Source organism: Pinus tabuliformis, chromosome 2_1 (genome assembly GCF_031772625.1).
Source record: "Pinus tabuliformis cultivar Carrire ecotype Pingquan chromosome 2_1, CPIR1, whole genome shotgun sequence".
Classification (NCBI taxonomy): Eukaryota; Viridiplantae; Streptophyta; class Pinopsida; order Pinales; family Pinaceae; genus Pinus; species Pinus tabuliformis.
This window is the reverse complement of record NC_142299.1, coordinates 214,177,905-214,322,083: the sequence shown is the minus strand read 5'-3', so window position 1 is coordinate 214,322,083 and position 144,179 is coordinate 214,177,905.

Genomic DNA, 144,179 nt, shown 5'->3' with positions numbered 1-144,179 from the left:
AAGATAATTAGAATAAAGATAGTTAGAACAAGATGTTGTTATTAATAAATAGCACTATTTACCTTATATTTCTACAATGAAGTTTTATTTTCAAAACCATTTCTATTTTGGAAGTTTTAGAAAATTCAAAAAACCATCAGAGATAACTGGTTCTTCCAAGTGAATCGCCAATTGTTGTGACTATCAACAACCCCCACTTTTATTAGTGTTAGTAATAACATTAATAAATGGGGACCCTTCCAAAAAATCAAATCTTAGCATTTATTGTTGCCTTTTTATTTTTAGAATAAGATGTCAAAGTGAACTTGCTAAAACATGGAAATTTACCTTTTCATACTCTAAGTGCATAAACTTCACAAACTATGAGTTTCCCATAAAAAGTGCTACATGACCATAAGGCCTAAGAGAAACTTTATAACGGAAGGTCACGAATGTTAAGGAAAACCTTGAAAAAAATGCTTTATAAAAAATTGTTCTCACATCGTAAAAGGTTATAGCGGGCATCCCTTATAAAAAGTCACTCCTTGAAAATGCGATCCACGAAAATGTGAGATCATGAAGCCTATAACTTCATCGCATTGCAAATTCCAATACTGCGGCACCACTTTATTTTACATAACTAAATATCGTGAAATGTGATAGCATCTCGCAAATCGCATATCGCAGCAGCTCAACGTAACGATGGTTTTTAACGAAAATAGGTTTTGCGATATAGCGATCTGCGATATTTCGAAGCAAATCGCAAAATCGCTTTTATCGCAATTCGAAGGGCTCAGATTTCTAGGACAGTACTTTCTGGCATTCGATGCAAAGTTATGAACATTAAAGTTTAGCATAACGGTCCATTAGTGGTCATTTATTAAAAACGATTTGGATCAGTGTAAAGGACCATTTGACGCAAGTTAATATATTTTGATATGATTTAGAATTAAAGACCCTCTGTCACCTTATTTTTGCCCCTCTATTGATTATTCCTGTATTCACTATCATCTTTATCATATTTTTGCTCTCTGCTTGGAATTTTCAGGAAGAACACATAGAGCGTAATACACAAAGAAATGGGGAAGAAAGGCAAGGCTCCCGTGTCTGAGAAGTCAGAAATGACCCCATTATTTACAGACACTACCTATAGTCGGGACGCAGGGATATCTACATGGGAACTATGTATCAGTTGTTAGAAGACGAACAACCAAGAATTATGGAAGTTACAATTACAGTGGATGGACGCGGCTCTTCTGAAGCATCCTGAACCGAACTTGCATGCTAATTTCTACACTGCATTGCTGCAAGGCCAAAGATACTCCCTACACTGACATGGTGAAATGGATTATAGATCACGTAGACATATCTGACAAAGAGTTCAAGACAAAAATCCAGGAAGTCAGGGGGTCATTTACTCCAAACAATTTGAGGTGTACAGAAAGTCTCCAAAATTTTGAAAATTACAGAAAGAAGAGGTTATCAAAGGTCCCATTAGACCAATTGCTCATCGAACCAATAAGCGAGCCTACTCCCAGTGTTATCATAAGTGAAGGTTCAAAAGAGAAGTCCAAAACAAGTTCTGAATAGGAATCAGCTGAAAAGTATGGTGATAAATCCAAGAGTGAACACAGAAGAAGTGAGGAGTCAATAAAAGACACAGCTCAATCTACAGCCAAGCTTGATCAGTAGGCTTTGCCCTAAAACAAGCTGAAATCCGTACTCCTCTTACAAAAAAAATAGAGCCACTCGTGATCGATCTAGAAGGTGAATGGGAAAGTTTTAATAAGATATTGAGCACAGAGGAATAGAGCACAAATCCATCAACAAATTCAAAAGAGACAACCACAGAAATGGTAATAGAAAGGGTTGTCAATACTCAGGAAATGAAGCACATTCTTGTTGCTCCCTCGTCTGAAATTGTACTAAGGATAGAGGAAATTCCTCCTCTAGATGTATTTTATAGCCCTCAACATAAGGCTGTCATCAGAAGGCAAAGAAAGAAACGAAAATTGGATTTTGTGCTCACTCCCGAGGATGAACCTCTGGATGTTCTTTGGAAAGATCCCTCTACAGACCCGTCGACAAATCTTACTAGGCTCTCATAGGTAGCAGGTGCTTACGCTTCAACAACTATTGATAAAGCAGCAGAGGTTCAATTATTACTTAAAGAAAAGGAAGATAGGATTTTGTTTTTGGAACATCAGTTATAGCAAGTCAGCATCAATCAAGAAGCAGAAACACAGTTGGCAAAACTCCAGTAAGACTTCCAGCAAATGTAATTGGCACATCAAAGCAGTTTGGCTAGTAAAGAAGAACAATTACAATGTATGATAGAACTGCATAAAGACAATCCCAAAATTGGGGAGTTTATCACAGAAGCACTTGCTCTTAATTCCCAGCTCTTGCAATAGAAAGAACTACTATGCCAGAAGATTTGGCAATGGAATTCTCATTGCGAAATGAGCAATAATATTACAAATCAAGTCGTAGAATTACGACTTGAATATGATTCAATTTTTAAGAAGGTCTCAGACTTCTTGAACTGGTAGAGATCTGAAGAAGGGAAAAGAGAAGACATGCCCAAAATTGACAAATCACACAAAGAGATTTTATTTGCGAAATGGGATTCTCGGCTAAAGGAAGCAGAACAGGAAATGGAAGACGTAGCGGCAGCAGCGAACAGTGTCATTGAGTGCATAAATGAAAATCTGCACAAGGCCAATTTGGTAGCAGAGACCACCCCAGGCTTCCTTCCAAAGGCACAACAGCTTCAAACAGAGTGGAAACAAATAGAAGAGGAAAGGGAAGAGGCGATTAAATAGGTAAAAAAGTTAAACTGGGAAACATACTGGCAGTACCTGGTAAAACCACATATCCAATGGATGACCCTGAAGTGCCTCATAACCTCTGCCGAGAAGATAGTGCCAGCTCTTGCCAACACCGTATTTGTAGGACAATTAAAAGCTGAAGTCGGACAATCGAGACTCTTGAAACCAATGCTGGATATTTGCGATCTAAAGGATCAGATGCAGGATTTATCATAGATACAGTTTATTTTTGTTTTAGTTTATTTTTGCTTAAAATGAGGCAGGTCGTTTAAACCTCCTCATCTATTTTTGTAATATTTATTTTTAGATTTCATAGAGTAGTATTTAAACCCCTCTCATGCATTTAGAGAGGGGTTCAGAGTTTTATCAAAAACAATTCTTCAGAACGTGCATTGTGCCCCCCCATTGATGAGGTTTTGATAAAGTAATGGAACGAGATTTATTTTCTATATGAGTTTAATATCTGCTATTGAATTGTACTTTTGTACTCCTAGTGGATGTTAAGTGATTTGAAGATAGATCTATATTGCTACAGCTCATGAGTAGAACTTATTACAAATGATATTTTTATCTTCTAATACTTTTTACTTATGTGTTAAGCAATAAATCATTTTCATTTATTTATATATGAAAGTTTGAAATGTTTAGTTATCATTATTGCACTTCTGTATGGTGATGACTTACTCTTTATGCTGAATATGTGAATGACTCTTATGCGATATATTTCTCATAATTGTTTTGGCTAACTTTTTATATGAAAAATCATTTTTAATTGGATCCTTTTCTTACGGTGGTTGAATGATCTTAATTATCAATTGCTTTTAGAAACTATTTTAGATCGCATAAGTAAACGTTACTCCCGGGATAGTTTTAGAATTAGATGTTTTCTTTGATTATGATAGATTGCATATAATAGTTAGAAGATAGATTAGATTTAGAATAAGTATTCACCCCATAAAACCCCAAAAAGAAAAACATCATCCTGCTAGCACACACACATCATAAATAGATTGGGAAACTGGTCCCATCACCGCCATTCGGAGCCACTATTCCAAGTGGAAAAGGAGCTGCATTAAGGTCCGGACCGGGTGGTTATCCCCCTTGTTGGAGACCCAATTTTTTGAGCCTTCAACAGAACCACATCCCAAACACTGTTCTGAACTATGGAGTGATACTACTCCACCATAGCATCAACCCAAATCGGCTGCTGCACTGCTTCCTCAAAAGAAGATGGTTCGGTCTCAACACATTCCCCAACAAGGGCCATGTAACCATTGTACTGCTCAGGTGACCTCCTCTGTCTACGCTGAGATGATGGTTCTCCCACATTCTCTCTCGCATCCATCAACAATCTGTCAGCTTCTCTTGTTCACTTCCGCCCCTCTCAGGAAGACTCTGCTTGAGTGGATGTCTCCACTCATGGAACCTCTACATGTGGCTCCTCCACATCAGTCTGAGGCTCCTCGTCCTTAGGAACCAATAGTTCCTCCTCAGCCTGTAGTTGAAGCTCCCTCTCAAGGGAAACTCGCATGGCCTTCTACTCATCAAACTTGAGATCTTTATGAACCACTATCCTCCGACTGGTATGCAAGTACACCTGATAGTTGTGAGGTGTATCAGTGTACCCCACAAGTATTCCCAACTCAGCTGTCGGCTCAAGTTTCTTCTGGGCATCCTTGGTCACATGGTAATATACAGATGAGCCAAAGATCCTGAAGTGACCCACATCTAGTCTCTTACTGGAGAAAGCTTCCTATGGTGTCTTCATCCCAAGTCTGCGATGTGGGCTTCTATTCTGCAAATAGACTACTGTGTTGCATGCCTCAGCCCACAAATGAAGTGTTAGGCGTTGGTCATGCAGCATCGCCCGTGCTGCTCCCACAATCGTTCTGTTATTCCTTTCTACCACCCCATTCTGATGTGGGTTATGAGATGACGTCAACTCCCATTTATTTCCTTCCACTGCACAGAAGTACTTAAACTCATGAGAGACATACTCTCCAGCATTTTCGCTTCTCAAGGCCTTGATCTTCTTGCTTGATTCTTTCTCAACCAAAGATTTGAACTCACAAAAATTTGAGAAGGTTTGATCGTTCTTCTGCATGAAATAAATCCAGCATTTATGAGAAAAATCATCAATGAAAATCACATAATACCTTTGCTTCACCATGGATGCCATCGAGAATGGTCCACACACATCAGTATGAACTCGCTCTAAGATTGCTTTTGCTCGATTGTCTCGATCATGAAAGGAATACTTGGCATACTTTCCCAAGGTACAACCTTTGCATGTGTCAACTTACTCAATTTTACCTTTGGGAAGTCCAGTAGATATCTGTTTCATTATCTTCAAGGCCCCATGATGCAAATGGCCCAACCACCTGTGCCATAACTCGCCATTGTCTTGGCTTTGCACCAATTCTGCTTTCAAACTCAATGAAGCACAATCATCTACCTCCAGTTTATAGATATTCTTCACCTGAATCCCGATCCTCTTGGTCTGACCTGTGGCTATGTGTCTTAGGAACGCCTTTCCTTTACTGAAGACAACATCGTAGCCTTTGTCCTCCAACATTGCAATAGATACCAAGTTCTTCTTCAGTCTAGGCACATACTTCACATCAGTCAAGGTGAGAGGAGATCCATGCTCCCTCTGAAAAGCAACCGTGCCCACTCCTAAAACACTGTACCTTTCGTCATCACCCATCTTTATGCACATTTTGAGGTCTTTCTCCTCCAAGGTACTGAACAAAATTTTATCGCCAGTCATGTGGAATGAGGCTCCACTGTCAAGATACCAAACAAAACCCACCATCGATGAAACCATACATGCGATGAGGGTGAAATCCAATTCGAACTGAAAGGCTAATGCCTCACCTTCTAATCCTTTCGAGGATCCCTTCTTGGATTTCTTCAATGGGAAATTAGTTGCATAATGTCCCACCTCATGACAATTAAAGCATATCACTTTAGAATTGTCAATCTTCTTCCCTCCATGAGAAGAATTCGATTTGGAATGGGAAGTCTTCCCTTTCTCTTTCCCTTTCCTTGCCTTACTTGCTAAGGCAAAATTTTCTTCATCATCATGCTTAGATGAAGAACCATCTCTTGTGCTCCTCTTGATCTCCTCCTACATCAGATCCGACCACAGTTGTTCCCAATCTGGTAGTTTCTCCCTTCCATTCACAGAGTCCTGGTAGCTATTCTAGCTCTTTGGAAGGCCGAGGAGAGCGAGGCTCACCATATCATCATCGACAGTAGTTATTCCCACACTACTAAGCTCATCTCTGCAGGTGGTGAGCTTTTTCAGGTATGTGGAAATAATGTCACCCTTCTGCATCTTGATTCTTCGAAGCTTATCCTTGAGCACCAATTTCCTATGGTCGCTATTGTTTTGGTAGAGATCCTTCAATGTCTTCCACATTGAGAATGGAGTATCCTTTCCATGGAGACTCGAGACAATATGGTCTTGAACTCCCTCCAGGATGATCTATCTCGCCTTCGCCACACACTTCTTCCACTCAGCCAATTATTCTGCATTAGTGGCTGCTAGCTTTTGGATTTCTTGATCAATGAATTCCTTCAAGCCGTTGTCTTCTAATACAGCCTCCATGTGATCTTTCCATGCTATGTAATTCGAGCTGCCATCCAGAGCATACTTGAGTCTCAAGCCATTGAACGCCATTGGTGAACTTTGAAGTATGATAAGAATTTGATTTTTCACCTACAACCAAGAACTTCAAACTTCGAATTTCCCTTCTCAGTATACTGTTCATAGCTTCGATCACCTTTGCTCCGATACCATGTAGAAATTCTGCAAATTCTCTACAAATCTACCTCTGAGATCTATGTAGAAAATCTGACTATAGATTAACCCGATAATGCAATATACCAAAGAAAAATACTATAATCTACTTCTACTATCAAACTTGCGGAAGCTTAATAGATTTGAGAAAGATTAAGCAGAACACATATAACTAGAAGAGGAAACAATACACATGAAACACAGAATAATACTCTGGGGAAAGCCTCAGCTAAAAGCCCCGCTATCTGTATTATCATACAAGTGGAAATATATCAAGATTACACAAAGCTTTAGCTCTTACAACTATCCAGCTCTCAGCACAATCCCTCACTGATGCTCACAGACAAATAGACTGTTCATATGCCTTCTCCTTTGCCCTCCAAGCCTCCTATTTCCTTGCGCAGTTTTCCCTGGGTGATCCAGTTGTAACCTTGTGTGACACTGATCTCACACACTGCTCCAACACACTGTAAAAATACGCAAATCTCAAGGAATGAATTCCTTCTACATGCAAGAGTTTTTCTTATAGGAAAATCCTAACAACTGATAGTACACTGTCCCTGCCTTTAATCTCAACTGGGTCTTTCTCTAAACTGACATGCATGAGTTATTGATGAGAGAATCTTCAGTTATCTGGAGTACACTAGTTTGATACATGCATGCATTAACTGAATGAATTCACAATTAGTTCCTCAAACTGTTTGGAACTAATTTAACTGGACATAACTCAGTTAATTGAGCTAACTAATTACAACTCAAATACAACTCATCCTTATCTCCTTAATTAAGGGATAATCTCCTTAATTTAAGGGATAATTGTTGCATGAATTCACAAAGACTTCGATCTTGAATTTCTCCAACTAATTAACTCAATATGAATTAATTAATTATTTTTCAAGCAACTGGTGAGACTAAATTCGAATTTTAATTCTCAATTTTAATTCAAGGACAAATTAAAATTGGAATATTCTTGTTGCCACATTTCAATAGTGCATAAGCTTGAAATTGTGAATTAGGCTCTTGCATCATATCAGGTTGAATAGGCTGCCATGGTCCTCTTGGAACTACATAACATTGCTGCATTGGCAATTGACTTGCTCCATTGTCCTCTTGGTGAACTTCCTTCAACCTTGGTAACAAGGAGAAACATTTAACATCATGTGATTCTGCATGGACAACAAAAACATCTTCTTTTTGCTCATTTTGTATTCTTAACACTTCTACTTGTTTGGTTAGATTTCTAAGAATTTATGTTTTAAAGTCATTAAACAAATTTCCAAGTTTAGCTTAACTTACCCATCTTGATGTTGATTTACCTACTCTTGTTTTTCCTCTTGATAGGTGTTTGCATGTTTCACAAATTTCCTCAAATGATAATTGATATACATCACCTCTACTCATGAGATTAAGGAGATCAATCCACTCATCCCTAATAGTTCTATGTAAGAGGGTTTTTAGTGTGTCGGTCATAAATGATGTAGTTTTCCCCTCTTAAAATTGTACATGAACCTCTCTATTAGATCCTCAAGGCTCTCATCTTCTCTTTGATTCATTCTAAAGATTTCTTCTTTAAGATCATGATCTTTGTATTTTTTTATAAATATCTTTTGCATATCATTCCATGATCTTATTGAATTAGTCACTAAACTCATGATCCATTTAAGAGCTCTATCCTTCAATGTTGCTGGAAACAATATCAATTTTTGAGTTTTTAATAAGTAACGATAAGATCTACAAACAATTTCAAATTCAAAGAGAAAGGTTTTCGGATCCTATGACCTTAGACCATGAAATTTTGGAAGAAAAGATGGAGGGATGTTCTTCATGTGCACACTACCATCAGTATCTTGAATGGGAAATCTGAGAGGATCTTCCTCATTATCATCATCTCCATCCATTTCTTCTACATTCTTTGCCATCTTCTTCTTCTACCTGCAAAAGTGAATGGTGATATGGCTCTTACTGCACCATGTGATCAAATGGGGGGGTGGGTTGGTGTTGGATATTTTTTTGTTTTGTTTTTATGATTGAATGAAAACTATAATGCAATGAAATTTTCTACTTTTGAAATTAAATATGCCTAATGCAAACATTTTGTTTTTGCAAAAAGTGAATAGACATGAATCAACTAGGGAAGAAAACAATGCATACTTTGATACCTCCCCAGCAATGGTGCTAAAAAGTCATGAGCCTCGGTATTGCAACAAGAATGTTGCAATTCCCAAGGCTACCGACTTTAATTATCAACACGGGGTTCGTACAAACTTAAGAGGTGTCGGCACTATATGTGCAGCATACAATGTGTCATTCCTTTGTTGTCATGATGTAATGGAATGCATGTACTGAAGTCAAATCTTAAACTAATTGCAGAAAATGAAATGTTCGAAATGGAACCTTAACCTATTGCAAGAAAGAAAGTACAAGGAAAGATACGGAAATTCAATGCTAAATCACACCATTTCCTAATTAAGTGCCAAGAAACTATGCTTTGCAATAATTCTAAATTGTCATGAACCAAATGCTAGTATCTAAGCATGGAATTAAGAAGCATCAAACATCACTAATGTCCAAGTAAAGGGACTGAATTAAATCTGTTTTTGTCTTTTTGTCTTTTCATGCAAAATCAAATATGCAAACTAATTTAGTTTGGTGATGTGGCAGGTGAATTAAGGATGTTGGAGGTTGGATGGAAAGGTTAGGAGATGGTTGGATGGTATGGGATACACTTGGGAGGCTTTTGGTGACTTCCTAGAGGTTTTCCCTCAATTCGGCCTCAAAACAGGCCATTTCAGGAAAACCAACAGGATGATCCTATAGGAATTAAAGGTTACCTATAGGATACAACCGAGAGAAAAATGTGAGGTTTTGGTGGTGCTGGGAGGCCTAGGAAAGGTGTGTGATGGGTGGAATCGAGTGGGAAAATTCCTAGGATCACTCAGAACTCAAAACCAAAGTTGGGAGATAGATGGATTTGCTCAAAAAGATTGGAGAAGTTTCCTTGTGAAATGATGAAATTGGTGAGGGTTTAATGACCAAGAAAATAAAATCCAAATTGGATGGGAAAAATTTTGTTATTAACTAGGATGTATTATGTCCCTATTGCAATTGGAATCACTCAAAAAGACCTATGTTAACCCATGCAAAATAAAAATAAAAATAAACATTACTAGTTGAAAAATCTAGAAATGTGAGAACTAGTGAGCTGGTAAATCTAAAAAATGCCTAACCAAATCAAGTGAAAATTCAATGGGGTGATTTTTGTTATGAATTATAATGTTTTTTTTATCTAATTCAAGTACAATCAAGTCGATTGAAGCTCGTTAGCATGCTCTAAAAAATAACAGAAATTTACTGTTCTTTGCTAAAAAGGAGGTCCAACAATCTAGATTTGGGAATAAGAAGAGTAATCCAAGCAACTCAGTGACTATTATGAAATTCCAAAGCTTTTCCAAGGATGAAATAATGCTTGTGATCCTGCAAAAGAACTGAAATCAACCATTTAACTCAATCCTACAACAAGAAATCATGAATACTAAATGTAGAAATAGAAAGAAATAAAAACTAGAGATGCATGTGAATAAGAAATTAAAAGAAGGAAAGAAAATGATACAAAAGGGATCTAAGGTTCCTGAGATGGCCAAGACCAAGGAAACTTAGAAACCTATGGAGGAGAACAAGATTTAGAAGCTGAACATGACACCAATCTTCATTATTTTCATCAATAGAATTACATCCCTGTAAGAAAATACATTGTAGTTGCAAAAATACAAGCTCTCTCCACAATAACACTAATGAAAATCTCTCCCTAGAGGAAAATTAGACTTGGTACTTATAAAAAATGATTAAGAATAATTCCCCATGGATGGAGGAAGATTTTCCCACTAAAATCCCTTGATTAATGGATCTAGTCCCCAATACGAGGAATTTGCATTAAATGGCAGGGAACACATTCCTAGATTTTCTCAATCATTCCCTAGAGGAATATTCGACTTGGTACTTATAAAAAATGATTAAGAATCATTCCCCATGGATGGAGGAATATTTCCCCACCGAAATCCCTTGATTAGTGGATCTGCTCCCTTGATTGGTGGATCTGCTCCCTTGATTAGTGGAACACATTCCTAGATTTTCTCAATCATTGGAGTTCCACAATTTCTGCAATAATTTCATAATATCTTGTTGAATTATTATTTATTATTGATCCTCCAATAGTAGGGAACAAGTCCCTAAATTATCTCCTCCTCCAACTCTTCATAATCTGCCCAATATTCTCATAATATTCCACAAAAATAAATAATATTAGACACAAATATCCAATTATTCATAAACCTTCATAATGAATATAATAAAGTTAAAAATAAATTATCCAATGCAAAAAGAGAGGTTTAATGTGCTGAAGGATGGTCATAGGACTTAATTTATGTTTTAAATTAGAGGCATGGGCCTTAATTTACGTCTAATTTATAGGCCCATTAGTGGCTACCACCAAGATCTAGAAGATTGAGCCTAAAGATACAGAGGAGGGGGAATGCCTCTTCCACTCATAGATGTGGGTGAAGGGTTCTCCACTGTAGTTCATTTTCGATAGTGGGAGCCAAAAGAACCGCATTTCAGCAAAGGTTGTGAAATGACTTGGCCTAAAGACTACAACGCATCCACAGTCATACACCATTGGGTGGCTTCACCAAGGACAAGATATTTGTGTCAGCGAGCAGTGTCACCTTCCCTACATCATCAAGCCATTCACGGATGAGGTACTAAGTGACGTTTCTCCTCTTGAAGTTTGTGATGTATTATTAGGACAACCATACTTGTGGAAGCGACATGATGTATATGAGTCTAGACCTCACTTTGTGATTATTACTTTGGCTAATAAGTTGTACAGAATATCGTAGGTAGCCCCACCTACCACCATATCTTTGATCACTACTAATAAATGGAGTAAGATCATTTCCCAAACCAGGAAATTTTCTTTCCTTATGATTCTCCCCTAGGGCAAGATGAAGGTTGTGGCCACGACTTCCAGGAAGGGATCCCCTGCACAACAACAGCAGTTGGACAAGGTTGTGGAGGAGTACAAGGATATTTTCGCCTCACCCACAAGGGTACCTCTAAACTATCAGATCAATCATTCCATCGGTCTGACCCCGAGCACGCCACTTCCCAATGGACCGATGTATCGACACACTATTTTAGAGAACAATGAGATCAAGAGGCAGATTCATGAACTATTGCAGAAAGGGCACATCAGGCCAAGCTCATCACCTTGTGGGAGCCCGATTATATTGGTACAGAAGAAGGATGGGACCTGGAGGTTCTGTATTGACTATCGGGCGTTGAACAAGATCATTGTCCGGAATAGGTACCAAATCCCATCGATTGATGACCTTCTAGACCAGATCAAAGGGGCCAAATATTTTAGCAAGATTGAATTTAAGTGAGGTTATCACTAGGTGCCTATCGAACCCTCCTATGTGTGGAAGACCGCCTTAAAATTCAAGGAGGGCCTTTTCAAATGGTTGGTCATGTCATTTGGATTGATGAACACCCCTGCAACCTTCATGAGACTGATGGAAGACATCTTGCGACCCTTCACCAATTCATTCGTGGTGGTGTATTTAGATGACATATTGATCTTCAACTAGAGTTGGGAAGAGCACCAACACCAGATTCGACAAGTCCTTCAAACCCCACGATGACACAAGTTGTGTGCTAACTTGGAGAAATGAACCTTTGGCCTGACCCAGGTTCAATATCTGGGATACATCATTGATGAGTAGGGTGTACATGTGGACCCATCCAAGATACAAGTCATTCGGGATTGATCAGCGCCAACCACTCTAACAGATCTCCGTAGCTTTTTGGGTCTTGCCAATTTCTACCGGAGGTTCATGTTGGGGTTCTCTCATATCACTTAGCCTTTAAGTCAAGTCACTAAGGGCAGAGCTAAAGCAAAGTTTTTTGGTCGGAAACCCAACAAAAATAATTCTCCGAGTTGAAAATTCATCTTTGTTTTGCACCAATAATCACATTACCATACCTGCAACAACCATTTTAGATTGAGACAGATGCCTCCGACTATGTTATTGGTGTGGTTCTTACTCAGCATGGGCATCTAGTGGCTTACCATAGTGAGACACTTTCAGACACAGTTCGAAAGTAACCCACTTATGACAAAGAAATGTATTCCATTATGCAGGTCAGCCGTCAATGGAAGCATTACATTATGGGGAAGGAAACAGTCATCCATGGAGACCACCATCCTATACAGTTCATACAGACACAAGGGAAGTTGCAAAATGATTTCCATCAGAAATGGTCCACCTATCTGCAATAGTTCCATTTGAACATTAAGTATAAGAAGGGCAACACAAATAACGTCCTTGATTGCCTCAGCTAACCACCAGTCATGGCGTTGATCACTGTGCTCAAATCTTGTGGGAATGAGACATTTGGGTGGCTGTATCTTTACAAGAGCGATCCAGAATTTGACAGCATATATGAGACGCTCTTGGAAGGGAAGAAAGTTCCAAATTTTCACCTTCTGGATGCACTCTTATGCCACCTAGGACACATATTTTTTTCCTTCAAGTGAGTGTGCCAAGATGATTTGGGAGGCACACTACAGTTAAGTAACTGGACATTTCAGAGTAGGGAAAACAACGGCGTATTGCAGAAGTATTTTTATTGGCCGAAAATTCGTCAAGATGTCGCGAATTACATTATAACCTGCACAGCATGTGCCATTTTCAAAACAACCATCAAGAAGAAGGGCCTGTATACTCCTCTACCTACTCCTACCTGACCTTGGGAATTTGTCTCCATTGATTACATGTCGGGCTTTCCTTCTACTAAGCATGAAAACGATTGCATTTTCGTGGTTGGCGACATATACTCTAAGATGTCCATCATGACGGCCTGCAAGAAGAGTATCACATCGGAGGCCACTGATAATCTCTTCTTTGAGCGAGTGTGGGTACACTTTAGGATCCCACAGTCCATTATCTCAGATCGGGACACCAAATTCCTGAGTTCATTTTGGTCAAGTATTTGGTCGATGATGGATACAAAACTTACTAAATCCATGTCTTTCCATCCCCAAACTGATGGCCAAAAAGAGGTTGTCAATAGGATGATCGTACACATTCAGTGCATGTACAGCTTGAAGCATCCACACACGTGGGATGAAAGACTCCCCTATGTCCAATATAGCCACAATAGAGCTCTCCATAGCTCAACATGCCACATCCCCTTTTAGATAGGGCTGGGATTTCATCCATTATTCCCCTTTGATGTGGCCATACAATTTGCAGCCACTCAGGTAGATTTAACTCACATTCAGTTTGAAGTTGAAAGGGTTGAGAGCTTCATTGAGTGCATTCAACACATCCGTTAACTGGTCCATGATATATTGGACAGAGCCAATGCTAAGTACAAGTAGTGCCATGATCAGCATCGAGTGCCGCACAAGTTCCAAGTGGGCGACAAATTTTGGCTACATTTGCAGAAGGAGGGCCTTGCTGGACCCCACCACAAGCTTCGCTTAATTTGATATGGACCATACACCATCACCAAGTTCATCAGTGACAGTGCCTTCGAGCTCAGAATCCCACTGTTCCTTTGTCTACACCCAGTGTTCAATGTAGATCGACTTCGACCATTCTTTCCACCATTGTTGGACACATCTGACATTGTAGAACAACTCACACCAACTAAGCTCAATAGAGACTGCATGGAACATGCCACAACTAATCAGGTCATGGACACACAGATCAAGAACACTCGCCAACAGAAGATACAGTTATATCGAGTTTTCAAAGTAGGTCAACTCCGTCAACAGGGAAAGTGCTTCACCAGGGACTAGGTTCAACAGAAATTTCCTCACCTCATCGAGGCTCTTCACACAATGGGGACCATTGCTCCCTAATGGGTGAGGAATGATCCAAGTGGATATTGGCGTCCACCCACCTATTCCACCTAGACCCCAAATTCAGTTTATTTGTTTCCTTGTTTCTTTCATCATTTACTATTTTTAGTAGTTTTTCGGGTCCTGAACTTCTAGAGTAGTTTTGACCCCCTAAAAGGCATTTTTTGGGGTCTGCAGCGATAGCAAAACCTATAGTACCTGGCAAGGCCTTTCCAACAAGGTATTGTACACGCAAAATGGAGATAATATGACCAAGTTATGACCCCGGGAAGTTGGCTGCCCAACGAGGCCCACAAATTCTTGGTGTTACATCTCTTGGGTTAGGGTTTTGGTTGTTTAGGATTTTTTCATGTTTTCCAATAATAAATATGCCCTTGAGCCTCATTGTAACATAGTTCAGAGGCATGCAGCTGCCACATCTCTTCTCATAGATAAGCTACCATCGCCCGAGCTATCTTATTTCCATTTTGTTTGTAAGCATAGTTCAATATTTTTCTATTAATCAAATGAAGTGTTTTTTTGTTGCATCTATGTGTTTAAGATTATATCTATAAGTTGTTGCATTCATGTTTAAGTTCGGATCAATATTTCTACAGAAGACCAGTTCTCTGGTAAAAAAATAATATTCTCTCAAGCTTATAGGAGGGTTTCAATGATGGGAAATTCATTACAATTGAAGGTTGAATCAAATTCTTGAGTGTGGGGAAATTTCCCCTCAAGATTTAGCCATACAAGGACTTCATTCGAATAATTTCTAGGAGAATTGCCTTTGTTTCCAACAACTGAGGAGAGGTAATATTCCTAGTGTGAGGTGGATTCATTTTTTATCTGATATTTACAAGAATGAAGGAATTCAAGTCACCCCCTTACCTCATCCTCTCTGTGATGCAAAATTATTCCTCACCATTCCTAATATTTAATGTTAGTTTCGGCTTAGGTTTCTCTAGTGGTTCAGATGGCTACACAAAAGGAAGGAAGTAAATCCATAGATTATGTGGTTGAAAAGAGCTACAAGGCATATCAATTTTCAAATTCAGTGATCTTCTCTTCAATGGTATGGGCTTCTCTAGATCCTTTTAATGTTGAAATTACTTTTTAAAAATGTACAGTGGCCTTTGAGTTCGTAGTTTGGCTAAAAGAGAAGCACCAAACTTTTATTATACTTCTATGCTTCAATTTAAATTTCCCCTTGGAGCTTTGGGTTTTCCTCAATCAGATAGATGTTCCCTTTTTACTTGGTTCAATTTTTAGAGAATGCATAATTTAGTTCCTTCCTTGGAAAGCTCTACTTTCTCATGCTCCCCTGACTCCTTCTCCTACACAAACCTCCTCTAGTTGTGCTCTTTTCAAGTCAAGTTTCACCTCCCCTCTATTTGCAATTTCAATCCCACTCCCTTTTTCTCTAGAAGCTCATGCTCCTTGACTCGGTGCCCCTTCTTCAATGCAACTAGACACATGGATTGTTTTGCCTATCTCCATACAGTGCCAAGAGGTTCCAATATCTACTAATATTTTCATCACCCTATGGTTGCCCATCATGCAACAAATGATGATCTCCACCAGGATATCCAACAACATTATAATTCAATTCACTTCCTAATGGACGAAGTGTGGCAACTCAAAACCCATGTTAACTAGCTAGAAGATGAGAATGAAGTATTACATCACCACGTTGTTAATATCCAAGCTCAACAAAATGAAGAAGACCAACGAAGTTTAGACAGTGGAAGTTTTGGAGGCCCATCAAATAAAATGTCAATTGACCCCCATTCTTGAGGAAACGGTTGCTTTTCGTAAAGTTTTCTCTTTGGGAGGCCAATTATATCAGATTTACAATTGCTATATAACGCTCAGATTGTATGTTTAAAATATGTTTTTAGTACATGGTATCAAGTGTTTGTCCATGTTCTCTCTTGCAGAATATGCATCAACTGATAAATTGTAATTATTTCTTGGTTTTTTTTCTAATGTGTATCCATGAAGACTTAATATAAACCTAATCATTTGTGTCAAAAAAAAGTATCCCCTAATCAAGCTCTTGTTGTGCTAAGCTCAAATTCTTCATGAAGGTATTGACCTTGATCTAGGAGATAACCTTGAATTTATTGTAGCTCAAATAACAACACAATTTACATACTTTGCATTAAGAAAAACCCAAAAAAAGAAAAGAAAGTATGCTCATATGGTTTATGCTAAGTTGATAAACTTTATGTGAAATTTACAATAATTTATAATGTAGCTATTAATTTAATAATCGATATAAGGAACAAGGAAAAATTCAAACAAAAATTATGATTGCAAACAAATTAATGAAAATGAAATGCAAGAGATTCGCTAAAAAGAGAATGAAAATGAAATGAGAAAAAATGAGAGAACATGACAATACCCCACAAGAAAATGTATTTGATGTTGGTATAGATATCATTGGGGAGTGTGTATACCAACCCATTTATCAATGTTTAGGTAAATCCATTGATATATGGTGCATCTAATTAGAAATTATTTAGGGCATTATTTTTAGGGAAAACTGATAATTTTTAACTATGTTTACAAAATGGATATCACATGCTCACAATCTTGATTTATATTTCACTATAATTTACATATTAGTATTTTTTTTTTTAACACATGTTTCATAAGTACACATGTAAAAAGTTGATTAGATTATGTATGATGGAATATAACCATCCATCGCAAGAACTTGTCCCATCTCTAGGTTAAAAAATAATTGGAAATCATAGTGGTATACACAAAGGTGGAAACCTTTCAGAGAATTTGGATGCAAACCTAAATGATGAATTTAGGGACTTTATTTCTAATTGGACATTGATAAAACATTTTGGTAACATAATTAAATGAAATTTGAGCAAAAAATAATATTACATAGGCTTAAATATTACACAAGTTGGTAATCTATTGGACACAAAATTAAAAGAGGAAACAAAGTTGTTTGGTTTCTAAGATACTAAACATGTAAAGGGACATGAGAGTGTATAAAAAATTGTAGGTAAGAAATCCTCTTTGTTTGGGAAATCTACAAAACTAAAATAGTTTAGATGTTTGCCGGGTAATTACAACTATTATTGTTGCACTATGGACATTAAGAAGTTAAATGGTAACAACATTGTTGGACAACATGATTTCCTAGTTCACCACACCTCTGTATTTTCTAGATACAATTAGTTGTTACACTAGAATAGTTAACTAGGAGATTGACTGAATGTTTGACTGGGTCAACTAGGAGACTGACTAAGAATTTGACTAGATGGCCAATTAGAACAAAGCAATCAATTGGAGTGCATAAAAAAATAGAAATTAAGAAGGCCATTATTTTGTATAAACAATCTATGTGGACCTTGTCTTCCTTAATTCGAGGAAGTTGGTTACATGTTGGTGTTTTAGAAGATGGTCCTATGATTCGATCTAAATGTGTAAGTGTATGGAAATCTCTTTATATCATATGCTTATTTGTATGCTTAGCTATGTTCAATTGAAATTAAATGTTGTGATGGTGTCCTTAATCACCACATCTATCTTGGAATAATACTCTTTAATCTAATTGATCCTCTAATTCTCCAACATTATATCAAAGCTAGTGGTTTGATATCTAGTCTATTTCCTACAAGTCTAGTGAAGGTTGTCAATGTTCCTAACGAGTTGGATTTTTTTAGTATATTGGCACTTACAAACAAATTTGGGATTATATTAGTAAATCGTTAGTATGTGTTCCAAGCTAGATAGTGTGGTTTTGAATACCCACAATTATGGAATTTGAGCACAATATATGAAAACCTTATTGAAGAGTAAAGTTCCATTACAATCTTCCAAGAATTACCTGGATCAAATTAATATATATTTGTTTCTCTACTTTAGTACTTTTTAGGTGAAAAATTGGAGGAATTGGTTTACAAGGCCCATTTCAGTGGCATGTCCAAGTTTGGAAATTTGGAGTTTGAAACCTTTTAGAGCCATTTTGAGGAATTAAATGACACTTTTTGAGGTAAAAAAATTGTGATAACATGTCGTATCCCCTCAACACTAATTTATACACTAAGAACCTTTTAATGGCATGAAAATTATCTCAATTAGAGTTCATATACAAAATTTATGCCTCCCTCAAGTTGACCTACCTTGTTGACCACCATGGTATCGAGTGGATGTTATGTCATCCAAATTAACCACACACGTGAGGCTAGCCATATGTGGACATTCAAGAAGACTTTATAAGGTCCAAAACCTTAAAATAATTAATGGTTGAGGCATGAAAAATCCTTAACCCTAGATGACTATTAGGCTAATAGGAGGAAAAAAGGGGTTCCATTCCTTAGCATTATACATGTTCCATAGTTAACTAGAATGTCTAGGAGTGGGATTTGAGAGCATAATAGAGGAAAAAGAAGATTTTGTAGCAGCAATTTAGGTCATGGTGTCAAATTCAACTCCATAGTGAGTTCCTCATTCTTTATATTTTCATTTAAATAACTAAAGAAAAATAACAAAGAATATGCCTCACCTTCTAGCTAGGATTTCTTCCATTTTAGGTTTCCTTTTGTTCATTTATGTGGATGGTGGGTTCATTTGCTTGATCTTCCATTTTCACAAATTTGAGAAATATGCTATTGATAATAAATTTAAGGTATAAGAAAATAAACCCACAATAAAATAATTGAGGATAATAAAAGAATTATTGGGACGAGTTTTTCTAGAGGAATATCCACAACCATTTACAGATAAACTACTATGATTCTAGATCTAAGGATGACCGATAGAAGCTTGTTATCGATGGGAATAAGGATAAGGATATAGGAGCCATAATGAACTACATATTTAGGGATATTTACTTTCATATAAGTTGGATCAATTGTCTAAATAATGTCTTGAATAAATTGAAGACATTGTTTAATAAAGTTGATGAAAGTTAGCAGATACAATTTGAGAAGGAGTTGATCTATATTGTTTGGAAGAAGCTAAAGACTTTGTTTGATAGAATTGATGATATTTAGGTTATATAAATTGAGAAAGATTTATACTTTTACATCCCTTATATAATGAAATAATTGAAGGTTATTTGGCCCATGTAAAGGAATTTCAATTTAAATTAGTTGAATGCAAAAAATATTTCCCAAGAAATATGGTTATCTCATAGAAAGGGGTACGCGTGATTCCCATTCCCCTTTCCCCTTCGTATATTGAGGATACAATCGAGAACGACCCTTTAGATAATAAACATGATCCAATATTGCACCATCTAGAACACACAAGGTATGGAGAGAATGATACATATACGCATGATGAAGGAAGATCGAGGTGTTGGTTCACTCAGGATTTCATGTTTGTCTTGGCTTGGATTCACCGAAATAGGAATCAATGTTTTATTCTCAATTGTTAGTTTTGAGTTAGGGAACTCTCCATCTCAAATTTTCATGTTGTATTGATTGGTCATTGGTTGTGTGTGGGAGTTGGATTTCTAGCTCTCTCTTTCTCTCTCTTCCTAGTGTGTGGGCACTCTCATTCTACTCAAGGATAAAGAGCATTGAAGGTTGGTTGTGGATTGTGTGGAGTACGAAAAATATGAATGAGGAAAACACGAGTTGATTTATGATCCATGTGCTTTGTTAGTGTTTCATAATTTCAAGGTTGAGGAAAAAACCACGGACACAATGTCAAAACCACTTTTGAGTTTAGGATCTAGCCCTCCTAAACTCAAAGAGTGATCTCTCTGTGAGATTTAGCTTCGTTTACTAGGATTTTTAGGCTAGTTATTGGGCTCAGAGTTTGATTTTGAAAATGGTTTGGATGAAAGATCAAGAGGAATCCATTGGGAAATGGGTTCAAATAAAGTTGGATGTTGCACCAAAAGTTCAAAAGAGTAATCACAGGGAAAGCTAGCTACACTTACTGGATCTTTAAATTGAATTATGGAATGGAGAAAAGGTGTGCTTCAACAGGGATTGAAAATCATTTAAGAATTTCTCAATCAGACTTCAGAAGAAAACATACAGATTGTAAAAGAAGTCCAAATAAGGTGTTCAAAAACATATCTTATTTTTCACATCTCCTATTTTACAATTAGATTTCAGATGATCAACATAAAGAGAATAACAGTGAAAACACAATTACAGTAAGAATAACATTACCAATATATCATAACACAAGTATCTTGTGAAGAGTATTTTTATTAATCTTCAGCCCATTTGAGCTCAATGAGCAGATTTACATTGGACAATATATTTCTTCATACAAACCCCAACCTCTATTACTTCAAACGATGAAGTATTTATACAAAATCTTAAACTAAAATATCATGATAAAAATCTCAAGATCTTTTTACAAATATCCTAAACTGTTTTACACAAATAGAAATGAAATGTAGGAAATTCGAAACTAATGTATATACTTGGAACTATCATTATGGATTTATGTTGACAAAGAAGAGAAATTTGAATTTGATTGCAACTCTTAGTTGATGTGGTTGCTAACTGTCTTTGAGCATTTTCCTCCCGAAATTCTACAAAATAGGGTCTAGTCATCCCTTTTTATATCTCAGTCTGAGATAGATATGTGGAAAGTGAGAGAGGTTATCGTAGATAAATATGTTTTTGAGATAAACCTCTCTCAGTTTCCCAAACTTCAGCTCCATCTGTTCCCAATATTCTCTGCAAAAAGATGTCTAAAACAGGACTTTGCACAATCCAAAACATAGGTTGTAAAGATGTAAATGTATCTCTCATTCTGTAATAGATATGTAAAATATGAAGTATTTTATTTTAATTTTTCATCTTAGGAACACAAACCTCCTCCAGTTTCTCAAGAGTCATCTCTAATTGGCCAAAATCTGTTCTGCAAAAGTATGACTAAACAGAAAAATTCGAGAAAACATGCCTTTAAAGATTCATCTGAATATCCCAAACCATAATAGATGTTACAAAAAGGAGAAAGGTTTTTGTAGTTTATTATCTTAGGAAAAAAATCTTCTCGAGTTTCCCAAGATTCATTCCTGATTATACACAATAGTTTCTGTAAAAAGGTGACTAAAAAAGGAAATTTCTGGAAAATATGCCTTTAAAGAATTATTAGCATCTCCCAAACCATAATAGTTGTTACAAAATTGAGAGAGGGTGTTGTGCATAAGGATGTTAGCAACAAAAACCTCTTTCAGCTTTTGAAAATATGTTCTCAGTTGTCTGTAAACCACGTTTGAAATTATTGTGATGTATAGGGAAAAACATATTTTAAACTGACTATGAAATGAACATATGACGTGGAGGCGTGAAGTGTCATGGAGGCACGTGGTAAGCAGAGGTGATGAAGTGAGGACATGGTAAGTGGATAGGATAATTGTATCACTTTGCAGAGAAACCACTTTTTGAAGGGGGGGAAGGTGTTTAATGGTTTCGGCCGAGGGGGTGTGAAATCATGGAATGGTGACACATTGCGGTGGGGGCGGGTTTGAATACCGCCCATTTCGGACCCCCCCCCTAGATGGTAAAGTTCGGATGGTGGGGGGGGAGGGGGAGGGAGAACGTAAGATGGGCCATCGATCTATGGAGTGAGAGGATTGAGGAGCGGGAAAGCTGCAACAGTTTAACCCCATGTGACAAAATCCCATTTTGTTGTTTTCAACCCTACGATAAAATCAAACTAGAGTACCAAGGCCTTTATTATATTTTTATTTAATCACATTTAAATGATGTGATTAATTTAATCTAAATATACTTAATTGTCCTCTAATGCCGCATTTCGTCTTGCAAGCATATTTTTTTTATTTTTCTTAAGGTTTTGACCTTCTTTTGGAAATAATTTACAACATGGAATATTATTTGCAATATCCAAAATATAATAATGATAAGCCATAATCAAGAAATCCCATAAAAATTATAGGACCCTAACATGCTTTATGACCATGGATGTTAATCCTTGTGATTTTATGTTTGAGGCCACTCGAATGAGTTGTCTAAGTTGTTGTGGCCAGTGGGAGTTGTAGTGGATGGTCAAATCACTGTGGTGCTTGTTGTATAAGTTGTTAAACCACTTGGATATGGAAATTTGAGTCACTATGGTGCTTGTTGGAAGAGATGTTTAACCACCTATACAGTGAACTACAAAAACCTATCATGCTTGCTTTGAAAACACAATTGTCAAAAGACCTAAGCAGTGAATTCAACCTCTTGGAACTAAGCAATACCCCATCTGGAATTTCATTGAAGCCCTGTGATTGAACTCAAAGAATAAGTGAGACACTATGGTGCTTACTACCAGAGAGTAGTTTCTAAACCATTATGTTAATGAACTCAATCTTATAAGTGTATGACTAATCCATGAATTTCCTTTTTGCAAGCAACCCCTCAAAATTTGAATCTGGCTCTTGTGTGGTCAACTGCAAGAGAGAGTGCAATGTAGCTGGCCTATGGTTGGGTATAGAGTGGTAGTACCTCCGTAAGTTGTCGATGATTCTAACACTCTTACTAAGCATAATGGTTTATACATATTTGGATAATGGACTATTATTAGCTTGAGGGGGTTTGTTGGCTTGAGGGCGCTTGGACCTAGGTTCAGAGTTAGCTCCTATAACCAACAAAGACCCTACACTATCGGCCTTTTCAGCAACAACCCATGTAGCCCAGGCTGTAGTCTCACCTGAGGTAGTATTGGGGGATTGTAGAACTAGGATTCTACATCCAGAAGGCTACATGATGTGGGGTTAAGGTGTTTCTTCAGTTTCAAGCCTGATCTTACGTTCGCGAACCTTTATCTGTGAAATCTCTAAACTTACAATGATTTTTCAATTAAACAAAGTTATTACTTCGTATAAACATCTAATTATCCATAAAATCACATATAATAGTTGATCCAGATCTTCGTGGAGCAATAAATACGAAAATATAGATAATTATCACTCAAGTGTATATAAATACAAAGAACATTTAAGTATACAAATATAACACAAATTTTCTTCAATTATTCTTTATTACTTCAAATCTTTCTTATACAAACTTTCTAGACCTTGCGCACAAAGCTACAGGGGCCCGCGCACTTAGCTGCGAACTTACCAAGGTATCCGCGCACTCAGCTGCAGGAGCCTTCCCCTTCGCCAAAACACAGAAATATCCTACGGACTCAGAACATATCAAAATCCCATTCTATTCATTCCCCCTTAGACTTGCTAAGACACCCTTTTATATAATTTTTCCCATTACAATACCATGGTCCGTAAACTATGGGCATATCTCAAAACAATATAAAACTCAGGGGATTTGACCTTCCTGAGCCCCTTGACTCCAAGTGACCTGCGTTACTCATGCTCCGCTCCTCAAAATGCGAAGACTTACAATATTTTAACAAAACTTGACCCAAGGGACCCGGTCCTAATAGGCCCCTGATGAACCTCATCATTGGGTAATTATATGGGCCTTAATTGGCCTTAATTCACCTCCTAGCTTAGTCAAACCAACTATTCTCACAACTTATTGCATACTTTTGATTATATTTTGTTTATGAGATGAGTTAGAGTTGGATATTTTGCTTTGTGGTCTAATGTGCATGTAATGCAGGAATAAAGGATAAAAGCAAGGAAAAATGTAGGCATAAAGGATAAAAGTAAGGAACTATGACAAAGACCTTGGTCAAAACTCAAATGGGACAAGGGAGAGTAATTATAGGAGGTAAATCCTCCTCATTTACTATCCCTCTATTCAAATATTCCTCCATCAGCTCGGAGTGCAAACAACCATCACTTTGAAGACTAGAAGATAGTCAAGCAAGTGAAAAGGACAGAAACCAGGTTATCTTGAGTAGGGAGCCAAGCATCCCTAATGGGACGGAAGTCGTTAGAGAATTTAGATGTATAAATAGAGAGGTTTAGGACCTCAGCAGGATTCAGACTTCTATTGTAAAAACTCTACTTTATTTCTGAGCTGCAAGACTTGTGACAATTTGTTCTGTAATCCATGGTTTTCATAATGAGAATGAGTTCTGTTTTAAGCCAACTCTGAGTTAACTTAGAGGGTTGAAGCTCTTGGGTTAGGGCCTGACCTAAGTAGCCAAAGCTCCTCTTTAGTGTACATGTAGGCTAGTATATATTTCTGATTATGTTCATTTGTTTACATAGCTTCTTGTTTTTGTTCATTTGCTTCAGTGGCTGTGTTAGCCTCCTGTTGCAATAGGTATTCATCTTTCATGATCCACATTTTTACATGCCAAATATGTCATACTTTTCATGCTGCAATGTTCCATATTTCCAGAAGAGGCCAAAGAAGAGGCTATGAGGTGTGCTTGCCTAAATGCCACTACTGTGTTCCAAATTTTGATGAGTTGATCCATTTTTGATGAGTTTTCATGTTAAGGGAGGGCCAAACAGGTTAATCTTGGTCTCCCTAGGTTTCAATTTCCTGTTGTAGAATATAGAGAATCATTATCTGTCCAAACAGTTTAAGCTTGGCAGATTAGTAGCTAGGTAGAGAATGAAGGTGCCCAATTGTCTAATTTGGGCCCTTGAAAGCAATAAGGGTAGTTTTTAGATAGGAGGGCAGTCGAAAAGAAAAGAGGATAATCAGGGTTTGCAAGTCTAAGTGCACCCATTCAAAAGGGAGAAAAAAATGCTAGGTGTATTAGGCTGGGTAGGTAGTTTGAGGTTGCAGAAGCAAGGTTTGGACCACCTCATGCATTATCAATCGGGTCCATCTCATCAAGGAACAGAAATCTCAAAGCAGATGTTTAATGGCATAAGTTTGGAAACATGACTAACCTCCCCTCTCCTCCCTCACATAAATCATTCACTAACATCCCCTTAAAAACTTAGGATCTCCCAAGGGCTTGCATCACTTCATTTTATGCTAGATAGTCAGTTGAGTTTTGACTTTCTTCAATGAAAAGAAGCCACATTTCTTGTGTAAAAGTCATTCTATACTTCTTTCATCTTCCTATGTTTAAGTTTTCATACTATGGACTTAGCATACATCCATTCAGTTTCAACCCATAGACTCATATTAACCCCTAATTCTATTATATAGCTCCCTAAAGACCACTTCCCCACCCATATTATACAAAAAACTATATAAAATCCCAAAAATATTAAATATTCCCACCCCTGGCACTATAGCCGCATAATGTAGTCTTGGGGGATATTAGTCCATTTGGGACTAATATAGACCCTTCTGCGTCCTAACCCCGGAGTAAGTTTAACCCCTGGTTAAATTTACAACCGATTACCCACCTCTCCGCTCATTAAAAAAACTTTGCTACCATACCCTCCATGTTCATCTTTAAAGGTATGATGTTTAAAGGTTTATTAAGCATTAAACCCCTCCAGCGCGTATAAACCCATTAAACCCATATAACCCAAAGTCTAAACCCCCGCAGCACTATATAAAGATTTAAACATTCGGGCGGGTCCCGTACGTTAACATCCTGTCAGATCGCTATTCCGTCCACCGTCAGATCGGGCCCTCCCCATCCGACGGCTCTCGGCGATTTCAGAGGCACCTCGACGATCGACTGTTAGCTTCCGATGGCATAGCGGTTTCTCCGCTGTACAGAATACACGCGTCCATTTTTTATTGTATCGGGTGGGCTCTGGAAAATACCGCCCTCGTACAGAAGGCGGTCCGATAAAACCACAAACCGCCTTCCGTCTCTCTGCCCCTGACATCAGCGCCACATCGCCTCTCACGTCACTTTTGCGTCGACCCACTGTCGCCCCGTGTCAATGCCACCTCATCCTCATGCGTCCTCACCCTGCCACCGTGTCCTGTGCCACGTTGTTGGCCCAGTCGATTGCCATGTCACCCTACTGTACCCGGCTCGCCGATGACGTCATGCCGACGTCATAGCAAAAAAGCGCCAAAAGTGCCAAATTTTCATAAAAAACACGCAAATCGACTGTTTTCTGTCATTTTCATTGGTCATTTGGGGAAGCTCTCTACATGCTATTTTACGTTGTTTGTCCGCCCAAATGCAAATTCGATCATCCAAGCTGCTACCACCTACAAATTCGCCGCCATTGTTCTTCGTTGCACCTGCTCATCCGCCACCGGCACCTTAAATCCAGGTATTTACCCGAAGAAACGCCCGTAACCCTGTTTTTCATGATTTCTCTGCAAAATTTGCCAATACACCAAAAAATTCACCTGAAACACATTGGAACCCACAACCTTTTCCTCTCTGCTCCACTGCGTAACCTGATTTATGACCAAAGCCTAGCAACTCTGTCATCCCCTGATAAAGTTTCCATTTAGCTCAAAATCCAGCTCCACTTTGCCCGCAGAACCACTGAAAACAGTCTGCTAAAGCCCTCTATTTTTCTCCCTTTTCAGTGTACTTATTGCAAATCCTTGCACAGTCTTCATTTCATTGAGTTTTGCTCATCAAAACGTCTCTGCACAGAACTGAAAAATGTGAGTTCCTTGCCCAGAAAACCATTATCAGAACTCTGTTTTCTGCTGGAATACTGACCTAATCCAACTATAATCACAGTCAAAACATGGAGGGCCCTGTTGCCCTCAATATTGCACCATTGAATGCACCACATAGGGACTTGGAATGGCTGCCCCTTGCTGACAGGGATTACCAGATGAAGGAAACAGTTGAATTGAGCAACAAGTATCACATTGAAACCTTTTACGAGATAAGGAAAAAATACAGAAGCAATGCTGATACTCTTGGTATCTGGGAATCCAATATGCCAATTTACTATCTTCCACAAGTAAATGTGTTCCCTGACCTTATCCGTCAATGCTGTGAGAAATATGAGCCCACTCAAAGAGCAGTTTTGGCTCCATCTGGGTCTGTTTTGTTTCACATTACCCCTCAAGCCATAAACAAGATGCTAAAATTTGAGCCAACAAAGCCTCTGGTTCCTCTGTCCATGAATCTTCTGCTTGACCAAGGTGCCAAGCTTCCCAGCTCAGAAATCACAAGAATTGCCCAGCTGTTCATGCTACCAAATTGCCAATTCCAGCAACCTCCTCCTTATCTACATGATTGGTTCAATGAAATAGGGAGAATGCTGGTAGACATCATATCCTACATCTTAGGATTCAATACCAGTGAGTATGTTGATGAGACCGTTTTGGTAATGCTGTCCATGTTTGCTCCAGGAAAGCCCCCTGCTGTCCTGTATGATTATGCTACTTTCATTGCTAATAAGATTCATGAGCAATTCATGAACCTGGAGAGAGAAAGGGTGTTCAAACATACCTCCTACATATATCACTTGTTGCTGTACTATCAGCCTAATAGTTTCCCAGTCTTCCTCAAAAAATTGGATGCCAAGGGGAAGCGAAGGTCTGTAATATTCTGGTCATCAGTCTGCCACCATGTTTATTACTCTCCATATACCTACTGCGAGTTCATTGACCTATTTATATACCCAGCTTCCTCCTTACTGGTGATCACTCCTCTCCCTAGACTCACTGATGAAATGCAAAAGATCCTGCAACTTTCCAAAAGCTACAGCATTGGTGACTGGTACTTTTACCAAAACCACACAGTGATCAGGATTTATGGCTGTGAATTGGCCCCTTACAGATTGCCCAAATATGTCTGCATTACCAAATTGCCAGAAGTATTCTAAGGCAAGGCATAGCTGAAAATCAGACATCAATTGGGCCCATTTATTTTCAATAAGAGAGAAGAAGCATGGAAAGAGGCAGACAAGATTTTGAAAGATTATCTGTTGTTAAAAACAAGCTTTTATTGGGCACCATATGACCCCAATCACTTTATAAGCCTTAGAAGAGTCAAATACAGGCTTGCAGCATATGAACACTATGATATCCCTCAAATTGAACAATATGCTAACCAACAAGAATGGATAGATGGCACACTAGTTAAAGAATTCTTTGAGGAAGAGATAGCAAAAAAAGCAATCAAAAACCTTGAAAAAGCAGTTGACTTGGAATCTTTTGGACAGGTGTTTTTTACAGCTCCTCAGCACCTTGGAGAAAGCACCTCATTTGCCACGGCCTCCCAACAAACTGCCCAAGTGAGTGCCCCAGTAGCAACAACAGATAAAGGTAAAGAAGTGTTGCGTTTAGAGGAGCAAGTGCACAGTTTACAGCAGCAAGAAACAATGGCAGACCGGCCTACTTCTATAGATGAACAAAGTCAAGGGCAAGACCCTTCTACTCAAGAAAAGAAAACTGAAACGTCAGTGCTACAGACACCTCTTAATGAAGAAAGGGAAAAGAAAAGAGATAGACAAGAAGAAACCCCTCCAGGGACATCCATAGAGTAGCAAGGAGAAAAAAGACAAAGGCTAAATCCTTTTTCAGAAGAGGAAATGCCAGAAGGGCAAACAGAACAACAGATTCCTCCCAACATGGAGACATCGGCCAGCTCTTTTCGGCAGGCGCCAGAGGGACAACGAGGGGTAGAAGTAACATCAACCAGGCATCAGGGCCGACAGAGCTCTGACATTAAAAAAGCATTCACTGATATCAAAGCTAGGAATGAGCCAGTAAGAATACAGCTGTACAACCAGTTAATAAGGATGGCTCCCACCAATCAGCAAAGGTTAATGGCAGCCTATGACATCCAGGACGGGAGAATGACCCTCGGTCACTTCAGACCTATGACTCAGCAACCGCAATCAGCTGCTGATTACATTAGAACCAATCTGGAAGTGTTTGCCAAAGATATTCATCCCATGGACCAGATTGAATTGCACAAGCAGACCGTGGAAATGGTATATTCTACCTTGGCAGATAAAACATTGATGGCCCATAAATTGCAAAACTCTTTGCACAACACTTCCACCCAGCTAGAATTAGAGAAAGCTTCATCACAAGCCAAGGACAATAAAATCAAGTCCTTGGAGGAAATCATCATAGAGCTGGGACATGATCCCACTGATCCCAAGGGTGTGCAAGCTTTGGTAAGAAAGAAAGATGAAGACATAGCCGCCCTTAGAAGACAAATCAAGCTGTCATCTACGTTGCATCCTCAAACTACAGAGGTAGCACAACAGAAAGAAGAAAAGGATGTGGTAGCTTTGCTCATGACCTTGCATAAAAGGTTGATAGAGACGGAGAGTGCCTTGGAGGCGTCATTGCAGGGGAGACAGGGGGATTTGGCCCCTCAGTCAATTCAAACGGCATAGATCCTTACAGCTGTTCCTCCTACGGCCACCACAACGGTCCCTCCCATTGTTCCAGCATCAGAGGCAGGTACTTCAAGTTCAGCACAAATTTCAACAACTACTGCAGCACCCACTGATCAAGACACCAGCTTGAGAATGGATAATATGATGAAAGAAATAGAAGCCTTGGAGTTGCAAATGGAGGAATTAAAAGAGACCAAAGAAAAGCTACTGAAAATTGAAGAAAAGTATGACAAGTCAAAACAGGAGGTAGCTGAGAAGGAAAGGGAAGTAAAAGCCCTGGAAACAAGGATAAAAGAGTTGGAAAAAGAGCTCACTTTTCATAAGAATCTAGCAGATATTAAGAAAATTCTGTGGGCCAAGATCGGCCAATCCATTACAAACCAATGGCAATCCATTGAAACCATGCATGAGCAAATAGATTTGATAGCCATAGCCCAATCTGAAAATCAAAAGGCTAGAGCATCTTTGGGAAATATGCCTGAGCAGGCTAATAGGATGATCCAATTCCTGAATACTCGCACCAAAGGGCAGCTGGCAGCAATAGGAATCAGAAACAGGACTGATACTATTTTATTAATAAAAAGGGTGTTGACACTTAGGAATTTTGTGCAGACATTGGAAAGAAAATGCCACGAAATGCATGCAGAGGTGAATGAGTTCGTAGCAAAGATCACAGCATTGCAGAGCAGAGAGCTCCCAAGTTTATTAACTAGTGCTGGAAGATTGCTGTCACATGAACATTATGCCAACAGAGTTAATAACTATGCGTCCAATCAAATCACAGCAGCCTCAAGCGCAGCAGAAGGAACAGGGCCTCCATCTAGACAGAGTGTGTTTGATAAATTAGAAAATCTATACTACATTGCACACAAGGAAAATTTTAAGGATGGAAAATTTTATTGAAGTTTAAAAACATTGGCGAATCTCACTAATCCTAATATACAAATTATAAAATGTTTATTGATATATTTGTAAAATTATTCAAATTTTTAATGATTTATATATAGTCTCTATATAATGTTGGCGATTTTTTAGGTAAAATAATTTTATATTCTAAAATTTGGGCGAATCGTCTTTTATAAAAATTGGAAATTGGCGAATATTTTTTTGGAAAAATCATGGAAAATTAGCCCACTGGGCGAAGATTAGCCCCTAAAATTTTCCATGATTGCACATGAGATAAACCACCTGTTTGAATTCCAGCCCACTTTTCATAGATACACATAAGCTGATGAAACACTGATAAAAATACAAAGGCATCAGCTACCTATAGAGGATTGGTGGAAAGGGATGATAGGGATATTGCTCAGGTGATTTTGGTTATTAATTCTTTTTGGTCAGCTACAGGTCAGCAAAAAACAGGAACACGGTCCACCTGTCAAAGGATTAAAGCAGCATAAAGAAAAATCGAAATGGTAACTACAGCTCAATGAATTCAAAGAAGCCGAGCACCCAGGATGAAGACCAAGACAGCAACAGACATCCTACTAGCATCAGAACAACACACGCAGAATAAATGCGTAGCAGGCAGCCGACTCATTCAGCCCAGAAAGTCAAAGTTTTCTGACAAAATAGACAGCTAGAAAGCCAGTATTAACTATAGTGTTTAATGCTTCATTTATTACCTTGCAAGAGTTGGTGATGTAATTTATTGTTTGAAGACTCATCACCCAGATATTTTGTATCTAGTTTTTGTATATATACCTCCCCATAGAACGTATTTGGGGTTGGTTGGTTAATGCACTCCAAGAGAGACTCACTCTGTAATCTGATATGTTTTCCTTAATCAAAGACTGCTGAAAGCTTGGAGAATGGACTGTGTGCTGTGTAGTAATGTTTGAAGAGTAAATTATGGAATTCTTGTGCTGCAACATGACTCAATAAGTGCCTCTTACCTATGTTTTCATTGATATATGTTCATATTATACTTGTATCACCATCTAAATAGCAGAAAGAAAGATTAGCTTAGAACTTGCTTGGCTGCACTCTATGCTCAATGTTTGCTGTTTCTTTATGTTTTCATCTGAATTAGTAATGAATATGAATTCCCTTTGGCTCATATTTCCTCTAATTCACCCATGTTTGACAGTTATCTAGGGATTCTTGACTGCTCCTAGATAGAGCTCTTTCACCTTCCTTCTGTTAAGCTGAATGAGAGATTCTTTGTTGCCTCTCATTCCTTAGCTCTTATTCCATCCTTTTAGCTTGAATCATTGTTTCATGCACAGCTAGCTTGCTCCATATTTCTCTCTTGTGACCAAGAAAACGCACGAGTAGTCCTACTCCTTGAGTCCATGCCCAATGGTTTGAAACTCTCATACTATACCTGCCTCTCTATTTGGAAGCATCATCCTTCCCACCAAAACTTAAACAAAACCCCTTGAACTCAATAACTAGCCTAAAATCATCATCAACAAAGTTAAAACATAAAGAGAGAGCCATCTCTAATTACAGGTAGGCTAGGACCTGCAATCCAAAGATTGGTTTGTGGTTACCTCGGCCGTATCTCTTAAGGAGCCAAGGGACAACCTGAGTGTTAACAAGCTGCATTTGCTTTAAGTTTACTTCCATTTGTGTTTTTTAATTAGAAGGTTAGCTAGAGGAAAAATATCACTATCAGGTTGTGTGCAAGTGTCTCGGCCTCATCTCCTCCCTTTGGGACCATGACTTGAGGAAGAGACCCTTCATCAACCCCAAAAACACAGGTTTCTGGTTCTCACATGAGCTATGGAGTTCGCTGTTTGATGCAGTTATTTGTTCACCCTCACTAGTTTTCCTGTCATTTTCCTTTAAAACCTCCTTCAACACATTCTTCATGTATCGCTTCCTTGCCATCTGATCCACAAAAAACCTTCACAATCACTGACTGATTCATTATTTTCTCTAACTAATGCCTCGCGTGGAGTCTTCCACTTACTTTATGCACTTTAAATCCCCACCGTCAATCTGCCTCGCCTGATTCGACAGATATCGTGTCACCTCAACACTTTATGTGCTTTAAATCCCCACCGCCAATTTTCCTTTCTTGATTTGATGGCTATCGCTTCACCCAATCACCAACTAGCTCGGTCGATCTCCACCATTGATCAATCCCGCTTGATCCAACTGCTATCACACAATCTCGCGCATATTATTGCACAACCGTTATCCACCTGATAGCATGCAAGAAAAGTGGTTTTCTCATGCTACATGTCATGCAGTAAGGCTAATCGTGTGAAATTTTAGAATTCCGCTTACGGTTGTTGGGTTGTGTTATATTCTTTCCATGACTAGCCGACATAGTTAACCGAGGGGTTAGAAGGGGGGCAGAGCCCCCCCTTCGTTGCACCGATTGTGTAGTAGGGAGGGTCACAGGGGGTTTGAGGGGTGTAGGTAACCCTACTCTATGGGGTTCGGGGTAGGGCCCCAAAAAATTTTGTTTTTGGACCCTATATTAGGTTGGGCGGACCTACTTATGGTTTTGTGCATGATTTTCATACATGGTTTTGGACGTGATGGTTTTCAGTCCATGGTTTTGAACGCGATGGCTTTTGGTCCATAGTATTGGATGCTTCGACATGTATAAATATGTATTGTAACATTGAAAGGAACATAATGAAAAATCAAGCTGGTAGTCCTAGTTTTTGGATCCAGGGAAAAATATCTATGTATATGTGTTTTATGTGTTATGCTCTCGCATTGTTTATTTTCTGTGTTTTATAATTCGTATGCAGTTAATTTATGTACGGGGTTAAAACCTACATTTCGTATTAGAGCTATTTTGGCTTCAAGGGGAAGGCTTTGTTGCTGAGGGGTTTCGCTCGGGCCTGTGGTAGAATTTGTTCAATGGGAGATCTACGAGATCGATTCTGGTGGTGAAAGAAGATGGTGAGCAGTGGAAAGATAGAGATCGAGAAATTTAATGGTCAAAGTTTTGTGTTGTGGAAACTCAAGATGGAGGATCTGTTGGTGGATAAATATCAGTGGATCGCGGTAGATCTGGGTACTAAATCAACGAGAGTGTCTGATGAAGAATGGAAGAAGTTGGATCAGAAGGCAAAGATCACAATATGATTGTGTGTCTCAGATTCAGTATTGTTGAATGTATCAGGGGAAGCTACGGCGAAGGCTTTGTGGCAAAAATTTATGGACTTTGTACCAATCTAAGTCTCTCGTGAATAAATTGTTCCTACGGAAAAAGTTGTATAAACTGAAGATGAAATATGGAGACTCGGTGACAAAGCATTTGAACGAATTTAATACTATGGAAAGTCAGTTATTATCTGTTGATATCGAAATTTTAGATGAAGATAAGTGCATCAGTTTATTGTGTTCTCTACTAGATTCGTGGGATAGTCTGATTATTTCAATAGGTAGCAATGCAACTGCCTTGCAGTTTGATGAAATAGTCTCATCCTTGCTGACAGAGCAGATGAGACAAAAAAATATGGAGAGCCAGAATGGTGATGCCTTGTCTATACGAGGACGGTCCTAGAATAGAAATAAAAATAAGTCATCGAGTGGGAGATCTAAATCTAGAGGGAGATCTAAATCTCTAGGAAAACCTGTAAAGGTGGTTTGCTGGAAATGCTCAAAGGAAGGGCACTACAAAAGGGACTGTAAATATAAAGCTCCTGAAAAAGGAAAGGGATCTGATGATGCTCCTTCTACAGAGGCGAAAACCACCTCAAATGAAGGTGGGGATGTGTACTTGGCTTCTTCAAGTACACATGTAGATCATGAGGCATCGTTGATTGACTCAGGTGCATCCTTTCACTTCACTCCCCATAAAGAGTGGTTCTGCGAGTATGAGAAATATGATGGTGGTGATGTCTTCTTGGGGGATGATAGGAAGGCTAGAATCGTTGGTTGCAGAAAAGTAAAGTTGAAGTTGCAAGGTGGAAGGGTTAGAACACTTTCAGATGTTTTGCATATTCCTGCATTGGATAGAAATCTGATTTCCGTAAGCAAGCTGGATGATGCAGGTGTAAAAACAGTGTTAGAGAAGGATGACTACAAGATGGTTCGGAGAGCACTGGTATTGATGCGAGGAGTTCAGACTGGAACTCTGTACAAGCTGCAAAGTAGCACTATTGTTGATGGGTGCAATAATTCTGTGGTTCCTGAAAGAGGAGCAGAAAATCTAGTGGTCTCTAGAGAGAAGACCATGATGTGGCGTCAAAGGCTTGGTGGAAAACCAAACAGAGAAGAAGATAAAGGTGCTAAGGACAGATAACAGTGGAGAGTTTTGCAGTAAGGAATTTGAAGAATTTTGTAAGAAGTGTGGTATAGCATGGAAGAAGACTACTCCATATACACCTCAGCAAAATGGAGTTGCAAAAAGAATGAACAAGACGTTGATGGAAAGGGTAAGAAGCATGCTCAGTGGTGTCTGGTTAGGACAAGAATTCTTAGTAGAGGCGATGGAGACTGCATGTTACCTGGTCAACAGATCATCTTCATCAGCGTTGGAGGATAAGACTCCACAAGAGGTATGGACTGGTAAGAAACCCTCTCTTTCACATCTGAGGGTATTTGGATGTGATGCATATGTACATGTTCCAAAGGAGAAAAGAACGAAGTTGGATAGTAAATCTGAAAAGTGCATCTTTATTGGATATAAGGATGGTTTAAAAGGTTATCAGCTTTGGAACCCAGTAACAAGGAAGGTTATGTACAACCAAGATGTGGTGTTCAGAGAGGTGAAAGATTTTATTAAACATGAATTCCAACCAAAGAAACCTAAGAAGATAGAGTTTGAGCTTAAGGAGGAAGATTCAAACTCTACAGCAGAGGAGGAATCAGAAGATGAAGAGCTACAAGAAGGCAGCCAAAAAGGTATAGTCCATTTACTTTCTGTTCAAATTTTGCTTTATCTATTACTAATGATGATCCCAGAACTGTGAAGGAAGTAGTAGATTCAGAGGATGGCAAACTCTGGAAAGAGGCCATGGTTGATGAAATGGCATCTTTGCACAAAAATGAGGCATGCGATCTAGTGGAGTTGTTGGCTGGAAGGAAACCCATTTATAGCAAATGGGTGTTCAAGAAGAAGAAAAATGTAGAAGGAAAGGTGGAGAAATACAAAGCTCGGTTGGTAGCAAAAGGTTATTCCCAGATGCTGAGAATTGATTTTGGTGATATTTTTTCTCCTGTTGCCAAGGTAGCTTCTATTAGATTACTTCTATTTGTTGTTGTTGCCTTTGATTTTGAGGTAGAACAAATGGATGTGAAGACATCATTTCTTCACGGGGATCTGGAAGAGGAGATCTACATGAAGCAACTTGAAGGTTTTGCAGTGAAGGGTAAGAAAGAACTAGTATGCAAGTCAAAGAAGTCTCTATATGGGTTAAAACAATCAAGAAGGATGTGGTATCATAAATGTGATACATTTATATGGGGACTTGGCTTCACCAGAAGCAAAGCAGATCACTGTGTGTATTTTAAATTAATTGGTGATCGTGTTATTTATCTGGACTTGTATGTGGATGATATGTTGCTGGTTGGAAATGACAAAGAAATTATCCAGGATTTGAAGACCCATTTGTCCTTCAAATTTGACATGAAAGATCTTGGTGCTGCAAACTATATTTTGGGCATGGAAATTAAAAGAGATCGGACAAAGAGGAAGCTCTGGTTAAACCAGAGGAAGTATGTTGAGACAATATTGTAGAGGCTTAATATGCAAGATAGTAAAGCGGTGAAGATTCCTATTCCTGTAGGTGTAAAGTTATCTGCTGAACATTGTCCCAAGACACAAGAAGAGGAAGAGGACATGTCCCATGTTCCATATGCAAGTGCAGTCGGTAGCCTGATGTATGTGATGGTTTGTACTAGACCAGACATTGCACATGTAGTGGGAGTATTGAGCAGGTTTATGTCAAAACTAGGGAAGGAGCACTGGACAGCAGTGAAGCGGGTTTTTAGGTATTTGTTGCCACTAGTGATTATGGTTTGTGCTACCAAGGAAGACCAGGATTGGATAGAGTGTTGGATATTTGTGGCTTTGTTGATGCATACTAGGCTGGAGACCTGGATTAGAGGAAGATATAAAAGTGGGTATGTGTTTAACCTATTTGGAGGTGTAGTCAGTTGGATGAGTAAGAAACAATCAGTAGTGGCACTATCAACTACAGAGGCAAAATATATGGCAGCCACTCATGCAAGAAAGGAAGCAGTTTGGTTATAGAGATTGTGTTCAAGTATGGGGTTAGTACAGGGAGCTATAAGGATAGACTGTGACAGCCAAAGTGCAATTTTATTGGCAAAGAACCATGCATATCATTCAAAGAAAAAACACATTGATGTTAAATATCACTTTGTGAGGAATATGATAGAAGGCAAAAAGGTGTTGTTGGTAAAGGTGGAAACTTTGAAGAATACTGCAGATGTATTGAGAAAATCTGTGATCTCTAAGAAGTTCTCTTGTGTAGAGAAACAATGGGCGTTGCAAGGCTAGATAAATGACTAAGCTATCCTATGGCCCCATGTGGAAATAAAACAACAAGTGGGCGAATGTTGGGTTGTGTTATATTCTTTCCACGACTAGCCAACATACTTAACCGGGCGGTTAGAAGGGGGGCAGTGCGCCCCCTTCGTTGCGTCGATTGCATAGCGGTGGGGGTCATAGGGGGTTTGAGGGGTGCAGGTAACCCCACTCTACAGGGTCCGGGGCAACTCCCCGGAAAATTTTGTTTTTGGACCCTATATTAGGTTGGGCGGACCTACCTATGGTTTTGTGCATGATGTTCGCACATGGTTTTGGACGCGATGGTTTTCGGTCCATGGTTTTGGATGCGATGATTTTTGGTCCATGGTTTTGGCTGCGATGGTTTTCGGTCCATGGTTTTGGCCGTGATGGTTTTCGGTCCATGGTATTGGATGCTTTGACATGTATAAATATGTATTGTAACATTGAAAGGAACATAATGAAAAATCAAGCTGGTAGTCCCGATTTTAAGATCTAGGGGAAAATCTCTGTGTATATGTGTTTTATGTGTTATGCTCTCGCATTGTTTATTTTCTGTATTTTAGAATTCGTATGCAGGCAATTTTTGTACGGGGTTAAAACCTACAATGGCCTTGAGGGGGCGCAAGAAACTACTTACTGCCTTAGAAACCTGCGCCATCATTTCCACATGTTTCCTTTTCCTGCGATATAATCTCTGCCATCCATCCTATGATTAACCCTGTCCGTCCATCTCTTGACTTAATCCACGCGATAAGATCTCAGTTTTTCATCGCTTCGTGACCTTGTCCGTCCATCTCTTGACTTAATCCGCATGATATGATCTCAGTCGTTCATCGCTTCGTAACCCTATCTGTCCATCTCTTGACTTAACCTTCACAATAAGACCTTAGCAGTTCATCTAGTGTGTTCACACCGTTCATCCATCTAGTCACTTAAGCCTTCGCAATAAGATCTTCATTGTTCACCTTGTTTATCCATCTAGTCACTTAAGCCTTTGCGATAAGATCTCCACCATCCATCTTCTATTCATTGATTGATCCAACGGTCCCTATGCATTATTGTGCCCTTACATCCTCCTTTCATTGATTTTGACCTCCGATTGCTCTTCCGCTTGAAAATCGGTTTAGCTTAAGTATCTTTGCTTACACCTTAGTATAGTTTAATGCTCTTTACCTCTACAACTTAGAAATCAACCTTAGGTTAGTGATTGTTTTAGAAATTCTACTTAGCACATTTGTTTAATTGGTTAGTTAGGTTATGGTGTGAGTTAGCATTACATGTTGTTTTCTTCACTACTGCAGTAGAGTAGCTCTCTCTTAGAATAGATTTGGTCTTCTTCCATCAAATAATTAAGCTTCTTCTGACCCTATAAAATTCTGGCTTGGAACCCCTGGGTTCTCTTGCCAAATGAACAAGTGACAATAGGTAGGACCTTCACTTCTACTTGTGCATATAGAACTGTCACCTCCAAGTTTGTACAAACCCCGGGTTGATAAGTAAAGCTGGTAACCCTGCGAGTTGTAGCATTCTTGTTGCAATACCTAGGCTCATTACTTTTTGGCGCCATTTCCGAGGAGGTCTCTAAGTAGAATGTGATTACTACTTTCTTCTATTTCTAGTCTTCAACTTTCTTTTCTTCTACTTCTTATCCTCAGTTTTCTTCCATTAGTTTATTTTTGCAAAAGTAATCTAGTTTCTTCCTTTGTTTTAGTTGTCATTATCTGCTTTCCTTTCAATTAAGCAAGTAGTCTTTTTATTAGTAGTTTTCATTCAATCAACAATTTCATTCTGCAAGTACTTTCTAGCTTTAACAAAATCTTACAAAAACAAAACCAAAAACATTTCCTTTCATGCCTTGTAGGAATAGGGACAATTTAGGTAAATTCTTGTCAAATACCCCCACTGCATCCAACAGTCAACCTTCTTTCTTCTTCGGTGACTATGATTTGGAAGAACCTTTAGGTGAGAAACCTTACATATTTGAAGAACCTACATGGGAAGAAGAAGAGGAAGAACCCATTCCTACTAAACTATTGGTTGAAAACCTAAGTGACAGAGGAAATAGAGAGAGAATTGAGAGTGCCTTCCCCATCAGGGAGACTAATGGGGACACTAAGATGAAGAATATAAGCCCCTCTGCACTACCTCATTTCCATGGCCTGACCACAGAGGACCCTGGCACTTTCCTATTTGAGTTTGTGGTTATATGTCGAACCTATGACTATAAAGATGATGAGAAAAAAGTTAAAACTATTCCCATCTACCCTCAAGGATGCAACATTGTGTTGGTTCATGGGTTTACCTGGAGATAGCATCACAACTTGGGCTCAGATGAAATAGAATTTTAACAACAAATATAGGGACTATTGTAAGTCAAAGGATACTAAAGAAGATATCTTCAGGATGACCATAGGCTAGGATGAATCCCTAGAAGACTATGAAGAAAGATTCCAGTTCAGTTACAAAAGGGCTAGGTGCACACTTGACCCTCAGTCACTAAAGTTGGTCCTGCTTAGAGGAGTAAGGGAGGATCTTCTGGATACCTTACATATGATAGTAGGAGGAGATGCCTACCAATTACCCTATGAGGATATTAAGACTATCTTTAGAAACCATTCTACGGTAGCCAAGAAAAAGGGTAGGGGTAGTCAACCTATGGCCAGTACATCATCCTCCAACTTATCCATCAAGGGTGAAATTGGAAATATGCTAGAAGATTTAAAAAGTGATATTCTACAAACCCTTGCCCTGCAATTGGACACCATGAACATCAAAATGAAGCAAGAGGAAGCAGAGAGAGCCTTGGCCATCTTTTGTCCTAGATGCACCAGGAGGCATCCTAGGAATGAATGTCCATTGAACTATATTAAGATTTTCTCAGTCTGTGAAGAAAACCACTCCATAGACAAGTGCCCTTCTTTACCTGGACTCAAAGTTGTATATCAAGGAGCTGAAGGGGTCACTTGTTGGAAATAATACTGAGAGGGGGGGGGGGGGGGGTGAATTAGTATTATCAATTTAATAATATTTCATTTCCATAAACTGATTGATATACGCTACTTCTATTAATTCAACCTGCGTATATATGCAACTGTGTTTAGAGAAAACTGCGTATAACTTGTAGACTTATAATCTAGTTAGCTATTCTTAATCTGTGTATCAGAACCATAAAACAATAATCAAGTGTAGTAAATAGAATAGGCAATCACACACATGAACACAAGATATAAGGTGGAAACCCAATGTGGGTGAAAACCACATGCTGCAATTCGTCTCTATCTTCTTTTTAATAAGAAACTTCTTTTTACAATATTTCTATACTGGTGCAGTCTTTTACTAGTACGCAGGCTTCTACCTGTAGAAGGCTACAACCTTCTCTCATTCTCCAGCTTCTCCTGGAAGGGAGCTACAACCCCCTTAGCTCTTGTACTAGCTGATGTACTAGTATGTAGGTGATAACCTACAGAAGGCTACAAACTTCTCTTTTCTTCCAAGGACCATGTTTCATAAATTTTCAGTTTGGATCCATCAATCAAACATCAAATATATCTGCATCAACCAATCTCCTTTGCACCAACCAAAACTGAATCAAACAATCACTTCTCTGAACGTTGTAACTAGAATACAGTAACAGTACCAAAACCCAACCAAAACCCAGAACACAACAGTAAATAGAAGTAGATAAAACATATTTTATGAGACGTATGCTACTTCAATATGTAGAACCTGTGTGCATACGCTGAAATATTAAGGAAAACCTACGTATACACTGTTTTAAATTATCGAACCAGCGTGTATACGTGCCTTTGCTATGCTGAACCTACGTACAAATCTGTAAAATATAATTTACCCTTTTCAACTATTCAGACATCAGTTATACCCATATCATTAGATTTACAGATCAAGACATGCGTCAATTATAAAAGATCAAAATCACACAAAGATACTTCTCTTCAAGCCTTAAGATCTCGACCCATCAATAGAACTTATCCTTCTTCTAGCGCTCAGGTTCCTCCTTGATTCAGATCCAGCTATGCACCATAACCCAATGACTAGTATTCTAGATCTTGCTCTTCATAAGATATTCAATACTTAAGTGCCTTTGCCTAATGATCTCCTTCCCCTTTTATAGTCTTAGGCCTTACTCAATACCATGGTCCAAAACCACTTAGAATCAATACCTGGGTGCAAATACTTGGGTTCAACACTTCGAACAAGATACCGTGGACCAAAACCATAGGTCCAAATACCAAGGACCAAAACCAAGTTTTCCAAACTGTATGCGCTTTTCTGTGCATGAAAATGCGTGTATACAAATACGCGTCTTTTGGTCTGTGAATCCGTGTGTATACGTGGCTTGGTAAAAGGGGACCTGCATATACCTCCTTTTCCTTCATTCTATGAGCATGTGAGCTTGAACTGTCATCTAAGTGAGTTTCCGAGTGAGTTTTCATCAAGGACAACACCTGTGCCATAGTGCCAAACCTGTGTCATAATGCCAACAATCTCCCCCTTTGGACTTGATGGCAACCCCAAGTCACTCTCCCCCTTTGTCATCAAGAGAAAATGGTTATGCTCCCCTTGAGTACATGCTGAAATCTCTACTCTGCTGTGCTATCCATGCTCCCCTTGACTGTAGGCAAGGTCTGCAACATGACTCTATGCATCATAAATGACCTTCCTATCACCAAAGACTCATACATACATCCATCTCCCAACCAAGGGGGGATATACCAAAATTGGCTCATCCACCCAACCAAGTGGGGATATACCAAAATTTTATACATGATAAAACAAGAATATTACATCGTCCATCCTAGGCATAGTGGGGAAACAAAATAGGCCATTACATGACCTTGATAATAAAAGAAATACATGACATAGAGTCCAAGTATCTAAGACAAGACTATGATAGTTATCAACAATTATCATCAGCAGCATTTATCAATCACCATCCAGACCAGCAACCATGATCTCCCTCTGCACCTGTTCCACCTGAATCAAAAACAACTATGAAATTGTACCAAGATCTTCTAAGATAATGCCAACAATGCATTATTAGAAGTATATGCTCCCCCTGAACCTGTGCCAGATGATCACTGTCAGACCCATATCAGACTCTTTTCATCCTGAGTCTGGCCCACTGATATTCTTCAAACCAACATATATGCAACTGTATCCACAGAAACCGGCGTATGTACACGAATACGCTTCATGAAACTCACGTACAACCACTGTTCTCTGAAACAGATAAGTGTCAACAGCAAGATGATGCATCAACTACTCCCAGCCTCTGTATGAGGTATTCAAAAGTCTCTCTGGGCAGTGATTTGGTGAATATATCAGCAACTTGTTCCTTGGAGGGAACATACTCCAATTTTACTTTTTGCTCAAGCACTTGTTCCTGTCCATGAATCTTCTGCTTGACCAAGGTGCCAAGCTGCCCAGCGCAGAAATCACAAGAATTGCCCAACTGTTCATGCTACCAAATTGCCAATTCCAGCAACCTCCTCCTTATCTACATGTTTGGTTCAATGAAACAGGGAGAATGCTGGTAGACATCATATCCTGCATCTTAGGATTCAATACCAGTGAGTATGTTGATGAGACCGTTTTGGTAATGCTGTCCATGTTTGCTCCAGGAAAGCCCCCTGCTATCCTGTATGATTATGCTACTTTCATTGCTGATAAGATTCATGAGCAATTCATGAACCTGGAGAGAGAAAGGGTGTTCAAACATACCTCCTACATATATCACTTGTTGCTGTACTATCAGCCTGATAGTTTCCCAGTCTTCCTCAGAAAATTGGATGCTAAGGGAAGCGAAGGTCTGTAATATTCTGGTCATCAGTCTGCCACCATGTTTATTACTCTCCATATACCTACTGCGAGTTCATTGACCTATTTATATACCCAGCTTCCTCCTTACTGGTGAGCACTCCTCTCCCTAGACTCACTGATGAAATGCAAAAGATCCTGCAACTTTCCAAAAGCTACAGCATTGGTGACTGGTACTTTTACCAAAACCACACAGTGATAAGGATTTATGGCTGTGAATTGGCCCCTTACATATTGCCCAAATATGTCTGCATTACCAAATTGCCGGAAGTATTCTAAGGCAAGGCACAGCTGAAAATCAGACATCAATTGGGCCCATTTATTTTCAATAAGAGAGAAGAAGCATGGAAATAGGCAGACAAGATTTTGAAAGATTATCTGTTGTTAAAAACAAGCTTTTATTGGGCACCATATGACCCCAATCACTTTATAAGCCTTAGAAGAGTCAAATACAGGCTTGCAGCATATGAACACTATGATAACCCTCAAATTGAACAATATGCTAACCAACAAGAATGGATAGATGGCACACTAGTTGAAGAATTTTCTGAGGAAGAGATAGCAGAAAAAGCATTCAAAAACCTTGAAAAAGCAGTTGACTTGGAATCTTTTGGACAGGTGTTTTTTACAGCTCCTCAGCACCTTGGAGAAGGCACCTCATCTGCCATGACCTCCCAGCAAACTGCCCAAGTGAGTGCTCCACCAGCAGCAACAGATAAAGAAAAAGAAGTGTTGCGTTTAGAAGAGCAAGTGCACAGTTTACAGCAGCAAGAAACAATGGCAGACCGGCCTACTTCTATAGATGAACAAATTCAAGGGCAAGACCCTTCTGCTCAAGAAAAGACAACTGAAACGTCAGTGCTACAGACACCTCTTAATGAAGAAAGGGCAAAGAAAAGAGATAGACAAGAAGAAACCCCTCCAGGGACATCCACAGAGCAGCAAGGAGAAAAAAGACAAAGGATAAATCCTTTTTCAGAAGAGGAAATGCCAGAAGGGAAAATAGAACAATAGATTCCTCCCAGCATGGAGACATCGGCCAGCTCTTTTCGGCAGGAGCCAGAGGGACAACGAGGGGTAGAAGTAACATCAACCAGGCATCAGGGCCGACAGAGCTCTGACATTAAAAAAGCATTCACTGATATCAAAGCTAGGAATGAGCCAGTAAGAATACAACTGTACAACTAGTTAATAAGGATGGCTCCCACCAATCAACAAAGGTTAATGGCAGCCTATGACATCCAGGAAGGGAGAATGACCCTCGGTCACTTTAGACCTGCAACTAAGCAACCGCAATCAGCTGCCAATTACATTAGAACCAATCTGGAAGTGTTTGCCAAAGATATTCATCCCATGGACCAGATTGAATTGCAGAAGCAGACCGGGGAAATGGTATCTTCTACCTTGGCAGATAAAACATTGATGGCCCATAAATTGCAAAACTCTTTGCACAACACTTCCACCCAGCTAGAATTGGAGAAAGCTTCATCACAAGCCAAGGACAATAGAATCAAGTCCTTGGAGGAAATCATCATAGAGCTGGGACATGATCCCACTGATCCAAAGGGTGTGCAAGCTTTGATAAGAAAGAAAGATGAAGACATAGCCGCCCTTAGAAGACAAATCAAGCTATCATCTACGTTGCATCCTTAAACTACAGAGGTAGCACAACAGAAAGAAGAAAAGGATGTGGTAGCTTTGCTCATGACCTTGCATAAAAGGTTGATAGAGACGGAGAGTGCCTTGGAGGCATCATTGCAGGGGAGATAGGGGGAGTTGACCCCTCAGCCAATTCAAATGGCACAGGTCCTTACAGCTGTTCCTCCTACGGCCACCACAACAGTCCCTCCCATTGTTCCGGCATCAGAGGTAGGTACTTCAAGTTCAGCACCAATTTCAACAACTACTACAGCACCCACTGATCAAGACACCAGCTTGAGAATGGATAATATGATGGAAGAAATAGAAGCCTTGGAGTTGCAAATGGCGGAATTAAAAGAGACCAAAGAAAAGCTACTGAAAATTGAAGAAAAGTATGACAAGTCAAAACAGGAGGTAGCTGAGAAGGCAAGGGAAGTAAAAGCCCTGGAAACAAGGATAAAAGAGTTGGAAAAAGAGCTCACTTTTGATAAGACTCTAGCAGATATTAAGAAAATTCTGTGGGCCAAGATCGGCCAATCCATTACAAACCAATGGCAATCCATTGAAACCATGCATGAGCAAATAGATTTGATAGCCATAGCCCAATCTGAAAATCAAAAGGCTAGAGCATCTTTGGGAAATATGCCTGAGCAGGCTAATAGGATGATCCAATTCCTGAATACTCGCACCAAAGGGCAGCTGGCAGCAATAGGAATCGGAAACAGGACTGATACTATTTTATTAATAAAAAGGGTGTTGACACTTAGGAATTTTGTGCAGACATTGGAAAGAAAATGCCACGAAATGCAAGCAGAGGTGAATGAGTTCGTAGCAAAGATCACAGCATTGCAGAGCAGAGGGCTCCCAAGTTTATTAACTAGTGCTGGAAGATTGATGTCACATGAACATTATGCCAACAGAGTTAATAACTATGCATCCAATCAAATCACAGCGGCCTCAAGCGCAGTAGAAGGAACATGGCCTCCATCTGGATAGAGTGTGTTTGATAAATTAGAAAATCTATACTACATTGCACATGAGATAAACCACCTGTTTGAATTCCAGCCCACTTTTCATAGATACACAGAAGTTGATGAAACACTGATAAAAATACAAAGGCATCTGCTACCTACAGAGGATTGGTGGAAAGGGATGATAGGGATATTGCTCAGGTGATTTTGGTTATTATTTCTTTTTGGTCAGCTACAGGTCAGTAAAAAACAGGAACACGGTCCACCTATCAAAGGATTAAAACAGCATAAAGAAAAATCGAAATGGTAACTACAGCTCAATGAATGCAAAGAATCCGAGCACCCAAGATGAAGACCAAGATAGCAACAGACAGCCTACTAGCATCAGAACAACACACGTAGAATAAATGCGTAGCAGGCAGCCGACTCATTCAGCCCAGAAAGTCAAAGTTTTCTGACAAAATAGACAGCTAGCAAGCCAGTATTAACTACAGTGTTTAATGCTTCATTTATTACCTTGCAAGAGTTGGTGATGTAATTTATTGTTTGAATACTCATCACCTAGATATTTTGTATCTTGTTTTTGTATATATACCTCGCGATAGAACGTATTTAGGGTTGGTTGGTTAATGCACTCCAAGAGAGACTCGCTCTGTAATCTGATATGTTTTCCTTAATCAAAGACTACTGAAAGCTTGGAGAATGGACTGTGTGCTGTGTATTAATGTTTGAAGAGTGAATTATGGAATTCTTGTGCTGCAACATGACTCAATAAGTGCCTCTTACCTCTGTTTTCATTGATATATGCTCATATTATACATGTATCACCATCTAAATAGCAGAAAGAAAGATTAGCTTAGAACTTGCTTGGCTGCACTCTATGCTCAATGTCTACTGTTTCTTTATGTTTTCATCTGAATTAGTAATGAATATGAATTCCCTTTGGCTCATATTTCCTCTAATTCACCCATGTTTGACAGTTATCTAGGGATTCTTGACTGCTCCTAGATAGAGCTCTTTCACCTTCCTTCTATTAAGCTGAATGAGAGATTCTTTGTTGCCTCTCATTCCTTAGCTCCTATTCCATCCTTTTAGCTTGAATCATTGTTTCATGCGCAGCTAGCTTGCTCCATATTTCTCTCTTGTGACCAAGAAAACGCACCAGCAGTCATACTCCTTGAATCCATGCCCAATGGTTTGAAACTCTCATACTATACCTGCCTCTCTATTTGGAAGCATCATCCTTCCCACCAAAACTTAAACAAAACCCCTTGAACTTAATAACTAGCCTAAAATCATCATCAACAAAGTTAAAACATAAAGAGAGAGCCCTCTCTGATTGGAGGTAGGCTAGGACCTGCAATCCAAAGATTGGTTTGTGGTTACCTCGGCCGTATCCCTTAAGGAGCCAAGGGACAACCTGAGTGTTAACAGGCTGCATTTGCTTTAAGTTTACTTCCATTTGTGTTTTTTAATTAGAAGGTTAGCTAGAGGAAAAATATCACTATTAGGTTGTGCGCAAGTGTCTCGGCCTCATCTCCTCCCTTTGGGATCATGACTTGAGGAAGAGACCCTTCATCAACCCCAAAAACACAGGTTTCTGGTTCTCACATGAGCTATGGAGTTCACTGGTTTTCTTGTCATTTTCCTTTAAAACCTCCTTCAACACATTCTTCATGTATCGCTTCCTTGCTGTCTGATCCACAAAAAACCTTCACAATCACCGACTGATTCATTATTTTCTCTAACTACTGCCTCGCGTGGAGTCTTCCACTTACTTTATGCACTTTAAATCCCCACCGTCGATCTGCATCGCCTGATTCGACAGATATCGAGTCACCTCAACACTTTATGCGCTTTAAATCCCCACCGCCAATCTACCTTTCTTGATTTGACGGCTATCGCTTCACCCAATCACCAACTAGCTCGGTCGATCTCCACCATTGATCAACCCCGCTTGATCCAACTGCTATCACACAATCTCGCGCATATTATTGCACGACCGTTATCCACCTGAGAGCATGCGAGAAAAGTGGTTTTCTCATGCTACATGTCATGCAGTAAGGCTAATCGCGTGAAATTTTAGAATTCCGCTTACGGTTGTTGGGTTGTGTTATATTCTTTCCATGACTAGGCGACATAGTTAACCGAGGGGTTAGAAGGGGGGCAGAGCCCCCCCTTCGTTGCGCCAATTGTGTAGTAGGGAGGGTCACAGGGGGTTTGAGGGGTGTAGGTAACCCTACTCTATGGGGTTCGGGACAGGGCCCCAGAAAATTTTGTTTTTGGACCCTATATTAGGTTGGGCGGACCTACTTATGGTTTTGTGCATGATTTTCATACATTGTTTTGGACGTGATGGTTTTCATTCCATGGTTTTGGACGTGATGGTTTTCATTCCATGGTTTTGGACGCGATGGCTTTTGGTCCATAGTATTGGATGCTTCGACATGTATAAATATGTATTGTAACATTGAAAGGAACATAATGAAAAATCAAGCTAGTAGTCCTAGTTTTTGGATCTAGGGAAAAATATTTGTGTATATGTGTTTTATGTGTTATGCTCTCGCATTGTTTATTTTCTGTGTTTTAGAATTCGTATGCAGTTAATTTATGTACGAGGTTAAAACCTACATTTCGAATTAGAGATATTTTGGCTTCAAGGGGAAGGCTTTGTTGCTGAGGGGTTTCGCTCGGGCCTGTGGTAGACTTTGTTCAGTGGGAGATCTGCGAGATCGATTCTGGTGGTGAAAGAAGATGGTGAGTAGTGGAAAGATAGAGATCGAGAAATTTAATGGTCAAAGTTTTGAGTTGTGGAAACTCAAGATGGAGGATCTGTTGGTGGATAAATATCAGTGGATCGCGGTAGGTCTGGGTACTAAATCAACGAGAGTGTCTGATGAAGAATGGAAGAAGTTGGATCAGAAGGCAAAGATCACAATATGATTGTGTGTCTCAGATTCAGTATTGTTGAATGTATCAGGGGAAGCTACGGTGAAGGCTTTGTGGCAAAAATTTATGGACTTTGTACCAATCTAAGTCTCTTGTGAATAAATTGTTCCTACGGAAAAAGTTGTATAACCTGAGGATGAAATATGGAGACTCGGTGACAAAGCATTTGAACGCATTTAATACTGTGGTAAGTCAACTATTATCTGTTGATATTAAAATTTTAGATGAAGATAAGTGCATCAGTTTATTGTGTTCTCTACTAGATTCGTGGGATAGTCTGATTATTTCAATAGGTAGCAATGCAACTGCCTTGCAGTTTGATGAAATAGTCTCATCCTTGCTGACAGAGCAGATGAGACAAAAAAATATGGAGAGCCAGAATGGTGATGCCTTGTCTATACGAGGACGGTCCCAGAATAGAAATAAAAATAAGTCATCGAGTGGGAGATCTAAATCTAGAGGGAGATCTAAATCTCTAGGAAAACCTATAAAGGTGGTTTGCTGGAAATGCGAAAAGGAAGGGCACTACAAAAGGGACTGTAAATCTAAAGCTCCTGACAAAGGAAAGGGATCTGATGATGCTCCTTCTACAGAGGTGAAAACCACCTCAAATGAAGGTGGGGATGTGTACTTGGCTTCTTCAAGTACACATGTAGATCATGAGGCATGGTTGATTGACTCAGGTGCATCCTTTCACTTCACTCCCCATAGAGAGTGGCTCTGTGAGTATGAGAAATATGATTGTGGTGATGTCTTCTTGGGCGATGATAGGAAGGCTAGAATCGTTGGTTGCAGAAAAGTAAAGTTGAAGTTGCAAGGTGTAAGGGTTAGAACACTTTCGGATGTTTTGCATATTCCTTCATTGGATAGAAATCTGATTTCCGTAAGCAAGCTGGATGATGCAGGTGTAAAAACAGTGTTAGAGAAGGATGACTACAAGATGGTTCAGGGAGCACTGGTATTGATGCGAGGAGTTCAGACTGGAACTCTGTACAAGCTGCAAAGTAGCACTATTGTTGATGGGTGCAATAATTCTGTGGTTCCTGAAAGAGGAGCAGAAAATCTAGTGGTCTCTAGAGAGAAGACCATGATGTGGCGTCAAAGGCTTGGATATATCGGAGAGAAGGGCCTTCGAATACTTCATGGTAAAGGTATGGTAGAAGGTATGAGCAATAGCTCTCTAGATTTTGATTTCTGTGAAAATTGTGTATATGGGAAGCAGAATCGAGTGAGTTTTCCCCTCTGGTGGTAAGAGGGCGAAACAGATATTAGAGCTTGTGCACAGTGATGTGTTTGGAACTGTGAAGGTTCCATCACTGGGTAAGTCTATGTATTATGTATCATTTATAGATGACTTCTCAAGGAATACATGGATATATTTCCTCAATAAGAAATCTGAAGTCTTTGACAGGTTTAAAGAATTTAAGGCTCTGGTGGAAAACCAAACAGAGAAGAAGATAAAGGTGCTAAGGACAGATAACAGTGGAGAGTTTTGCAGTAAGGAATTTGAAGAATTTTGTAAGAAGTGTGGTATAGCACGGAAGAAGACTACTCCATATACACCTCAGCAAAATGGAGTTGCAAAAAGAATGAAAAAGGCATTGATGGAAAGGGTAAGGAGCATGCTCAGTGGTGTCTGGTTAGGACAAGAATTCTTAGTAGAGGCGTTGGAGACTGCATGTTACCTAGTCAACAGATCATCTTCATCAGCGTTGGAGGATAAGACTCCACAAGAGGTATGGACTGGTAAGAAACCCTCTCTTTCACATCTGAGGGTATTTGGATGTGATGCATATGTACATGTTCCAAAGGAGAAAAGAACGAAGTTGGATAGTAAATTTGAAAAGTGCATCTTTATTGGATATAAGGATGGTTTAAAGGGTTATAAGCTTTGGAACCCAGTAACAAGGAAGGTTATGTACAACCAAGATGTGGTGTTTAGAGAGGTGAAAGATGTTATTAAACATGAATTCCAACCAAAGAAACCTAAGAAGATAGAGTTTTAGCTTAAGGAGGAAGATTCAGACTCTACAGCAGAGGAGGAATCAGAAGATGAAGAGCTACAAGAAGGCAGCCAAAAAGGTATAGTCCATTTGTTTTCTGTTCAAATTTTGCTTTATCTATTACTGATGATGATCTCAGAACTATGAAGGAAGTAGTAGATTCAGAGGATGGAAAACTCTGGAAAGAGGCCATGGTTGATGAAATGCCATCTTTGCACAAAAATGAGGCATGCGATCTGGTGGAGTTGTTGGCTGGAAGGAAACCCATTTATAGCAAATGGGTGTTCAAGAAGAAGACAAATGTAGAAGGAAAGGTGGAGAAATACAAAGCTCGGTTGGTAGCAAAAGGTTATTCCCAGATGCTGAGAATTGATTTTGGTGATATTTTTTCTCCTGTTGCCAAGGTAGCTTCTATTAGATTACTTCTATTTGTTGTTGTTGCTTTTGATTTTGAGGTAGAACAAATGGATGTGAAGACATCATTTCTTCACGGGGATCTGGAAGAGGAGATCTACTTAAAGCAACCTGAAGGTTTTGCAGTGAAGGGTAAGAAAGAACTGGTATGCAAGTCAAAGAAGTCTCTATATGGGTTAAAACAATCATGAAGGATGTGGTATCATAAATGTGATACATTTATATGGGGACTTGGCTTCATCAGAAGCAAAGCAGATCACTGTCTGTATTTTAAATTAATTGGTGACCGTGTTATTTATCTGGACTTGTATGTGGATGATATGTTGCTGGTTGGAAATGACAAAGAAATTATCCAGGATTTGAAGACACATTTGTCCTCCAAATTTGACATGAAAGATCTTGGTGCTGCAAACTATATTTTGGGCATGGAAATTAAAAGAGATCAGACAAAGAGGAAGCTCTGGTTAAACCAGAGGAAGTATGTTGAGACAATATTGTAGAGGCTTAATATGCAAGATAGTAAAGCGGTGAAGATTCCTATTCCTGTAGGTGTAAAGTTATCTGCTGAACATTGTCCCAAGACACAAGAAGAGGAAGAGGACATGTCCCATGTTCCATATGCAAGTGTAGTCGGTAGCCTGATGTATGTGATGGTTTGTACTAGACCAGACATTGCACATGTAGTGGGAGTATTGAGCAGGTTTATGTCAAAACTAGGGAATGAGCACTAGACAGTAGTGAAGCGGGTTTTTAGGTATTTGTGTGCCACTAGTGATTATGGTTTGTGCTACCAAGGAAGACCAGGATTGGATAGAGTTTTGGATATTTGTGGCATTGTTGATGCATACTAGGCTGGAGACCTGGATTAGAGAAAATATACAAGTGGGTATGTGTTTAACCTATTTGGAGGTGCAGTCAGTTGGATGAGTAAGAAACAATCAGTAGTGGCACTATCAACTACAGAGGCAAAATATATGGCAGCCACTCATGCAAGAAAGGAAGCAGTTTGGTTATAGAGATTGTGTTCAAGTATGGGGTTAATACAGGGAGCTATAAGGATAGATTGTGACAGCCAAAGTGCAATTTTATTGGCAAAGAACCATGCATATCATTCAAAGAAAAAACACATTGATGTTAAATATCACTTTGTGAGGGATATGATAGAAGACAAAAAGGTGTTGTTGGTAAAGGTGGAAACTTTGAAGAATACTGCAGATGCATTGAGAAAATCTGTGATCTCTGAGAAGTTCTCTTGGTGTAGAGAAACAATGGGCATTGCAAGGCTAGATAAATGACTAAGCTATCCTATGGCCCCATGTGGAAAGAAAACAACAAGTGGGCAAATGTTGGGTTGTGTTATATTCTTTCCACGACTAGCCGACGTACTTAACCGGGCTGTTAGAAGGGGGGCAGAGCGCCCCCTTCGTTGCGCCGATTGCATAGCGGTGGGGGTCATACGGGGTTTGAGGGGTGCAGGTAACCCCACTCTACAGGGTCTGGGGCAAATCCCCGGAAAATTTTGTTTTTGGACCCTATATTAGGTTGGGCAGACCTACCTATGGTTTTGTGCATGATGTTCGCACATGGTTTTGGACGCGATGGTTTTCAATCCATGGTTTTGGATGCGATGGTTTTTGGTCCATGGTTTTGGCTGCGATGGTTTTCGGTCCATGGTTTTGGCCGCGATGGTTTTCGGTCCATGGTATTGTATGCTTCGACATGTATAAATATGTATTGTAACATTGAAAGGAACATAATGAAAAATCAAGCTGGTAGTCCCGATTTTAGGATCTAGGGGAAAATCTTTGTGTATATGTGTTTTATGTGTTATGCTCTCGCATTGTTTATTTTCTGTATTTTAGAATTCGTATGCAGGCAATTTTTGTACGGGGTTAAAACCTACAATGGCCTTGAGGGGGCACGAGAAACTACTTACTTCCTTAGAAACCTGCTCCATCATTTCCACATGTTTCCTTTTCCTGCGATACAATCTCTGCCGTCCATCCTATGATTAACCCTGTCCGTCCATCTCTTGACTTAATCCACGCGATAAGATCTCAGTTTTTCATCGCTTCGTGATGTTGTCCATCCATCTCTTGACTTAATTCGCATGATATGATCTCAGTCATTCATCGCTTCGTAACCCTGTCTGTCCATCTCTTGACTTAACCTTCACAATAAGACCTCAGCAGTTCATCTAGTGCGTTCACACTATTCATCCATCTAGTCACTTAAGCCTTCGCAATAAGATCTTCGTTGTTCACCCTGTTTATCCATCTAGTCACTTAAGCCTTTGCGATAAGATCTCCACCATCCATCTTCTATTCATTGATTGATCCAACGGTCCCTATGCATTACTGTGCCCTTACGTCCTCCTTTCATTGATTTTGACCTCTGATTGCTCTTCCGCTTGAAAACCGATTTAGCTTAAGTATCTTTGCTTACACCTTAGTATAGTTTAATGCTCTTTACCTCTACAACTTAGAAATCAACCTTAGGTTAGTGATTGTTTTAGAAATTATACTTAGCACATTTGTTTAATTGGCTAGTTAGGTTATGGTGTGAGTTAGCATTACATGTTGTTTTCTTCACTACTGCAGTAGAGTAGTGTTGTGGGGAAAAGTGTCTATTCAGAACGACCCTATCCACCTAAGGTGTGACAGTGCCTTAGCAACAAACAAAGAAAACCACTTTTGTATTCTTCTTTATGAACTATAAACGAAGAGGAATAGGATGAACCAACCTGTGTCTTGCGCTAGTCCTTTGATCCAATCTCTCTTCTCCTTGACAGCTTCCAGCTACCTGCTCCCTCACTTGCCCAGCTTCACCAAGTTCCTGTAAGATCACAGAAGAGGAAAACTACACAAAGATATGGATTTATATTCATAAATAGCTTAGGATCAGATTTAAGCTAAACATACTAATGCAACAAACATCAATGATACACAAGCATGTAGGAGAAACTCAAATATTTTTATTGATATAACAAGAAGATCCAGGAGGAGATACAACCAAGTGAGTCCCGATCCAGCATCAATCTCCCAGCAAAGGAATCCCTTCTTCACCTCCAACAAAGCATAAATCACCCAATACTCTAATCTCAATCCAAAAACCAACAACAATTCTCTGCAAAGTACAAAATTCAGGCCTCTGGATCTCTGGGATGAGGGATCCATATATAGATGTATGCAAAGAAGATGAGTCAGCTTGTCATTTGACTAATGTCTTCTCTCCGTCAGTTCTTGCTTCCACTTGGAGGCTGAGAGCCTCTTACTCATCCTTGGTCGAACTCAGTGAGGCAAGTGTCATGGAGGAAGATTCTGGAAGCTTCCATTGTCTTTCCACCTTGCGGAATGGCACTGCCATTTGTCATTTCCCACTCAGCGCACCCTGGTAGTGCATTTAGGTGCATTGCAACGCACCTAGCTAGTGTACTGGGGTGCTATGCAACGCAGGTAGCTAGTGGAGCAGCTGAAATGATCCTGATTTGACTGATTCTGAGCAGTTTCTGGTGGAGAACTTCTGGGAGAAGCTGTAATTTGTTGACCTTGTTCCTTTAGGGGCAGGAACAACACTTTTAGGGACTTTGGATCCCTTGGTTTATGGACATTTCATGCTTAGAGATGTAAGGCACAAAAATGTCTATAACAGTTGCCCCCTAAAGTATGAGGCCGTTTATCGGGTGAAATGCTTTATTAGGAGGATCTGAAGTTCTTTCAATGCTGGGAGGAGACCTGTAATAAGATACAATACAATACATTATTTTCATACTGTTTTCATGATCTAGCTGAGGCGGGCATTCCCATGCTCAGCTTTATAAATTCATTTTCATGTACATAGGACAGACAATCGTCTGATGGTAGACTGATGATTCTGATAGAGCCATCATCCTTTTGGTAGGATGATTATCTGTGCTACAAGGCTGTACATTTCAATGTCTTTATTTTTCCTGAATATATATCGCAGCCTGGATGGATGAAACTAGATCTGGGGTCTTCAATCTCGTCCGATCTTCACTCGAAGTACAAGTCGATCCATGTGAGAAATGTTTTGAAGTCGAACATGGAAAGACATCGCTTGATTACCAGTCAATGATGTAAACTGTTAACAAGCGCGAGAGGAATCACCGATAATGATGATGACCCTCAAGGTACTGCAGTACAATTCACGTGGTGTGAATAAAGGACTTGGCGTCGAACACCACGCAAAATCTTTCGGTCGAAGGTCATTGATGTATACCTGTCGCCGGAAGTGAGAAACTTGCCATTGAGGCATGCAAGCTTCAAAGTACTGAAGGGGTTGTTCCTAGATCAACTTCTTGGATAATGAGCTGATGTCGACAAGAAGTGATCTGTCAAAAGAGGGCCTTAATGAATCCAACATCAATGACATGGAACGGAGCAAATGATTTTGATGGAGGTGAAAACGATCTGATGATACATGGTTCAGGATGGCGGTCATGAAAGAATGAAGTATAATGTATGGTAGTGGATGGGACACAGGTGACTTCTCTAGATGACTTCTCTTGAACATGTCGGCGACACTTATGTGATGGATTGTTAGCATTTACCCCAAATGTGGATGGTATGGCGTGACCATGGTGATGTGACCGGTGAATGAAACAACCCAACCCGACTCAGGCACGGAGTGGAAGTGTCATGTTCAAGAGCGACTTGCTACCAATAAAGATTCTTTGAGTTTTTCCCAATTTTTCCCCAGTCATTGCTGACCAGTACCTCTTTATTTTTGTCAAGCTTGAGGAGGATAACATATGCATGTTCTATAATTTTCCCTTCGGGCAAACCCATCGCTATGTTTTAACGAGCCTAGCAATAGTGAAACTCGTTCTCGTCTAAATACAAGTTTGTCGCTATTAATCTTTTTAACGAGTCTAACGACAAAGATAACTCGGTCCTTTTCATTTTTAGAGAGTCTGAAAAGGTACGTAAAGTTAACTCCGTAATTCCTTTTTCGTCATCTAATCCCTTAAGTCCGAAAAAGTATAAAACAATACAGAAGGGATGAATTTTCAATAGTTTTAACGAGCCGAATAACACAAGCGCTCGATCTTTTTGTGCAATAATCCCTCAGGTCCAAAAAGATTAAAATCTAGAGGAGGGATAGCACTTCCGGTCGCTTTAACGAGCTAGAAGGCCAAAACTCGGCAATCTTTTCATATTTTACGAGTCAGATGAAAAGAGCTTAAAGAAGACTCGTCTTTTAAGGAACAAGTGATAAAATGGGTAGCAGCGGATTCCAGGTAAGGTTCGGAATTTTCCAATCACGGCAGTGTCACAAGGATGGCTAGTGAAATCATTCTTCGCAGCTGTTCCTCAAAATGGGTAAACAATCAAATGGAGGTGAATGATCGGCCAATGGAAAAGTGGAGGTGACGGTGCAAACACGACCAAGGCTTTAATGGCTGATAATGCTACATTCGCAGTGGTTATTTACCGAAGGATAGTTCATTTTTTAACGAGCTTAAACGCGGATTGAAACACTTGCTCGGTCTTATGTTTATTTTTTAACGAGCTTGAACTATATGCTAAAACTGCTCGATTATTCCAGTCATATGATAAGAATGTCTCATATAAAATGGCAACATTTAGATTTTTGCCCCACATCCTTCCTTTATGCAAGTTAGGAAACGACTAATCCAGAAAACGGATAAATAACCGCTCTTTGCTTGCACTCCAAAAGGTTTGCATGCCCCCAGGTATAAAATATGATTTCAAGGTTACCCCTCAATTTGCAGACAAAACATTTGTTCTATCAGGAAAGGCCTACCTCTTACAGGTTACCAAAGATTGCTCTATTCGCGGTGCAAATAAAACACTTCCTCGGCGATGTTTACTGAGATAAACAAAGGTGAGTGACAACGAGCTCCAATTCACATAACTTTGACAAGAGAATCTTATTCTAGAATAACCCCTCTTCCAATCACGGACGGGGTACATACTAGTCATATTCTCCCACGGAAACCTACCCTATACCCGAAGTTTTCCTGCCGAAGCAGACCAGGATGCATGCCCCCTGGGTTTCAGTCATATCCTTCCGAATTACTCACGCTCATCGGGAGGACGGACTGGGGGTTGAGACATTTCTTACGTGAAGAGACCATTTAAGGATGGTATATGACTATTTGCTATGCGTGATCCGGGAGATGAAAGCTGGTCCACGAGCTTGACCACTCTTCCTTCGTGCGGAAAACACATTACTCTAAATAGTGAGGAGACAATGGCTCCCATGCAATAAATATAGTCTCATCCAAGGAGTAGGTTATAATCCAAGGGTCCTTGAACTACCATTACATTCATTTGAACTGTCTTCCCTTTCAATGTTATGGGCACATTGGAAAAGATCCCTAAAGGTCGACTGGTTCCTTTATCAAAGCCTATCAGATTTCTCATCTCAGGAAAAAGCGGTGGCGAACCAAACGCTTTCCAAGCAACAGAGGAAAGGATACTCACAGAAGCCCCCTCATCTACAATGGTACCAGCCATGACCATTCTATATATTTGAATGATAATTCTGAATGGTATGCTTGCTGGTAAACGGGGTCTGCCTAATTGATTCCAGTCGAAGGAGACAACTAGGTTGCTTGGAGGTGGGACCGAGTAGACGGCCGGGTATGGCTCTGACGAACTTCCTTCCTGCGGTAAAGGAATGGGTAGACTGCCCCCTTGTTCGTCGGAGTCTGTGTTGATGAAGAGAATTTGGACGGTGTCATCTTTGTTCTCTTCCGTGACGGTATCATCTGAAGATGAAACCTCTGAAGGCAAGACCGGGTCAACTGCCGCCTCGACCTTTTGACTTTCGTCTGGTATGGATTCAGATGGTTTATCTTCAATGATAGGTGCTTCGGCTGACCACCTGAGCGGGCCAGCCGGGTTTTCAACTGGTGACGGACTTGGCAGGAGTTTTTGATATCCAGGAGGAAGTCGCAACGGTGAAACCGGACGATCTTCCAAAACTCTTTTAGCCTCGTCTAAGAAGGGACAACGGTGGACGGCATGATCGCCTTCGCACAGTTTACAGGGAAATCTAGCTTTCCCTTTTTGTCCTGTGGCTTCACTTTCACTAGTTGACGGTGTGCTGTCAACATGGCCATCAGAGGTTGACGACACCGGATTGTGCAAGCGGGGAGACCAGTCCCTTAGTATCCGAGGGATGCAAGGACAATCTCTGTGAAAGTGGTCTCCCTTGCAAATGACACATGGTGATTTAGGCCTGGTCGGTGCAGTGTGTGGATTTTCGTTAGACGACACTCGTTTGCCCCCATTCGCTTTTGGCTCCTTCTTCTTCTTCTCTTTCTTCTTCTTTTCCTTCTTCTCCTTAGGAACTTGACTTTTGGCTTTGCCAGCCCCATCAAGCGAAGAGGAAGGAGGAGAAGAAGAATTAGAGGAAGTAGAAGGTTGGTGGGTAACTCTGGACTGGTCTAACTGCTGATTCGATTGTTCAAGAATAGTGGTGTTCTGAATGACATTGGTTGAGAAGAGCCATACTGGCAAGCCAATTGTCAGTCCTGGAAGCGACAAGGTGGCCATATGGGGTGCACCAACATCTCCCCATGAGGAGAAGGGACTAGGATTTCCACCAAGGGGAATTCCTTGGTTGGTAGACTCCATTTTCTCAACCCAAGATCAACGTAGGAAAGGGGTAATGAATATTCTGTTTAAAATAAATTTTTAGACGCTTTAGACGCAACTTGTTTTTTCAGTTTTAAAGAGTTGAGAAAAAACAAAAGATGACTCTAGTCTCCTTCGATTTTTAATGAGCCTGAAGTGACAAGTGCTCAGATGGACCTTTTCCGTTAAGGAGTCTGAAAAGGAACGAAAGGGACTGCTCTGGAGATCTAGGTAGAGGGAGTACCAAACCAATCACAAAACTGCATAATACATTTTACGGTACGACAGTCAATCTTCCCGAATGTTGTGTTCGGTGCATTGTGATCAGTAGGGCTGCCAACACGGCTTCCTATGGATAAAAGGTTTTAAGCCTATAGGGGTCTCCCAATATATACTCGACGGTACGTGGGAGCACAAGTTCGTACTGGCACTTATCGTCTCACAGTGGAGGAATCACCCAACCATCAGTGAGAACAACAGTTACCAGGCTTTACGACGCGGAATACGTCTCTAGCCTAGACCTCTATGTTGTGCGTTAAGTTCCAAAGCGTTGTTAGATTCATTCAATTTATTTTAAGTTGATCTTTCTTAGAAGTTTGCCTTTTGGGTTCACCACGAGATGTAGATGTAATTCCTAAATGCAATCTAAAAATGACGAGCAAATCTTTTATCTCTTTTCGACAATGGAAATCCTAGCTACAAGGGGAAAAGAAAGACACAATCTTTTCTCAAAGAGCAAAGAGCACACTGTAAATGCACTTTTCCTAAATCAAGCCATACAAACTATCAATATGCAAATGCATATGTGCATGTATTTTTTTTTCACTTTCTTAATATTGATGCCTAAAAAGAAAGTTGATGTACAAATCTGAATTCGCTTTCAAATGACAAACACAAACAAGCTTCTTTTTCGAAATCAAAAGGTAGAGAAGATTATGACACTTTACGATTTTCGAAATAAACACTCGTTTCGACACTAGAAAGTCACAAATTCAAACCAAAGGCAAAAGTAAAAGCATAATCGACTGTCAACAGCAAATGAACTTTCTCCTAAGACCAAAATCGACAGTTACGACAGATCTAAATCAAAGGACGACAGTATGACTATTTCACTTTTGCAATGGAAAACTGTAAATGATGCCACAAACACACAAAAACACCTACAGTCTTTTTGTACAAAGGAGGTGGAATTAAGGCAAAGAAAAGGAGTTTTCAGACAGGTACACACACTGGTCACAGGCTGCAAAAATCAGAGACAAAACTGGACAAAATGAAGCAAAGAACCTCAGCTGCACAGGGCAAAGGCTGATCAGCTCACCTGTTGCAGAGAGAAACTGAATTGCAGTGCATGTAGCCCTCTCGGGACCTGCGTTGAAATGCAGAACCTCTTCACAGAGCCTGCGCTGGGGCAGAAACGAGACTTCTATCCGGGTTCTGGGTCACGGTTTGCAGTTTAATCTATGGTTTTTGGCCGAGTAAAAGCAATCAGTAAGGTACAATCAGAGGGATGATTTAAAGGAGGACTAAGAGCTATCACAAAGGGAAATCAGATCATTTGTGAATCCACTATTCAAATCATAAACAGATCCAGTGAATGGATTGAAGTAGCAGGTGTCTACTTTGCATTTGTAAATGGCAAATGCAGTTCGATTGCTACTTCTAAGTCTATGAAACAAACAGCAAGAGAAACACAAATAAACTAATTAGACAATCGTCCCCAGTGGAGTCGCCATTTTGTTGTGGGGAAAAGTGTCTATTCAGAACGACCCTATCCACCTAAGGTGTGACAGTGCCTTAGCAACAAACAGAGAAAACTACTTTTGTATTCTTCTTTATGAACTATAAACGAAGAGGAATAGGATGAACCAACCTGTGTCTTGCGCTAGTCCTTTGATCCAATCTCTCTTCTCTTTGACAGCTTCCAGCTACCTGCTCCCTCACTTGCCCAGCTTCACCAAGTTCCTGTAAGATCACAGAAGAGGAAAACTACACAAAGACATGGATTTATATTCATAAATAGCTTAGGATCAGATTTAAGCTAAACATACTAATGCAACAAACATCAATGATACACAAGCATGTAGGAGAAACTCAAATAGTTTTATTGATATAACAAGAAGATCCAGGAGGAGATACAACCAAGTGAGTCCCGATCCAGCATCAACCTCCCAGCAAAGGAATCCCTTCTTCACCTCCAACAAAGCATAAATCACCCAATACTCTAATCTCAATCCAAAAACCAACAGCAATTCTCTGCAAAGTACAAAATTCCAGCCTCTGGATCTCTGGGATGAGGGATCCATATATAGATGTATGCAAAGAAGATGAGTCAGCTTGTCATTTGACTAGTGTCTTCTCTCTGTCAGTTCTTGCTTCCACTTGGAGGTTGAGAGCCTCTTACTCATCCTTGGTCGAACTCAGTGAGGCAAGTGTCATGGAGGAAGATTCTGGAAGCTTCCATTGTCTTTCCACCTTGTGGAATGGCACTGCCATTTGTCATTTCCCGCTCTGTGCACCCTGGTAGTGCATTTAGGTGCGTTGCAACGCACCTAGCTAGTGTACTGGGGTGCTATGCAACGCAGGTAGCTAGTGGAGCAGCTGAAATGATCCTGATTTGACTGATTCTGAGCAGTTTCTAGTGGAGAACTTCTGGGAGAAGCTGTAATTTGTTGACCTTGTTCCTTTAGAGGCAGGAACAACACTTTTAGGGACTTTGGATCCCTTGGTTTATGGACATTTCATGCTTAGAGCTGTAAGGCACAAAAATGTCTATAACAAGTAGCTCTCTCTTAGAATAGATTTGGTCTTCTTCCATCAAATAATTAAGCTTCTTCTGACCCTATAAAATTCTGGCTTGGAACCCCTGGGGTCTCTTGCCAAATGAACAAGTGACAATAGGTAGGACCTTCACTTCTACTTGTGCATATAGAACTGTCACCTCCAAGTTTGTACAAACCCCGGGTTGATAAGTAAAGCTGGTAGCCCTGCGAGTTGTAGCATTCTTGTTGCAATACCTAGGCTCATTACTTTTTGGCGCCATTTCCGAGGAGGTCTCTAAGTAGAATGTGATTACTACTTTCTTCTATTTCTAGTCTTCAACTTTCTTTTCTTCTACTTCTTATCCTCAGTTTTCTTCCATTAGTTTATTTTTGCAAAAGTAATCTAGTTTCTTCCTTTGTTTTAGTTGTCATTATCTGCTTTCCTTTCAATTAAGCAAGTAGTCTTTTTATTAGTAGTTTTCATTCAATCAACAATTTCATTCTGCAAGTATTTTCTAGCTTTAACAAAATCTTACAAAAACAAAACCAAAAACATTTCCTTTCATGCCTTGTAGGAATAGGGACAATTTAGGTAAATTCTTGTCAAATAACCCCACTGCATCCAACAGTCAACCTTCTCTCTTCTTCGGTGACTATGATTTGGAAGAAACTTTAGGTGAGAAACCTTACATATTTGAAGAACCTACATGGGAAGAAGAAGAAGAGGAAGAACCCATTCCTACTAAACTATTGGTTGAAAACCTAAGTGACAGAGGAAATAGAGAGAGAATTGAGAGTGCCTTCCCCGTCAGGGAGACTAATGAGGACACTAAGATGAAGAATATAAGCCCCTCTACACTACCTCATTTCCATGGCCTGACCAAAGAGGACCCTGACACTTTCCTATTTGAGTTTTTTGTTATATGTCGAACCTATGACTATACAGATGATGAGAAAAAAGTTAAAACTATTCCCATCTACCCTCAAGGATGCAGCATTGTGCTGGTTCATGGGTTTACCTGGAGATAGCATCACAACTTGCGCTCAGATGAAATAGAATTTTAACAACAAATATAGGGACTATTGTAAGTCAAAGGATACTAAAGAAGATATTTTCAGGATGACCATAAGCCAGGATGAATCCCTAGAAGACTATGAAGAAAGATTCCAGCTCAGTTACAAAAGGGCTAGGTGCACACTTGACCCTGAGTCACTAAAGTTGGTCCTCCTTAGAGGAGTAAGGGAGGATCTTCTGGATACCTTACATACGATAGCAGGAGGAGATGCCTACCAATTACCCTATGAGGATATTAAGACTATCTTTAGAAACCATTCTACGGTAGCCAACAAAAAGGGTATGGGTAGTCAACCTATGGCTAGTACATCATCTTCCAACTTATCCATCAAGGGTGAAATTGGAAATATGCTAGAAGATTTCAAAAGTGATATTCTACAAACCCTTGCCCTGCAATTGGACACCATGAACATCAAAATGAAGCAAGAGGAAGCAAAGAGAGCCTTGGCCATCTTTTGTCCTAGATGCACCAGCGAGCATCCTAGGAATGAATGCCCATTGAACTATATTAAGATTTTCTCAGTCTGTGAAGAAAACCACTCCATAGACAAGTGCCCTTCTTTACCTGGACTCAAAGTTGTATATCAAGGAGCTGAAGGGGTCACTTGTTGGAAATAATACTGAGGGGGGGGGGGTGAATTAGTATTATCAATTTAATAATATTTCATTTCCATAAACTGATTGATATACGCTACTTCTATTAATTCAACCTGCGTATATATGCAACTGTGTTTAGAGAAAACTACGTATAACTTGTAGACTTATAATTTAGTTAGCTATTCTTAATCTGTTTATCAGAACCATAAAACAATAATCAAGTGTAGTAAATAGAACAGGAAATCACACACATGAACACAAGATATAAGGTGGAAACCCAATGTGGGTGAAAACCACTTGCTGCAATTCGTCTCTATCTTCTTTTTAATAAGAAACTTCTTTTTACAATATTTCTATACTAGTGCAGTCTTTTACTAGTACGTAGGCTTCTACCTGTAGAAGGCTACAACCTTCTCTCATTCTCCAGCTTCTCCTGGAAGGGAGCTACAACCCCCTTAGCTCTTGTACTAGCTGATGTACTAGTATGTAGGTGATGACCTACAAAAGGCTACAACCTTCTCTTTTCTTCCAAGGACCATGTTTCATAAATTTTCAGATTGGATACATCAATCAAACATCAAATATATCTGCATCAACTAATCTCCTTTGCACCAACCAAAACTGAATCAAACAATCACTTCTCTGAACGTTGTAACTAGAATACAGTAACAGTACCAAAACCCAACCAAAACCCAGAACACAACAGTAAATAGAAGTAGATAAAACATATTTTATGAGACGTATGCTACTTCAATATGTAGAACCTGCGTGCATATGGTGAAATATTAAGGCAAACCTACGTATACACTGTTTTAAATTATCGAACCAGCGTGTATACGTGCCTTTGCTATACTGAACCTACGTACAAATCTGTAAAATATAATTTACCCTTTTCAACTATTTAGACATCAGTTATACCCATATCATTAGATTTACAGATCAAGGCATGCATCAAATATAAAAGATCAAAATCACACAAAGATACTTCTCTTCAAGCCTTAAGATCTCGACCCATCAATAGAACTTATCCTTCTTCTAGCGCTCAGGTTCCTCCTTGATTCAGATCCAACTATGCACCATAACCCAATGACTAGTATTCTAGATCTTGCTCTTCATAAGATATTCAATACTTGAGTGCCTTTGCCTAATGATCTCCTTCCCCTTTTATAGTCTTAGGCCTTACTCAATACCATGGTCCAAAACCACTTAGAATCAATACCTGGGTGCAAATACTTGGGTTCAACACTTCGAACAAGATACCGTGGACCAAAACCATAGGTCCAAATACCAAGGACCAAAACCAAGTTTTCCAAACTGTATGCACTTTTCTGTGCATGAAAATGCGTGTATACAAATACGCGCCTTTTGGTCTGTGAATCCGTGTGTATACGCGGCTTGGTAAAAGGGGACCTGCGTATACCTCCTTTTCCTTTATTCTGTGAGCATGTGAGCCTGAACTGTCATCTGAGTGAGTTGCCGAGTGAGTTTTCATCAAGGACAACACCTGTGCCATAGTGCCAAACCTGTGTCATAATGCCAACAATCTCCCCCTTTGGACTTGATGGCAACCCCAAGTCACTCTCCCCCTTTGTCATCAAGAGCAAATGGTTATGCTCCCCCTGAGTACATGCTGAAATCTCTACTCTGCTGTGCTATCCATGCTCCCCTTGACTGTAGGCAAGGTCTGCAACATGACTCTATACATCATAAATGACCTTCCTATCACCAAAGACTCATACATACATCCATCTCCCAACCAAGGGGGGATATACCAAAATTGGCTCATCCACCCAACCAAGTGGGGATATACCAAAAATTTATACATGATAAAACAAGAATATTACATCGTCCATCCTAGGCATAGTGGGGAAACAAAATAGGCCATTACATGACCTTGATAATAAAAGAAATACATGACATAAAGACCAAGTATCTAAGACAATACTATGATAGTTATCAACAATTATCATCAGCAGCAGCTATCAATCACCATCCAGACGAGCAACCATGATCTCCCTCTGCACCTGTTCCACCTGAATCAAAAACAACTGTGAAATTGTACCAAGATCTTCTAAGATAATGCCAACAATGCATTATTAGAAGTATATGCTCCCCTGAACCTGTGCCAGATGATCACTGTCAGATCCATATCAGACTCTTTTCATCCTGAGTCTGGTCCACTGATATTCTTCAAACCAACATATATGCAACTGTATCCACAGAAACTGGCATATGTACACGAATACGCTTCATGAAACTCACATACAACCACTGTTCTCTGAAACAGATACGTGTCAACAGCAAGATGATGCATCAACTACTCCCAGCCTCTGTATGAGGTATTCAAAAGTCTCTCTGGGCAGTGATTTGGTGAATATATCAGCAACCTGTTCCTTGGAGGGAACATACTCCAATTTTACTTTTTGCTCAAGCACTTGTTCCTGGAGAAAATGATATTTGATAGGTATGTGCTTGGTCTTGGAATGCATGACAGGATTATTTGAAATGCTGATTGCACTTGTATTATCACATAGAATGGAGATGGGTGGAGTACAATTGATTTGAATGTCTTGCAATGCTTGCATCATCCAAAGGAGTTGTGTGCAGCAAGATGCAGTAGCCACATATTCTGCTTCAGCTATAGATAATGCAATTGAACTTTGTTTCTTGCTGAACCAAGACACTAATCTCGAACCTATAAAGAATGCACCAACACTAGTGCTTTTTCTATCAACCACGCTTCCTGCCCAATATGCATCTGTATATGCATGAAGTGTGAGATCTGTATCTCTAGGATACCATAAGCCTGAAGGTGTGCTTCCTTTGGATTTGCTTGGAATCTTCCAACTATTCCCACTTCATGCATGATGTCTGGTCGGGTACCTGTTAGATAGAGAAGACTACCAATCATGGATCTATAGGTCGATTGATGTACTGTTGTTGATTCATCATTTGCGCTGAGGCTGCATCTTGTTACCATAGGGGTACATATTGGTTTCGAATCTTCCATGCCATATTTCTTCAAGATCTGCTTGAGGTACTTGGTTTGTGATAGAAAGATATCGTCTTTGTTTTGTTGGACTTGTAAACCAAGAAAATATGTGAGCTCACCAAGCAGGGACATTTCAAATTCTTTCTGCATCACCAAAGCAAAGTTTTGACTCATGGCTTCTTCATTGCTACCAAAGATGATATCATCAACATACACAACAAGTATTAGCAATTTATCATTGTCAATTTTTATATATAGATTGTTATCTACTGATCCTTTTGAAAAACCTTGTTGATGGAGGTATTTGTCCAAACGATAATACCAAGCTCTTGGAGCCTGTTTAAGACCATAGAGAGCCTTTCTGAGTCTGCATACAAGTTTTGGATCATTTCCAAGGATGAATCCATCTGGTTGCTCAATGTACACTTCTTCTTCTAAGTCTCCATTTAGAAAGGTAGATTTTACATCCATTTGATATACTTTGAACTTCTAAAAGCTAGAGAGAGCAAGGAACATTCTTATGGCTTCAAGTCTAGCAACCGGTGCAAAAGTTTCTTCAAAGTCTATACCTTCTTGTTGAGCATACCCTTTACAAACAAGTCTGGCCTTGTTTCTAATAACATCTTTGTTTTCATTTAGCTTGTTTTTTAATATCCATTTGGTCCCTATGACATTCTTATCATTAGGTCTAGGAACCAATTTCCAAGTGTTATTCTTTTCAATCTGCTCAAGTTCTTCATTCATGGCCTTGAACCAGCATTCATCTTTGCATGCTTCACGTATATTTCGTGGTTCGATGGAGGAGAGCAATGCTAGATAGCTTGAAGCTTTTGTAATAGTTCTTCTTGTTTGTACACCTGCCTCTTTTTACCCCAAAATTTGAGTCTCTGGATGATTCTTCTGGACATACTTGGATGAAGTCTTTTCTTCTACCCTTATCTATTCCTCTGGTGCCTCATAGGTTTCTTCTTTAGTATTAGTCTAATTTGATGTTGAAGGATAGTCCTCATCATCTTCAAAATCTTCAGATTTTACCTATTTTGGATTGTTGCCTACTTCATCAACCACCACATCAATACTTTCAACAATTTTTCCAAGTCTTTTATTGTAACACTTATATCCTTTACTTCGGGAAGAGTAACCAAGGAGAATGCCTTCATCTGCTCTAGGTTCAAACTTTCCATGCTTTTCATCAATCCTTTTGATGTAACATTTGCTTCCAAAAACTTTGAAGTATTTTACAGTAGGAGTCTTACCATACCAAAGTTCATGAGGAGTTTGAGTGCTATTTACCTGGACGTTTGTTTTGTTGAGAATAGTAACAGCAGCAAATGCAACTTCACCCCAGAAGGTTGCAGGAGTTCCAAACTCATCAAAGACGAGCCATTTATTGAACTGTTATGTTCATCCTTTCTACTACCCCATTTTGCTGAGGAGTCCTTGCAGTGGAGAATTCCCTTCTTATTCCATGCTCTTCACAAAAGTTGAAAAATTCATCCGAGGTAAATTACCCTCCTCGATCAGACCTGAGGCATTTTATTTTACGATCTGATTCATTTTCAACCAAGGCTTTGAAGGCTTTGAACTTTTCGAAAGCTTCGTCTTTATGCTTTAGAAGTCCTATCCAACACATTCTGGAAAAGTCATTAATGAACAATATAAAATATTCTTCTCCACGAGGTGACTTTTTTCTTGATGGACCACATAAATCACTATGGACAAGTTCAAGCGGCTTACTAGCTGATCCTTCCTTCTCAGGGAAATGTGTTCTGGTTTGCTTACCAAATTGACATGATTTGCATATTGTATTATCTGGAATTTTGATGTCAGGAAGATCGTGAACAGCCTGATATTTGCATGCTTTCCTTATCTGAGGGAAGCTTAGCTCCCCCAATCTTCTGTGCCATAGCCAGTGTTCATAATTTTTGCTTAGATAGCATTGTTGTTGTCCTCCCTTGAGTATGTATAAATTATTTGGAGTTCTTATGCCTTTGATTACTGTTTCTCCTATATCAAGCTCACGAACAATACATCCATTTGATCGAAATACTACCTCATTTCCTTGATCACACATTTGAATAACACTCAATAGATTATGCTTTAATCCATCAACATACATAACATTCCCAGCTTTGACCTTTTCTTTTAAGAGAACAGAGCCTTTATCTTTTATGACTGCAGGGTTGTCATTTCCAAATGAGACCTTCCTTTCCTTTTCTAAGGCACTATATGACTAAAGTTTTTCTTTATCGCCTGTCATATGTTTCGAGCATCCACTATTGATGTACCATTGATTTTCCTATCCTTCTACATATAAGGCTATACCACATCTTTCTATTTGTGGTTCTTTCTTTCTCCATGTTTTGGGACCCAATGAAGCTTGCTTCTTTTGAGACGTGTGCCGAAACTTACTCCTGCATTCAGAATCTTCATGATCGAAGTTGTTACAAATAGAGCATTCTATTTCATTTTCAAGAGTAGAAAAGTTATTGTAGGTCCTCTTCATGATCCTAGTCACACTCCTTTGATTTCGTGCTTCTCTAGTCATGATGGTCTTGTAGGCAACACATTGAGCAGCTTTGTGTCCAAATTTATGACATGAGAAACATTGGCCATTAAAGAAATTCCTGCGATTATCAAATCTACTGACCAGGTGATTGTAGTTTCCATTGACATTCATTCTTGAAGCAAATTGAGAATGATTTACCTATGGTTGGTTGTAGCTTCTGTTCATCCTTGAAGTAGATTGACCCTGATTTACCTGGTGATCCACTTTATGCCTTTGCTGACGATTGTCAACCTGTTCACTTCTCCTTGCTGCATCAAGATAACTTTTGGAGGTGGATGGATTTTGAGATGCTTCTTTAGTATATTCGATACCTGTCTTTATTCGAGGAGAACGCTGCACTTTGATAATCTCATCTAAAGTTTCATATCCTTTCGCATATCTAAGATTAAGAGCTTTGTTTTCTCAATATCTTTTCTAAGTCCCACAATTTCACATTCTAACTTTTCATTGTGTTTTTCTCTTTCAGCAAGTTGGAATGTCAGAGTATCTATAATCATACTCTTTTCTTATAAAGAAATTTTAAGTTTAGAAATTTCTTCATAGAGACCATCTTCTTCTATAGCATCCAAGAAATCATCATCTTCAAAATCCATCAAAAGTCTATAATCATTACCATGTTCATCTTCATCACTATTTGAAAATCCATCGCTGTCTTCATGTGTATAATAGCTCTTCTTACTTACGTTCTGTTTTCTATTCCATTTAACCAGTTCCTTACCTTTATCAAGCTTATCTCTATGAGGAAATTTGGCTGCACAGTGACCGACTCTTCCACAAGCAAAGCATTTGAAAGGTAGCTTACCTCTAAATCTTCCAGAACCCCGTTGGAGGTTCTTGACAAAGTTTGATTCTTCCTCTCCTTCTGACGTATGTCCTGACTCATTGTATTCTCCTTTTCCTGAAGCTTTGAATGCAGCTTCTCTCATATATGATGGACCCCCTTTTCTTATTTCGAAAGCAGTTAGGATTTCGTGCCGCTGTGACATAGTAATATTCTAAAAATCTTGCTTTTCTTCTATGGCAGAAACTTTTGATTCAAACTTAGAAGACAAGGATCTTAGGACCTTTTCAACTAAAGTAACTTCTTTTATCTCTTCATCCAATTTTTTCATGCGATTAATAATCTCTTCTATACGTAAGAAATAATTAGCTACACTTTCATCATTGTGCATTATGAGAGTTTCATATTGAATTCTGAGAGATTGTAGTTTTGCACGTTTTACCTGATCGTCTCCTTCATAGCTTAGAATGATCTTGTCCCATATTTCTTTGGCAGTTTTGAGCTGCATAATCTTGACGAATTCTGATTGTGATAGACTCCCAAATAGAGTATTGACAACCTTTGCATTTGTTTCATACTGCTTTTTACCTGCCGTATCTGTAGGAGTTGCTGATGGAAATGTGTATCCTCCTTCCACGATATCCCAAACTTCTGTTCCAAGAGATTGAAGATAGGTTGTGGTTCTTACCTTCCAATAGACAAAGTTGATCCCATCAAATATTGGTGGCCTGATGGATGCCTTATTTTCGTAGTTGCTCATGATGATAGATCTTCCTTCAAGCGATCAAGCTTCTTCTGAAGGACTTGCTCTGATACCAATTGTTGGAAATAATACTGAGAGGGGGGGGGGGGGGGGGGGGGTGAATCAGTATTATCAATTTAATAATATTTCATTTCCATAAACAGATTGATATACACTACTTCTATTAATTCAACTTGCGTATATATGCAACTGTGTTTAGAGAAAACTGCGTATAACTTGCAGACTTATAATTTAGTTAGTTGTTCTTAATCTGTGTATCAAAACCATAAAAAAGTAATCAAGTGCAGTAAACAGAACATGAAATCACACACATGAACACAAGATATAAGGTGGAAACCCAATGTGGGTGAAAACCACCTGCTGCAATTCGTCTCTATCTTCTTTTTACTAAGAAACTTCTTTTTACAATATTTCTGTACTGGTGCAGTCTTTTACCAGTATGCAGGATTCTACCTACAAAAGGCTACAACCTTCTCTCATTCTCCAACTTCTCCTGGAAGGGAGCTACAACCCCCTTAGCTCTTGTACTAGCTGATGTACTAGAACATAGGTGCTGACCTACAGAAGGCTACAACCTTCTCTTTTCTTCCAGGGACCATGCTTCATAAATTTTCAGACTGGATCCATCAATCAAACATCAAATATATTTGCATCAACCAATCTCCTTTACACCAACCAAAACTGAATCAAACAATCACTTCTCTGAACGCTGTAACCAAAATATAGTAACAGTACCAGAACCCAGAACACTGCAACAGTAAACAGAAGTAGCTAAAACATATTTTATGAGACGTACGCTACTTCAATATGTAGAACCTGTGTGCATACGCTGAAATATTAAGGCAAACCTGCGTATACGCTATTTTAAATTACCAAACCAACGTGTATACATGCCTTTGCTATGCTGAACCTATGTATAGATCTGTAAAAGATAATTTACCCTTTTCAACTATTCAGACATCAGTTATACCTAGATCATCAGATTTACAGATCAAGACATGCGCCAAATATAAAAGATCAAAATCACACAAAGATACTTCTCTTCAAGCCTTAAGATCTTGACCCATCAATAGAACTTATCCTTCTTCTAGTGCTCAGGTTCCTCCTTGATTCAGATCCAGCTATGCACCATAACCCAATGACCAGTATTCTAGATCTTGCTCTTCATAAGATATTCAATACTTGAGTGCCTTTGCCTAATGATCTCCTTCCCCTTTTATAGTCTTAGGCCTTACTCAATACCATGGTCCAAAACCACTTAGAATCAATACCTGGGTCCAAATACCTGGGTTCAACACTTCGGACAAGATACTGTGGACCAAAACCATAGGTCCAAATACCAAGGACCAAAACCAAGTTTTCCAAACTGTACGTGCTTTTCTGTGCATGAAAGTGCGTGTATACGCATACGCGCCTTTTGGTCTGTGAATCCGCGTGTATACGCAGCTTGGTCAAAGGGGACCTGCGTATACCTCCTTTTCCTTTATTATATGAGCATGTGAGCCTGAACTGTCATCTGAGTGAGTTTCCGAGTGAGTTGTCATCAAGCACAACACCTATGCCATAGTGCCAAACCTGTGTCATAATGCCAACATCACTAAGAAACTTTGCTACATCAAACAAATGAGACCTCCTGGGCCTAGACCATACTAGCAGGGTATGCAAGACTCATCCCATGCAGATTAAAACCCCAACCAAACCACATATATACCTTCTTGGTGACCCCCTACTCCTCCTTCCTGGTCTACACCCCCTCCTTGGTTCTATACATCTCAGTATCATTCCCAGCCAACCAGCCAATCATTTCAACCTTATGTTTAGCCAAAACATTAGTGGAATACCCCACCGAGGGGTGGAGGCCCCAATTCGACGATGTTCCAGCCCTATTGCCTCCACCACCTACCCAACCACAACTCCTGCACTTTGCTCCACCTAAGCAACCCAAAATGCCTGCCTAGCCAAATCTGAACCCAAAAAATAGGCAAGCTCAACAAGTATACATTGGAGAGACATCATACCCATCTTATGCTATAGAAATCTAGGAGATCAACCTAAGATCTGGGAGAATTCTCCCAGATAACCAACCTCCCTCTCCACATAGGGAGATTGAGGAAGAAAGAGAGGAAAGTAACCTTAAAGTAAATCCATCCTTTCCTAAGAGATTAACCCAACCACTCCAGCCTATCCTAGAAGAAACTGAACTTCTGGGAGAATTCAAAAATCTATGTGTAAAGATCCCCCTTCTCCAAGCAATCAAAGTTGTTCCCATTTACAATAAGTTGATTAAGGAGAAGTGCTTCAATCATCGAGGAAGAAGAAAAAGGGATGCCCCTACCATTAATGTCATTGGGCATTTGTCTGACTTAATGCTGGGGCATGTGATATGTCCAAAATATTTGGACCCTGGAAGCCCTGTAGTAGATGTGCACATCAATGGAACCATTGTCCCACACACTTTTATTGATCTTGTGGCTACCATTAATGTGACAACCAAGGACACCATGCTCAAGCTCAACCTCGAAGGATCATTGAGGAAGACCACAACAATTCTAAAACATGGAGACCGTTCCATAATCACCCCTGAGGGAATTGTGGAGGATGTGATGGTCTCCATTGACTCTTGGGAGTACCCTATAGATTTCCTAGTTCTCCAGCCTAAGGCTAAGCTTACTGGTTATCCTCTCATCCTTGGGAGGCCATGGTTGGCCACAACTGATGCTTACATTAGCTGCAGAGTTGGGAATATGACCATCAAGAATGGGCATATGTCCCAACAATTAGTCCTATACCCTCCTGCTCAACCTACCCTATTTATGATTTACCTTTATGGTTGGAGGAGGAGGAATAGGATGAGGTTTATTCTGCCCAACTTTATGCTTTTGAAACAACCATAGGAGGAGGACAGCAAGATGAGGAGGACTTAATTGAACACTCCAAAGTCCAACTCCTAGTTCACTGCCATTAGAAGAAGAAGTAAGGGAAACCCAGAACAATCATCGAATTGAATTATGCTTGGCCAATTGCAACCCACTCCATGTCAAAACCATAGAATTTGGCCCAGAGAAAACTTTGAAAATTAATCCATCTCTTTCTGCTTTAGAGGAGGAAAAGCTATGCAACATGTTGAGAGAGAACCTAAAAGCCTTCGCTTGGAGCTATAAGGAAATGAAGGGAGTACACCCCTCAGTGTGTACTCACCACATATACATCAAAGAAGGTTGCAAGCCAGTCAAGCAACCACAAAGGAGGATAAATCCAACTCTTAAATAAATAGTCAAAGAAGAACTGCAAAAACTTCTAGATGCAGGATTCATTTACCCTATCTCAGATAGTTAGTGGGTCTCTCGTTTGGTGTTAGTTCCCAAGAAAAATGGTAAATGGAGGATTTGTGTAGATTATAGGGAGTTGAACAAAGCCACAAAGAAGGATAATTTTCCCCTACCCTTCATTGACTAAGTGCTAGATGGCTTGGAAGGGAAGAAGTTATTTTCTTTCCTAGATGGATTCAGTGGGTACAACCAAATCCAAATCTACCCAGAAGACCAAGATAAGACCACGTTCACCTGTCCTTGGGGTACTTTTTCCTATAGGGTCCTTCCTTTTGGCATATGCAATGATCTTGCCACTTTCCAGAGAGCAGTCTTGAGTATATTTGTTGAATTAGTACATGATGTAGTAGAAAACTATATGGATGACTTTACACCTTATGGAAGTGATTTTCAAGAAGCCCTAACTAACCTAGGAAAAGTATTACACAAATACATTGAAATGAATATGTCTCTCCATCTAGAAAAATGTGAATTCTCAATGACTAAAGGGACTGTGCTAGGTCATTTAATATCTCAACAAGGACTACAGGTGGACCCAAACAAAATAACAATCATCCTAAGGGTCCCACCTCCACAAAAACAAAGAGATGTCAGGAGTTTCTTAGGGTTAGCTGGATACTACCGAAGGTTCATAAAGTACTTCAGCAAGTTGGCCTCTCCTTTGTTTGGTTTGTTGGCCAAAGATTCTGAGTTTATATGGTCAAAGAGCTGTCAAGAGGCCTTAAAAATTCTAAAGGGTAAGTTAACCACTGCACCAATTCTTAGAGGCCCAAACTGGGCCCTCCCTTTTCATATTCATGTTGATGCCTCATACAAAGCCATAGGAGCAGCCTTAGGTCAGGAAGAGGGGAAATTTCCCTATGCCATCTATTTTACTAATAAGAACCTTTCAAAGGCTGAGATAAATTATACTGTGACTGAAAAGGAACTCCTGGCTATTGTGCATTCATTAAACAAATTTAGGCATTACATTACAGGCTATCAAATGTTTGTGCATACTGATCATGCTGCAATCAAATATTTAATGAACAAACCAGATGTGAATGCTAGAATTATAAGATGGTTTCTTTTATTACAACAGTTTGCTCTAACTATTGTTGATAAGCCTGGTAAGTAAAATGTTGTTGCTGACTTTCTATCTAGGATGAATCTGCCTGCAGATGAAGAAGGAATGATGGATGACCAATTACCAGATGAGCATTTGTTTGCTATTTCAGTTCTCTCCCCATGGTTTACTGATATAGCAAAGTATTTGGTATCAGCCTCCAAAGAAAAGAGCAAGATAGTAAGGAAAAGTGCCCCCTTCACCTGGATTGGGAGCAATCTGTTCAAACTTGGCCCAGATCAAATCTTGAGAATATTTGTAAGGGAAGAGGAAGTCTTTGACATCCTTCTGACCTGTCATGATGGGCCTTGTGGAGGTCACTTTTTAGCAAAGAGGACAACATTCAAAGTGTTACAAGCAAGCTATTATTGGCCTACTCTTCATAAGGATGTGAAAAATTACATTAGTTAGTGTGATCGGTGCTAGAGGATGGGAAATCCTACTCCAAGAGATGAAATGCCCTTACAACCTCAAGTGACTTTCGAGCCATTTGACAAGTGGGGCATGGACTTGATAGGGCCTATCAACCCTCCTTCAAAGCAAAAACAACACATCATTGTGTGCACTGATTATTTGAATAAGTGGGCTGAAACCAAGGCAATTAAGGCAACAACAGAAGAGAAGGTGGTTGAGTTCCTAAGGGAGAATGTATTGTACAAATTTGGGTACCCTAGAGAGCTAGTCATAGACCAAGGCAACCAATTTACCTCCAACATGATTGAAGAACTACTCAGTCATCACAAAATCAAGCATAGGACCTCCACTCCCTATCATCCACAAGCTAATGGGAAAGTGGAGGTGACCAATATGACATTGGAGAACATCTTAACCAAGGTAGTGAGCAGCAACAGGAAGGATTGGGCAGAGAGACTAGTTGAGGCCACTTGGGCCTATAATACAACATGGAATACCACCACTGTATTTACACCCTATGAGCTGGTCTGTGGTAAAAAGGCTTTGTTTTCCATTGAGTTTGAATGTAACACATTGAGGATGGCAGCCCGACTAGATTTGGATCTTAGTCATGCACAGAAAGAAAGGTTGTTCAATTTGAATGGCTTGGATGAATTTAGAATGCAAGCCCTCCTACATACAGAGATAGTTCAGCTTCAAAGGAAGATCTGGCATAAAAAATCATTCCATTGCTAGTTAATGGACACCGATTGAAAATGTACAAGAGGCCTTTATCAAAAAAGAGTTCATTGACAATATCAATAAGAAAGTGATGATGGTAGAGCAAGTTCCAACTCCTCCCTCATCAAGGCAATAAAAAAGAGAAAAAAAGAACAAGGATTCAAGTGAAAACCTCCATGAGGCACCTGAGTCCCATCTTTGGGTTGAAAACCTCATGAGGCAGCCCAAGGATGAGAAAAATGAAAAGGATAAGAAGATCCCTGGGTGAAAACCTTCCTTGAGGCACCCAGGGCAGATATCTAGGGTGAAAACCTCTCTGAGGCATCCTAGGTGTTTTTAAAAAATATATATAATAATAAAAGAAAAAACATAATTTTTATTTGCAGGTGGGTGAGAAAGACAATCAAGGAGGAAAGAGAAGATCCAAAGGGAACCTTGCCTCACATATATTCATCTCCTCCACTCCTTACCATGCATCCATCCATCAATTCCATTGTTTTTCACTTCATTGCTTCAATTTAGGTGAAGATTGTGTTTTCTAACAGAATCACCTCAACCATTACCATCATCCCTGCATCCACACACACTCCTACTCCCTTTGTCCATTCATTACAGCATCCTCACAGCACGAGCCAGCAACATGATCAAGAAATTCTAAGGGAGAAATCGGGCATTGCCAAGTGGTAATCCAAGAGCTCCACAGCAGTAGCAACATCAGATCTCCAGTCACAGACACCTCCAAAATCCAAGAAACCATCAGCAGACAGCAGAGGAGGAAGAAGAATGACCATGCAACAAATAGACAATGCAACACCTCTGATCTTTGACAACTGCAACATGGCATCAATACCACAGGTAAGTATCCCACTCACTCACTCATATGCATCATTTGATCAAAAGTTGTAAAGGTTAAGAGGTAGTTGGTTTATAAGTGAAAATGTGGCAAAAAGGAAATTCTTTAATAAGTCAAAAGAGAATGAAAGAGTCCACAGATACAATATTGTTATGGCAACCATTTGAGAATGCTTGAACAATTGAGACTTGGGGTAGAAACACCAGTTCACCAAAGGATCAGCATACCCTATTTCTTGATGCAATCACTCGTAGACTCCAGCAACAAAATAAAGGAAGGGAATTCCCAACATTTGGCTCACCGTGATTTGATCAGAATCCTCATTGAGGATGCCCTCCAAAACCTCAAGATCCATATAAAATGGTCAGTCTTCAGAGACTTACCAGCAGAGGATGACATCAAAACCCTCAACTATGATGTTAGTCCTTCTGTCAGTGAGGAGGAGGCAAAATAAGAATAAGAAGATACATAGCTAGATGGGGATGAGATGGATGAAGAAGAAACTAATGTAGAAGAACATGATGAAGCAGAAGAGAAGGAGGATGATGCTGAAACAGAAGAGGAAGAAGGCATTGAAACAGAGGAGAAAGAATAGCAAGAGGCCATCCATTATAGGATGCCAGCTAAATCCTATGCTCCTTACCTCAGAGAACAATAGCTGCAATTTCATATTAAAACACTAGCACAAAGAGGCACCATGCCATTTCAGGACTGCAGGCAATTTCTTGGTCTTTGTGATCAAAGTGCACTAGAGGATAGGGCCACAATGGTTGAGTTTTACTTGCACAACAAGGCCCTCACAGACATGAATATTTGGGATCCTAATGTAGAGCTAGGAGATCTACAATTAATGGATTTGGCATCATGGATGAACCATGAAGAGTCAAGGGCTGCACAGATGAAAAGAGTATCGGCCAGAGAGAAAAATGAACCTATTTTCATCAGAGCTAAACAATCAAATCCCATGGCCCTAATCAACACCCATGATCTAATTGCAAATGATACTCAGTTGGCACTTAGATATCTTGCTGCCCAAGAGCAAGAAATTTCACATTTTGAGGATATGTTTAGGCTGCGAAGAAATGATAATATACATGCCTGCTAAAGGAGATGGAAAACACTGCCACACAGCTTGAAGATCAGAGAATATCACTCCCCTCAAAGGTTGAGAGTGGCACTCAACAGGGCACCTATGTATAAGCAATCAATGCAAAGGTTGAAGGTCAATTGGATAGGCCTAAAACTCAGTCCACCACTACTCCTAGGGATGCTAGAAGGGAGAAAAGAAGAAGAGGAACAGAGGGAGTGGGAAGAAGTAGAAAGGAAAGCAAGCTTCTATAAACAAGAAAAAGAGACCACAACAGAAGCATGGGATGTTAGAGAGGCTACGAGAGCCATGAAGGACATGGACATTCACTAAGTTGCTTAGAGGATGAACAACACTTTCAGTAGGGGGGTGATGATGAGCCTCATCATTGGGTAATTATATGGGCCTTAATTGGCCTTAATTCACCTCCTATCTTAGTCAAACCAACTATCCTTACAACTTATTGCATACTTTTGATTATGTTTTGTTTATGAGATGAGTTAGAGTTTGATATTTTGCTTTGTGGTCTAAGGTGCATGTAATGCAGGAATAAATGATAAAAGCAAGGAAAAATGCAGGCATAAGGGATAAAATAAAGGAACTATGGCAAAGACCTTGGTCAAAACTCGAATGGGACAAGGAAGAGTAATTATAGGAGGTAAATCCTCCTCATTTACTACCCCTCCATTCAAATATTCCTCCATTAGCTAGGAGTGCAAACAACCATCACTTTAAATACTATAAGACAGCCGAGCAAGTGAAAATAACAGAACCAATTTATCTTGAGTCGGGACCCAAGCCTCCCTAATGGGAAGGAAGTCATTAGAGACTTCATATGTATAAATAGAGAGGCTTAGGACCTCAGTAGGATTCAGACTTCTATTGTAAAAACTTTGCTTTATTTATGAGCTGCAAGACTTGTGATAGTTTGTTCTGTAATCCATGTTTTTCATAATAAGAATGAGTTCTATTTTAAGCCAGCTCTGATTTAACTCAGAGGGCTAAATCTCTTGGGTTAGGGCCCGACCCGAGCAGGGAAAGATCCTATTTATTGTACATGTAGGCTAGCATATAATTCTGGTTCTGTTCATTTGTTTAAATAGCTTCCTGTTTCTATTCATTTGCTTCAGTAGCTGCATTTGCTTTAAGTTTACTTCCATTTATGTTTTTTAATTAGAAGGTTAGCTAGAGGAAAAATATCACTATCAGGTTGTGCACAGGTGTCTCAGCCTCATCTCCTCCCTCTAGGACCATGACTTGAGGAAGAGACCCTTCAGCAACCCCAAAACACAGATTTTTGGTTCTTGCATGAGATATGGAGTTCGCTGTTTAATGCAATTATTTGTTCACCCTCACTAGTTTTCCTGTCGCTTTCCTGTGTAACCTCCTTCAGCACATTCTTCATGCATCACTTCCTCATCGTCCTATCCACAACAAACCTTCACAATCACTGTCTGATTCATTATTTTCTCTAACTGTTGCCTCGCGTGGATTCTTCCACTTACTTTATGCACTTTAATCCCCACCTTTGATCTGCCTCGTGTCTAGTCAATTTAACGTCTTAAATTGCTCTACATAAATTATCAATCCGGGTATCGTAAACTGATGAAGTGTGGTGCACCATATGTGCTTAGTTAACCTTTCTCTTACTTCGTTGTTTTATAGTTTATGTTGTTTTTGGGGTTTTGTTCTTGTTGGTTTTCTAAAGTGTTTAATGCAAATGGAAATCCTATTCTAAGGTCTTAAGAATACTTTTAAAGGACAAGTATGGATAAAGATTTCAAGACAAGGCCTATGTCCCTAATGGTAACTTCCAAAACTTAGCACTTCAAAAGAACTTAAAACATGTTATTGATGGAATTAGTATTTAAACAAAAGTGTAAATATACAGCTAATTCAATCAAAATAAAATGCAATAACCAAACAATGAGCTAATGACTATGAGACCCAGTATCTTTGCTGCTTCAGCAAAAGGACAAGATGATTCTATCATGTCATTAGTTCAATCAAAATAAAATGCAATAACCAAACAATGATCTAGTGACTATGAGACCCAGTATCCTTGCTGCTTCAGCAAAAGGACAAGATGATTCTATCATGTCATTAGTCATTAAAAGGCTATGTGCATCACTAATCTACAATCAACTTGAAAGGAATTTATGTACAGCTAATATACATAAGCATAAAAAAATTAAATGCAAAATTAAATGACAACTATACAAGGCAGGGGCCCTCTGCCACCTATGAAATCAAAACAAAATTGAACACACTTGCATGAATTAAAATTGCATGAATGAAAAATCTAATCTATCAAACTTGAAAGCAATCAAATCAAATCAAAGCAATATTTACAAAATGAAATCTACTCTACCTTACATTCTACAAAGCAATATTTACAAAATGAAATCTACTCTACCTTACATCCTAATATGCTCCATGACATCTACTTCACATCTCCTTCCATGTTGAGAACATCAAAGCTTTATTCAATTTCTTCAAAAGTACAAAGTACAACAAAGTCCTCCAAAGCTTTCAAAAGCCATCAAGGAAGAACTACAAACTTAAGAACTAGGGACTAACAAGCTAAAAAGGACTAACAAATGAAGGAGAGAGATCTCCTATTTATACAAAAAGATGAGAAGCCATCTCATTAATGAGAGTCCATGAATCTCTCCCTCTACCTCTAGAGTCCTAATCAAAATAGGAACTGATAAGACACATGTCTTCTTAGAGTTACAATACAATTAGGAGATGTGACACATATCCTCATGATCCCATGATTTTTTTCCAACCAAATTCGAATTTGGCCTTAGAGTGCCACATAAGGGTCTTCTAGAAGTCTCCTTTCAACCTACACATGTCAACAACCTCAACCCATTTGTTAGGTATAAGCATATGCACATTATTTTCTAATTTTTAACCACAAATTCACTTAAAAGACTTAGAATTAATAAAGATTGGAAAAACATAAATGTGGCCCAATGATAATGAAAGTGGGATGAATGTGGTGACATAGTAGTGAAGTGGAGGTGATATAATGGACATAATAGTGAAAGTGTAATGGAAATGAATGACATTTTCAAGGCTCAACACCTCGCCTAATCCAACGACTATCACATCACCTCAACACTTTATGTGCTTTAAATCCCCACCATCGATCTGCCTTGCCTGATCCAACGGCTATCGGTTCACCTGATCGCCAACTAGCTTGGTCAATCCCACCGTTGGTAAGCCCCACCTAGTCCAACGGCTATCGTGCAATCTCGCGCAGATTATTGCACGACTGTTATCCACCCGATAGCACACGAGAAAAGTGGTTTTCTTGTGCTAGATGTCACGCAGTAAGGCTAATAGCGTGAAATTTTAGAATTTCGCTTACGGCCTTGAGGGCGCGCGAGAAACTACTTACCGCCTTAGAAACCCGCTCCATCATTTCCACACATTTCCTTTGCCTGCGATACGATCTCCGCCATCCATCCTCCGGTTAACCCTATCCATCCATCTCTTGACTTAATCCACGCGATAAGATCTCAGTTGTTCATCGCTTCATAACCCTGTCTGTCCATCTCATGACTTAACCTCCACGATAAGACCTCAACCATTCATCCTGTGCATTCACCCTGTTCATCCATCTAGTCACTTAAGCCTTCACGATAAGAACTCCATCGTTCATCCTATGCATTCACCCTATTCATCCATCTAGTCACTTAAGCCTTCACGAAAAGATCTCCACCGTCCATCTTCTGTTCGTTGATCGATCCAACGGTCCCTATGCATTATTGTGCCCTTATGTCCTCCTTTCATTGATTTCGACCTCCGATTGCTCTTCCGCTTGAAAACCGATTTAGCTTAAGTTTCTTTGCTTACACCTTAGTATAGTTTAATGCTCTTTACCTCTGCAACTTAGATAGCAGCCTTAGGTTAGTGATTGTTTTAGCAATTCTGCTTAGCATAGTTGTTTAATTGGTTAGTTAGGTGTCGGGCATGGAATCCCCCCAAGGCATGTTTTGGGGCTTAAAGCCCAAGTTTTGAGCAAGTCTTTTATAAAATCTCCGCGAATTACAGGCGCGGAGCACGAAGTCATAATAGAGTCACAAGGTTGTCCACCCTAGTTTTGTAATGTAATGTCCACTGGATAGACCTACCCATGGTCCACGGACCATGGAATTGTATAAATAGAGAAAGGCTCTAAGTGTAGAAGATAACTAATAACTAATGGATGAACGGAATGAGAAGTCTAAGTAGTTGAGTCAAAGTGAAAAGGGTGTTTGTGAGTCATAGAGTAGGAGAAGGCTCTGCAGTTGAGTGCGCAGAGGCCTAGTAGTCCGCAGTTGAGTGCATGGACCCCTGCAGCTGAGTGTGGACCTTGTAACAGTTCGGACACAGTTGGAGGGACTTCGTGCGAAGATATCCGCACCAACAGAGTGACTCGAGGGTGAGTCATGATGTTTGTGTTGGGGCCTGTTGGGCATGGAATCCCCCCAAGGCATTTTTTGGGGCTTAAAGCCCAAGTTTTGAGTAAGTATTTTGTAAAATCTCCGCGAATTGCGGGCATGGAGCACGAAGTCATAATAGAGTCACAGGGTTGTCCGCCCTAGTTTTGTAATGTAATGTCTGTTGGATAGACCTACCCATTGTTCGGGACCATGGAATTGTATAAATAGAGAGAGGCTCTAAGTGTAGAAGATAGCTAATAACTAATGGATGAAGGGCATGAGAAGTCTAAGTAGTTGAGTCGAAGTGAAAAGGGTGTCTGTGAGTCATAGAGTAGGAGAAGGCTCTACACCTGAGTGCGCGGAACCCTTGCAGCTGAGTGCGCAGGGCAGGTCAAGTCTATAATCGTTGGGAAAATTAATAAAGAGAAGTTTTACTACAATGTCGTGTATCTTTTCTGGAGTTAATGTATGATTGAATGTAAATTGCAAGTATATTGTTTCTTTACTGCGCGGACCTGTATGAATGTTATGTATAACTAATTATTACTTAAAGCATTCAAGTAGGTAAAGATAGGTAACTAATATTGGAAAATAAGCAAGATCTTGGGTAATAGCGCAAAGCGCGGTGCACAGCCCCTGGGTAGGGCTGTGTGAAGGCAGTGTATCAGGCCGCGAGGAACGGGAACATGCATGAAGCAACCTGCACACAGGAGAAAATGGTGGACCAGTCGAACTTCTCAGACATCTCCAGGGTGCGGAAACCTGGTTCTAGCACCCTCCCATACTACTTCAAGTGAGACCTCAGTTCGTAGTCTGCGGACTGTTGCCGAAAGGGCCAGTAGTACCGAGATTTGTTTTGCTAATTAACTCTGAACCTGGATCAGGCCCCTACAAGCCAACATTAGGTTATGGTGTGAGTTAGCATTACATGTTGTTTTCTTCATTACTGAAGTAGAGTAGCTCTCTCTTAGAATATATTTTCTCTTCTTCCATCAAAGAATTAAGCTTCTTTTGACCCTATAGAAGTTTGGCTTCGAATCCCTGGGGTCTCTTCCCAGATGAACAAGTGACAACAGGAAGGACCTTCACTTCTACTTGTGCATATAGCACGGTCACCTCCAAGTTTGTACAAACCCCAGGTTGATAAGTAAAGTTGGTAGCCCTGGGATTTGCAACATTCTTGTTGCAATACCTAGGCTCATCAGCCCCCAACACAAATATGTGACTCTTCCTCAAGTCGCTCCGCTGGTATGCTCTGGATATTTTCTTTCAAGTTGGTAAATGAAGACTTCATGAGGTGAAGTGCCTCTATGAATTGTATTATTGTCTGTCGAAATTTTTCGACCAATATTTCAGAAGTTGGTCGTTCTGCTACTAGGCCGATGGTTTAATGCGTTTGTTGCATATGCTTGAGCATTCCTTCCATAGTCTATGAGAGTTTCCCTACTTCTTCTGCTCATGGCTGCATCTGTGCAGTGATAATTTGCAACTCCTCGATCTGTCCTTTCAGGGATGCGTCCTCTTTCAACCAGGGGAACTGTTGCACAGGGGCTAAGGTGCGTGTCATTGCCTTTACCTAGTCATACTACAGTTTCTTATCCCAGATGGTGACTTCAATATTTTTCACTTGTGGGTCCTCCTATAGCAAGGCCCATAGTTCTAGAGTTTCTTTGAACAATTGGCTACAATCCTTGACTACAACGTCAAGATTTTCCCTATCTGTTCTAATGATAGCCTCGCACTGCTTTCAAATCTCTGGTGGCGTGGTGGGCTACAACTTAAATTGTAGCTCAGTAATTTACATATGTAGTTTGAAGCAAACTTTATCCACTTGAACCTTTGATTCTCTAAATGCATCTTCTAGTTGTTGCACTTTTTCTTCAGAAGTGGCCTCATACTGCATTTGGAGCTCGGGAAGCCTATGGCATACTCTAGAAACGAAATGTTCCAACTATTCCCTTCTCGCAGCTGCCTCATCACAATCTTGGAGAGATTTGTTCTTTTCATTGCACATTTTTTTACTGGTGATTTGTGCATCCTTGATCACCATGAGATCTCATTGCTCCTACATCTTAAGCTCATATGCTACAACCTAGTGTAGCTCATGCAATGTGTGTAGGGGGAGAGCCACGAGGTTAATACTCATGTTCTGAGGTGGCTGGGTGCTCTCTCGTTTTGCAACATCATTGAGGTGTAAGGATCCATTAGGCATCGATACAACACAAATCTCTGAAGTGAGTACCAACTACACACCACCCGATGTCATTGGTTTATCACTCGCTTGAACCACACTCGCCTGAACCTAGCTCGCTTTCCCTTACAACTCTTTGAAGCCCTCCTGCACCTTCGTCAAAACAGACTTGTACTACTCTTCAATGTGGCCCCAAATATCTTATGTCACAGACTTGATAGTATCTCCAATTTCATCAAGGTCCCCCTCAGTGATGACCATGGCCTCCACGCTGATGGACTTATCATATTTGTTATTCTTACGTTCACCTCCCGTGCTTGAATTTTGTCATCATTTGACAGTAAATGGAGAATCAACGTCCTCTGAACCTACATAGGGGTCTTCGGTACCCTAATCAGGCTCTTCTATATGTTTCTCTTCTTCTTACTCGCACTCTAGTTCCTGCACGGTATCCTTTTCTAGATCGATGGTCACCATTTTCTTTTCCTTCTGTGTCGCTTTAATAGTCCCCATTGTGCCTTCTTTACTAGTCCCTGTTATACCTTCTACAATATCTGTCAGAAAGAGCTATTCAGTACGCCACTGAAGGACTAGCTACATGATATCGTCTTCAATGACTAGAAATGGCAACGCCGTCCATTTCTTTGTCAAATCGCACCTCACATGGATGTATACATGGTGGAAATCGGCCTTAAAATCAGCAATGCACTGATATTCCATGAATAGACTTGGTGACAATCTTGGCTTTTGGTTAATCACCATTCGCAACTCCATTTCAAACATTACCCAGAACATCTTATTTTCAATGACACGGGCAGGGTCCTTTGTTTCCCACAGCAAGGAAAATTTGGTAGCCTCACACAACTCTGGATCCATCATGGGGAACTACGAATCCTCTGGCATCCTCCAAGTTATCAGCGCAATCAACAATAACAACCATGCATGCTGGAATTATTTTCCTTCCTCCTATTCTTCATGGAAATCATCCAATAATTCTTGGCATAGGTACTTCACCTAATTGAATTGAACCCCCTTGCTACACTGTACAGCCAAGTATACCACTAGTGTCGGCACTTCATCAGCACAATACTTTCTCATGATTTTTCCTACCAAAATTTGTGCAGAAAACTGCACAGCTTCATCAGAGATGGAATTGATGGCATATCCCCATGACTTTTTGATCAACCTGAAGTCACTTTTCATTTGATCTGTGAGTTTTTTTTCCTGTGACTTCCCCACAAAATCATCTGTGGGGTTTTCTCCCTAATATGGCAGCATTGTGATTCTTCATATCAGCATGTCATCAATTGGGATGGGCCTTCCAAGCCTAAGACACCCATCGTGGACCAGTGCCAACAACTAGCATACACAAATAGTGTTAATAATGATTTGGCTAAAATGAGGGACATACAACATATTGAGTAACCCTACACACTCAATATCGGCTACCCATTTCATTGGTTCAAGTCTTGTAAGGCTCGCCTCCTCATAGTATACCGTCTTCAAGTACTTGTTGGGTTCTAGTTGTGGAAATTTCTCATGGTCACCCAAATCCAAATCTTCCATCTTCAGATATGGTACCCGAGCAAACAATTCTCCCTCAATAGGTACTTCCTCCAGGAGCAACAACATGAATACTTTTAATTTTACAGAGTCAGGGTCTTTAGTTACTTTGGTGGTAGGCTTCTGCAGTGGTATATATGGTGGTAGCAGGGAAATTGGCTCCGTGCCTTCTACACTGCTATCCTCCACCCCCACATTCATCTCTTCTTCGTCCAAGTCCTGAGGCTCCTTATGCTGTTTATTTTTATCCATTCCTCCCTTCTTCCTTTGCTCAGTTGGGATCTTCCATGACGATTTTCGAATCGGGGGTTGCTGTGGATTTTTCTACTTTTTCTCTCCTGCTACGAAGGAAATAGGCTTTGGCCTCGACAACCTAGGTGTTGTAGCAGACACTGGCGGTGTTGCAGCCATGGTGTTCCCTAATCCTCTCCTTGAGAACTCTTTCTCAACTTCTTCCCAAATCAAGTAACCATACATGCAGAAACACACTTAGCTCTTTAAGCACAACAACACATAACAATTTCTCAAGAAGCAAAGTGTCCAAGTGTGGAGTGGGGTGTGATATTTATAACCCGATTCAAATTCAAATTATCTGTTCCCTCGCAAATCTTCCTCATAAATGGGATTTTGGCGACATATTTTCCCAAATTTGGCCTTAAATGCATTTCCCCCGCTCCTTTTAACAAAAAAATCACTATCAAATCAACTGTATTTGTTCCAACGGTCACTCTCTATGTAGGTCGCACAAATATCCTCCTTTTGGCACAGCTACCTCATCATAGCTTCCCCCTGCGCGATCTTCCAAAACATCGGACAACCTTCCTTCTTCGATAGAAAATTTCATTGGCAGAGTAGTCTATAGTCCTGCGCTTTCTTTCAAATTCCAGAAGAACTAAGACTTTCCTGTAGCCATGTAGTCATTGCACAGGGGCAGGATCGTCCCTATAAACCTTCAACCTGCTCCCATTAATCCTGCTAGGAAATACTTCCCATTCAGCGTCGCGAGTTGAACTGCGCCACCATCTGAAATGTCTTTAATTACATAAGGTCCTACCCATTCCATCTTAAACTTCCCCGAAAATTTGGTAAACTTGTTGTCATACATTAGGGCCAAATCACCATTCTTGAAAATGTGTTGCTTATTGTGATGATCGTGTCATGCCTTTTCTCCAGCTTTTTGTACCTGCTGATGAAAGTTAGCCAAAATGTAGTCTTCCTCTAGTGCAAGTATTTGTGCTAGGCGTTCCTCCATTACGTCATGATCTTCCATCTCGTTTACTCTTGTGATCCTTAGGCTAGGCACTATGTATTCCATTGGAATTACTGCTTCTTGTTCGTAAAATAGTCGAAAGGGTGTTTGCCCAGTCAGTTTCTTATAGGTAGTCTTGTATGCCCATATAATCGTCAGTATGCCTACATCCCATTTATTCCTATTAACATTATATACCTTTGTGAGGGAATTATCCAACATCTTTTTGAAAGCTTCGGCAGTGCCATTCACCTGGGGGTGATATGGCATACTCTTCTAATGGTACATTTGAAATTCCTCAATTAAAGCTGCAATTGTCTCGCTCAAAAAATGTGAACCCCGGTCACTCATCAGAATCTTCAGGCATCCAAAACTTGATAGAATAAAAATGAATATTAACTTCGCAGCAGTGTTCACACTGCAATCCTTAATAGGCTATGCCTCGGCCCACTTGTTTAAGTACTTCGTCGTAGTGATAATATAATATGCTCATGTCTTCTTTCTGTTAGGTTCCTATACCAATAGGTGTCATATTTCATGATTGACTGTGGAAATGCCAAATATGATCATCCTTTCCATGCTGCAAAGATTCCATATTTTCAAAAAAAACCAAAAAATTTAAAAAATGTAAAGAGGGTATGCCCTAAAAGAAAAATCAAAGGGCAAAAAGAATGAATTGGTCAAAAAATAAAGAAAATGAACCCCAAAGAAAAGCCCAGGAAAGTGTGCTAGTCAAAATGCCACTACTGTCCTATTTTTTGCAGACAAGTTCGAATTATGCAATCAGTGACTTCTGTCACACTTGATGGATGGCCCAACAGCTCAATCTTGGCCAGTCCAAGTTTAAATTTCTTGTTTTAGCATTAGAGAATAAGGTCTGTTCAAACAATTTAAGCTTGGCAGATCAGTAGTTAGGTAGAGAAGCAAGGGTGCTCAACAGATAAATCTGAGCCCCTGGAAGAGATAAGGGCAGATTTAGATAGGAGGATAGTTAAAAGAAAACAAAAGAGAAAAAGGGTTTGCTAGTTCAAATGCACCCAATCAAAAGGAAGAAAAAATGTTAGGTGTATTAGGCTGGATAAGCAGTTTGATGTTGCAGAAGCAAGTTTGTGAGCAGTTTTGTCTTTTTGAATATGATCTATCTCATAGATATCACAGGTACCATGGCAAAGGGGCTGCAAAACAGTTGAAACATGACTAATTTCCTTCCTCATTCCTCCAATAAAACTTGCTAATATCCCCCCAAGGACATTGGGATCTGCTCAGTGGTCCTAGTTCACTTCATTTCATGAGAAAAACTAAGTAAAACTCTGTTTTATACTTAGAACATCAAGCCACATTTCTTGTGTAAAAATGTTCTTCTTCTATTATACTAAGTTTCCCAAGTTTACCACTTGGATCCCTTTTGTTCCCTAAGCATAAGTTTACCTTTTAAACTTAGTGTCTTGTTTAAACTTACCATTTCTCATATTGACATCCTAACTATATTTATATAGCTCCTATTTAAAGTTTTCCCTGCCCCTATTATACATAAAATACATAAAACAACCCCAAACTTTATAATATCCCGCCCCGGGCTTATTAAAGCCATATATCAATATTTTTGGGGTCTAAGGTTTACCTGAAACCTTGTTGACAACCCTCCCCGCTCATATAACCATGGGATTTAATTAACGTTTGGTTGATTAAATAACCAACCCGCAAAACCCAAAGTTGAAATACACTGTAATTCTCCGCAAAAACCTTAAAAACGATGAAATAACATGGCGGGTCCCATATATTACCCCTCTGCCTATTTATCATGCCGCCAGCCGTTGGATCATAGTTCGCAGATCGGACGGCCCACATGCATATCGCAAGCCTTTATATGCCGAACGATAGCGTCCGGGGGATGGGCGGTATTTCCGCCGTACAAAGGACATGCGGCAGGCGCCCGGCATGATCGCTGCCCCCTCTGCCAATACCACTATGGCCCAAAAGCGGTGCGGGGGCCAAACCGCTTACCGCCTATGCCCCCTCCGCGCCAACGTCACCCTCTCATCACTCTCACGTCATCAGACATGTCATCCGCCACCCCGCCTCCGTATCATCCGCCGTGTCCGCCACGTCACTGCCAAGTCGGCCTCTGTACCCCCGCTATACGACAAAATCATTACGTCATGCTGATGTCACCCAACCAAAGTGCGCCAAAACCTACCAAAACCAAACTTTTTGTCAAATTGGCATGAAAAGGGCGTTTTTGTCCATTTTTGTTAGTTTGTTCTATGCGATGCGTTCATGTGATTTTCAACCGAAATACCTATTGCATTCCACAGTCCACCACCCAGCTAACTCTAGCCTACAAACCAGTCTTCAAGCTCGGCCCACCACCTACATTTTGCATAGAGCGCCCATTAAAGCAGGTATTTACTCAATTGCTTCCAAACCCTATGTATTTCCGGTTTTTCTCTGAGTTAAATCCGTGAAACCAAAAATTGTACAAATCCAATTGACAGCTCTTGAGAAATATACCATAACTATCCCTGTTTTATCTATTCTTTCGTAGAAAACCAAAGTTCCATAACTAAAAGCACAGTGCTGCCCCCGAACCTCTGCATTTTAACCTCTGTTCTGCCCATTTTTTCCAAGAAATTCCTCAGAACGTGACTCCCTCTGCAAGTTGACCCGTTTAGCTAAAGTTCAAGCTCATTCCGGCCTACAATTCCCGCAGAAAGAACCCAAAAGCACTATTTTACCTGCTATTGTTGTGGAAACCCAAATTTCAAATTCAAAAATCACCAAAGATTGAAAAATGGAGGCTCTAGTGGCCCTCAATGTTGCCCCCTTGAATGCACCACACAAGGAGTTGGAATGGTTGCCCTTCGCTGATAGGGACTTCCAAATACAAGACTTAATGGGTATCAAAGACCATCTGCAAACATTTTGTGAAATTAAAAATAGCTACCCAAACAACACTGATTTCTATGGCATATGGGAGTCCAATCTGCCCATATATTATCTTCCATCAGTTAATGTATTTCCAGATATAATCCGATTGTGCTGTGCTAACTATGAGCCTACTCAAAGAGCAGTCATGTCCCCAAATGGCACTGTCCTATTCTATATCACTCCTGACTCAATCAATGAGATGTTGCATTTCAAGCCTAATCAGCCTCTGGCTCCTCTGTCTATGAAACATTTGCTGGACCAAGGCTCCAAACTATCCTCTGCAGAAATAGGTCGAATTGCCAAGTTATTCATGAGCCCAGACTCCCAGCCCAGAGACTCACCTCCTTTTCACCAGGTCTATTTCAATGAAGTTGGGAGAACTGTTATTGACATGATATCCTATGTCTTGGGTTTTAGAACAAGTGAGTATGTTGATGAAACTATTCTAGCTCTGATGTCCATATTTATTCTAGGACACCCTCCTGCCATCAAGTTTGACTTTGCTACCTTCATTAGCAACAAAATCCATGAACAATTCATGAGCCTAAATAGAGAAGGGGTTTTCAAGTATACAACATATATATATCATCTATTCTTATACTATCAAACAGATAGTTTTCAGTTCCCTGTCAAGAAATTGGATGCAAAAGGAGAAAGGAGATCTGTCATATTTTGGACCCCAGTCTTCCATATAGTCCATAATTCTCCTTATACTTATTGTGAGTTCATTGATCTATTCATATATCCAGTCTCATCTCTGCTGATGAGAAGTCCCCCTCCCAGACTCTCAGCTGAAATGAAGAAAATCTTGCAGCTGTCCAAAAGCTATAAAATAGGTGACTGGTACTTTTACCAAAATCACACAAAGATCAGGATTTATGGCTGTGAATTGTGCCCCTACAAGCTGCCAAAGTATGTGCCTATGAGATTGTTTGCCCTTGAATACTTTAGGCAATTTATTAGCTCAGAAAAAGGCTCAGCTTAAGCTAAGAAACCAAATAGGCCCCCTCATTATTAACAAAAAGGAAGGGTGGAAAGATGCTGAAAAGATATTAGGTGAGCAGCTCAAACTAAAAAGGAGTTTTTGGTGTGTACCCTATGACCCAAAAGGATTTATCCATGATAGAAAGACAAAATATAGGCTATCAAGCTATGAACATTGTAGAATCCCTGATATAGAACAGTATGCTAATCAATATGAATGGGTAGAGGGCACATTGGTAGAACAGATTACTGAGGAAGAGAAAATGGAGCAGGCAATGAAAAACCTTGAAAAAACTCTTGACCTGGACTCTTTTGGACAGGTCTCTTTCAAATTGCCTCAACACATTGGAGCGGGCACATCAGCTGCTACAACTTCACAACAACCTGCCCAAGAAAGTACTCCACCTGCAGGGACATCCAAAGGCAAAGAAGTGTTGCACTCAAAGCAACAAGAAATGACATATCAGTCAACATCATCACAGCAACAAGGCCAAGGGAAAATTCCTCCTGCCCAGACCAATGCACCAGAGATACCAGCATTGCAGACTCCTCTCAATGAGGAGAAGGGCAAAAAAAGGGACCGGGAAGAGGCCACACCCATAAGTGGGCCAGCAGAGCAGCCAGAAGCAAAGAAGCAGAGAGTGGATCCTCTACCTGAAGAGGAAGTTATAGAGGAGATCATTGAAAGTCCAAGAAGTGAAAGGGCAGCCAGCCCACTAACTTCCCCAGGGATAGAATCGCTTACTAGTTCTCATGGATAGTAGTTGGGAAAACAGCCTAGTATGGAAATTTCATCAGCACGGCCACAAAGCAAACAAAGTTCTGATATTAAGAGGCCATTCATGGACATCAAAGCACAAAATGAGCCAATAATAAAGTAGCTTTATGATAAATTCCTCAAAGTGACTCCTGCCAAACAGCAGAGATTGATGTCTGCATATGATATCAATGAAGGGAAATTGATCTTGAGTCACTTCAAGCCCACAGTACAGCAGCCACATTCAGCTGCGATTATATTAGAACAAATCTGGAGGCTTTTGCCAAAGACATTCACCCTTTGGACCAGGTTGAGTTGCACAAACAAACCAGTGAAATGGTTTATTCCACTTTAGCAGATAAAGCCATACTAGCTCAGCAATTGCAAAATTCACTAAACAATACATCTGCTCAATTAGAGTTGGAAAAGGCATCCTCTCTGACCAAGGACAACAGGATAAAGTCCTTGGAAGAAATCATCATTGAGCTGGGACATAATCCCAAGGATCCTAAGGCAATAAAAGCACTAATAAAGAAAAAGGAGGATGACATAGCTGCCCTAAAAAAGTAGTTAAAACTGCCAGTTACTATGCATCCACAGACCATAGAGACAGTGAAAGAAAAATAAGAAGAAGACATGATGGAGTTGTTAATAAAAATGAATCAAAGGTTAAGTGAAACAGAGCAGGCTTTGGAGAAAGCATTGCAGGAAAAACAAGGAGAGTTGGCCTCTCAGCCATCTCAAACAGCCCCAATAGCTACAACTGCTCCTCCTACAGCAACAACAGCAGTCCCTCCCACTGCCCCAACATCGACAATAGGTACATCAGTCATAGATACTTCAGCAGCAGTAGCAACAACAATACCAGATACCAGCATGAGCATGGAAAAGATGATGAAGGAAATAAAAGAATTAGAACTCCAAATGGCAGAGCTAAAGGAAGCCAAAGAAAAACTGGCCAAGTTAGAAGTAAGTTATGATAAATAAAAAATAACTGTGGCTGAAAAAACAAGAGAGGTAAAGGCCTTGGAAAATAAGGTAAAATCCTTGGAGAAAGATCTTACTCTTCATAAACCTCTATCAGAAATCAAAACAATTTTATGGACTAAGATTGGCCAGTCCATCACTGATCAATGGAGATCAATACAGACTATCCATGAGAAAATTGAATTGATAGAAATAGCCTGAGTGGAGATTCAAAAGGCCAGAGAATTATTGAGAAACATGCCCGAATAGGCCAATAGACTAATTCATTTTTTGAATACTCATACCAGAGAACAACTAGCAGCTCTAGATATCGGGGACAGAATAGGTACCATTTTGACAGTTAAAAAGGTGCTGACTATGAAGAATTTTATACAAAATCTGGAGAGAAAGTGTCAAGAAATGCAGATAGAAATAAATGCTTTTACAGAAAAGTTTACAATCTTGCAGCAAAAAGGTCTACCCAATTTGTTAACCAGCAATCAGAGGCTGTTGACACATGAAAAATATGCTCACAGGGTGAATACATATGTTGCCAATCAGATCATAGCATCATCAAGCACTTCAGAAGACATAGTACCTCCCTCTGGACAAAGCTTATATGACAGGTTGGAAAATCTGTTCTATATTGAGCATGAAATAACACATCTTTTTGAAGTCCAGCCCACTTTCTACAGGTATACTGACGATGATGAAATATTGATAAAACTACAAAGACACCAGTTGCCAACAGACCAATGGTGGCAGAGCATGTTAGAGATTTTACCAAGGTAGTTTTAGTTCCCTTTTTTGATCATCCGCAATAAATCAAATTCAATGCACGTGCCACCTATCATAAAAATGAAAACAACAGAGGAAGGAATTCATGCTAAAATGCATTAAAGCAAAATCAGGCGCAGATGAAAGGGATGGGATAGCAACACAGAAACGTGGAATAAAGAGATAGCTACCAGCCGACTTGTTGAGTTAAAAAGTCAAATATAGCAGACCACCTAAGGTAGCCAGTACAGCGGAAGTTACTCCTACATTCATTGCGCTCCATTTTCAATGTCATTTACTTAGTTTGAAGAAGTAGATGGATAAAGTTATTGCTTGATATTTTCTCTATGAGATATTTTGTAACTCTTTTTGTATAAATACCTCCCCAATCCAAGTATTGTGGGTTGGTGAATATCATTCTGGACCTGAGCTATAAATTTTGAGAACCCTTCTGAATAAAGATTGCCGGAATGCTTTGCTGATGAACTCTCTGGTTATGGAATTGATGGCTAAAGCCCGTGTTGCAGAATTCTTAGATTATCGCATGGATCAATAAGTCTTTTTAACTCTTGTTTTACTGTATCTATGTTTTATATATCATTTAAGTATCATGTTCTAAATTGCAGGAAAAAAGAATAGCCCAGAATTTACTTTTCTGTACTCTGTGTTCAATTCCTGTCATTTTTATGTTTTCTTTAGGACTAGCGTAGGCAGGAATTCTTGACTGCTCCTGTCTCCCTGGTTCTTACACTCTGAATATAATTAAGGAATTCTTAACTGCTCCTTGGTAATATTTATTCATTTTCCCTATGTTAGCATAATGAAAGATCCTTAATTGCCTTTCATTCCCTGACACCATTTCATCCTATTCCATCTTGAAGATTGTTCCATGTTTAATTAGCTTGCTCTGTAGTTCCTCCTTTTGCCAAAGAAACCATACCCAGAAGTTTATTTTCATTTGACTCCATTAACCCAATGGTCTGAACTTCTCATACTTTGCAGCCCTGTTCTATTGAATGTCACCATCCAAACATCAAACAAATATTTGCGCTTCATAACTAGCCTAACATATAGCAAAACAAAGCTAAAACATAAAGAGAGAGCCCTCTCTGGCTGCAGATTGGCTAGAATCTGCATCTAAAAGACTGGTTAGTGGTTACCTCGGCTGTATTCCCTTTTCCACTGCTTTTGGGGAACAACCTGAGTGATAACATCATTGGCGACTCCGCTGGGGAACTGAATGACTGTGTTTGTTACTGCTGTCTACTTTCTAAAGCTACAGATGGAGCCTGAAGTTAGCCAGGCAGCCTTTGAAACTGTCTTTGCTGTGCAATTACAGGAGTAAATAAAAGTTGCTTCAGTCTATCTCCAGTATAGCTTTAGGCTTTAAACAGCTGTCTCAAAATTTGATCAGTTTCCTCTTATTTTCAAAAAATCTTCAGGAAAATTCAAGGCTCTCACAATTTATATTTTCCTAGAAAGATATTGTCAAAAGCATCATTCTTCAAATATCTCCAGAAAATACCAAAAACAGATTTAGAAGCTGGCTCCAAAGAAGAAAACTCGTTACACTAGATCAAATCCAGATCCCAATCCTCCAGCTATTTTTGAAAATCCTAACTTGATCTCCAAGACCCTTAGAAGACAAGAAAGTCTAGAAAATTCTGCTGATTTAAATCTTGATATACTTCAGCAAAACCTTACCCAATCACCTCCTAGAAAAGCAGCAGTCCTTTCTACTGTTGCTACAGCTTCTTCTAGTTCACCATCATCACTTCAAAGCACTTTTTCCACTCCTCCATCCACTCTGTTTATCTCAGTTGTTATCCCTGTGTTTCCAGCTGTCCCATTTATACCTGTAAATATGGCAAACCGATATGCTCCTCTGCAATTACCGGCAAATCCAGGGGCTATGCCTCAAGATTATCAAAGCAAAATTACATATTTTGATGGTATTGGCTCCTATACAGCCCAACAACATACTAAGAAAATGTTGGACTATTTTGAGAATTATGAAATTGATGACAATGATGTCAGGATGAAAATTTTTGTTCAAAGCTTAACCGGTGATGTAAGGACCTGGTTTAGGGCACTTGCTGCAAACACAATTGCTGATCTAGATGCCCTTTATCAAACCTTTTTGAACAGATGGGAAAAGAAGAAGGACCCATTGCATATCTTATCAGAATATGAGAGTTTAAAAAGAGGCCCACAAGAAACTGTCCAAGACTACTGTGCTAGATTCAATAACGTGTACAATGCTATTCCCCAGAACCTTAGACCTCCACCTGACTTAGCCTTGATCAAATTCCCTGATGGATTTGATTCTGATATGGCATATCAACTAAGGGAAAGAGCTCCTCCAAGCTTAGAAGACATGCAGAGCATAGCTGTTAGTGTAGAGGCCAATCTGATCTCTAAAAGAGCTCAGGCTAGAGCTAAAGAAATCCCTTCAAAGAAGAGCCTTCTGCATTTGAGAAAAAACTAGATGCAATTATCAAAGGAATGGATAGACTGAGTGATAGAGTGGAAACCATTGAAAGAAAATCTTCTTGGGAAGGTCAACCAAGTAACACCACTAGAAATCCAAAATTTAGAAAAAATCAAAATCCTAACACCGGGAAAGCTGGTCCTGACCAGAACATCAAACCTCCATTCCAAGAGAACTATGCCGAAGCTTCAACCTCTAGTGATCCAACAAAGGATACTCAAATCAACCTAATGGGTCTGAATAGTGAACAACAAATCTTTTTAACCCAAAATGACCAAGAAGCTCATAATTTCAACCAATTTCAAACCAAATCCGGAGAATCGTTTGATTTCAGAGAAGGATATGATGCAGCTGTCTATGAGGTCCATAAACAATACAAATTAAGAAGCAGGACGGTAGATGTGCCTGAACCTGGCAAGCTGAAAGATACCAAGCAACCAAAAAAATCAAAGGATAAAACTGCCCTGACAGAACTCCCTGCTAAAACAGACCTCAATCCAAAAGAACCCACGGTTGAGGACATATCAGACTTGCAGCCATCAAATAATCAGCCATCCACCTCCTTTCCTCCAAAAAAGAATGTAAACAGCTCTCCTGAAAATAAATTCAAAGCAGATTTAGTTTATAAGAGCACTCCTGATGAAGAAAAAACCACTTAAAACAACGCAGAAAAGGAAAACCTTGCTGCTCGCAATGCAAAAATTCAAGTGGAAAAACCTTTCAACCTAGAAACAGAAATAGGCAAGTTAAAAATAGACATTCCATTGTCCGAATTGGCCAAACATGAGGTTTATAGGGAACAAATCAGCATATCACTTCAAATATCAGAGAATAGAGATGTAGTGAATGTTTTAGATGACCAACCAGAAATAATTTTTGGTCCTGAGGTAAATGGTAAAACAGCAGATGGTGGAGTCCCTCCATTCTATGTAAGCATAAACATTCATGACAAAGTGTTCCATAATGCAATGTTTGATTCAGGAGCTTAACATAATCTAATGCCTAAGTCTGTGATGGAAAGATTGGACCTAGATATCACACGGCCATATAAAGACTTGTTTTCATTTGATTCCAGCCAGGTCAGGTGTCTAGGCCTAATCAAAGATTTGTGTGTATCTCTAGTGCAATACCCTGCCAAGACTATTTTAATGGATGTAGTGGTAGCTGATATCCCGCCAAAGTATGGAATGCTTTTGTCCAGATCTTGGGGTGCAAAACTCCAAGGATCTTTGCAGCTAGACATGTCCTATGCCACCATTTCAGTCTTTGGCCAGCCAAAGAGATTGTACCGGGAAACATTGATGAAATATGTGGTCAGCAGTCAAGAAAAACCCCAAAATTTCCCCATTTATTCCATGCATTCTGATATGGATTCGTTTATCTTATACAATGCTGAAATGTGCCCCAAAATTGATGGCAAGTTGCTAGAATTAGCACAAGCAAGAGACATAAATAAAGAATCTACTGCTCAAGATCCAAAATTTATTGAAGTAATTGATGCAACAAACAAACAAGCCAAACCATATGAGTTACAAAATCCAAATCTGCCCACTGAGCAAGTTTTCAAAACTCCTAAGGCTAGTTACAACCAAGAAATCTTATGGTACTTAGAGTTTGATGGATCAGTAAATAAACAAGGAGCAGGGGCAAGGATTTGGGTACACAACATGCAAAACTATCATGCTCAAGGACATGCATATAGGCTGAATTTTAGATATACAAACAATATGGCTGAATATGGGGCCCTTTTGTTGGGACTCAAACTGATTAGAAGTCTAGGGGCAACTAGGATTTCAATTCTAAGGGACTCAGATTTGATTATCCAACAGATGAAGGGAAACTTTGTTACAAACGATCTTAGGCTAAGGGTTTATAGAGGGGCAGCAATTGAAATACTCAACACCTTCTTAGAATCTCAGCTAACCAAAATTCTGAGAAACCACAATTTACATGCTCACAGTTTGGCAACATTTGCCAGCACTTGTAAGTTGCCATTTGAGCCCAACCATCACTTTACTGCTGAGATTAAACACAGACCTGCTGTTCCAGACAATATTAAAAATTGGCAGGTGTTTGAAAATGACACATAAATTAATAATTTCTTGACTTTGAAAGAGGAATTTTCAAGCATAAACATAGACACAAGCACCATTTTTGAAGAACAACAAATAGACAAAATTGAGAAAAATATCTCAGCTGAAACAACAAATCACATTTTGCATCCAACAATCTTTACCAGCAAAAATTTACAAGCGCTGAAACATATGTACCTTAATGAAATTGCTGAGGGAGAATCTGAAGTAATTGAGTTGAAGGATAATTTTTTTCCCACAGGCTTGACTCCTTTGGAGGATATTTTTGATTCAAATGATATACCAAGAAAGCCAAAAATGCAGCCTTTAAATGCAGAAATTGAGGACTGTAATATAGGAACTGCACAAAATCCTAAGATGGTAAAATTGTCCAAAGCCTTGCCTCCCGACCAAAAACTGAAATATATTGAGTTGTTTAAAGAATTTCAAGATGTCTTTGCATGGAGCTATGAGGACCTCAAGTCCTATGATACTTCTGTCATCCAACACACAATACCTTTAAAAGAAAATCAAAAACCTTTTAAACAAAAACTTAGAAGGGTTAATCCAGTCCTCCTTCCTCTCATTGAAAAGGAAGTCAAAAGAATGTACCAAGCTGGAATAATTGCACCTATTAGATTCTCAGAATGGATTTCAAATCTAGTGCCCACTAGGAAGAAAACGGGAGAGATAAGACTGTGTGTTGACTTAAGAAACCTGAATAAAGTTTCTCTCAAAGATCATTACCCCTTACCCAAGATGGATCACATTTTACAAAGGGTAGTGGGAGCTTCTAGGATCTCACTGTTAGATGGATTCTCAGGATTTAATCAGATCTTAGTTCACCCAGATGATCAAGATAAAACTGCCTTTACAACACCTTGGGGAACCTTCAAATATGTAAAAATGCCTTTTGGACTTAAAAATGCAGGGGCCACATTTCAACGAGCAATGGATATAGCCTTTGCAAAAGATATTCATGATTTTTTAGTCATATATCTTGATGACCTCACTGCTTTTTCCAAATCAAAGCAAGAACATTTAGAACATCTCAGACAAGTGTTCCTAATTTGCAGAAAATATGGCATATCAGTGAACCCAAAGAAATCATTGTTTGGCCTAGAAGAAGGCAAACTATTAGGTCACATAATCTCAAAAGATGGCATTAGAATCGACCCGGACAGAATACAACCTATCCTCCAAGTGCCTCACCCAAGAAATATCAAAGAACTGCAAGCTTTTCTAGGAAAGATCAATTTTCTGAGAAGATTCATACCCAACTTGGCTGAACTAATAAGATTTTTGAATAACATGTTGAAGAAAGATTCCAAAGTCAAATGGATAATAGAAGCTAAACAAGCCTTTGAAGATATCAAAATGGCTTTAACCAAAACACCAGTCCTCACAAGCCCAAAGTTTGATAGAGACTTCATAATCTTTTCCTTTGCATCTGAGCATACTATTGCTGCTGTCCTATTACAAAAAGATGACCAAGGATGTGAGAAGCCCATTGCTTTCTTCAGCAAAGCACTTAGAGATGCACCTTTAAAATATCAAATCATGGAGAAACAAGCTTATGCCCTTGTAAAGGCTATCAAGGATTTCAGAGTTTACATCTTATACTCTCATATAATAGCTTATGTCCCAAATGCCGTAGTCAAAGACATTCTAACTCAAGAAGGAATTGAAGGCAAAAGAGGCAAATGGATAGCTAACATTTTGGAATATGACATTGAAATCAAGCCAACAAAACTGATAAAAGGACAAGGATTAGCCAAATTGATGACTGAAATAAATTTTCAGGCCCTTGACATCAATGAACTAGATAACGAATAGGAGATGGCAACTCCACAGATCAATCAAGCCTTCTTACAATCACCTTGGTATACTGATATAATTTATGTATTGTTAAACCTGCAGGCTCCTCCAGGGTTATCCAGAACTAAAAAGAGATTCTTGAAAATGAAAGCTTCAAAGTTTTGTATTGTAGACAATGTTTTATTTTGGAAAAATCATGAAGGCATTTTACTAAATTGCTTAACAAAGGATGAAACTGACAAAGTGCTGAAAGAATTTCATGCAGGGGACTGTGGTGGACATTTGTATTGGAAATCAACAGCTGATAAAATCCTAAGAGCTGGGTTTTATTGGCCCTCCCTGTTTGCTGATGTAAAGAAGTTTGTAGTTTCTTGCCATAAATGTCAAATCTTTGAAGGCAAGAGAAAATTGTTACCTTTACCCCTAAAACCCATTTCCACTGAGAGACCATTTCAACAATGGGGTTTAGATTTCATTGGAGAAATTCACCCTTCCTCTTCTGGCCAACATAAGTGGATTTTAACTGCCACAGATTACTTCACCAAATGGATAGAGGCCATTCCTTGTAGGCAAGCCAATGACTCAGTCATCATGCAATTTTTAGAAACCAATATCCTATCTAGATTTGGCTGTCCTGAAAAGATAATAACTGACAATGCTGCTGCCTTTAAATCTAAAAGAATGATCAATTTTTGTCATAAATACCATATTACCTTAGGCCATTCCACAGCCTATTACCCTCAAGGTAATGGTCTAGCTGAATCATCCAATAAGAGCTTGATCAACATCATAAAGAAAGTATTGGAGGAAAATAAGAAGAATTGGCACAAAAAGCTTATTAATGCACTATGGGCAGACAGGTTAACCACAAAGAGATCTATTGGAACAAGCCCCTATGAGTTGGTTTATGGTATTGAGGCTGTATTCCCTTCATCCTTGGGAATCCCTGTGATAAAATTGCTGCAAGAAATACAGGCAGAACCCAATGATATTCAGAGAAGAATCAATCAAACAATTCATTTACAACAGACCAGAGAAGAAGTGTATCACAGATCTCAGATCCTACAAGAGAAACTGAAGAATATTTTTGACAAAAGGACAAAGGCAGAGGATTTTTTCATAGGAGACAAAGTGCTGAAATGGGATTCCAGAAGGGAAGATAAAGGAAAACATGGCAAATTTGATTTCCTATGGAAAGGACCTTTTGCTATTCAGGTTGTACAAGGAAACAACACTTACTTTTTGAGAAGTTTGGATGGTACAAAAGCAGAGGATGGGCCAGTCAATGGGCGGATGCTCAAGCATTATTTTGATCCTCTTTGTTAACATATTAGGACTGTATTTTGTACATAACAGTGTCTATTTTCTGCAATTCATTTCAGCAGTAAGATAGGGAATAAGATGCAGCAAATTTTGAGGAAAAGAAGCAAAGAATTGTCCTACTTTTTGTATGATATTTTGAGTCTATTGGAAGACTTAAGGAAGAAGACTTGGGAGCTATAAAAATGATGACTAATACTCAGACAAACTGTCAGATACAGAGCTGTAATTGTTCAAACCAGCTTATGGGAAAAGCATATATGTTACAGAGATACAGTTTGTTGGTTTACAGCAAAAGGAAATTTCAGATTACAGCAAAAGTTGAATGCAAGGCTATCTGACCTGCGTTTGTTGGCTTTTCACTTGGAAAAGCCATTCCCAAGTGGAGCCACTGTTAGGTTCCTATACCAATAGGTGTCATATTTCATGATTGACTGTGGAAATGCCAAATATGATCATCCTTTCCATGCTGCAAAGATTCCATATTTTCGAAAAAAACCAAAAAAATTTAAAAATGTAAAGAGGGTATGCCCTAAAAGAAAAATCAAAGGGAAAAAAGAATGAATTGATCAAAAAAGAAAGAAAATGAACCCCAAAGAAAAGACCAGGAAAGTGTGCTAGTCAAAATGCCACTACTGTCCTATTTTTTGCAGACAAGTTCAAATTATGCAATCAGTGACTTCTGTCACACTTGATGGATGGCCCAATAGCTCAATCTTGGCCAGTCCATGTTTAAATTTCTTGTTTTAGCATTAGAGAATAAGGTCTGTTCAAACAGTTTAAGCTTGGCAGATCAGTAGTTAGGTAGAGAAGCAAGGGTGCTCAACAGCTAAATCTGAGCCCCTAGAAGAGATAAGGGCAGACTTAGATAGGAGGATAGTTAAAAGAAAACAAAAGAGAAAAATGGTTTGCTAGTTCAAATGCACCCAATCAAAAGGAAGAAAAAATGTTAGGTGTATTAGGCTGGGTAAGCAGTTTGATGTTGCAGAAGCAAGTTTGTGAGCAGTTTTGTCTTTTTGAATATGATCTATCTCATAGATATCACAGGTACCATGGCAAAGGGGCTGCAAAACAGTTGAAGCATGACTAATTTCCTTCCTCATTCCTCCAAGAAAACTTACTAATATCCCCCCAAGGACATTGGGATCTGCTCAGTGGTCCTAGTTCACTTCATTTCATGAGAAAAACTAAGTAAAACTCTGTTTTATACTTAGAACATCAAGCCACATTTCTTGTGTAAAAATGTTCTTCTTCTATTATACTAAGTTTCCCAAGTTCACCACTTGGATCCCTTTTGTTCCCTAAGCCTAAGTTTACCTTTTAAACTTAGTGTCTTGTTTAAACCTACCATTTCTCATATTAACATCCTAACTATATTTATATAGCTCCTATTTAAAGTTTTCCCCGCCCCTATTATACATAAAATACATAAAACAACCCCAAACTTTATAATATCCCACCCCGGGCTTATTAAAGCCATATATCAATATTTTGGGGGTCCAAGGTTTACCCGAAACCTTGTTGACAACCCTCCCCGCGCACATATAACCATGGGATTTAATTAACGTTTGGTTGATTAAATAACCAACCCGCAAAACCCAAAGTTGAAATACACTATAATTCTCCGCAAAAACCTTAAAAAACGATGAAATAACATGGCGGGTCCCATATATTACCCCTCCGCCTGTTTATTATGCCGCTAGTTGTCGGATCATAGTCCGCAGATCGGACGGCCCACATGCATATCGCAAGCCTTTATATGCCGAACGATAGCATCCGGGGGATGGGCAGTATTTCCGCCGTACAGAGGACACGTGGCAGGCGCCCAGCATGATCGCTGCCCCCTCTGCCAATACCACTATGGCCCAAAAGCGGTGCAGGGGCCAAACCGCTTACCGCCTATGCCCCCTCTGCGCCAACGTCACCCTCTCGTCACTCTCACATCATCAGACGTGTCATACGCCACCCCGCCTCCGTATCATCCACCGTGTCTGCCACGTCACTGCCAAGTCGGCCTCCATACCCCCGCTATACAACAAAATCATTACGTCATGCTGACGTCACCCAACCAAAGCACGCCAAAACCCGCCAAAACCAAACTTTTTGTCAAATTGGCGTGAAAAGGGCGTTTTTGTCCATTTTTGTTAGTTTGTTCTATGCGACGCGTTCATGTGATTTTCAACCGAAATACCTGTTGCATTGCACAGTCCGCCACCCAGCTAACTCCAGCCTGCAAACTAGTCTTCAAGCTCGGCCCACCACCTGCATTTTGCACAGAGCACCCATTAAAGCAAGTATTTACTCAATTGCTTCCAAACCCTGTGTATTTCCGGTTTTTCTCTGAGTTAAATCCGTGAAACCAAAAATTGTACAAATCCAATCAACAGCTCTTGAGAAATATACCATAACTATCCCTGTTTTATCCATTTTTTCGCAGAAAACCAGAGTTCCATAACTAAAAACACAGTACTGTCCCCGAACCTCTGCATTTTAACCTCTGTTCTGCCCATTTTTTCCGAGAAATTCCTCAGAATGTGACTCCCTCTGCAAATTGACCTGTTTAGCTAAAGTTCAAGCTCATTCCAGCCTGCAATTCCCGCAGAAAGAACCCAAAAGCACTATTTTACCTACTATTGCTGTGGAACCCAAATTTCAAATTCAAAAATCACCAAATATTGAAAAATGGAGGCTCAAGTGGCCCTCAATGTGGCCCCCTTGAATGCACCACACAAGGAGTTGGAATGGTTACCCTTAGCCGATAGGGACTTCCAAATACAAGACTTAATGGTTATCAAAGACCATCTGCAAACATTTTGTGAAATTAGAAAGAGCTACCTAAACAAGACTAATCTCTATGGCATATGGGAGTTCAATCTGCCCATATATTATCTTCCATCAGTTAATGTATTTCTAGATATAATCCGATTGTGCTGTGCTAACTATGAGCCTACTCAAAGAGCAGTCATGTCCCCAAATGGCACTGTCCTGTTCTATATCACTCCTGACTCAATCAATGAGATGTTGCATTTCAAGCCTAATCAGCCTCTGGCTCCTCTATCTATGAAACATTTGCTAGACCAAGGCTCCAAACTATCCTCTGCAGAAATAGGCCGAATTGCCAAGTTATTCATGAGCCCAGACTCCCAGCCCAGAGACTCACCTCCTTTTCACCAGGTCTATTTCAATGAAGTTGGGAGAACTGTTATTGACATGATATCCTATGTCCTAGGTTTTAGAACAAGTGAGTATGTTGATGAAACTATTCTAGCTCTAATGTCCATATTTATTCTAGGACACACTCCTGCCATCAAGTTTGACTTTGCTACCTTCATTAGCAACAAAATCCATGAACAATTCATGAGCCTAAATAGAGAATGGGTTTTCAAGTACACAGCATATATATATCATCTGTTCTTATACTATCAAACAGATAGTTTTCAGTTCCCTGTCAAGAAATTGGATGCAAAAGGAGAAAGGAGATTTGTCATATTTTGGACCCCAATCTTCCATATAGTCCATAATTATCCTTGTACTTATTGTGAGTTCATTGATCTATTCATATATCCAGTCTCATCTCTACTGATGAGAAGTCCCCCTCCCAGACTCTCAGCTGAAATGCAGAAAATCTTGCAGCTGTCCAAAAGCTATAAAATAGGTGATTGTTACTTTTACCAAAATCACACAGAGATCAGGATTTATGGCTGTGAATTGTGCCCCTACAAGCTGCCAAAGTATGTGCCTATGAGATTGTTTTCCCTTGAATACTTTAGGCAATTTATTAGCTCAGATTTGACTCATTTTTATGATGCCAAGAAAAAGGCTCAGCTGAAGCTAAGAAACCAACTAGGCCCCCTCATTATTAACAAAAAGGAAGGGTGGAAAGATGTTGAAAAGATATTAGGTGAGCAGCTCAAACTAAAAAGGAGTTTTTGGTGGGTACCCTATGACCCAAAAGGATTTATCCATGATAGAAAGACAAAATATAGGCTATCAGGCTATGAACATTGTAGAATCCCTGATATAGAACAATATGCTAATCAAGATGAATGGGTAGAGGGCACATTGGTAGAACAGATTACTGAGGAAGAGAAAATGGAGCAGGCAATGAAAAACCTTGAAAAAACTCTTGACCTGGACTCTTTTGGACAGGTCTCTTTCAAATTGCCTCAACACATTGGAGCGGGCACATCAGCTGCTACAACTTCACAACAACCTGCCCAAGAAAGTACTCCACCTGCAGGGACATCCAAAGGCAAAGAAGTGCTGCACTCAGAGCAACAAGAAATGACAGATCAGTCAACATCATCACAGCAGCAAGGCCAAGGGCAAATTCCTCCTGCCCAGACCAATGCACCAGAGATACCAGCATTGCAGACTCCTCTCAATGAGGAGAAGGGCAGAAAAAGGGACAGGGAAGAGGCCACACCCATAAGTGGGCTAGCAGAGCAGCCAGAAGCAAAGAAGTAGAGAGTGGATCCTCTACCTGAAGAGGAAGTTATAGAGGAGATCATTGAAAGTCCAAGAAGTGAAAGGGCAGCCAGCCCACTAACTTCCCTAGGGATAGAATCGCTTACCAGTTCTCATGGACAGCAGTTGGGAAAACAACCTAGTATGGAAATTTCATCAGCACGGCCACAAAGCAAACAAAGTTCTGATATTAAGAGGCCATTCATGGACATCAAAGCACAAAATGAGCCAATAAGAATGCAGCTTTACGATCAATTCCTCAAAATGACTCCTGCCAAACAGCAGAGATTGATGTCTGCATATGATATCAAGGAAGGGAAATTGATCTTGAGTCACTTCAAGCCCACAGTGCAGCAGCCACAGTCAGCTGCCGATTATATTAGAACAAATCTGGAGGCTCTTTCCAAAGACATTCACTCTTTGGACCAGGTTGAGTTGCACAGACAAACTGGTGAAATGGTTTATTCCACTTTAGCAGATAAAGCCATACTAGCTCAACAATTGCAGAATTCACTAAACAATACATCTGCTCAATTAGAGTTGGAAAAGGCATCCTCTCTGGCCAAGGACAACAGGATAAAGTCCTTGGAAGAAATCATCATTGAGCTGGGACATAATCCCAAGGATCCTAAGGCAATAAAAGCACTAATAAAGAAAAAGGAGGATGACATAGCTGCCCTCAAGAAGCAGTTAAAATTGCCAGTTACTATGCATCCGCAGACCACAGAGATAGTGAAAGAAAAAGAAGAAGAAGACATGATGGAGTTGTTAATAAAAATGAATCAAAGGCTAAGTGAAACAGAGCAGGCTTTGGAGAAAGCATTGCAGGAAAAATAAGGAGAGTTGGCCTCTCAGCCATCTCAAACAGCCCCAATAGCTACAACTGCTCCTCCTACAGCAACAACAGCAGTCCCTCCCACTGCCCCAGCATCGAAAATAGGTACATCAATCACAGATACTTCAGTAGCAGCAGCAAAAACAGTACCAGATACCAGCATGAGCATGGAAAAGATGATGAAGGAAATAAAAGAATTAGAACTCCAAATGGCAGAGCTAAAGGAAGCCAAAGAAAAACTGGCCAAGTTAGAGGTAAGTTATGATAAATCAAAAATAACTGTGGCTGAAAAAACAAGAGAGGTAAAGGCCTTGGAAAATAAGGTAAAATCCTTGGAGAAAGATCTTACTCTTCATAAACCTCTATCAGAAATCAAAACAATTTTATGGACTAAGATTGGCCAGTCCATCACTGATCAATGGAGATCAATACAGACTATCCATGAGCAAATTGAATTGATAGAAATAGCCCGAGTGGAGATTCAAAAGGCCAGAGCATTATTGAGAAACATGCCCGAACAGGCCAATAGACTAATTCATTTTTTGAATACTCATACCAGAGAACAACTAGTAGCTCTAGATATCAGGGATAGAACAGGTACCATTTTGACAATTAAAAAGGTGCTGACTATGAAGAATTTTATACAAAATCTGGAGAGAAAGTGTCAAGAAATGTAGATAGAAATAAATGCTTTTACAGAAAATTTTACAATCTTGCAGCCAAATGGTCTACCCAGTTTGTTAACCAGCAACCAGAGGCTGTTGACACATGAACAATATGCTCACAGGGTGAATACATATGTTGCCAATCAGATCACAGCATCATCAAGCACTTCAGAAGACATAGTACCTCCCTCTGGACAAAGCTTATATGACAGGTTGGAAAATCTGTTCTGTATTGAGCATGAAATAACACATATTTTTGAAGTCCAGCCCAATTTCTACAGGTATACTGAAGCTGATGAAATATTGATAAAACTACAAAGACACCAGTTGCCAACAGACCAATAGTGGCAAAGCATGTTAGAGATTTTACCAAGGTAGTTTTAGTTCCCTTTTTTGATCATCTGCATTAAATCAAATTCAATGCATGTGCCACCTATCATAAAAATGAAAACAATAAAGGAAGGAATTCACGCCAAAACACATTAAAGCAAAATCAGGCATAGATGAAAGGGTCGGGACAACAACGCAGGAACGTGGAATAAAGAGACAGCTAGCAGCTGACTTGTTGAGTTAAAAAGTCAAATATAGCAGACCACCTAAGGCAGCCAGTACAGCGGAAGTTACTCCTACATTCATTGCGCTTTGTTTTCAATGTCATTTACTTCCTTTGAAGAAGTAGATGGATAAAGTTATTGCTTGATATTTTCTCTATGAGATATTTTGTAACTCTTTTTGTATAAATACCTCCCCAATCCAAGTATTAGGGGTTGGTGAATATCATTCTGGACCTACGCTGTAAATTTTGAGAACTCTTTTGAATAAAGATTGCTGGAATGCTTTGCTGATGAACTCTCTGGTTATGGAATTGATGGCTGAAGCCCGTGTTGAAAAATTCTTGGATTATCGCATGGATCAATAAGTCTTTTTAACTCTTATTTTATTGTATCTGTGTTTTATATATCATCTAAGTATCATGTTCTAAATTGCAGGAAAAAAGAATAGCCCAGAATTTACTTTGTTGTACTCTGTGTTCAATTCCTGTAATTTTTATGTTTTCTTCAGGACTAGCATAGGCAGGAATTCTTGACTGCTCCTGTCTCCCTGGTTCTTACACTCTGAATATAATTAAGGAATTCTTAACTGCTCCTTGGTAATATTTATTCATTTTCCCTATGTTAGCATAATGAAAGATCCTTAATTGCCTTTCATTCCCTGACACCATTTCATCCTATTCCAGCTTGAAGATTGTTCCATGTTTAATTAGCTTGCTCTGTAGTTCCTCCTTTTGCCAAAGAAACCATACCCAGAAGTTTATTTTCATTTGACTCCATTAACCCAATGGTCTGAACTTCTCATACTTTGCAGCCTTGTTCTATTGAATGTCACCATCCAAACATCAAACAAATACTTGCACTTCATAACTAGCCTAACATATAGCAAAACAAAGATAAAACATAAAGAGAGAGCCCTCTCTGGCTGCAGATTGGCTAGAATCTGCATCTAAAATACTGGTTAGTGGTTACCTCAGCCGTATTCCTTTTTCCACTGCTTTTGGGGAACAACCTGAGTGATAACACTTTCCTAGGGGTTGAATAGGTCCAATGAAGTCAATTGCCCATTTATCAAATGCTTGTAACATGACTTGTGGATTTATTGGAATTTCATCCCTTCGCGATGGTCTCCTAGTCCTTTGACACACATCTTGCTCGTAAGATCTTCTACGCAGTAGCCTTGTCTGCATAGTGTCCTCCACTGAAGCCACCATGTGCTTCAGCTAGAATATTGTGTCATTCATATTCAGGCACATATCAGAGTAGAGCTTCATCCAACCCCATCTTATATAATTTCCCCATAATCATAGAAGAATTGGGAGCCCTAACAACTAATTCCTTCTGCTACTTTGTCATATAACCATCAGGGACCATGCAGTAGATAAAAAATGAATAATGTCTGCAAAATGTTCATCCACAACCATGACAGCGAAGAGTTTTGCGTCAGGTAATCCTTCATCAATATTTGTAGGCTCTTCACCATTATCAATCCTAGAAAGGTGGTCTGGTCCAACATTCAATCTCCTAAGCTTCACTATTACTTCAAAATCATATTCTTTGAAAAGGAGCAACCATCTACAGATTTCCCCCCCAACATAGGCTTATTAACCAGGTACTTCAAAGCAGAATATTCTGTGTACATCTTAAAGTGTGTTCCTAGCAGATAATGCCTGAACTTCTGTAATGCATAAACCATGGCCGACACTTCGCACTCTGTGGTTGAGTAGTTCTTCTTATGGGTGATCAATATCTCCCACCCCTGGTTGAGTTAAAACGACTCCCAACGTTATGTAAGGTGCATCCTCATGCACATGAAATTCCTTTTTCCAATCCAGGAATATTAGGATTGGCGTCGTAACCATTTTCTCCTTTAAATTATCCAAGCTCTTCTAGAAAACATCATCCCAGTAGAACGTAGCATCCTTCTTTAAGAACTTCTCCATGGGCGTAATGATCTGCATGTATGCCCCAATAAACTTCCTATAGTACCCAGTATGACCCAATGTCATGCGTAGCTACTTTAAGTTTCTAGGGGGCTCCAAATTTATAATTACAATGATCTTAGTAGAGTCTACCATCAATCCCTACTTACAAACAACATGGCCTAACAATATTCCATTAGGTACACAAAAAATGAATTTCTTCAAGTTCAAGGATATCTGATACTTCCTACACATTTCCAACATTAGGTGCAAACTAGAGACATGTTTTTTTACTAGCCCAAACATTGTCCAATCATCAAAGTAGACTTCTAAAAACTTATGAATGAATTCCTTGAATGTTGCAACCACCACCCTTGAGAAAATTGCAGGAACATTTTTTAGTCCAAAAGGCATAACTGTATATTGGAATGACCCCCATTCTGTAGTGAAGGTAGTCTTACTTCTATCCTCTGGCGGAATCTTAATTTGGCGGTATCCCTAGAATCCATCTGTAAATGATAAGCTTCTTGTCCACCATCATTCTCAAGAACTTCATCTATAAATGGCATAAGGAATGGATCATGTACACATGCATCATTTAACATCTGCAGATCTACACAGATCTTGATATCACCCTTTGTTTTCTACTCTTGGACCACCATAGGGCTGACCCATTCAGATTCTTCTACGGGCTCAATTATTCTGGCCGCAAGCATCTTATCGAGTTCCTCTCATACCTTTTCCTTGTATTTGGGATTCAACAGATATGGGCATTGCTTAACTGGCTTCACATCAGGTTTTAAATTGATCTTCATCATCCCCAAATCTCCTACTATCCCTTTCAAGTTAGAGAACTTAGTTGGAAATAAATCTTTATATTCATCTAATAATTCAGCTACCTTATCCATTTTATCTTCATCCCAATAGTCACCAATGTTCGCAAATTTTGGTTCTGCTTGTGAACCAATGTTTACCTACTTTGTGCACACTAGTTTCGAAATATTAGGGTTATCTACATTAGGTCCACCAACTTTACGATTTCCCTTTGATTTAGGGATATTAATATTCCATGGATCGTCATCACCTTCTTCCATCGTAACATTGTAACATTCTAAAGCATGTTGTAGCTACGTACTCCAATCAGGTTGTACCCATCTGATAGGTTCGATGGGTTTTCGGAATATTGCTGCCTTAATTTCCTGAACTGCTTCATCAATGCATTCAAACCCATCTTCAAAATTGAACTTCACCAAGAAACTTTATTTCATCTCATCCCAATCAGCATTCCCATGTCGCATCTCCATCTCTAAATACCAGCTCTTTGGTATAACATCCAGGGTATGAATAAAGATATGCACCCACTCAGGTTAAGGTATCTCACCCCACGCCTTAGTCCATCGCGCCAGATGTTCATGTGGATCATCCTTCCTGGTGTAATTTTCAGTGAGTCAGGTGTTCATGTAGCCAAATATTAAGCGCATCATTCTATGATATTCCTTCCAGTAAGAAAAATTATCCCTGTGTGTACCCCACCATCTTGCAGGCATAGCTCTCAATGCTAGATCTAAGACCTAGAATCGATGTTCCTCTAGTACATCCCTTTCAAAATGGTCAAGAAATATATTGACATCATCCAAGCCATCATAATAGGGTAACTTATGTACCTTAGTAGATATACAGCGCAGTGTAGAGACCTCATGCAATCGATTCTACTAGTTTTCTAATTCTTCATCTGAGTCTGATTGGCAAGAATTGTCCTTCTCCTGTTTGATCCTTCCATCAGTAGTGGGATTGATCCAATCTTCATTTCGCACAGTTAAATTATATATTTTCTCAATTTCTTTATCTTCATAATAGTCACAGTTTGGTTCTGTGTACCACGCACCCCCAGTTGGATCCAACAAGACAATTACTTCAAGTTCATTCTTTTCAAATACCATGCTTCACTTCTTTAAGTTAATGATTGCATTCATGTTGAAGGCCCAATCAATCCTGAGCAATGCTAGGTATGGATTTCTATCATCGAAGATCTCAATAACTTTGAAATCAGCCACTTCTCTTGCACCTTCAATATCTACAGTTACTCCATGCAGGCACCCCATTGGAATTATCTTTTGTTAATTCGCCATGTGCAAATGAATGGGTGACCACTGTAACTTAGGCTTTCCCATATGTTCCCAAGTTTTCTTCGGTAGTACATTAGCATTGGAGCCCAAGTCTAAGATTACTTGATCCATTTCGAAATCACCAATCTGCATAGTCAACCGCATCTCCCTACTAGTTCTCTTCTTGCTTTGGTTCACCTTATTAACTGCACGATGTTTTGGTAACGACTTATCCTTGCTTGTGCAATTATCTATCAGCTCTTGCAGTCCTTCTACTACCTTTTGATCTCATAATAGCTTCATGCAAGTTTGCAGAAACAATTTTAAGACCATGGGATCTAAATCTTGTGTTGCAGTAGTGTCTTCAGGTTTCTCCTTTTGTGAGACTATCGACATCTAGTTCTAAGACGTAGAAACACCTAAATATTCTGCATCGGCAGCTGGTTCTTCTTCTCCTGCATCTTCTCTATTAAGATCAGGAAATCTTCTATAACATGATTAAATTGGCAGAAGTACTGACACGAATGGTGCGTTGGATTCTAACAGTTGTGTGCAAAGTGTCTTGGATCTCCGCAGTTGTAACAAATAATCTAGCTCCAATATCTTTCGGCTCCTCCTCCTTTTCCTCTTCCCCATCCTTGGAATCCTCTATGAGTTATAGGTGAGCCTTGGTCGTTCTGCACATGATTTTCAGCTTCCATTCTATACAATGGAGTTATTTCCATCATTAGTTCATAGCTTCGACAATTCCTCTCATGATGACCAACCGATGTATAAAAGTTACAAAAGAGTTTCTTTGGAGACTGTATAAACTTTCGTAATAGGGAAAAATCATTTGTCGAATGTTGTCCTGATACTTGGCAGATGTTATGCTAGGTACCTGCACCGGTGCTTGATCCAGTGAAACATTCTGGCTTTAGCGGGTTAGGACGTCACATAGCTATATAATCCCAGAATACATGGCACTCATCCTTATGATGACCTTCAGCCTTGTATTTTGTGCACCAAACTTCAGAATGTGTTTCTGACTTAAACTCCTTTCCCTTCTTCAAATCCTGCAACTCCATATACAAACTTTCTAGCTACGCCTAGATCTGCTAAATTCCTATAATCGTATCCTGGATCGGCGAGGCTTCTAGCTTCGTCATGATTTCCAATGCTTCAGCCTAAGACCCAATATTCTGCTAAGGTAACAACAATATTAAGTGAGATAATATCGAAGCTATATACTAGTCCCTATGTTGTTCATTTGAAATTTGAAGGTTAGCTTGACTCAGTAAGCACTTTAGTTGTTGATCTATATCCCATGCAGACTCATTAACCCTCTACTTGATCTCCTTGATTTCGGTCACACACTGAGCTTGCGACTCTGGCTTCATAAATTCGCATTCAGGACATCCTTTGTGTTATCCAATGAAGTAGTCGGATGAGTTGTGTTGTATATGATATACTAGGTAGGCACTCTGTCTTGTAGCGCTGTAACTAGTTGCATTTTCTTCATGTCATCATCGTTGATCTGTTGTGCTTTCCATATAGCCTCTGTGAAGAACCAAAATTGATCTGGATCCTCTGATCCTTGACCCCTGAATATAGACATTTTCACTGTATTTTCCATACTAAATAGTGGTGGTGGAGATGGGGGTGGAGGTGGAGGTGTAGGTGTAGGTGTATGAGGTGGAGGTGAAGGTGGAGTGGATGGATGTGGAATTCTAGAAGTACCCTAATCTACTGTCTGCGTCCCGCCTTTGGGCGTACTAGGGCTAATTATTTCTTCTTCACTTTTAGACTCTCCCAATAAGGGACTGTATTCACTTTCAATGAATTTTTCTACTTCCAATCTGAATCATTTTCCACTTCGCATAGATCTAGTTGGACCTCTCTTAAAGATTAAGGTAAAGGCATAATCCCCTTTCCACACAAATGCGTTTTTATCTAGGTTTTTAGTGATCTCGGGTACTTACCTCTCGAACCTTTGAAGAATCGTCATTCAGCTTCACTATAAGACATAGATGTATCTATTGCAAATTCAGTGATGAAACTGCCCAAGATACTATCAATCTAGTAATCAACAACCCTTTCAACCTTATAATCATATCCTTCAAGAAGTTTGATTAATTCTAGAGTCCACACAATAGGATCATCATGCTTCCAAGTAGGTTCCCTATCTGCTAATTTGGACAAGGACTCGTGTAATTCGCAAGGGAATTTCGAAAAGAAAACTTCGTTTACTTCTATGTAGAGATACCTCTGTAACCACTTTTCTTTTAACAAGCATGAATTCCTATTCTCTTGGGTTGCGAATTCATACAAATTCTGATCTATCCACTTCTTGATTTCCTTTTTAGTTGGTATCCACTTATGCCACATCACACATCCCTTAGATAGATCTTGGTCCAAGCAACAAAACCATTTTTTGGGTTGAGGGGGCTTGGACCTAGGTTCAGAGTTAGCTGCGCTAACCAACAAAAACCTTACACTATCGGCCCTTTCGGCAACAACCCGTGTAGCACAGACTGTAGTCTCACCCGAGGCAATATTGGGGGATGCTAGAACCAGGCTTCTACATCCAAAAGGCTATGTGATGTGGGGTTAAGTCATTTCTTTAGTTTCAAGCCTGATCTTACCTTCGCGAACCTTTATCCGTGAAATCTCTAAACTTATAGTGATTTTTAGTTAAATAGAGTTATTACTTCGTGTAAACATTTAATTATGCATAAAATCACATATAATAGTAGATCTAGATCTTCGCGAAGCAATAATACGAAAATACAAATAACTATCACTCAAGTGCACGTAAATACAAAGAAAATTTAAGTATACAAATAGAACACAAAGTTGCTTCAATTATTTTTTATTACTTCAGATATTTCTTATACAAACTTTCCAAACCCTATGCACATAGTTGCAGGGGCCCACGCACTTAGTTGCAGACTTACCAAGGTCTCTGCGCACTCAGCTACAGAAGCCTTCCCCTTCCCCAAAACACAGAAATATCGTACAGACTCAGAACATATCAAAATCCCATTCTATTCATTCCCCCTTAGACTCGCTAAGATACCCTTTTATATACTTTTTCCCATTACAATACCATGGTCTGTAAACCATGGGCAGATCTCAAAACAATACAAAACTAAGGGGCTTTGACCTTCCTGAGCCCCTTGACTCCTAGTGACCTATGCTACTCACACTCTGCTCCTCAAAATGCGAATATTTACAATATATTAACAAAACTTGACCTAGGGGATCCCATCCCAAGAACTATGAAAACCCTTGTATGTTATTTAATGATCTATGGTCCTACATTATTCATGAAAGAATGCCTAAAGTCACTGTTATATTCACAGTTGAAAACTATATAATATGTCTATGGTTATATGGAATATTTTACATTGTTAAGTATGCTTCCATACTCAGGATTTGGAGGCTATTCTATATGCTATGATTTAAATTAATATCTATTGAGTGTTGATGATTATTTAATTAAGGAATGGTTTGATAAATTTGTGGGTTTTGTACACCCATCATTATTGTTGTGACTGAGGAATATAACTAGCTTAATATCCTAAGATTCATACAATTGAAAACATGGACTGTAGCCCTCTTGCAAGGTCTCACAAACCTGTATGTCTCCTTGGAGATGAATGAAGGAATCCTAAATCATTGAAGACGTTAGACAAGTTGTAACAGACAAGCAGAGTTGGACTACTTTACATATTTCACCATGTAAAGTGTTGAATTTGTATGAATTGAACTTTGGATCCATGCACCCTTTCTCTTATTTTGGATCTAATTAAGTTTGGGCCCTTGTTGGTGCCCCTTTGTATTGTTTTGAAAATGGCATAGTATTGGTGAGAGTCAATTTTCAGGCTGGTCCATTATCTTCGAGGAATCTTTGAGGAAGTTTGGAATCATATTTTTCCTTGAAAAATTCCCTTATTTCTCGTTTTTCCTTAGTGCATCTGCAGAAATCTAGTTATCTAATGTTTGGGATTGGTAAGGACTAGTTCCTTTATATGTGGCTCAGATTTAATCTAGGGACATATTTACCACTTCAAGATCTTATCATATCTGAGATTTAGGAATCCGTGGTTGGAAAGTGCCAACAAAATTGTGATAGGGTCGAATTTTCTTGTTTAAGAGTTGTTTGCATATTTGCTCTGGGAAACTAAGTTTCACAAGGGCCAACATGTTTGCGATAGGTATATATTTAATCCATGTCAGATTTCCTTATTTAAGTTTTTTCCTCATTTTGGACCTGGGTATCCGGGGTTGGTAATGGCCAACACATTTGCGACAACGCTAGATTTCCCTATCTAAGAGTTATCTGCATTTAGGATCCAAGCATCCAAGGTTGGAAATGGATGACACATTTATGACAAGGCCATATTTCATTTGGGTCAGATTTCCCCATTTAAAAGCTATTTTATCCAAGGATCCAAAGGTCAACAATGGTTAATACATATATGAAGGCACATATAAGACTTGGATTGGATTAGCTTCAAGCGGAGTTAGAGATCTAGGGATTTGGGGATTTGTGTGTGGCAAGGGTGCATACATATTCGAAGGCTAAGATATGTCATATAAATACATCATGTAGTGGGGTTTATGTTGTAGTAACCTCAAGTGAAAATGGATCTAGATATTTGGGGGTCCGAGGGTGGTGAGGGGTGACACAAAGTTGAAAACCCAAATATAGTGGGTGTGAGATATAGTGGAGAAGTAACCCAAAATACCATAGTGAGAAGACTTGATGGAACCTGCACTGCATTGATGTGAAAATTCCATGGGGGTCAGTTACGGAAAACACAAATTCCATGTGGAAATCCATTGATGACGGGGCCTAATGATTGGTAGAATGGTGCAATACAGTATGGACCATATCGATAATCAGAAAAAATAAGACTCAATTAGAAAAAGGACAAAGGAAAGTTCCCCTAATGGAATACTTACCATCAGGATCTTGAGAGCTAAGTTGAAGAGTTACAAAGTAGAGAATGAAAGAATCATTAGAAAAAAAGAAGAAGAAACAAAGCTAAATATGGTGTTTCTACAAAACATGTCATTCAAGCGAGGGTTCTTGCAACATGGACCAAAATCTAAAGATATGGAAGGGTGCCATAACTATAAGATGAGGGAGAAACTTCATAAAGTTGGGAAAAATAAAAAGACTTTGAAATGTTGGGGCTACAAAACGAAACATCTACTTTGTTACTTCCCTTATAACCGACATGAAGGTAGGGAGGATTTTGATGTCCAAGAGACTACCTTAACGAACAAAACACATAGCAGTGTGTTAGGAGTAGGAACAAAAAAAAACAATAGCAAGGAGAACCCCAAGCAGTGGCAATAGAGTATTCCATAAGTTGGTTGGTTCTTCAAGAAATTAAGAAGGATGAGTCACCCACCTTTAGTTGTTGGGTGAAAAGAGATGAGGGAGCATCCCCTTGAGCTCTCTAAAATACTAAAAAAGTCCCCTTGAACTATTTAGAAATATTTATGGGATCTTAAGGATGCTATAGACGTTAGGAAATAATCTAAATAAATCTTTTGCATGTGCTAGTTAGTTAATTTCTCTTTTTGAAGTAAATATAGTAGGTTTGATTTGTTACAAATGTCAAATATGAGTTGACATGATTAAGGAAAGAATTCAATTGAGATGTTATGGATTATGCATGAATTAATTGACTAATGAATGATGTGTGTGTGAAAAACTAATATGCACAAAAATGCAAGGGGAAGGTGTTAGTGTCAGTCTTTGCAGCCTTCCACTAGTGATCAAATATGCTCTTATAAAGTGGTCTTGGGGTGTCAAAGTCAAATTTTTGTCATTTCAGTGAGTCTTCAAGTAAAATTTGGTCACTAGGTATTAGGTATAGGATTGTTTTCACGCCTTACAAAGTTTTCCAAGTATTGGCCCATGTCACCATTCGGCTGAGTGTACCATCATTCAAAGAATTGTCATCATTATTTCAGGTTCCAGTGGGTCATTTTACACCTTGTTTGTGCTTCAGTTGTGCTTAGGTAAGGCTTATTTCCCTCTCCTAGGGTTTTGAAGGTAATTTTTCTTGGATGGTCAAATCATCAAAAAAACTTGTATCCTGATGCTCATACACCTTACCCTATATTTAATATACCTTCTTAAACACTTACCATCACTTATATCCCTCAAATTCATCATTTTCCAACAAACCCTAGCATATTTCTTAAATTTGACACTTTTCTAGGCTATGCCTGTGTTTTACCCTTTTGGACCCCTTCCCCTCACTAAATCCTTGAAATTCCACTTTCCCCTACTTCCTAACATCCCTCCCTACTTCCCAAAATTTTCTAAAGAATTTAGAAGCCCCTCATCCCCTTCATTTCCCTTCATTTCTACAAATCCCCTGTTCCACACATCGGGATAGGTTTTATTAAAATGATTTTTCTGAGCAAGAAAAGATTAATTTGACAAAAGTGAGAGAGGGTTCTGTCCATCATATACCCAAGAAGAAAAACCTCCTTCAGTTTTTACACATGTCTCATGTGTTGGGAGGAATGTCCAAACAATCATTTGCCACAGGAGAGTTGTTGCACTTCTGGAGTGACCTTGGGAAAATCAAGCTTTATCCTAGCTGGAGTGTCCAAATGACTTTCTTGATGAGTCAAATGATAATTATACAAGCATATCTTCCCAATGAGCTATCATGTACTCCATTTGGAGTTGAGGAAGACCTCCAACAGTTGACTGCAACAACACTCTCATTTTGGCAGCCTCATTCTACACATTTTGACCAGTCTTGGGAGATTGAGCTTTGGACAAGGCAAATGAGCTCCAAATTGAAAAATTCAAGATGTTATGGAAATTAGATAGGATAATATTTCCAACGTGATATCATGGGCTCAATTTGGACATCGGGAAGGTAGTCAAAAGTCAGCTTGAAGTGGCGCTACGCGTAGATTTTGGAGCGCTGCACGTAGGGACTGAGCGTTGCACGTTCGCCAGTTTTCTCAGTGGAAAAAACAATGGTGCTGCATGTAGAGAAGGGTGCTACGCATAGAGAAGGGTGTTGTATGCCTGTAGGAGGCACTGCGCACAGGGCCAGCAAGGGCCAAACGACCTCCTGCCACCTAAAAAGCAGCAAAATTGTCTTCCTTCCCCTCAAACAAGTAAGTGTTGTTCCTTGACTTCATCATTGGTTTGCAATTAATGAATTTGAGGATAATTTTCCATGGTAAATGTAAAACCCTAGACTCTCCCTTATTTATGACTTAAAAACCCTAACCCCTATTATTCCTCCCATCACTTATCACTAAAACCCTAAACCCCTCCCCCATATCACTCCATAACACTCCATATCCCTTTTTCCTTCATCCCTAAAGAAATACCTTAAAAAACCTAGCCCCTCTCCCTCATTTTCATGGTTTACACCCTCCCATTCATTTTCATGTTTACCTAGTCCACCAAATACCTCACAAGGTCACCTCCCCTTCCCTTATTCCTAATCACTCTTACTCACCCCCTCCATCCTTTTTCTAGGAGTACACAGCCTCAAAGCTTGGCAAACATGGACAGAGAAGACAAAGATTATGAGGAGGAGAGAGATTTTGATTTGATGGAGCATGATGAGCCAGAATAACATCATATTCATCATGGCATAGAGACAATTGATTTGGAGGCTCAGGATGAAGCAACAAAGAAAACATCATCATACAAGAGAAAGAGGCTCAAATCCGAGCATTGATGGACAATTTGGAGAGAGCCAAGTATGTCATCACATATCTGGAACAAGGGAACAAGCAGCTAAGTGATAGGCAGGTCCTCATGGAGCTGGAACTTCTCGGGATAAAAAGACAAGGTGACAAGGGTAAATCAACAATGCAAGAGGAAAAAGCACTGGTCACTTTGACTCCAACTTAGAAGGAAATTGAGGGTGATAGAGAAATTTGGCTTCAAAGAGTCAATTTTCACTTAGAAAAGCTGCTGCAAAGGGCCAATGGGAACAACCAGATCATTAGGCACATGGCCTACCACTATAGGACCCAGAACAAAATTTGCAATATAAGGGTCAAACGGATGAAAGCAAGGCTAAGATGGGCTCTAAAAGAAAACAAAGAGGAGGATAGTCTTAGGTTTCTTGCTAAAGCTTCCTTGGATCATTAGGATACTTGATGATGGTGCTTCTCACCAATTTTGGTCAAGTTTGGAGGAGTTTTTGTCATTTGTAAATTTTGAAAATTTTAAACACAGAAAATCTAGCTCAACACACAGTGCCACTGGCGCTGCGCTTTTCCTAGGGGCACCCAATGGACAAATGGCTTGAATTTTTGGATTCAAAGTGATGAGTACATGCACCCTATTCATTTGCTAAGTTTTTAGGGCAGAACTGGTCCACCAGAAAGTCAAAAAACACCCCAAAAATGACCTTTCTACCACTTTTTGGACACACAGAAGAAGTCTTGGGAGAATCAACTTGTGAGAGGTCAAATGAGCTTGAAATGAAGAAATTCTATGTGTTTTGGAAAGTAGACTTGATGATATTTCCAATGAGCTATCATGAGCTCAATTTGGATGCCGGGAAGGCCTCCAAAAGGGACCTGAAAGTGGCACTGTGCATTGGACCAATGGCGCTGCGCATAAGACAAATTTTGCACAGGATGGCCATTTTACTGTGTTTTGACAGTGTTCGTGAATTTTTTCTCATGGAGGATGGTTTACTACTATAAATGATGACTTGTATTATAAATATGATGGATAATTTGTAATAGAGGGTAAATTCATTAGCTTAAAAGTCATTTTGAGCACAAATGAATCAGTTTCCTCACTTTTAGAGGCAAGTTGTTAGGATGCCTAGATTCCAATTTCTTGTTCAGTGTTGGTTATATTAGCTCCTCATCTTGGGGATTCGACCCCTGAGGATGCGAGGAGGTTGAAACAATGCCTATATCTTATTCTTCTTTCTCATTGTAAAGGGTTGGACTCAGCTCGATGCTTATGCTCTGATTGTACATCATTTTGTATCAGTTTAGCATGAGATTAATGAAAAATTGCAGCTATTTCTTTGGGATCCATGTGGTATGGTGTTTGGTTTAGTTTCCTCTCTTTTTATCATATGTTTAAATCTTTTGTGTACTTCGTTAATCATTTCATTGCTTCTAAGTGGATGTTTTCAAGTTGATAGGAAGAATCCATAACATTAATGCTCTGCATTGGGAAAATATTCACAATTTATGTTTTCTACAGTTTATGAAGGATCCATGATAATCACATGCTCTTCCTAGCTTCTCACCAGTCTTGAATCACCTCAACAATCAAACCCTAGAGTGCTAAGCTTCATACCTACCTTGCCCCATTGAACACCCTACAATTTTGACCTAGTTTCCTTGCCCAAACTGTCTGGCTCCTCCTGATCCAGCAGAACCCCTTCAAATCAAATCGAACCTTGTGCTACTATACCTAGTCTAATATAATTTTCCCGATCCAATCATCTTGATTGAGATCCTCACGGAGAGATCCCTCTCCTGGCCTAGTAGGGCTAGCTACTTGGTTAAGCGTGATTTGTGGTTACCCTGGTATTGCCTTCCTTCAGCCTGAGGTTCAATCTAGGTGATAACATAATGGCGGCCATATTGGGGAACAAGCGAAAGGTTTCGTATTCCCTGGGAAATATCATCAAAGTTCAGATTTAGATCCGATCATTGATAGTGGACAACGATCAGACACAGGAACGCTGAAATCATTCACCTAGCGACTCTAAATAAGTTTTGAGATTAGATTCAAGGACTCCACTGGAGGATGAACCTTACCAAAAGAAACATGAAGGGACAATATGGAAAGATCAAGTATTCAAGTTGGAATTTCATCCAAGACATAATGTTCTTTGTTATAAATTATTTCTTCTCTTTTCTCGAGAATGTCAAGGCTTTACAAAGTATATTGTATTTGAGAAAAGATCCTAGACCTGCATTTGATTCTTTCCCTTTCAAGGTTGTGAATACAAAATATTTGCATGCCTTTGATCTTGATCAAGACCCTTCCTTTGAATCTTATGATGACAATCTTCAAACTGATGAGCCTCAAGAGATCAAGAATGATTCTACAACTTTTGTATATATTCCTATACCTTGTAAAATTCCAGATAGATACAAGCCTCTGATTTTACCTCCTATATCCCATGTTTTCCCTAAAAATCATTACCTATATCTACCAAGATTTGATGGCGAATGTGACAACATCACTGCTGAGAGACATGTACTGAATTTTGAGTCTTTTCTTGACCTTTTTGAAGTTAACTATGTAAACTTTGAAACGGGAACTATAAACTCAAAACAGGAACTCTGGCCAAAAAACACCAAAAAAACATCAAAGACAGTGCTAAAAATGAAAAGTGTGTATACTAGAACGATGATTTTATTTTTTAGGGGTCAATTTTGAACATGTTTTAAAAATGGCAGTGACTACAAAATTTACTATGAAATTTTTGTGCAAAATATAGCTTCAAAACAAAAGTGATGATATTGGAACAATGATTTTTTTTTTTAAGCTCAATTTTCAAACTTTTTAAAAATGCTAGTAAAACCAAATTTTTTAGTGCCAAACAAAGTTGTTTATGAGGAAAAAAACATATTAATGTTTTTGGTAGAATATTATTTTTCTTTCCTAAGTATAAATTCAACATGCTTTCAACCATAACATGCTAGATACAAAAGAAACTGAAATTTTTTCAACTATAAAATTAAAAAACCATGACATTATGAACAAATTACATCACTAAATGAATTCAAAAGTCATTATTTGTATATTGAATAAAACATACATTATATCTCTAATTTAATATTGCATTGTAGATATTTTAAACAATAAAAAATATCATAATTAAGACATATAATCCAACAACATAAAAATTCCTCATAACTTCTCATTTAACAGCATATGGAAATCATTAATTTTATTTCAAGATACGATGCATACATCAGTTATATAAACTGTCTTAAACAATTATTCAAAATCACTCATATTTTCTTACACACCATCAGAATTCACATCTTCAAATGAGTGACTGGATGCTGACGAAGATGTTCCATATTCTTCTCTTTCATCAACTAGTGCCCCATCTGAGTCCACTTGCATGCCCAACATTTTAGGTTTCAAAATTCTTCTAGATCTACAACTGGTTTCAGCAGACTCCCATCTCAACATTGTTCCTTCTGGTAACAACCTTTTCAAAATCTTTATCGTCTTGAAGCGAAGAGTTCCTCTCTTTGTTAAATTGAAGTCATAAACAAGTATGTCAACATCCCCCAATTTTAATATGTCTGTGCGACGGCGATTTATATTTGTACCCTTTCTTTTTCTCTTTCTACCATTTTTTTTGTCAACTACCATCTCTAGCTTATACACACCATTGAATGGGTGTGTATTTGTGGCATACCAATGTACTTCAACACTTGTAACATCCTCATTTTCTGTAAAGACCTTTATAACTTTAGCAACCCAGAATGGATAGCCATTGGGATCTCCATCTGCTAGCACTGCAATCATGCAACCCTCCTTAATATCCTATACTGAACCCCTGTAAAGGTCTTCCATGGCTTCACGTTGTGCACAAGATCTTCTGGAACCAATATACATCTCTCTTTCCTCTGCCTGTGAAGAATTAATAATACCTTGAGATTGTTTATGTTCAACAATGTTTATTTCCTCATGTTCATTCGACACATTTTGTGGCCAAATAAATGGATTTTTCAAAGGTATATCTTCATTTGTTTTTGTTGAAATGATATCACTTTGATTATTGAAAAATGACTCCCACCAAATTGAATCGGCAATGTCAAAGTACTCATATGTATATCTAATACATTTTTTAATTTCTTCCAAGCAATCAGAATAATTTATATCTCTATTTTGTCCGCGTGCATTCTGAACTTCACCAACTGATTGTAATAACAATATTTTTGATGCAAATATTGGATGATCTGGAATGAACTTCAAAAATTGCAAACCTGATGATGGTGCCCATTCTGCAATAGTTGAATACTTCTTGCCCCATATTAGTGTTTTCCCATCAATTTTTTTGATACAAAATTGATGTTGGAAGCTAATGTCATTAAGTTGTTCAATGCATTTCCCCTCACCATATGATCCCAGAATAAACCTTCGCATGTCAACAGTTTCTTCCAACACATCAAAAGTAGGCTCTGGCATGTATGATTTCTTATGACATTCAATTAGTGATGGCAAGCTCCCAACTTGCTTCCTCCTCAATATCAATGAAAAATGACTGAACATCTAATCAATATGGTCATGAGTGTGCCCAACAAGAAGGAAACCAACCTTTACCTTTTGAAAAATTCTCAATTCAACAAGCATGTTTAGATATCCAAAAACAGCCTGATTTTTGTTTTCACGGCAAGTGTTGTCCAATTGTAGATACAAAACTTCAGGAAGATTACCAGACCAATGAGAAATCACATCATGAATTATGGTTATGGTCAGATTTGCATCATTATGAATATTTGGATCTGTGAAGTACACCCTTGGCAACATTTTCCCATTGAAGACCATACAACCAACTAAGTGAAACTGAATAAAATTTTCCTCCTGTAAATTTTTGGGTGTGCGAACAAAATGTGGTAAAAGTGTTTTCTTTTGGTCCATACCATCAATTATCAAACCCAAATATTTATTTGGATTATCATAACACTTCTTTCGATGCTTGTACAACTTCTTCCTTTTGTTTGTTTGTCGTTCGCGATGCTCCTGAAGTTATTTCACAGTTAAATCTACACAACATAAAAGAAATTCATTAAGAAATATGTTTTCATAGTTGATGACTATACACTTTTAAAAGTTAAAGTTATGAATGCTTACCTCTTTCTGACCCTTCACATTTGTCCCTTTTTTATTTAAGAGAAGCACATGTACTGTAAATCCCCATCCTTGTCTTCTTAGGAATACGAACATTGTTGAATTCTTTCTTCCATACTTTCACAAAATATTGATATGTAATAAACTAGCCATGTCCCGCAGCGCCTTCTGCATATTCTTTGTATAAGTTGTAGATTTCTCGTCTTGAAAAATTATCTAGAATATGTATTGTCTCTCTATTTGGCATACACTCTTCATGATTTGAAAAGAAATCTTTCATCCATGACATTGCAGTATTTGATAATGGCCCAAACAGTCTTTTATGACGTACTTCTAAATAAAATGTGGGATCCTTTTCCAAATTTTCTTGAATTCTCGAGAGACGAAAATTCCCAATCGAATGAAACATTTTGAAAGATTTTCTACAGATAAATAAAGTCCTAATATGATAATCATAACCTGACAATGTAGATTGCATGCACCCAACTAAATATGAATTTTGCATGATTTTATTCATTAACAAATATCTCTTCCTGCTTTCTAATGCAAATTTGAAATCCATATGTTTCAAGCAATCTTTTTGGCAACATTCACTTGAAATGAGAGCGCTGATAGAACTTCTTCTCGTCAGATATTCTGCTCTACCCCTTGTATAACTAGAACAGCTTGCATTGATACGAAAAGGTCTGCTCCTACTCCTCGATACAATATTTCTTGGCAACATCTCCATCATTGGATCATCATTTGTATAAGGATTTTCATCATCATTAAGAGGAATGTTATCCACACTATGATCAACTCTGCTTTTCAAATATTGACTTGGAGGATATTCTTCATCTTCCCCTTCTTCAGTGCTATTGTCATAGTCCTTAGAATTCGGACTAAATGGAAAATTTGACTCGATGTTTAATGGATATTCTTCCTCATGTGCATTGTCAGTGCTACTCTCATAGTCCATAGAATTAGGACTACGTCGAAAATGTGACTTTTTACTTATTGAAGATGCTACATCCTATCCTTTGTCATCGCTACCTTTATACTCTTTAGAATTAGGACTAAGTGCATCATCGTGTCCTTCATCACCGCTGCTCTCGTAGTCCTTAGAATTAGGACTAAGAGAACATTGTGACGCTCCATTCTTTTGAAATTCATCATCACGCTCTTCATAACTGTTGCTCTCATAGTCCTTAGAATTAGGACTAAGTGGACACCGTGATACTCTAATCTTTTGAAATTCATCATCCCACTCCTCATCACTGCTGCTCTCATAGTCCTTAGAATTAGGACCAAGTGGACACCATGACACTCCATACTTTTGAAATTCATCATCATGCTCTTCATCACTACTGCTCTCATAGTCCTTAGAATTAGGACTAAGTGGACACTTTGACACTCCATTCTTTTGAAATTCGATATCACGCTCTTCATCACTGCTGCTCTCATAGTCCTTAGAATTAGGACTAAGTGGACACCGTGACACTCCATTCTTTTGAAATTCGCCATCATGCTCTTCAAAACTGTTGTTCTCATAGTCCTCAAAATTAGGACTAAGTGGACACTGTGACACTCCATTCTTTTGAACTTCACCATCATGCTCTTCGAAAATGGTGCTCTCACAGTCCTCAGAATTAGGGCTAAGTGGACATCGTGACACTCCATTCTTTTGAACTTCACCATCATGCTCTTCATCACTGCTGCTTTCATAGTCCTTAGAATTAGGACTAAGTGGAATCTGTGACTCTTTATTTATTTGAAATTCTCCATCCCCTCTTTCATCAGTGCTGCTCTCATAGTCCTTAGAATTAGGACTAAGTGGAAGAATTGACTTTCTATTCATAGTGGAAGAATTCCCGCTATATTCATCAATATGAATAGAGTTGTTACGCGATGAAGATGTTGATGGTGTATAAATTGAAACTTCACTATCAGAACAATCCATCCCTTTCAAATAGAAGATGTTGAATGATATAAATGGAGAGTCTCCTAAAGATATTATATAGCTTAGAGAATGAAATTTTCCCTCCAAAAATTTTCACGAAAAAATTTCCCTCCAAAATTTTCGCGAAAATATTTCCCTCCAAAAAGTTTGCTAGATTTATTTACCTTCATTATTTTATTTTACAATTTATTGAAAAATGTAAACTAAATTTTTTTATGAAATAAATCATTAAAATTAAAATTATAAACTACAACTTCTACATTAATTATTTTAATAGTTAAAGTATATAATATTTACTAAACAATTGAATTTTATTTTTATTTTTATAATATATTCTAAAAAAAATTAATCCCACATTCAACCCGTTGTAAAACAATTCTACAATATTCGCTTTATAATATTTTAAAACAAATTATCCCACATTAACCATACGGTAAAACATCTCCGTAATTTCACTTATATACTAAATTTCATTATCACTATTACTCACATCACATCCAGGTTTTCTGAAGTTTGTTGCAAGACTTGTAAATTTGTGGAGCAATGACATTGCTATCAACAACATATTCAACGAATAATTCTCACAATTGAAAGGTAAGTTAATTTTTTTCCTTGAAAATTTTCATATTAAATTACTTTAATGAAGAAGAATTTTTTTTTTAAATTAATAATTTTTCTGAGCCAAAATAACAATTAAGTCTATCGCGAGCATGGTGGGCCTGACCAAACTCAATCGCCCAACAGCCGTGGGCGGGCCACCATGGTGTCGCGGGGTGGGCAGGGAGGGCCGACGGGCGGGCGAGGTGTGAGGGCGCAGGGGGGGCAGTAGGGGGTGTGGGGGTGGGTGGGGCTGCGTCGCCCACCCCGGTGGCCCGCCAGCCCATCGCGGCAGGCGGGTGGGCCGCTGGGGTGGGTGCCGCAGCCCCACCCGCCCCCACACCCCCTACCGCCCCACCCCCCACACCCTCACCCCCTCCACCCACACCCCACCCTCCCTACCCCCTCACACGCACCCTCCCCAACCACCCCCCCCAACCCCCCTCACACCCACCCCCCCCAACCCCCCTCACACCCACTACCACCCGCCCCCACACCCACTACCACCCCACCCTCCACACCCTCACCCCCTCCACCCACACCCTACCCCCCTGCCCCCTCACACGCACCCTCCCTAACCACCCCCCAACCCCCCTCACACCCTACCGCCACCCCCTCCCATGCACCCTCCCCATTCCTGCCCCCTCCCACACACCCTCCCCATTCCTACCCCCTCCCACGTACCCTCCCCACGCCCTCACCCCCTCACACACACACCCACCCCCTCACACACTCACCCACCCAACCCCCCTCACACCCCACCCACGCTCACGCTACCCCCGCGCCCACCCTACCCCCACCCCCTCACACCCCGCTCACCCTCACACTATCCCTCCCCGCCCCCTCACCCGCCCTCCTCACCCCCTCACTCGCCCTCCCTGCCCACGGCCTCTCCCTCACCCGCCCCACCTGCTCCATGCCCACGCCCTCACCTGCCCTCGCCCATGCCCGCCCTACCCCCTCACTCGCCCTCGCCCATGCCCATGCCCGCCCCACCCCCTCACCCATCCTCCCCGCCCACGCCCGGCCGTGCCACCCCAGCGGCTCGCCCAGCCAGGCGGGCGAGTGGGCCGCCGGGGTGGCGCTAACCCAGCCCGCGCCAACCCAGCGGCCAGCCGGCCCACTCGACTAGTGGCTGGGTGATTCCCGGAATCTCCCAACCACCAGTCGATCGAGTGGGCGGGCCGCTGGGGCAGGCCGCGCCACCCCGACGGCTCGCCTGTCCGCCCGGCTGGTGGCTGGGCGATTCCTGGAATCGCCCAACCACCTACCGGGTGGGCAGGTGAACCGTTGGGGTGGCACGGGCCTGGTCGTGCCACCTCGGCGGCCCGCCCGCCCAGCCGGGCTGCACCACCCTGGCGGCCCGCCTGCCCGCCTGGCTGGTGGCTGGGCGATTACCAGCCAGCTGAGTGGGCGGGCCGCTGGGGTGGAGCAGCCAGGAATCGCCCAACTACCAGCAGGGCGGGCGGGCGGGCGGGCCACCGGGGTGGCGCGACCTGGGCTAGCGCCACCCCGACGACCCACCTGGCTAGTGGCTGGGCGATTCCCGGAATCGCCCAGCCACCAGTCGGGCGGGCGGGCGGGCCGCCTGGGTGGCGCGGCCTAGGCTGGCGCCACCCCGGCGGCCCGGCCAGCCGACCGGCTGGTGGCTGGGCAATTCTGGGAATTGCCCAGCCACCAACGGGGCGGGTGGGCGGGCCGCCGGGGTGGCGCGGCCGAGCATGGGTGTGGGTGGGGAGGGCGGGTGAGGGAGTGGGGCAGGCATGGGCATGGGCGAGGGCGGGTGAGGGGGCAGGTGAGGGGGTAGGGCGGGCATGGGCAAGAGTGGGTGAGGGGATGGGGTGGGTGAGGGCGTGGGCATGGAGCGGGTGAGGGTCGGGGGAGGGCGTGCAGATGAGGGGGCGAGGGAGGGCGTGCGGGATAGGGGGCGGGTGAGGGGGAGGCCATGGGCAGGGAGGGCGGGTGAGGGGGAGGGTGTGGGGATGGTGGGTGGAAGGGTGGGCGGGGGTAGCGTGAGGGTGGGTGGGGTGTGAGGGGGCGGGGTAGGGTGTGAGGGGGTGGGGTGTGAGGGGGGCTGGGTAGGTGAGTGTGTGAGGGGGTGGGCGGGTGGGTGAGTGTGTGAGGGGACGAGGGTAGTAAGGGGGTACGGGTTGAGTGTGTGAGGGGGTGGGGGTAGGGAGGGCATGAGGGTTGGGGAGGGGGGTGTAGGGGGGTGAGGGGGGGTAGGGTGTGAGGGGCCAAGTGTAAGGACCTGCAGTCCTTATGCGCACGCTCCGGCTTGAAGTGCGATGAAGAAGGAGCGAGCCTTGACTTAGCACGTGAAGACATCATGTTATAATGAAGTGCAGGAGGAGGGCGAGCTGTTTATAGGCGTGGGAGCGTGGAGGAGCACCCACGGGCCGACCAACAAATGAAGGCAAGCCGACTTGACTTGAGGGCATTTAAGGGAAGGCCGACTTATGTTTTGAAGAGGAATTGCGATGGCGTTGTGGGCGTGGGCAGGTCGGCTGGGTAGCTGCGACCTCGCCCTACGCTCATATATATTGGAGGAGCATTGGAGCTCATTTCATCCATCGCTCATCGCTCAAACATGTGAAGAAGGCGCAGAACAAGAGTGTGGACGCAACTAAGGAGAAAGGCATAGATTTGGGTGATGCACCCGTTCTTGGGCAAGGTCGCACGAAGGTGAACAGCTTGTCTTGGTTTTGGGTGAAGGGCACGGGCAGGGTCCCCCGCTGGTCGGAGAAAGGCATGCACGGTGTGTGTGGCGCCCAGGTGATGTGTAGGAGCGCCCAACGGTGAAACGTTGGTAAGCGCCCGATTTGTGCGACGACTTGGCATGGGTTCTTGGGTGGCTTGGGTGAGCGCCCGCCCATCGTGCAAGTGTGCACGGTGACTTGGTGAAGTGTTGAGATTGTGAACAGAGGAGTGTCTCGGTTAGAGGTGCCCGTGTGTGGCGACTTGGAGGCGCGTCCAAGTTGGGCAAACAACACGATTGTACGACAAGGTGAACAAATGGTTGGTGAGTCATGCGGCGACCGTGGGGAGGTGCCGACAAGCTAGGCAATCGAGTTTTGCCGAAGATTGTAAAATTGGCTAAGTATGAAATTTGGTGTTTCCCAAGTATACTTGTAAAGCTTGTAACATTGAAGATTGTATAATATATTATTTGGGTAGACTCATTATTCAAGGAGTTGCCCCTCCCTTTATACTGTGCAATTGTGTTCTTCATTTATAATTGCTGATGTTAATGAATGTGTATGGGTGTTCATTGGTATAAAGGATAACATAATAATACTTGGTTGTGAAACACAAACTAAGTAGGACAAGTGGTTAGGCGTAGTCCACGAACATAAGTATTGGTGAAAAGAAAGTGTTCGGTGGTGCCGCACCTCACCAAGAGCGGTTGAAAGACTACCACTAGCCTGGGGGCGTGACAGTTGGTATCAGAGCTTGGTTGTAGCTGGTGTTAGAGCAGGGTTGCTCGTGACGAAGTGATAGTTGGTGACAATGAAGCAGGTACTTGCAGGTGAAGGAAGTTGTTTCACATACAAGTGGAACAAGAGCTAGTTCAAGTTGCAGGCATCTTGGTGAAGCTATTGGATGGTTGAAACTAGATTTCAAAGAAGAAGGAAGCTGTTAGCAATGGAAGCTGAATCTTAGGATGGGTCTAGTCACGGTGCGAAGGATGCTACTATGGCATTCATTGAAAAAGTGTTGGAGACAATGGAGGACTTAGAAGCTTTCTGGACTAAGAAGATGGACTTGGTCGAGAGAGATCAAGAGGCCAATTTGAAGATGAGGGAAGAGCTCGAGGAACTCCGAACTCAACATGAGCACACTGATCTTATGTGTACACAACTTGAAGTAAGGGTCAAGGAGGTTGAAGAGGCAAGAGACCGAGGTCTTGCAGAGATCGTGGACTTGCATAAATCTCTTGACGAAGCCAGAGATGAGATCGCGGTGTTGAAGAAGGCCGTGAGGCATAACTCAGGTGGAGGAGTGCCTCATGTGAAAGTCAAGGAACTGGAATCTTATGATGGTACAAGGAGTGCAAAGACTCTTGGCAACTTTCTATGGGACATGGAGCAATACTTGGAACGATTGGGTCTATCTGATGATGAGATGAAAGTGAAGGTAGCTGCTCAGTTCTTGACAAAGGATGCTAAGATGTGGTGGCGAAGGAGGATGGATCAGATTGCCAATGGCAGTGCTGGTGACATTACTTCGTGGGATGAGATGAAGAAAGCTTTTTAGACCCATTTCAGTCCTCAAGATGAAATGTGGGAAGCAAGGATGAAGATTAAGTTCATAAAGCAGACAGGGAACCTTCAGACATATCAGCGGGAGTTTGCAAGTGCGGTTCTGGAACTTCCTGACATGGCGGAGAGGGACAAGGTGTTCAATTTCATTATTGGGTTGAAGCCTTGGGCACGCAATGAAGTGAAGAGGCAGAGGATTAGAACACTTGAAGAAGCTTTTGTTGTTGTGGACAGGTTGGTGGAGCACTATGATGAGACTTTTGATGATAGGAAGAAGAAGTCCGATAAGCCGAAAGAGAAGAATAAGGATGATGCTTCGAATCAGATGATAAGTCGAAGACGAAGAAAGCCTTGAAGTGTTGGATATGTGGTGGACCACATACGGTGAAGAATTTTCCTTCTAGACCGAAAGTGGCTGCGATTGCACAATCTAATGTGAAGAATGAAGAAGCTTCTGTGGGGATGATGTAGATACTTGGTGCTACTGCTGCTACAGAGGTGGTCTCTCGGAGGGATCCTGAGAGGAACAGTTTGGAGTATGTTCGGATGAAGGTTGCAGGTGCTGATATACTCACTATGGTGGATAGTGGGGCTACTCACAACTTCATGGGTGAAGATACTGCGAGAAGAATTGGGCTAAAATTTGTACCGGTGAAGGCACAGATGAAGACAGTCAATTCTCCTCCTGATAGTGTTCTTGGTGTAGCTGAAAAAGTGGACACAACACTAGGTGAATGGACAGGGAAGGTCAACTTCATTATAGTGCGGATAGATGACTATGAAGTTGTGCTGGGAATGGAATTCTTAAAACAGTTCGATGCTATGATTGTTCCACATTTGAAGAAGCTGTACATTTACGATGGAAGGGAGGATGTACCCATTGGTGTACCAACCATTGGAGTGACAAAGCCTAATTGTAAGTTAGCAGTGATGCAGATGGAGGACGAGAAGCGGATGGAAGACATGAGTAAGCGGTTGTCTATGGTTGAGACAAATCTTACCGAACAGTCATTGGTCATCAGGACACTTTCAGATAGTATCTTGGATTTGTCAAGAAGGCTAGAAGTGGTCGAGGATGATGATGATGATGATGAGGCATATGTGAGGCTGAATGTCCGGGAGGAGGATCGGGTCACTTATCTACAGAGGATGGAGATAGAAAATCCTGACAGATGGATTGAGTTGATTAGTGAGGGTGAGCCTTCAGGCTCTACTCCCTCCACATCTTCTTAGATGACAAAGAAGATGGGGCTCATTGTTAGCTGCTCATGGCAGTGAGTCCTTAAAACAGGTTGAGCAGGTATGGCAGATGGTGCAAGGATGGCTTGGCATCAAGCATCATGACATGTTGCAGATGGGATGGAGTTTCCATGGACCTGAGCATGGGTGAGATTCTTGGTGAGTCCGGGATGTGGCAGAATCTGAGATAGACTGGTGAAGGCATAAGGATGTTCACTCTCATGGCTTGAGCGTGACAGTTGGATTAGCTACCCAACTAGTTCAAACATGGGGTCCGGAAGTGCACAGAGAGATGCTGGCATCAGGCAGACGAGGAGGACAGTTCACAGGATGAGGACGACACATGGTGGAGATGGGAGTTCTACATATGTTGCAGGGATGTTTGCAGTATGTGGAGGAGTTGACATCATGGACCGAGGATGAGACAGATATTGATGTTGATCTTGGTGGATGGCTACCAGGATGGTAAGTTGTTGAGGACAACAACGACTTCAGGTGGAGGAGGATGTAAGGACCTGCAGTCCTTATGCGCACGATCCGGCTTGAAGTGCGATGAAGAAGGAGTGAGCCTTGACTTAGCATGCGAAGACATCATGTTATAATGAAGTGCAGGAGGAGGGCGAGCTGTTTCTAGGCGTGGGAGCGTGAAGGAGCACCCACGGGCCGACCAACAAATGAAGGCAAGCCGACTTGACTTGAGGGAATTTAAGGGAAGGCCAACTTATGTTTTGAAGAGGAATTGCGATGGCATTGTGGGCGTGGGCAGGTCGGCTGGGTAGCTGCAACCTCGCCCTACGCTCATATATATTGGAGGAGCATTGGAGCTCATTTCATCCATCGCTCATCGCTCAAACATGTGAAGAAGGCGCAGAACAAGAGTGTGGATGCAGCTAAGGAGAAAGGCGCAGATTTGGGTGATGCGCCTGTTCTTGGGCAAGGCCGCACGAAGGTGAACCGCTTGTCTTGGTTTTGGGTGAAGGGCGCGAGCAGGGTCACCCACCGGTTGGAGAAAGGCGTGCACAGTGTGTGTGGCACCCGAGTGATGTGTAGGAGCACCCGACGGTGAAACGTTGGTAAGTTCCCGGTTTGTGCGACGACTTGGCATGGGTTCTTGGGTGGCTCGGGTGAGCGCCCGCCCGTCGTGCAAGTGTGCACGGTGACTTGGTGAAGTGTTGAGATTGCAAACGAAGGAGTGTCTCGGTTAGAGGTGCCTGTGTGTGGTGACTTGGAGGCGCGTCCAAGTTGGGCAAACAACACAATTGTGCGACAAGGTGAACGAAGGGTTGGTGAGTCGTGCAGAGACCGTGCGGAGGTGTCGACGAGCTAGGCAACCGAGTTTTGCCAAAGATTGTAAAATTGGCTAAGTATGAAACTTGGTGTTTCCCAAGTATACTTGTAAAGCTTGTAACATTGAAGATTGTATAATATATTATTTGGGCAGACTCATTATTCATGGAGCTGCCTCTCCCTTTATACTGTGCAATTGTGTTCTTCATTTATAATTGTTGATGTTAATGAATGTGTATGGGTGTTCATTGGTATAAAGGATAACATAATAATACTTGGTTGCAAAACACAAACTAAGTAGGACAAGTGGTTAGGCGTAGTCCACGAACATAAGTATTGGTGAAAAGAAAGTGTTCAGTGGTGCCGCACCTCGCCAAGAGCAGTTGAAAGACTACCGCTGGCCTGGGGGCGTGACACCAAGGGTGTGAGGTGGGTTGGTTGGGTGAGGGTGTGAGGGGGTGGGGAGGGTGCATATGAGGGGGCGGGGTTGGGGAGGGGGGTAGGGGGCGGGGCTAGGGGGTGATGGGGCAGGGGTGTGAGGGGGGATGGGTGGGTGAGTGTGTGAGGGGGTGGGGAGGGTGCGTGTGAGGGGGCACGGGTGGCGAGGGGGTGGAGGTTGGGGAGGGGGAGTAGGGGGGAGGGGTAGGGTGTGAGGGGGGTTTGGGTGTGTGAGGGGGTGGACAAGTGGGTGTTGGGGGGGGGGGGGGGGGTTTGTGAGGGGGCAGGGGTAGCATGTGAGGGCCCACCCGCCCTCGCCCGCCCACCTACCCGGCCCGCCCCACCCACCCACCTACCCTCGCCCGCCCGCGCCCGCACTCACCCGCCTGCCCACAAATAAAAAATTTATGATATATTTTCATTGTTAATTTAAGTTAATACGTTTTTGTTATTTACTGATTTATGTGTTTCTATTTTTCAAAAAAATGGCATCAAAGAAGATTTCTATGAATCTTTTTGGACCAAAGACTCTTAAAGGTGCATCTTCAGGAAACATTGGTGAATGAACTCCACCTAAGCTCACGGCTACAAATATTTCAAGTGCCTCAAGTGATAAGAAGAAGATTTCAGACTGGAAGAATTCAAAAGAGGTGAAATTTCCATCAAGAATTTGGTATGTGAAAGAAAAAGAAAGCAAAAATGTCAATATATATCTATATATTGATATACCGAATGATAATGGAATTTTTGAGGTGATGGGAAGAGTCATAGATATGTGTTCGGTACCGGACACTGAAGTTGTTTACATACTTATAAAAGCTCCCAAGTCACATGAAATGACTAAATACCGACTATCATATTCATTGTATGACACGAGAGAGGTATCTACAAAGTTGTGTAAACAAATCATAAATGAGATGACACAAAACATCGTAAGTATTGTTATTTATATTTGTATTTTGCATTCTTGAAAGTGTCTCGCTATATTTTTTTTAACTTTGTTTTTATTGACATATGATATTTTGTTTGGCAAAATTTTGTTGAAAGTTGTTCAATTAGGTTGGGAGGCATTCATTTCATAGAGCATGATATCATGAAAGTTGTCAGCAGTTTTTACTCAGTTTCATAAGAAGATATGGAAAACAAGCAAAATGTAGTAATTGATGATGCTACAAAACTACATCCAAAGAATCAGAAGAAAAGGCCTTTGGTGGATAAATCTAGCAAGGGTAAACAAGTTACTTTTGAGGACGATGAAGTTGAAACTAACAATGAAGCATATGTTGCCATTACTGAAGATGCCATTGGAACTGAGAAGAGCTGTAAAATACCAAAAGTAATAATGCCCAAGAATAAATCTGTTGGGAATGTTATGACGAAGAAAAGTAAAGTTGAAGATTTTGAAGTAGTCATTACCAGCAGTCAAGAACCTAGTGAAACTTCAAAAGAAAGCAGAGAAATCATTACACCATGCGCTGATTTAGAGGATGGCATTATCAAAACAAAACAAAATGCCATTCGACAGAATTTGATAAAGAGAAACTTAATTGATGGTGGTCGTACATTTCAACTTAATGTCAGACAAACTTATAAGGCAAGTGAAGGACAATGTCAATATCAAGTTAGAAAGCCACATCATCTGCATGTTCACAACTTGAAGACATTGATGAGGTACAATCCATATGCTCATGTGGTTAGTTATGTGCTTCTTGTTGATCCACTTCAAGTTCCCAACAAAGAAGGATTTGATAAGTCAAAATGTTTTTAATACAATTATTATGTGCTTGGGGGGAACCATTCTGTAGAAGCTCAAAGACAATTGATGGAGGAATATCCTAATAACCCATGTTTTGAAACAATGAAATGTATCATTTATGTTGGTTTATTAGATACAGAAGAAAAGTTAGTGGCATGGGATCATAATTCAGATAATGAATCTAGGATGTCTATGACTTTCATCCAAAGTGTTAGATTTATTCATAGTGAATTTCAAGAAAAATGTGGCAGGGATAGGATAAATGTTACTGCAGATTTCCGAAAGGAATGTTGTATGAAAATAGGCTATCAAATTGAAGAGAAAACTAATTCAAAAGGTGGAAAAGGCAACAAAAATAGTGATTTATTCAGAGGTGTTGATAACATTTTCCAATTGGCATTTAGAACTGGAGATGTTTGGAAGTTGATTGATGAGATTTTTAGCATGTGGGAAGACATTAGCATTAAAAACCAGAGGGTCAAAAAGTCTAAGCCATTGATATGTAGCAATAGTAAATCAGCTCCTGAAATGAAGCAACTTCCAGACGATATGACTATCACACCTTGGAGGGCAATGCAAGGAGTGAAAGATGAAAAAATTGTCAAAACAATATTATCTCGTGTGAGGTCGGGGGAATTATCATTGGAGGAAATGTTTGAAGAATTTCAAAAGTAAGTTTGTTGAATTATTTTTATTTATTTCTAGATTATATTTATCTTTTAAATAAAACATGTTGTTCTTGGTAGTATTTGTTATACAAGTCATTATATTAACTTTTTGTTACTTTATCTATGCAGTCACAAAGTTTACATGAAAATTCAAGAACAAATGGTTAGATTGTTAAATGAAGATAGTTGGGATGATGTTGTACGCAACTATCCAGATTCAAGTTCTACATCAACATTAAAAGCTTTTTATCTTGCATTTAAAAAGGTATCTTGATTTATACATTCATTTTTATTCGTCTTTGTACTATTTTTAATTTATTACTTACACATATATTTGTTTATTTTATAAAAGATGAGGAATGATGATAATGGAGCACCAGATAGTTTCAAAACCTTTATTGAAAAAATAAAGATTGAAAGACTGAGGAAGCAACGTATTAAGAATGTTGAACTTGATCCAACTCTTAATCATTTCATTTGGAATGGGATAAACACTATTCAATATCAAGTAATACAAGGCGACTGTGAAGACATTGCTAAACTCATACCTAAAATGGATTATGCCCTAGTCATTGCAGATATTCCCCATGGTTTCAATATTCCAAACATTGACTATGATAGTGACCCTTATACTTATCAAGCTCTTAGTAAAGTGGTTGCGGTATTTGTAGAAGTCATGTCATCACCATTATGGAGATTTGTGACATTTCATTCAGACACACAATTGGCAATGATATTGTCAAGCTTCAAGGGAAAAACAAATTCAAGGATGCAGCTTACATGGTAAGACGTTTAAAATGTATATTTGACTAATGTTGAAAAATTCATTTATGTACAAGTTAATTGAACTTTTACTATTTCATGTTATAGGCAAAAGTCAAATCTTCTTAACAATGAAGATCAACAATTTATAAATGATTGTGAGTTCATTCATATTGATAGTTGGGCAAAAGATGATAGCCATATGTCTATGATTTTTAATCGGGTAGACAGAAAGAGTCATAGCCAAATACTGACTTATGATGCTATTGTGAGAAAACTAACATATGAAGACAAAGAAGCAAAAGGAGAGATAGTTAACATTTATCAAAAACCACAATTATTGATTAACTATCTTATAGACATATGTTCAAATGAAGGAGATTGGGTTCTGGATTTATTTTATAGCTCAGGTAAGTTTTATTATATGGAATTGAATTTCAATATGTTATTTTTTAATTAATATGTCATTTTACTAATTTAGTTCATTATATCTTTTGTGCTTGATAATTAGGTACAACACAAGCATGTTGCCTTCAAAAAGGAAGAAATTTCATTTCAATTGAAAAAGATCCAGTACAATGCAATTTCATTCAGCAAAGAATTATGCTCTTCAATTTCTTCTGGATACAATGCAAGAAATTGGGTTGAAGAAACGGGACTTTAGTGAATCACGTGTGGCAAAAAAGGCAGAGGAACCCCAACCACCATTACATGGAATGTTTGGAAAGACATACATTGGGAGATTCGCAGACATCAAAGATCCATTAGAAGAAGAAAATGAGCAAAAGGAAGCAGAAAATATTGTGGAAGAAGACAATGATGAAACTCTATAGGACGAAGAGTTTGGATTACGTGACATTGTTGATTAAATTTAAGGTAAGCTTGGAAATCAAGCTTTGCAATGTTTTGACTTTGACATTTTATGAGAAGAATAAACACTCAATTAAGGTTGTTATATGTTCAATATTTGTAATATGTGATTTTCGCATTGATTTTTAAGTTAATCATTATTTTTTGAAAAAAAAAGTGATTATTATTATTTTGTTGACATGAAATTCATAAAAGAAAAACTATTATTTAACCATTTTTTGTTAAAATTTTCGTATAAAAATTGTGATTTTGACATGTCAATTCTAGCAAAAAATTATCAAAATGTGTAGTTTTTTAGTTATATATGTGTTAAAAATGGTTATTTTTATGTCCATTGTTAAAAAATATTGTTTTTTAGAAACAATTATTTCATGTAGATTGAAAAATTAATTAAGGATGTATAAATATGTAGAATATCGAAAATTCAAAATATCGACCTTCTAATTTAAAAATGCAAAACAATAAAAACCTCACTACAAAAAAATTAAAATTAAAATAAAAAACAAGAAAATATGAAGAAAACGACCACTTCAAAAATTATCAAATTTACAAAATAATTATTTACATTTTATACATTAGAAAATTTAAAGCCAAAAAATAGGTCTTTTAAAAAAAGGGTCTGATGCAAAATACCCACTTTTTCAAATCAGCATGAAAATCACTACCATTCTAAAACGTAATGTACATAAAAAAAATTAAAGTGCCAAAAACTATGCTCTAAAAAAAACATGTGTGTTCTGCATCACCCCTTTCAAAATCAGGTCACTTTTTTGCTATCTCTACGAAACAGGTAACAATATCAGTGCCCATTTCAAAGTTTACATTGATAGTTGATGAAGAGGATTTCAGTATTAGGCTTTTTTCTCTTTCTTTGCAAGGCAAAGTCAAGAGTTGGTTCAAAACCTTGCCTGATGTGAGCATCTAAGATTTCCAACAGTTCGTCAAAGTTTTCCTCGACAAGTGGGTGGTCAAACAAAACCCTTTCTTGATTCTAGAAGAGTATAACCAGCTGAAAAGATAGTCAGGGGAGACAGTACAATAGTTTTCTGCAAGGTTTAACCAAGTCTATTTTTTTATGCTTGCTAATATAAGGCCTCCTCCTAGATCCGCTCTCTTACACTACCCAGAAGCCTTTGATCCAGAAATGGAGTTTCAGCTGAGGGAAAGGAACCTTGAAACACTTGAAGAGATGCAAAATAGTGTAGTAGATGTAGAGGCTAATCTGCTGATTAGAAGGGAAAAGTTGAAGGAAGAAGAGATGAAGAACATAGATCTAGAGGAATCGACATCTTTAGAGGTAATGCTCAACATTTTGGTAAGTGTAGTGGAAGAGATGATGCAAAATATCACCACAAGGATTGAGTATGATGTTCAAGACCATGGTTCACTGATTGAAGAAAAACATGTGGTTGATCCAAAACATTTTCTTTCTTATCCTAGTTGTCATAGATCTGATAATGATTGTTTTATAGATCAGCTTGGAGAAGAGGGATTTGTTGATCTGACTTGTATGTTTGATGATGTGTTTTATGCTAATGATTTGCCTAAGTTTGATCAGTATGATGATGATTATGTTCTCCAAACAGAAGCTAGTCTTGCAGACAAATCAGCAGTTGGTTTGTGGAAGGAGGAAGTTCACTTTCAGCAGCTCAAATACAATGATCAACCGATGCATATCAGCGATGGAGGTGAGGAGGAAAGTGCAGAAAATTTTGAATTAAGTGAAGGATCTTTGCTTTTTGTTTTACTTCGTTTCAGTTCATCAGAGACAAATTTCATGCAATCAGAAATCAACCGTTGATAAGTTTTGATCTTGACCATCTAGAGGGCAATTAAATCCTTGTCCAAGACTTCCCATATCTAGATTTGTAGCCCTCGAATGCCATTGAATGTCAGGTTGCAGATGAAAACATGGAAGCTGGAACATATGATCAAATGATCCAAGATGATTCCGTACCATTATTTTTTGAATCATTTCAGTTTTTGAAGGGAAATTTGCATAGTATATCTTCAATAAAGGATGAGAAGCCTGTAGAAAATCATGCAATCTCATTCGAACCAATACAAAATGGGTTGCAATAGTCTTTTCATGTTTTTCACAATCCAATAATTGATGTGTTGGATGATATCTACAGTGAAATTCCTTCTCCATTAGCTAACTGTGAGCTTGAAAAAAGCATTGATACAAACTTGATTCGGCAGTCGATTTCTTTGTCATTTTCAGCAAGAGTCTCGTCACAAAACTCAGATGAACATTTGCATTCATGGTATGAGGAGAAGCAAAGTAATCTATTGGATGAGCTAAGTCCCAACGCACATGAATTTCAAGATCCTTATGCAGTATTTTTGGAGTCAAATAGAGAATCCATATTATTCAATCTGAGAAAATTTGGATTTGTTTACAAGTTTTCATGGGAGTTGTGTTTCAGTAGTTCTCTCTTGTTGCTCATAAGCAAGTACTTGTGGAGAATTCAAACAACAGCCAGAATGCTTACTTGGTTGCATTGGTTGTTTCATTTCACTTGATCAGGTGAGGAATGGATCACTTAGAGTAGGGTGTGATTAATAAGCTCACAAAAGTGATCATGGTTCAATCAGTTTCAGAGTCAGTTTGTGTCGTCAAGTCGTCAATTTTCAGTCATGCATTTCAATTTGAGTTTTTGACCGTATTGGCCCACATGGATAAGGCTACTTGGTCTACGGTGTTATTGACACCTCTAAGGAGCTTCCATCCCCAATATGGCCAATGTTAGAGTCAATATTTGCAGCCTTCCAACAGTGATCAAATATGCTCTTATAAAGTGGTCATGGGGTGTCAAAGTCAAATTTTGTCATTTCAGTGAGTCTTCAAGTAAAATTTGGTCACTATGTATTAGGTCTAGGATTGTTTTCACTCCTTCCAAAGTTTTCCAAGTATTGGTCCATGTCACCATTCGGCTGAGTGTACCATCATTCAAAGAATTTTCATCATTATTTCAGGTTCCAATGGGTCATTTTACACCTTTTTTGTGCTTCAGTTGTGCTTAGGTAAGGCTCATTTCCCTCTCCTAGTGTTTTGAAGGTAATTTTTCTTAGATGGTCAAATCATCAACAAAAATTGTATCCTGATGCTCATACACCTTCCCCTATCTTTAATATACCTTCTTAAACACTTCCCATCACTTATATCCCTCAAATTCATCATTTTACCACAAACCCTAGCATATTGCTACAATTTGACACTTTTCTAGGCTAGGCCTGTGTTTTTCCGTTTTGGGCCCCTTCCCCTCACTCAATCCTTGAAATTCCACTTTCCCGTACTTCCTAACATCCCTCCCTACTTCCTAAAATTTTCTCAAGAATTTAGAAGCCCCTCATCCCCTTCATTTCCCTTCATTTCTGCAAATCCCCTATTCCACACATCGGAATAGGTTTTATTCAAATGATGTTTCTGAGCAAGAAAAGATGAATTTGACAAAAGTTAGAGAGTGTTTTTTCCATCATAGACCCAAGAAGAAAAACCTCCTTCCGGTTTTACACAGGTCTCATGGTTTGGGAGAAATGTCCAAACAATCATTTTCCACAAGAGAGTTGTTGCACTTCTGGAGTGACATTTGGAAAATCAAGATTTCTCCTAGTTGGAGTGTCCAAATGACTTGTGTGATGCGTCAAATGATAAATAGGAAAACATATCTTTCCAATGAGCTATCATGTACTCAATTTGGAGTTGAGGAAGACTTCTAAAATTTGACTGCAACATCACTTTGCATTTTGGCAGCCTCATTCTGCACATTTTGACCAGTCTTGGGAGATTAGGCTTTTGACAGGGAAAATAAGCTCCAAATTGAAACATTTAAGATGTTATGAAATGTAGATAGGAAAATCTTTCCAACGAGCTATCATGGGCTCAATTTTGACATCGGGAAGGCAGCCAAAGGTCAGCTTGAAGTGGCGTTGCGCGTAGAGGCCGGAGTGCTGCGCATAGGGACTGAGTGCTGCGCGTAGGCCAGTTTTCTCAGTGGAAAAAACAATGGCACTGTGCATAGAGAAGGGCATTGCATGCCTGTAGGAGGCGCTGCACGTAGGGCCAGCAAGGGCCAAACGACCTCCTGCCACCTAAAAAACATCAAATTTGTCTTCCTTCCCCTCAAACAAGTAAGTGTTGTTCCTTGACTTCATCATTGGTTTGCAATTAATGCATTTGAGGATAATTTGCCATGGTAAATGTAAAACCCTAGACTCTCCCTTATTTATGACTTAAAAACCCTAACCCCCATTATTCCTCCCATCACCTATCACTAAAACCCTAAATCCTTCCCCCATATTACTCCATAACAATCCATATCCCTTTTCCCTTCATCCCTAAAGCAATACCTTAAAAACCCTAGCCCCTCTCCCTCATTTTCATGGTTTACACCCTCCCATTCATTTTCACTTTTACCTAGTCCACCAAATACCTCACAAGATCACCTCCCCTTCCCTTATTCCTAATCACTCTTACTCACCCCCTCCATCCCTTTTCTAGGAGTACACAGCCTCAAAGCTTGGCAAACATGGACAAAGAAGACATAGATTATGAGGAGGAGAGAGATTTTTATTTGATGGAGCATGATGAGCCAGAACAACATCATATTCATCATGGCATAGAGACAATTGATTTGGAGGCTCAGGATGAAGCAACAAAAGAAAACATCATCATACATGAGAAAGAGGCTCAAATCTAAGCATTGATGGACAATTTGGAGAGAGCCAAGTATGTCATCACATATATGGAACAAGAGAACAAACAGCTAAGTGATAATCAGGTCCTCATGGAGCTGGAACTTCTCAGGATAAAAAGACAAGGTGAGAAGGGTAAATCAACAATGCAAGAGGAAGAAGCACCGATCACTTTGACTCCAATTGAGAAGGAAATTGAGGGTGATAGAGAAATTTGGCTTGAAAGAGTCAATTTGCACTTAGAAAAGCTACTGCAAAGTGCCAATAGGGACAACTAGATCATCAGGCACATGGCCTACCACTACAGGACCAGGAACAAAATTTGCAATATAAGGATCAAATAGATGAAAGCAAGGCTAAGACAAGCTCTAAAAGGAAAAAAAGAGGAGGATAGGCTTAGATTGCTTGTTGAAGATTCCTTGTCTTATCAGGATACTTGATGATGGTGCTGCTCACCAATTTTGGTGAAGTTTGGAGGATTTTTTGTCATTTGCAAATTTTGAAAATTTTAAACACAGAAAATTTGGCTCAACGCGTAGCACCACTAGCGTTGCGCTTTTCCTAGGGGCACCCAATGGACAAATGGCTTGCATTTTTGGATTTAGAGTGATGAGTACATGCACCCTATGCATTTTCTAAGTTTTTGGGGGAGAATTGATCCACCAAAAAGTCAAAAAAACACCCCAAAAATGACCTTTCTGCCACTTTTTGGACACACAGAAGCAGCCTTGGGAGAATCAACTTTTGAGGGGTCAAATGAGCTTCAAATGAAGAAATTCTAGGTGTTTTGGAAAGTATACTTGAATATATTTCCAATGAGCTATCATGAGCTCAATTTGGATTCTGGGAAGGCCTCCAAAAGGGACTCGAAAGTGGCGCTGCGCGTTGGACCAGTGGCACTGCGCGTAGGACAAATTTTACACAAGATGGCCATTTTACTGTGTTTTGACTGTGTTCATGAATTTTTTCTCATGGAGGATGTTTTACTACTGTAAATGATGACTTGGCTTGTAAATATGATTGATAATTAATAGTACAGAGTAGATTCATTAGCTTAAAAGTCATTTTGAGCACAAATGAATCAATTTCCTCACTTTTAGAGGCAAGTTGTTTTCTTGTTCAGTGTTGGTTATATTAGCTCC